This window comes from Daucus carota, chromosome 5 (genome assembly GCF_001625215.2).
Source record: "Daucus carota subsp. sativus chromosome 5, DH1 v3.0, whole genome shotgun sequence".
Classification (NCBI taxonomy): Eukaryota; Viridiplantae; Streptophyta; class Magnoliopsida; order Apiales; family Apiaceae; genus Daucus; species Daucus carota.
Genome location: NC_030385.2, coordinates 12,661,600 through 12,772,536, shown reverse-complemented (window position 1 = coordinate 12,772,536; position 110,937 = coordinate 12,661,600). Strand labels below are relative to the sequence as shown.

Here is a 110,937-nt window from a genome sequence, read left to right as displayed (position 1 = left end):
TAAAATATATTATGTCACAATATAATTATAATCGACCAATAAAAATAAAGGTTATTTTTTAATTTTTATAATATTATAAAAGGTATCTATTTTTAATTATTTATTTAGTATAATATATATATATATAAACATACGATTGTTTTATTTATATACACAATCGGGATCGGGGATCGGGGCGAGGAGACACGAATCCCCAACCCCGCCCCGATCCCCGAATTTTTTATAAAATGTTACCCGATCCCCGCCGCGCCCCCGAAAAATTTCCCGAATCCCCGATCCGATCGGGGCGGGGATAGGACCGGGGTCGAGCGGGGCGGGGTGAATGCCCATCCCTGTCAAACATTTTTCTTCTTTTACTTTTCTCTCTCATTTATATGAATAATATATTAATAAGGAGTAAGCATACTTTTCTCTCTCATTTATATGAATAAAATATGAATAAGGAGTAAGCATAAAGAAGTAGGGGTGATCACGGTCTGATTTAAACCGCAAAATCCGTATAAACCAATATGATATTAATCCGATCCAAATCGAAACCGAAATGAGGTTTACGGTTTCGGTTCGACTAATTTAAAAAACTGTGGTTTGCGGGTTGGTTTCGGTTTTATATTAAACCAACCCGTTATAATACCGAACCGCATATTTATATATACAGTATAAATATTTAGTATTATATATATACAAAATATTAATTTTATATAAATATATTAATTTTTTAGTATATACTTGTTGGGTTGTCGTTTAGTTACTTACCTTATCAATACCATCTACAAGTAATATCAATTCAGTAGTCCACGACTTCGATTCAAGTTTATGCATTTTATTAGACTAAAGTTTGTATTTTAATTAACTATGTGAAATTGTGTAAATGAAGACAAAATGATACTTTATTTTCTAGTATTATTCATGAATCCTCATATATCATTATAAGCCTTAGTCATAAACCGATCAATCCGCTTCACCGAACCATCAAAAACCGCACTGCTTGGTCCGGGCTAATTGGTTTGCGGGTCACGGGTAGGTTTGAGATTTTAATAAACCGCTAATGTATGGTTTGGTTCCGGTTCCACCTCCAATCCGAACCAAACGGGACCGCGATTACCCCTATAAAGAGGAGCACTAAGAGCCACATATCATGTTATTAAAAAGTGATTTAAGAGCGTTATTGGAGATGCTCTTACAATGAGAGCCCTGGGCCGAAATAGATCTGTTTGCCAATTGTCAATTGTTTTTTTTCCTTTAATAAACGCACTTGAATTAACCAAATTGCTCCATAATAAGGTTACAAATGAGAAAATTAGGAAAGTTAATAATTCATAGGGTGAGCAGAGTCGGATCGTGACGCGTTTTTTAGCCAACAAAGGAATAGACTTTCATTAATTCACATCACTTGAGATTACATTGATTATTTCAGGGGCTTCATACGCCTTCCTGATGCGGTCAGGGCAAAATAACTACAACTAGTTAAAGCTTGAGTTAGGTTATTCATAGATTGCTTCACGAATTTGGGGATTACACCTTTGTCTTATACTTCCTTCAAGATGTCTCTGCACTCCTGGATCAACACTCCAAAATATGAGGTCATTACGGCACTACCTCGAATTACTTGGACGATAACCAGGCAGTCTGTTCTAATATTGTATCCTTTAAATGTGCAGCTTTGATCTAACTTGATGTTTCTTGGATTCCCATGGCCTCAGCAGATTGTGGACAAATGTATTCTTCTTTTTTTGGATAAATCTGAAATCGTATATTCTTGATTTTAGAAATTTAGAGCTGCAACCGAAGATAACAGTTTGTTTGCGGTTTTAAAAATCTCAGTTCGATTTTGGTTATAAAACCGTCTCCAATAAAATTGACAAAAGAAATATGATTAGTAAATATTTTAAACAGACAAATTACAAAGTAACGAGGAATAAAATATATAGTACTGCATCTCTTGTAATATTATGACTACCATAAAATCCATGAGAAAATATGTAGTCAAGTATGAAATGAAGTTTGTAATACTGAACTAAGATGGTCTGATACAAAATAGGAATAGCAAAATAGGAATAGCAGGATATTGTTATTTGACAATGCCAACAATAAGTTAGATTGTAGAAAGGGGGTTGAATACAATCTACAAAAATTTTCAACTAATTATTGTTTAACAGATCATATTCAAAACAATAGAGATATTTAAATTTAAACAGAAATTAAAAGAACAAGGATCTTAAAAACTTCAGGTGGATTGTTTGATCCACCCGAGAGATTTTTATATTAAGAACCTTTCCAAGTAAAAATACTTGGCTGCTTACAAAAGAATGAAGAGTGGAAGCTTACAATATTTTGCTTGCTATCTCTACTGCTTTGCTTTTCAGTTCTAAGTGTTTGGATACATTGAAATGAAAATTACAATGTGAATATATACTAATACAAACTAGGATAGTCTGCAAAAGCATAGTCCTACTCCCTTTCTAGCAATTACAAATAAAGAAATTCTTGGACTGATAGTACATTTGGAAGCTTGAAATTCTTGTTGCTTTGCCAGAAATGGTAGGCTTCGAGGTTCTCAATATTTGACTAAACTGCTTTTAGTTTAACTTCCAAAACTGGTGCAACACCTTTCACATCAACCCATGTGTTTTTTGTCCTTTACTTGACTTGCAGCTGTCAATTGGTAGTCATCGACTGCTAGGATAATTCAGCCGTTGATAGCTCTTTTAGTTACCGATTGATAGCTCACTTTGATTAGCCATTGATGGAGTTGATGTAGCGATTTATGACATGTTTATTTAGCCATCGATGCTTCTTGACTAGCCATCGATCTTCACTTCACTTGAATAGATTACATGACTTCGACTATTTACAATTATGTCACCCTATCTACTCATCCATTGATAGATCAACTGCTAATCTAATATATCATAATATAACCTATCAATTGTTAAGGTACTACAGCTTTGTTACAGCACCACGTCAGTTGTTGTTGGGTAACCAGATTAACTGCTACTTTATAAGAATGTTAGCCGTTGATCAGCTACAAAAGAGATTATTCAAAGTACAAAATTGAAATTGCTTTGTATCATCAAGCATCACATATTCCTAACAGATATGCATTACACAATGACATAGATTCTGACTACTGCGAGTTAAGAGCAAATATTGTTTTTTGAGCTCGAGTGCTAATTCCTAAAGGCATGTTTTGTGCCAACTACTAAAGGCCCAGAGGATGATGCTCAGTCCAATATTTTAATTCACTACTTCCAACTTTTATTAAAAAAAAGATATGTGTATTTATTAAATTAAAATTATATATATATATATATATATTAAATATAAATTTATTTACTTATTTTTAATTATCGATTTGGATCGGGGTTTTTCGGTTCGCTTTTCACTTATAACCGGAACCGGAAGATCTGTTTGTAGGAACAATCGGACCTTGACCCTGCGTTTTATGATATTAATTAAAAGTTCGAACAGGATATTAACCTTAATCGCTACGGCGCAAGCGATTCAAATCCACGTCTTCTACTGTATTCCCTGATTCTCCTTGGACGAAGTGTGGCCTTCAATCTTCCAAGGCGTGCCTCTCCTTAAAGCTCCGAAAACCCAAAACCCTAGCTGTCTCCTTGAGAAAAACGTCTGCCTCTCTCAAACTCTAGGATGAATTCGTTTTGGTGTGTCTTTCAGCTTTAGGAAAACGAGAATATATATAGGCTACAGTAGGGATCATGGACCATTAGATCAGGCCTTCCAATGACATTCCGGGCTAGGCCCAATGTCATTAAATATTAATTCAATCCATCTCGTTCTGCCGTCTCCGAAAAGTGCTTGTTCGCCCAAATCGGACATCGTATGCAAAAGTTACGGCCAAAACAGTGCAGCACCTCCGAAATCAAATCGCAGCAGCGGAAGATCTCTGTTTCTTGCAGCCCCGTTGATCAAACAATTACATACAAATTGTATAGACGAACCAGCCTATTCTATTACATCTAATCATAATCTAAAACAATTACAAATTGAATTACAAGATTAAACTATCACGATCAACCCTCGTGATTTACAACAGCCACGATAAACCACGTGGAATCCAAACATAACAGAATTAAAACACGGCCATAATAGTGGACAACGACCTGCATCACAGAACCACTACATACATGCATATATAATCATGACATGGACTACATATCATAAAACGCAGAACCGCAACCTGGCTCTGATGCCATTGTAGGAACAATCGGACCTTGGCCCTGCATTTTATGATATTAATTAAAAGTTCTAACAGGATATTAACCTTAATCGCTACGGCGCAAGCGATTCAAATCCACGTCTTCTACTGTATTCTCTGATTCTCCTTGGACGAAGTGTGGCCTTCGATCTCCCAAGGTGTGCCTCTCCTTAAAGCTCCGAAAACCCAAAACCCTAGCTCTCTCCTTGAGAAAAACGTCTGCCTCTCTCAAACTCTAGGATGAATTCATTTTGGTGTGTCTTCCAGCTTTAGGAGAACGAGAATATATATAGGCTACAGTAGGGATCATGGACCATTAGATCAGGCCTTCCAATGACATTCCGGGCCAGGCCTAATGTCATTAAATATTAATTCAATCCACTAAAGAATTAATATTTGCACTACCTTTCCTAATTCCGTAAATTAATCATTTAATTCGGCTCCCATATTAATTGCTTATAAATTCCCTATGTTTAAGATATCGCATGTCCATTAATTAAATTAATTTCTGACAATTAATTTAATCAATATCTTTGATCCTTGATCATCCACTCAACCTTATAATTATGCAAGAACAAATCTGCCTACAGGACTAAAGCATAATTATCTTTATGAGCTTTCAAGAGGACATCATCATCCGAATATATTTTTCGGACACGGTTTTCTTCTATAGTCAATATCCCACTCTGTATATAATGTCATTGCCCAATACATAAATTCGTAATTTAAAATAAATTACTTAACTTATGAGTCAAGGCATGTGCATTAAATACAAGTGTCAATCACTATATCCGGATTAAGAACTTAAGCATTAATAACATCATAGAATCTTAGTTCTTTATTGTCAGAATAAAAGAAATAATTATTCTACTATTTTGATCCCGTTCAATATACACAAAGTATATAAATATTATTCAATAGTCAAGATAAACTATTTCCAAATAATACTTCAGTCGTTCCAATGGTTTGTCTAACATCATTTAGACTGTGAACCTTTATTATATCATATAAGGAACTCGACAATCTAATCTTCTGCTATCCCATTTAATACTAGATTGTCTACAATATATAATATACAAACAATGTGAAAACATGCATTCAAGATTCTCAAATAATTGTTATATACTTCAAACGAATATTTCAGTATAACCCTAACACTGTTCAGCTTTTAATTTTGTGATTTGATTTTCGGATCATTTTTGCGGTTCGAATTTTATCAATTTTTAGTGATTTCGGTTTCTAATTGTTTTGATTTTTCACTCGGTCCTAGTAATCCACTCTTGTAAACTAAACATAGAGTAAGCATTTTTTGTTGACAAATGGACAACATTATTCACTGATCTAAGAATAATAACAAGTAACACTTCCTCAAAATGTTTAATTTATTCCTTACAATCATCAACAATTGTATCAACTGTCGAACATCATTAGTTATCTTTTGTTGTGTAGATTGCATCCACTAGAATTTTGGCATCCGTTTCAAAAACACACTCGATTTCCATTTTCTTCATCCAGGAAAGAGCTTCTATCAAGCTCAGAGCTTCAACAATTCTTTGTTGGTATCAAGTCTGTAATCTCCTTGCTCGAATAAATTGACCTTCATCATCTCTTGTTACATACCCTAAGCCAGTTAACCGTCCATCTATATCACAAGTCGCATCCATGTTTATTTCCACACATTGTACTGGTGGTTGCACCACACACCTACTCTTCTTTGTTGTTGTGTCCCTTTTCGATTATCGAAGTCCCTAGTCTTGTTCCAGTCAGACCTCATATTTAATGTCATAAACATCACGCCAAAAGATGATATTGTCACTTTTCCCCATATCCATCTGTTCTGCCTGCATCATAAAGACTAGTATATCGTACTCAACATGGGTACCATTGAGATTAGACTTAGCATGCCTACAACAATCCAAACATCTTCAGCAAAGTCACACTGGAACAGTATGTGTAAATTATCCTCAGACTCATAGTCCGACACCAACCAAATCTATCAATAACATGTTTAGTGATCAGAATTGCAGCTGTTGAAATTATGCTCATCCAACAAGACATGAACAAGATAGTATTAAGCCACTTCCCGATGCCCACTAACCTACCGTCAAAAGACTAAAAACTCAATAATATAATCAACAATTGAAAATAAAAAATCCTTGAGAGTCTATCTGTGTAAAGACCCTAACTATGATTATAACTGTTTATTGACCAAATTCTAGTAGTTCATCCATCTATATCTTTAGTTAAATGCTCTGAATTATATTCAACTACACCAACAAAAAATTATTCCTCTCTTCAAAAAAGGTGTCGTCTATTTCAACGACAAATTTAAATCCACTAAAAAATAAGTAATTTGACATTTTAAAACTAAATAAGAAAAGAGTAAGTAATTTGACATTTTAAAACCAAATAAGAAATAAAAAAAACAGTTACTAGCTACAAAAAATAAATAATAATTAAAAACAAGATATAGGTAAAAACAAGGCAAAAAAAAAAAAGAAGAAGAAACTTCAATGTACTACTCCCTCTGTTAGGAAATAATACTCTCTAGGCTTTTTTTCACGTAGTTATAAGAGTTTTGACCGTACATTTATAAATATTATTCTTAAAATTTTCTTTTTGTGAATAAAAATATTAATGCCATATTTTTATTCACAAAACAAAATTCAAAAATAATATTTATAAATGTACAATCAAAACTCTTAAAAGTACGTGAAAAAATGTCAAGAGACTATTATCTCTGAACAGAAAGAGTATTTCACAGCGCTGCCAGTGTACTAATCAATTTCACAATTTGGACAAGTGTGGGGTTGCGCAGAATTAACGAACTAATGTTGTATTCTCATATGAGAAAACAAAACAAAAAAAAAGGATAATTGTTAAAGCTAATAACAAAAATGAATTATGTTAGGAAAAAGAATATAAGAAGTGAACAAATGTTAGGTGAAAGAGATGTATTGCTTGAATCTCTGTATGGAACAACACCACTGTCTTGAACTGGATAAGTAAAAAAACCAAGCTTCCTCGATATCAAAACTGACATGCCTACTACCAAGGCTCTAATACTAATGAAAACAAAAATTATATAACATATTGAAGAGGGTTCCAGATTATATATGTTAGAAGAAGCAAATTTTCTTATACCTTTTCTTTTGTTATCCGACAACATCATAGGCATACAAAATATACATCCGCCCTCAAAAATATATTATCATATTCATTTCACGATTAATAGAATTAATGTACATAATTTTATAATTAATTCATATCTGTAACTCTCACAAATATTTATATATATTTGAATTTTAGTCAACTCACAAGTCACAACATACAAAACGACTTTGAGTAAATGACGGGGAGTTACGTTCTGAGACAAGTCTTGTAAGTTTATATTTATAGTGAGGTAGTAACAGGGAGTTATTTACCAATATTTATATTTGTAAAGGTTTTTTCCGTCTGTTATAAAAAGTAAGTTTCTTCTTACAGTGAAAAATGAGTCTGAGGAAGAACTCGGGGACTAGACGTAGCGGTGAGCGAATTTATTAGGGGTGCGTCATTATGAACCAAGATAAAATCTCTCAGTGTGATATTTTTCTTTCTCTATTTTTTACTTCCACACATATTAACTACTTGTAGTCTCGATACAAGTTTTAAACAGGGGATAAAGTTTTTACTACACCATATTAAATTTTAAATTTGGTAATTAAGTTATTCAATCCGGTTCTAACTTAATTAATCCCCTATAGGGCTCCAAATAACTTTACTCTTGTTTAAGATATTTTTCAAGGAAGTAAGAATTAATAATTTTAATTTATATCTGAAAAAGATCTTGTCAAGAATAGATCCCTCATATAGCATATTTTTAGCCTTAAGAAATTTGATAACCATTTTTAGGTGCAAGACCGTGTTATTTTATTGACTAATAAATGTCCCTACAATTCATATATCCCTTATAAGTAGTGACTTGATAATCATCTTTGGGATCCGTATTTTATCATTATAATTATAATGTTCCAATTACATGTTAAAATGTAATAGATCTTATCGAGTCTCTTGTGTCACTGATAATGTTAGGATAACTATATCTATTGTCCTATTTTATCATCAAAAAGTGACTTGGATTGTTGGTCATATTTTGTACCGAGTTTCAAAATGATGACTATAGTTTCACATTTGTATATTGATGATCAAAATTTTTGCTAGCTTTCAAAATGGTGACTACGCTTTATAATTTACAAACCGGTGACCATGATTTATGTCGAGATAGAAAATGGTGACACTATTTTTAAATTTAACCAATAAATTTTTAATAAATATATGTGAAAAAAATTAGTAATTTAATAATTTTAAATAATTTTAAAAATAATTTGATGAGATGTGATTTTATTTTAAAGTTAAAGATTATCAAGTTTGGATTTAAATCAAGTTCAATCTAATAATAATAATATAATTTGAACCTAACATTTGAAAGCCGGTTTAATAAGATGGTTCAAACTTTACATGCATGAACAATATTTTAAATAAAATTGTTTATATTAAATAATATTTTTGCATATAGACAAAATTTTATGTGTGTACGGGACATCGATATTACCTTTTTCAATTTATTAACCTGCTTTATACATTTCTGATATTGTTATTTAATTTATTTTTTATATGTATTAAATTATTAAGACATGATTATTTTTTGAAATGCAATAAAAACTAAAGTCATCGATATGCAGATTATAAAGTGTAGCAATCATTTAAACTTCGGAGTTAAGAGTTTGTTTAAAAAACTCATCGAAGATACTCTAAGGTAATTTAAATTAGTTTCAAGTTTCCATTTCAATTTTTTATATTTGATGATTTGCTTATATATATACTAATTTATAACTCTTGTGAGGGTGATTTATAATACTTGTTATTCTATCACATATATTTTAATATTGAATATTATTATATCGGAATAATCTGTGTTTTTAATTAAAATACATTCTTAAAACAATAATAAACATATTTGGGTTAATATATTTTTATAGGGTGTATTAAATAATTTTTTTATTTAAAATGTTGAGTAAGCTCTTGATAGTAAAGTTCGTCAAAAAACTAATTAAAAATTGGACCGAAAAAATATATTTTCATTTGAATGTTCAAATATGTTATAATTATAATAAATAGACCCACTAGAATATGTTAAAAATTAATAAGGCCCGTAATTCCATAATAATGTTTAAATATATAATAATTATAATAAGAAGATATATTATAATATTTTATAAATTAGTAGGCACGTAAGTCCGAATACAAACCGAATAAACAAACTTTAAATATTTCAATTTTAATAATATATTATGCATATATTATTTTATTTATAAAATATATAACAATGTCACACCAGAACTAATATAATGTGAATTAGCACAATATTTTTATCTTTTCTCTTTTCTTATTTTTTTTAATAAAAAATTTTCTGGAGTAATATGAAAAATAAAATGCAACGTAAACTCCTCACTGCTACAAAATTGATCTTGGAAAACGCTAATTGCATAGCGTTTTTTTAGGCGCTATTTAAGTGATAGACTTGCATAGCGTTTTTCCAGAAAAACGTTATGTAAGCTATTTTATATAAGAAATATATACATGCAGACACTAAGGTAGCGTTACATGAGTAAACGCTATTGAAGTATAAACTTACACAGCATTTGTACAAACGCTATCCAAGATAAAGTATTTTAAGTAATTATATATTTATTTTATTTTTAAATATTGATACATTATAACGCTTGTAGAAGCGCTATCTGTTAGGTCCTGAAACGATTGTAGAATGGGGGGATTGAATACAATCGTCACTAAAAATCGCGGCGGAATAATCTGATTAGAATATAACTTGTTAATCAGATTTTAATTAATTAATATAACAATGTTTTAACTCGTTATATAATTAATATGGTTCGTTTTAATGTCCACTAAAGTTCGTAGAATAAATTCGACATGATGTATTCTAGCTTAGTGATTAAAACAACCGAGTGATCAAAGCACAGAAAACTGTGGATATAACAATAGCAAGTTACAAACAACTTGAAAGCTTTTACAATGCTTGAACAACTTAGAAATGAAGAAGTTAAGCCATATTTATAGGCAAATCACTTGGAACTAGGTATAACATTGAAAGGAATGACTTTCTAGCTTAGGAATGACATTACAATGGATGATATGACATTTTTACACAAAGCCATGCCATAAAACAAAGAAGGAATGACATATATAAAGAATGTCATACTGCCAGGGGCGGTATGACTTTCTTACTTGGCCATTACTCTTCAATCGGTATGACTTTGCCACATAAAGTCATTCGGTTGCACTTTATATGACATTTTAAAGTCATATAAACACAAGTCATACACACACAAGGGAATGCCTAATCTATAGACACGGTATGACTTTCTTTAAGTCATACCAGAGAATGTCTGATAGCAGCAAACGGTATGACATTATTTAGTAATGTCATATCATTCTTAAATCCCATATATAATGCCACGGTAAGACATTATATGTCATGCTGGAGAATGCCTAATCTACTGACACGGTATGACTTTCCCTTGGAATGTCATACCGAGGCAAATATGCATAAATTCAATTGTTTTAATTGAATAAATATTCAATAATTACTCACTTAATTATATTAATTATATAAATTCATAAATTAAATTAATTCGAATGTGAATCAATTTAATAAATAAATTATACAACTAATTTAATTATTTTGATAAGTGAAATAATTAAATAAATACTTATAAAATTATATTCCTTCAGCAGCAGGGACTCCAGACATTGTAACACGATGTAGATCTTTGTCTTGAATGAACGGCCACTTATAGTTGATGCAGAACACTTAATCTGAGTAGATGACACACAAATGTACTGTCTGGTTCATCTGTATCTAGCTGAATCAAATATTCTTTATCAAATAAACATTTGAGATGAGGCTTGTTCGACGAATCTTTGTCTTCGTAGTTCTTCTTCATTGCTAACAATAGTATGGAATCTTCTGAATAAATAAACTATTGAAACTTTATACCTTCTGGACTTCTGGACGTGCTACAAAATATTTTTTGTACACTGAGGCTTGAACATATTAATGAACTTCTTCCAGTGGTGTGCAGCAGCATCCTGAAATTCTTCAGACATATAATTTCAATAAATCACTTGACGTTCTTCGTACGGATTCCTTCAACAGTACTTGCTATTTACCTTGCTTTCTTATCAGAGTTGAGTTGGTACCTCTTTAATTACAAATATGCTAAACATGTGCCTTTCACTATCCAAGATAACATATTTTAAGTAATTATATATATTTATATTTCTAAATATTGATACATAAATAGTGCTTGTAGAAGCGTTGTCCAAAATAACGTATTTTAAGTAATTATATTTTTTTATTTTTAAGTATTGATACATATATAGCGCTTGTAGAAATGCTATCCTAGATAACGTATTATAAGTAATTACACATATTTTTTATTTCTAAATAACGATACATATATAGTACTTGTTGAAACGCTAGCTAAGTATTTTTATTTTGTGTTACTTTTATCAAAATAGTTTTCTTTAATTCTTATATTTTGTGTGACGACCTAGAATCTAGAAATTATTTTATTTCATATTCATGCTTTTTTTCAAAAAGAAGGAATAAAATCTTATATTTTTATTTTATTTTAAGTTTTTAATTTTATTTTTTTTAAATACTTTTCGGGTCAGTGGTATTTCGAATATAATTTAATTCATATTTGTTTATACTAATTATTATATTTAGATTTAATTTTATGAAAATGAATTGTGATAGTTTTATATTTTGAATTATTGAAAATATCTCAAATGATTCTTTGAAAATAAAAGAGATTTTCAAACAGTCGTTTTAAACTAGTTATTCATAAAATTAGATAAATATATTAAAAATAAAATATTATTTTTATATGGGAGCTCAAGAATTTTAAGTATATAAATGGAATCTTGAAACCAATTATTTGTTATAATTTCAATGTTTATGTCTAGAAAATAAAAAGTAAATTATGAGTACTGCACTATTACTATGTTAGAGCATCTCCAACGGTGTTGGCTATAATCGTTGGCTAAATTGGACCTGTAAGACATTATGTAAAATTTGCTGAACCTGTAAGACATTTCGCTTCAACGGTATTGGCTATATTGGTTGGCTATAATTTAAAAATAGTATGTTATTAATATTTTAGATTGTTAAAATAGAATATATCAGTTCAATGTGGTAATAAATGATGTGCAATCTTCTTACAGATTTCTTACAGACCTGTAGAGGTTCGACAAATTTAGCCATCCACAGGAGGTTGGCTAAATTTATAGACAACAGGTCACTATGGTTGGAGTGTGAACTTTTGAAGTAGTTGGCTAAATTTTTTATTTTTGGCATGACAACTCACCTTTTAGCTAAAGGGTCTTGATGGTTGGAGATGCTCTTACTACCGAAACCATGGTACAACAGGTGAGGGGGAAAAATAAATTATGAGGGGGTCGTTTGGGTTAACTTAAAAGATAAGAAGTGACTACAGTAAAGAAGTGGAGGAGAAGCCAGAAGCTAACTTCCGCTTCTCCCAACCAAACAGGGCCATAGTATACGGGGAAATGAAGCAAAAATTAGGGTATCTGTGGAGGAGACGGAATCAAATCAGTAGAGAGGTTTCAAGGTATGGATTTCTGATTGAGCGGTTGAATATATGTGTGTGTTTGAACGATGATGGTGGAGGATTTATACGGTGCCGCAACTGGTGGTGGCTATGTGTGGGTTCGAAAGAGTTGCAGGGGGTTTGGGGTTGTTGATGCCTAAATTGAAAGCGGTAGTGGCTGGTATGTGCGATGGACTGCATAATCGCGTATTGATGAAGACGAGCGGCGGCGTAGCCGCATCTGGCCAGAGGACTCGCACAGCGGCGTTACCACGTTCAGATGAAGCCAACAGTGGCTATGGCTGGGAATTCAGGAAGCAATTGTGTGAAGGGTTGGTGAAGGGAGGGGTGCAGGCAAGCTGTTTAATTAAGAGGAGTGTATTGGATTGGGATTTTAAAGCATTTTTTTGCATTCATGAAATCCGAGGGTATTCGATTGAGATTGTTTGAAATCCATTAAAATCTTGAGGTATTCAATTGGGATTTCAAATTATGCTACAAAATCTGGTGGTATTCAATTGGGATTTTAAATTATGCTTTAAAATCCGATGGTATTCAATTGGGATTGTTTAAAATCCATTAAAATCTGATGGTATTCAAATGCTGATGGATTTTTTTTCATTTCATAAAATGATGGATTTTGTGGCATTCTTCAGTGTATTTTAAGTTTTTTGAAATCCCATCAAAATCAATAGGATTTTGAAGCATTGTACCTAAATCCCATCAACTCTGCGACATTTTATCAAGAATCCGCACAAAATCAAAATCCCATACAATCATTAAAATCCATAGACTAAAAACAATCCATTAAAATCCCAATCGAATACACCCCCGTAAATGCCCGTAAGAGAGAGAAGCTAGCGAAGGTGTGGTGTTGGGCAGTGTTAGCGTGGTTTGGCCCTGGAATAAGTTGTGCAGAGTCATAGGAAAATTACTAAGGATTATACAAGGTTAGTGTCTGTGGTTTACATGTGATTAATTCGTCGAGTAATTGATTTATCCTGTGTAATTAGCAATTCATATAACACTGCCCATGGTAATTATATAAGGAGATTGTAATGGCATACATGCTCCAGACTGAGTAAGGAATTGGTGCTGGAAAGAAAAGAACTTAAAAGTTGTCACTAACATTTGCAAATAATACTCATTATTTTTTAATAAAATTTATAAACTCTAATGTTTAAATTTATTTATGCAAATTTTCAGTTATATATAGCATTTTAGACCTCTAATAAGATTTCAGATTCCCATAGGATCTTATGAGTTTTTATAGCACCCATCTTAACTCAAAGCTCCTATTTATACATTTGCAAAACCAGTTCACACGAATTCAAGACGACACTTTAGCGGTTAATAATTTAACTGTACTATAATTTGCAGTGTGATGAGTTGGTGAAGAAATAAAACTTATAAGATGACTATAACAGGACTAACTGATGCCCATTGCTTATGTACTTACTACTAACCTTTGGCGTCGAGGTTTAAAACAAGAACCTCGAGAGTAATTTTATGGAAATTGAACCTTTACTTTTTATATAAGAGAAAAAAGAACACAAGAGAAAAGCAACCTAATAGAGCTTTAGCTAACGATGGAAGACAAAGATTACTTGGCAGTAAATAATCTTTATTTAGATCATCTGTTGTGTTTAGTTTATTGACAATCTTTTCGTCCATTGATTTGTTATAGTTCCCAACTGGACTTCATTTTATTATCCTTCAATTAATCATTTATTTAGATCATCTATTGTATTCCCATGCTAGAAGTAATTAAATGAAATATTTTGCAGATAGAGAAAAAGAAAAGAAAAGAATTAAAATTCGCTATTCAGTTCTTTTTGTTTAAATTCAGGTATTTACCTTCAAACTTGTTATTTTGCAGTTGCAGATCTACAAGCTTAGACAGAGTTGCAAGGGAATATAGAATTTTACCGATGACATTTGGATCCAAAAGTTCATTAATTGTTCCTCTTTTAATTCCTCAGTTCCTTCCCTGCTCTGTCTCATTTGTCCTGCTGTGCATTAATTATGGGTGAATATTAAGCACTAGTATACTACTATTATTGTATTTTTTTATTTGCCATAGATATAATGGTAAATATTTTGAATTTTGTAGCCTTTTGTCATCTCTACGGTACAAATGGGCAGAGCTGTTAACTCTCAAGTCTTTTCTTGACTCTAAGTCTTCACCGAGCCTCTCATTAGTCTGTACAAATTGATTTCTCGAGCTTCTGCGACTATTCTCACTTGATTGAAGGTATTGCTTGTGTCTTTCCAATTTGAAGGTTCTAACTTGTGTTTGGCTGAGTTTATGTTTTGATTTTAATTTTGAACTTGGTGAAATTTATTCAGACATATAACACATACCAGTGATATTTTTGTGTTGGTTGTAAATTGATTTCTCGAGCTTCTGCGACTATTATCACTTGATTGAAGGTATTGCTTGTGTCTTTCCAATTTGAAGGTTTTAACTTGTGTTTGGCTGAGTTTATATTTTGATTTTAATTTTGAACTTGGTGAAATTTATCCAGACATATAACACATACGGATGATATTTTGTGTTGGTTGTGCTGGATTACAGGTGTCTTGTTCACTCTTGGGGGGCAGAAACGCAACTCGATGAAGGAGAGAACAATTATTTTTATTGTGACATCTCTCCTGTATAATAATTTTATTTGTGTAATTAGTGATTTTTATTGAATAGAATTAGTGATTTATTTTTAGTTTTATGGAAGTGTATATTATGACTTGTTTCAATTATATGAGAATAATTTAAATTTTCCATTTAACCTATTTTTATTTTATTTATAAAATTATTAAGAATCTTACAAATAAAATTTAGAAAATTTATTAAATTATAAACGTCACTAATGCATCACTTTGCACAAGAGCTTTTTTAAAATAACTCCAATAGCACTTCTAAAAATGCTATCTAAGTAATATTTTCTTATAAACCTCGAACTTATATAGCGTTTGTTGAAGTGATATGTAAGTTTTCTGTACTTGGAAAACGCTTACTTCCATAGCACTTGTGGGAACGTTATTGAATTATGCTACTAATATAGCACTTACATAAGTGTTATGTAAGTAGATTCTACTTGCATAGCGCTGTAAGCTAAAAATTGAGCGCTATGTATCTTTATAAATTTAAGAACTTATTTCTCCTCTTTTTCAAGAAATCTACTTGTCTCTTAACTTAAATGGATAGCAAAAAAAAAATTACGATAATTTGAAATGATTTGATAATACATATATAGAGTTAAGTGACAAAAACATTGGAGTATTTGAGTAGAAAATTGAAAAAAATATGATCTAGTCATCTAAATTTGATTTTTTTTTCCTACACTATTGTTAAACATTCGACAACCTGCAGATTATGTTCTGCAATATAAACATCATAAACAAAACGTAGAACAAAAACTTTTATAAATTAGAAAACACTATGTTCTGCAATATAATTAATAAGCAAACACGAATCATAATACTTGTTAAAATTGAAAAATATTATTGATTGAATAATAATTTTGTTTAAGACAACTTATAGATGATAAATTACATAAAAATTTGGATAATGAAAGACATTGTTTGTGATTAAACAAAAAAATTGTAACTTGTACTCCAATACTCGAATATTTTTGTCTACTCCATAAAACTTAACTCTATATATATATAGAGTTTCATTATTATTATTTAAATTATAACTAATAAAAATTATAATACATGTTATTTTATATTCATGTTTTAATTAGATGTGATATTTCTAGTATTTTTCATTAATAAAATATAAAATAAAAGAGTATATAAAATGTTTGATGGAATTGGCAGTCTTAAATGCATACCAACTTCGTAAAAGCTATCCATTTTATCCCGGAGGAAAATGCTAGGTACTCCAAATGTTTTCAAATTTTTTTTTCTATTAGTCTTTATGCATATAAATCCCTGGTATGTATACGCTTCTGTTTGTTATGTGAACAAAATTTGAGATATGCAGGGTTACTTTATATTATATTCAAGAGTCAAAGTAAAGCCTATTGCATATGATCTCCGAGATCGCTCTAAAAAAATCTAGATGCGTCAAAATATAATTTCGAAAAACGATTTTCAGGACGACCACTTTTTCAATAAGTGTGAGATTCCTATCGGCTAAAGAAAATCATGTGACTTGTGGTTTCTGTTGTATCGGGTGAAAGCAGGATAAAACGAGTGGATACGAGATGCCAAAGTGGGGAAAGCTACAGGCTGAGATCGAGATTCTGAATATACGTGGCACTGGACAAATAGATTGTCCTTTTAGTCAGGATAAGGCTACTTGGTACATCTTCATTAATGGAAATAATCTACTACCACTCTATCTCCCGCTTCTGTTGCCTTTTATCTCATTAAGTACAGGTACCTTTCTTCTCATCTTATAAGATATGCTTGTGCATGTTTTGCATGTTTCTGAATGTTGCACCTCAACATATGTTTATTTTGTGGGTTCTTTAGCATGTCAAGTGATCCTAGTAGTTTTGGGAAAATAAATTTTCAGAATATTCGAGATTTAGAGTTGGGCTTAGGACATGCTTTGATCATAGGATCGTAGATGGTTGTATAGGTTCCTCATAGTTGTGTTGCTGTGCAGTATGATTAGCAAGAATTACAGTATCATATGTGATATGTCTTGCAGATACTTCTGATAAGACAAACAATTGATGACCCGTTTGTGTAAAGAAGTCGGAAGAATTTATAAAAAGCTGAGTTTGTTAGCTTTTTCTCCAGGACTTCTACTTATTTTCCAAACACTTTGATAACTTATAAGTCTTAACTTACTTCTCACTTCTACTCCACTTTTTTATTTTAAGCTAGAAGACGCTTTTTTTAAGCTCACCCAAACGGCCCCTGAAATTGAGCTGTTTGGCTTGACTCGGTTAGGATGATGCTTTAGGAACATGCATAGTTTCGGCATGGAGTTTCTCTTATTATGTTATGTTAATGAGAATTCTATGAACTACCAATTTTTCAGAACTACATGGGCCACACGGCAGTGGTACCAATATGCTATCGACTGCGTTGTCAAGACCAAGTCCCTTCAATGTTAAAAGGTGTCAATAAGAACGAGGGACTTCCTCGGAGATTTATTGCCAATCGTGTTGCACTGGACTGTGATGGTTTGGCACCACGGAATTCTTGTAGATGGATGGATATTTTGAAAGAGCTGAAGCATAGGGGAAACTCTACTCCTTTACACACTAGAAGTATACCATCCACCCATCATAATATGCAAAAGGCTTCATGCATTTCAAGTTCCAGCTCGGATGGTTCTTTGGACACGAAACAAAAAACAGAACTTTGTTCTACAGAAAAGCAGTTGGGATCGCTGGATTCTTATTTCAGGAAACTAAGTAATAATGTCAATGAGCTTAAGTTATTCAACAGCACAACAGAGTTACCTGACAGAACCTGGAAATCTAGCGCAGAAAAGGATTTAGCAATTTTAAATGATTTTCTTGGAAAATTGAACGATGGACGAGCAGAACTTCTTGGATCATCCAAAGCTGAAGAAGGGCTGGAGTCTTTAGATGGCTACCTTGGCAAAGTTAATAAAGGTAAGTCATCATTTATAGTCTTGCAAGTTTTCTTTCTTATACAAAAACTCAACTTTGACCTCAGTAATTAGACTTATACTCCACTTACAATTACTGCAAGTTATTAATGGTTGGTCCGCACTTTCAAATGAAAAGTTCAGGATATATTAGATTAAGGTTTGAACATATGCAATACTTTGAATTATGAAATATACACTGGCAATAAGGATGACTAGAAATGGTAGATTTGTCTTGGCAAGTTTTTAACCAGGCACTTATTTTGTTGCAGGGAGATAATAAATTTTTGGTTTTCTTGTTTTCAGATGCAAACTTGATAGTATACATTGCATCTACATCAGATGCTGAAATTACAGAAACAACTAGTCATACTTTGAAGCAAGATTCAGTGAATGAAACGAAGAAACTGAAAAAATATCTGTGGTTGGTGAATAGGGGTGGTCCTGAAAGTTCACATAATGACACCTCCAGTCTTTATCTAATGTAATCTATTCAGTGTGCCACAGTTTCCGTGGTAGCTTATGTGCTGTTTCATCAAGTTATCTTTTACAGTTTGCTCATGTTTATTATGTAATTTCCTGAATGCAGAGGCATTTTGTCTTCCATAAACATTGCAGTTTTCTTATTTGAAATAGCCACTCCAGTTAGAACCTCGGATTTGGGACTCTTCTCACTCCCATCACTATATGGAGCAAAGATTAATGATTTAATATTGATTGGGGAATGGTGGAGGCTAGTGACACCAATGTTTCTGGTACAACATTGATGCTGGGTTCGTGGTTCTGTTCTGTTGTTATATTAGCATTATATCTTAGAAGACTAAATTACCTTTAAATCTTTGATTATTAGTTTATCCCCAAAAAAGTGATGCATACATCATCCAGTATGGAATTTTTATCTGACATGAAATATCTGTTATAAAGTCAATTTAAATGCTTTTGGCAGAAAAGGATGAATTTCTCTTTTAATATATGATTATTCTTTTATGTGTTCCATACTATATTTTGCTTAGGTTTTTTTTTACCAGCCTTCATGATTGTTATGTAATTGATCCAGTTCTGATTAATATTATCAATTTGTGATGACAGCATTGGGGAATCCACCACATTGCGCTTAGCTGTTGGATGCTGTTTACATTTGGACCTCAAGTTTGTAGAACATATGGTTCATTCACTTTTATCTTGTTATATGTACTTGGAGGACTTTCTGGCAATTTTACTAGCTTTTATCACATGGCAGACCCAACTGTCGGTGGGACGGTGAGCATTATATATCGCATTCGTTTCACAGGGATGTGTTGTTTGCTCAATTTTCCATAATATTTCACATGACCCATATTTTGATGCAGACAGTTTTCACATCATAATATATAGAACTCCAGAAATACAAAGAACAGCTGGAGATCACTTAACAGTGTTCGGTTAAATTACTTTCATACAGCTTAAGCTCGACTCTTTTCCCTAAAGTGTAATCAAATTGATAGATATTTGCCCGTAGGATGGAATTCTAGCACCAAACACCATATCACAGTATGATGAGAAAACAAAATTTTTTAACGGCAAAATCTCATCTTACTTCACAACTGTGGTAGTATGTTTAATAAATTTTCTTTGTGTTTTGTCCTGTACTCTTATTCGAGACTGAACACATCTTTAAATAGTGTCAGGCTTTTGTTGAGGTCTCGGATTGAGTTGAAGGAACACATTCCGAGTCTTACTAGCTTAAACTGTTCAGACTCCTATCTTATCTTGTACAGTTTATTATATTTCTATGTCCATTTATTCTAAAAAATATGCTTGTATGTTCAGGGACCAGTTTTCGCCATTCTTGGGGCTTGGTTTATTTGCCAACTTCTAAACCAAGATGCACTCAGTAAGGATAACTCTCAAAGTATGATTCAGAAGGCAATAATTGCTACTGCGCTCAGCTGCATTTTGAGCAACTTTGGACCAATTGATGACTGGTTGGTTACTTTTTACAAAATAATTTTTAATCCATACTTTGCTGTTTTCAATGATTTATTACTATCATTATTACTGATTACACAGTTTTTGTTTAAGATCACGGCATTTATAATAAAATATACCAGTGCCCTCCCCGTTTTCTAAAAAACAATTTTGTGCTCCCAAAATAACTCTGGATCGCAGGCACATATCTTCTTACTGACGTCCCCATAAATTTATTCTTGATTATAAACAAAATTTGCCGAGCAGCCATTGCACTTATATTTATGTAGAACTTATATTGATATGAAGTCCTTACGACTACTACGTGCTGCAACGCAGGACACATATGGGAGCAGCATTTACGGGCATAGCATATGGGTATCTAACTTGTCCAATTCTGCAAATGAAAAACACGTCTTCGGAAAATGGTGAAGATGGAATTGCAGTTGTCAGAAGAAACGTTGGTCCTTGCAGATCCCTTCTCTTTTTCTCTCTTTTCATTCTGGTTTTATGCAGTTTACTTTTAGTAGTTGAGCCTCCACCAAGCTCAGTGGCCTTTCTATAGATATCTAAAGATTGTCAAATGTATTATATTCCATCAGCTCTCCTAGACTCCTAGTACAAACATGTCAGCCAGTTGTAAAGTTTTCCAATAAGAATAAAGAGAAGAATAATGCTGTTTCAGAGCTAAATCAATAAAAGATAGCTAGTAGTATTTGGCATTTGCTAATCTGCAGGCTCCCTTCCCTTCCCCGCGACATAATTTGAATCTTAATGCGTTTATAAAACGATTCAAAATACTAAAATTGCGCGTAGAAAATGATAACTTGCTGATTAGTTCAACCATAATTCTAACAATGTTTATTAAGATCTTTCCTCTTCTCCAACTTTACTGGGACAATTATTTGGTTAGCTGAGAATATTACATATCTAGCTTCAAACGCAAAATGCGAGTCCTAATAACAGAGCCACAGTTTTGTGCACGTGAAAAAGTATGGAACAGAAGAGACTAAAATGGGGATTTAGAGTGTTTTGTCGAACTAGATGCGCACTAATCCTCCTAGTTGGATGCCCACAGGGCACACAGACTGATATGCCATTGCTAGATTTTTTCTTGCGCACAAATATTCGTTGCTGCCTTAAGTTTTATTACCACTTTTTACGAATAATTACTTGCATTTTTTTTTAATAAGTCCATCTTTAAGTAAATTATAAATTGGTGGTTGTATTTTGCATCTGATTTTAAGATGTCCGAACTTTCATATTTACAAACTAATGACCAGAGTTATCTTTTGTCTTTTAAATAAATGATACCTGTTAATTCTGCATTAATTTTCTTCTTAAAGGATCATCTTTTTATAAGAATGAACCCATTTTTTTCCGGAGAAAACAAAATAAAAATTTAATAGCATTGAGCCAGTGTTGTAAAAGGCGGAAATCAGACAGTTGGCAAAGGCACTGTCTAGCGAATAATCGGATAATCAGGGATAAATCAGAGTGATTAACGGAATCAATTTAATATTATTTTTTAAACTAGATAAATATAAATATATTTATATTTATATTTACAATAGATTTATAATTATATAACATTAAAAAAAATTCAATGATTTTATCCACAAAATATCCATTTTCTATATATTTAGGTCAATTCATCCCATAAGACAATAGTACAATGTGTCTTAAAATTAATTTTTAATTATTAAATTTTTTACTATGATTTTTAAATTTTTTAAATTTACCGATTTTTGCTGATTTTACCGTCTTTTGACCAATTATTCAGATGAGCGATTAATCGGTGATTAATCCCGATTAATCGCCGACTTTTAGAACACAGGCATTGACTTGACATGATCTTGTTAACGCTGGTTTATGGACGGTTAGGAAAACCCATTTTCTTAGAAATAAGAATTAAATTTTGAGAAAAGTATAAATTTTATTTTTTTATGAAATAACTTTTTACTTCTGTAAAATAACGAATATAAAATAATTTTTTTAATTATTATGTGCAAAAATATATTTTTTAAAAATATAAAACCTTATAATAAATAGTTGTCAAAGAAACACAAAATATCAAGATGACAAAAAAATGCAAAAAGAGAAATAATAAAGAGTGATAACTTGAGCGTTAAACTGAGATTTAACAGTCATCCATAAACCTCCAGAGCCCCCTAACAAGTTCAATTGTGTTGTATCCCTTTTTCTTTCCCTCTTCAATGGCTTCCGACACCATAGTTATCGCATGGTATCTCTCACTTACGTGCACACGCATATGTATTGCTTTTCCACTTTTTACTAGAGTAGCTATTATTGAAGAGCTTGCTTTATGGTTTCACCAGGGGTTCAGGAGAAGATGGGCAGCTAGGAATTAGTAATAACGAGGAAAAAGAATGGGTTTGCTCAATCGAATCTCTTAACTCTAGAAATGTTCGCTCTGTTGTTGCTGGTAGTCGTAACTCTCTTGCTATTTGTCAAGATGGCAAGGTCTCTCTCCTTCTCCCTCTCTCTCCCTCTCCCTCTCCCTCTCTCTCTCTCTCTCTCTCTCTCTCTCTCTCCCCCCCCCCTCTGTCTCTCCCTCTACCATTCTTTTTCTTTTTTGTTGTTGTTATATGTACAAGTTTAGCAACTGTTGTATTTTCTGCTGAATAAGTGTAAATGATGTTTGTATGTTTAATTTAGTTGTTCACTTGGGGTTGGAATCAAAGAGGCACATTAGGTCACCCCCCTGATACTAAAACTGAGAACATACCTAGTCAAGTCAAAGCTCTTTCCACTGTCAAAATTGTGCAGGTATTTTATACTACCATATTCCCTAGTTCAAGAAATGCTGATACGGGTTTAGTTTAACGAAAGCTCTTGGTTTCAGGCAGCTATTGGTGGATGGCATTGTCTGGCTGTTGACGATCAAGGCCGTGCTTATGCTTGGGGTATTGTTACTCATTTACTGTACTTTATCTGTCATAGTCAGGGAGCCTAAGACAGGGATAAAGTTATTTTTTTGTACATATAATCTATATTTGAGGGATCTGGTCTTTTAATGAAATGTGAAAAAAAGCCTATACTTTTGGTCGATGATGTTGGATATTTTACTTCATGTCAATATATTTCCTCTGATTTTAACCTTGTCAATAGGATATGGTGTGATAAAAATATTAAATTTGGAAAAGACTTTTGTATTTTCTTCTATTTGAGGATGCATATGCTACTTCTTTGCGTTCTTTCCATAGCCCCTCACTATTAGGAACAGTATGTTTAATATACTGAACAGTTATAGTACACTAGCAGGTTCTAGAAATATCGGTTTGGCTGTGAACTAACACTTCCTGGTATGTATTAATATTGAAGTTAAGGTTTTAAGAACATCTAATCATAAGGTATATCCTGCAAAATCATGTGATCTAACAAAATTGATATTTTTGGCCATCTGGCTCCCCTTTATGAATATAACTGTTATTTGGAGTATGTATATATTGATAACTCTCTACTCATTGTAGCTAGGGGTATATGCCATAGTTATACTTTATCGTGAGGGTGTGGAGTATATTGGTGCAGGTGGAAATGAGTATGGGCAATGTGGTGAAGAACCAGAGAGGAAAGACGACTCATCTAAGCCTTTAAGGAGGGATATTGTCATTCCTCAGCGATGTGCTCCCAAGCTTTCAGTTCGGCAGGTATATTTCTCATATTATATATAGTTTTAATATATAATTCTTGTAACACAAGTAAAGAGGGGACGGAGAGTGAGGATTAGAATCTGTGGCTTTATCATATGGGGGTGGGCGGTGCCTTTGCCACTAGGGTATTTCTTAATGCTATTTAATGGGTTAACTTGTAACTATTTTATTCTTCTAGTAAAATCAATTATTATACAACAACAAATTAAATAATACTGAGGAGTTTACCTTTTAGTGGAATTTTTCCCTTCAAAAATTATGTGTTTCGTCATAATAATAATAATAATAATAATAATAATAATAATAATAATAATAGTAATAATAATAATAATAATTAATTTCTATCTTTTATTTTTGTTATAACAGATGCTCTTTAGTAAAGGATTAACACACATAGTTTATATATAAAATTTGTTTCAGTTTTTCAAATTCTGAGTTAAGTAGAATTTCTTTTTTCATTTCCCTCGTTTGTAGTTCATACGGGTTTGTGTGATAAATTATTATGGTAAGTTTCCGGGATATGCAACTGCAACACTTAATTTAAAGTGCAAATAAAGACTTTAATAGAATTGATTAAAACATATTTCCCTCAATATTATTATGCAAACAAGTTAATTTGTTAGTCCCTTTTTTGTGTAACAAGTGATGCTAATTTCCAAAAGTTTCAGCACTACCTAAGTGAAGACTATACATGTGCAATATAACAGAGTGTTTCAGAGTTGTGCTACCAGATGCATAGAAGACAAATTATTCTGTTGGTTTTAACTACCACTAAGTTTTCCAGAAGTACTGATGTTGCAGGTTGCTGCTGGAGGTACACACTCAGTGGTCCTTACACACGAAGGACATGTATGGACATGGGGCCAGCCATGGCCTCCTGGGGACATGTACAACATTATTTTCCATATGTCTACAATTTATAACTTGTATTCCTGATTTTTTATTCATAATTATTATTATGAATTTTCAGAAAGCAAATTTCCACTCCTGTAAGAGTACAAGGTCTTGAAAGAGTGAAGCTAATTGCAGTTGGGGCTTTTCATAATTTGGCTCTGCTTGAGGATGGAAGTTTATGGGCATGGGGTAATAATGAATATGGGCAGCTTGGAACTGGAGACACACAGCCAAGATCGCAACCCATTCCTGTTCAAGGCTTATCTGATCTTATTTTGGTCAGTATTACCATTGCCATCTACTTCTGCTCAGTTCCTTTCTCCTAAATTCTTTATTAGCCAACTTATAGTACAACATTTGTCAGCACATTGTCATGCTCCTAATAATATCGACTATATTTTGTTTTGTAATTACTTAACTGTTTGTGCCTGTCAGCTCAAACGAATTTTATTGTTACAAATGTTTGAAGGCTTCTTGTTCTTTAACACGTACAGGTTGATATTGCTGCTGGAGGATGGCATTCTACAGCAATAACGGATAAAGGAGAGGTATGTCTAGTTGTGAACCTACCTTTGTTTTCTTAAGAATGTCATAGGCACACTCGCTGTTATGATGGCATCACCCAAATCGAATTTCCTATACCTCCCTAAGCACAGTCAAAATATCAAGTATACTATTAAATATAAACAATGTGTAATGGGTTTATTTTCTTCTTCAGCTATCCATTTTAGCTGACAGCAACCTTCAGTTGTGTGCTTGTCATCGCTTCTTTATAAGCACGATGAAAGTTATTGTTTTTTGATTTTTGTTTCTTGGAGTTAATTGCAGCTTGCATCCCTTGATCGTGTCTGAAAATCACTTTAGTTATAATACTATCTTCCACTTTGCATCTTTTCCTTTAACGTACATATGCAATTTACCTTTAAACTAATTATAATTAAATATGCAAGGTAAAAAGGCGTGTTAGGTTTAAGTGTTCTCTTGCTCATTGATATATGCATACATGTATGTATCAACACAGCATCAGGTTTCTTACCCTAAACGGCCTTAAAAATATTTTGTCTTATTAGTCCATGTAGTTAACCTATTTTCGTCAGTGCAAAACACTTAACCCTCTTAAATTCTCTAAGCTTCCCTGAAATTTATCTCTTAAGTGTTTTTGTTCAAAGAATACTTGGAGGTCCATGTTTCCATTACACTTGAAATTTATTTTCATTTTCTTTATCAGCTCTCTTTTCTGTTGTCTTTTTAATATAGTGTTACTAGTTTTTTGTATCTATTGTACTGATGTTACATACAGTTAAACCTCGATTAGTGAATACCCTTGAGATCGGAGAATTTTATTCAATTATCGAGGTTAATGATATGCTATCCCCAGGGTTTACAATGAGACTGGAAAAAAAATAGTCATTTGACGAGGTTATGCATATATATAGGTTCCTCAAATGCACACATATTTGTGTGCATTTGAGGAAGATACCCTTCTGATTCTTTACACACACACATATGTATATATGTTTAATTATTATTCAAGCACTCACTAACATAAATATCCGTTAAAATTAGACATTTATATTCAGAGGGATGCAAACAGGAACATAACAGAAGTACAAGAGTGCAATCTTATGAGTTTCAGGTGTTGTAACTAAACTGATTTTCAGCGAGAGTCAAATGATACAAATACTATTAGAGGGCGTTTGGAAACGTGCATTTCATTTAAAATGATGGATTTCATATGACAGGATTTGAGTTGTCATTTCAAATTCTCAGGTTTATACTGATATTTGAATGTCTGGATTTCAAATGAAATCCAAATCCAAATTCCCAAACAGGTTATTTGATCAAATCCAGAATTTTTAATGAAATCCAGGTTCCCAAACGTTTCCTTCTTTATAATCTTATGAGTGGTGTAAGCATTGTTGGTGTTCACTTGCATAGACAGAACAACATATGAAAATCTCAATATTCTGAGACAGTGGAACTAGCTTCCTACTCGGAACATGTGATCTGGTCCATGGCAACTAATGAGAGAACTTTATTATTATATCTTTGTAGTTTGTTTTGTCTTTATGCAGTCTAAAGCCTTCCTATATTTTCCATTTCTGTAATAGGTATATGGTTGGGGAAGAGGTGAACATGGGAGGCTTGGATTTGGAGATGACAAGAGCAGCAAAATGGTTCCCCAAAAAGTTCAGCTTCTAGTTGAGGAGAATATCGTTCAGGTGATTTATGCATAGCAGGTCTAATAATAATTAATTTCTTGTGTTATTTCGACCCGAATGAGTTTGTTTGATACCTTTTAGAAAAGGAAACAGGGATTAGTCGGACTGAGGGCCTGTGCAATTCATCAGTTTTCGAGAAGATATTTTCAGAATACTTTTCCCACATGTTTTCACTGTTTTGAATAATTGGTTTAGAGATATAGTTACAGTGATTTTTTGAAAACTTGGAAACAGAAAGCTGGACTTGTTTTGTGAACAGGCCCTGATTGTTTTTGAAATATCTAATGTGCTTTTCTATTTATTTTTGTTATGTAGATTTGTTCTTCAATTGTAAACAGTCAAAATAAGCCCAATTATCCTCAGATCTACACTGGGTCCTATTTTTGCATTTGTTATTTCAGTTTCAGGATTTTATGTTATCTATATGCTCCTTTATGCAGGTGTCATGTGGGGGCACCCACTCTGTTGCATTAACGAAGGATGGCCGCATGTTTTCTGTAAGTACTGTTACAATATTTCTATCTATCATTTTGGAAATTTATAGATTTTCTGTTCTATTGGATGGAATCTCAGTTCAATCATTATAGTATCAGTTCTGTATAATAAGGTTCGGTTTTTCTATGCTATGCCCATGGGCACATGCTAAGCACTAAAATTCATAATTTTGACTCATTTTGATTGGCTTCATTTTCTTAATAATGGTGGACCCCCTTGCATATACAACAACCACACCAATCAAAATGACCCAAACATACCCATAGGCACACACTCGACAAACCTAATAAGGTTCTGATATTGCAAACTATGACCTCACTTGGATTGCATCTTCCAGATACATAATGTGTCAAAATCTCATATAAAAATTCACGCTTAGAAACCTTGTGAAATATGGCACCGGGCGGTCTTTTGAGAAAATTCATAGAAATTAAGCTTATAATCTTAATTTGATCACCTTTGCTGGCATGTGGATGTGGTTTCTAAATCCATATTTTTTGTAAATAAAATCTCTGCTATGATAACTAAAAAAACAGATGGAAATGTGGGTTTTTGATAATTTTGGTTATATTACGGCAAATGTCCTATTGTTTATCTGGTTTTGTTGGCTAATACTTGCAATAGTAAGATTAACATATATTGACTGATCCCGCCCTTGGCAGTTTGGGCGTGGTGATCATGGTCGGCTTGGATATGGAAGAAAAGTAACAACAGGTCATCCTTCCGAAGTTCCCATAAATCTCCCCCCTCCAAATTCCGACGACGCAGAAGCTGAGGGACATTGGAGTGCCAGACTTGTTGCTTGTGGTGGCCGTCATACTTTGGCAATAGCAGAATGGTGTTCTGATGTTGTTTAAGAGATTAATATGAAGCCACGGTTTTATAACTACTCTAAAAGTAAACTAGAAATATTGTATCTTTTCAGTTAGAGAACAATGCACAACTATGAATATCTTTAGTGGTGGGAGTGTACCCCTGCACTCAACTTCAGATGGTTCCCATCGTTACAGCAGCGTGGGTCCTTCACCCTTTGAGCATTACATAATAGAGTAACTATAAGAAACATCTTTTGAATAAATGCAGACGTTTTCGGTTTTTTTTTTCTTTCTTTTTATCTCAGACATGAATTTTTAGTTTTTATTTTGGTAACAGAACTATATATATATATATATATATATATATATATATATATATATATATATATAGGATCAAATAAAAACTTTTTTAAGTTACAAATTTACAAACTTTTTTTAATTCTCCCATCGTGTTAATTTTTAGTTATATAAAGTATACATGTTGAAAATTTTTCAAAAAACATCACAATTTTTAAAAATAACGCACAAATAAATCGCGTTTTCAACACATTTATAACTGGGGTTCAACATCGGGTGTTGAACACTAATTATCATTGTGTTGAATATATCTAAAAAGATGTTTAAACTATACCTCTGGGGTTGGGGTAGGGTCTAGAAACATAAATATTAATTATATAACATGTTTACCTTAGTTCTTACATTTAAAAATTGGTTTATGTACTTCTCCACCACTATTTTAATCGATGTTCAACAAAATATGTTAAAAAAATGTTGAACTCGAGTTATATATGTGTTGAACAATAAAAGTTTGTAAGTTTGTAAATTTGTACCAGAACCCTCCCCTATATATATATATATATATATATATATATATATATATATATATATATATATATATATATATATATATATATGCATGTGGTTGGTTTTTAGTATGGGTAATTAAGTATAAATCACCATTGATTTTTTCAAAATGTAGTCCAGTTTCATATTGAAAGGTTGATGCTGGTATGAATTTAGTATATATTGGAGTGATCGAGTATAATAAGGCTGGTAAGGGTGATCACGGTCAACTGAAAACAAGATCTGTATCGATTTTGATCGGCACCGAACTGATGTGTGTTCGCAAGTTATGTTCTAAACATCGGTGATTAATTAATCACCGATTAATCCATGTTCTGTAGCTCATCAAACCGATTAAATCTCCCAACTAATCTCCAATCAATCTAATTAATCTCTGATCACTCCAATTAATCTCTTATTAATTTTTGTTACGCGACTTCATCAATTAACTTTGATTCTCGCTTTTTACGACATTGGTTCACAGTTGATTATTTTAAAAATCTGCACTTTGATTTATTTTGTTTTAATCCAAATTGATTTAAATCAAAGTATGTGTATATACATACAAAATATATAGAAATATATATAATATATTATAATTATATTTATAGAAGAACCTACTTTATTATAAACAATTTCTAAAATAAAAATATATAAATTAATATTAAAAATTTTAAATCATGACAAATTGTATGATATATGAACTAAAAATCTGATAAATCATATGATTATATTAAATTAAATATTTAAATATATATTACAAAATAACATTTGTTAATAAAGGAAACGAATTTTTTTGCGCCATACGCACATGCTAAGCATTAAAAATTATAAATTTGATTAATTTTGATTGGCTCTTATTTCTTAATAACAGTGGACTTTCTGTAAATACAACAACTACACGGATCAAAATGCACCCAGGACAGACCCTTGTAGGGATGTCAGTTTTACCTGACCCAATGGATACCCGACCCGTTCCGACCCGATTGGGTCTACCCGAACCCAATTTTTTTGGATCCGGATCCGGATATGGATCTTATTTTTAGACCCGAAAGAGTTTGGATCTGGATCTCAGGTATTCCGAACCGAGACCCGATTTAAACCCGATCCGAACCCGAAACCCGATAAAAACCCGATACAAAATATTATATATATATATATATATATATATATATATATATATTATGTGTTTAATGTAAAGTATATATATATATATATATTAAAATATTATGAATTATTCTTTACAAAAAAAATATTATGAATTATTAGGTATGAATATTAACATTTTACTTAATTTTATATGCCCAATGCAGAATTTATATTCATTTCATCAATATTTTTCTCAGTTATTGTGCATTAAAAATCTAAATATAATAAAAATATAAAATATAAATGATAAGTTGAATGATTGTATGCAATTAAGTTAACATGTTTCACGTGTTTATTGTATTAGACGAAACTTGTAAAATCCTTTTTTATGTTTCTAAATTTAAAAAAAAATCAATCATCACATTTTTTTTTATAGATATATAATTTTTAATTTTAATTTAACTTTAATTTTTAAATACCCGAATTAGACCCGAACCCGAACCGAAACCCGAAAAAACCCGACGGATCGGATCTGGATCTTCATTTTCCAGACCCGGACCCGAACCCGAACCGATCCAAAATATAATGGATCAGATCTGGATGTCAAGAAACCCGACCCGACCTGATCCGTTGACATCCCTAGACCCTTGAAAAAAGAATTACAAACCCACACAGCCAATGAACCACACAAGTGAGAGATCACCAGAACTGTAGTCGAAATCATTTTAGAAAAGCGAAAGACAGGGCGGTAGTTAAAACGAGAAGAGATCATCATCATCATAAAATTTTCACACTACTCAGCTCGATTTTGATAAATGGGCTATGTGCAAGAAGCCAGGGAGAATCACGTCAAAAAGAAAGTCGAAGAAGGTCCTCTTTCTTCGCTCCCCCCTTTTAAACCCTAGTTTTACCATTTCAATTTATTTTTTTTGGCCACATTTACCATTTCAATTTTAGTTACTTTGTTTTTTAAATTTCTTCCATGATTTAATCTTGCGTACTTTCAATCTTGATTCTTGTATGCCTAATTTTGTTATCTTTTTTAATCATCTCTGCACTGGAAAATATGATTTGATTTATTTAATCTCGATAACGTGTTTATAACTCTTTGCTGACAAACACAGTTTGTTAATGGGGTGTGTTACTCCAGTAACTGTATTTTTGTCGTGTGTTAAACAAAGCCTGAAACTAATTGCTGAATTTCTGCGTTTTTTAGTGTAATTAGGCAAAATCCCGAGAAGTGCTATTTTTGAGTATTCTTTTTCAGTTTGTGTGAGAAGTGGCAGGATAAAGTAAAATTAAGCTTGTCGGTGCACTTAGCGAAACCGAGTAGTAGGCGTGAGAATAAGCTTTTAAGTGGATTTCCGTATCTTTTTTGTTGTTAGTTATTATATTCGAGCTGCACGTGATGCCTAATTAGATTTGGTATTGCAGCATTGCGCAGCAAAATGAAGGTGAAAGCACTCAAGGAATGTGACCAGCTTGCTGCAAAATATGCTGAATGTGCCACGGGGAAAACTATATCTGTGATTTGGCAATGTCGCAGTCAAGCTAAAGAGTTAAACGACTGTCTTCATCAGTTGTAAGTTCTATTTTACATGTATAGTGTATACTCATGTCGTATAGCTATCAACACCCTAATTTGGATAAAGCTGAATGTGCTCTGTATTTTCCAAACTAGTCTTTTCTCTTTGAAATTTTAGTTTAATATAAATATAAATAATAGGTTTGCACATCACAGATAAGTAGTAAATTCAAAAGCTCAGGGATAATAACAAGGCAGCAGATCTGTTGTATCACTGTGAAGGTTGTAGATGCATTATATTTAATTAGAGGTTCGAACCAAGACGAAAACTTGATAGTTAAGATTATGCATTTAACAGAGAAGAGTTTTAATCTTCTCCAGTTTTTATGGTCACTGGCCTCTTTCTTGTATAATTATATATGCTTAAAGTCGCAGGAGTCTATCTTACATATGCACACAAGCATGGGATAGTTGACAAGTAATCATGTTTATTGGTTTGGTACTTTGGATTTGTGGTGAAATGTGGCAAATGCAACAATAATGAGATACCTTTAATTATTTGAAAATTAACGTAGTTTATTTTTTTTCTTCTTGTTCCAGTACCAATGACTCTGTCTTGGAAGAAATGAAGAAACAGTACACGCTTCAGCAGGACGCTCAGGGTTCTCTAAGAACTTAGTTTATCAACTGTAGTTTCGAACTGTGTCTTCTCAGTTCTTATATTCAGATTGCTATAGTAAATTTGCAATATTGAATTCATGACTTTGAAATCTTGTTATCTGCCAATTATTTGCAGAAGAAAAAAGCAAGACCCTCTATCACTGTTTTTCACCTGTTGTATTTCTTACGGTTTTGCGCTTCATATTTTAGTCCTCACTGATGACACAAAAATGTATTATCATACATTTACAAAAATGTATTATCATACATTTTGAAGAATAAATTATGTGGTTAGAAAAGGTCGATGAAGACAAGATGTCAAAGAACAAGGGGCCAAGAGTAGTACCAGTACATGTCGTAATTCTTTTTCACTCAACAAATCTGACTCTAATTACCGGTGTGTTTTGAAAAATCGGGAATCGGTATAGACACCGAAAAGGATCGGTATAGACACGGAATAAGGATTAATCAGTGATTAATTGAATTGATCGGAGATTTGATGTGGCGAGTTATGAATTAGGGACGAGTAATCATGCTAATTACAGCTGAGATACCATAAAACCTTGAAGTAATTAATGAACTTTGCAGATTGCAATTGCAAAAACAGGACGAAACCACTTGTGGAACAATATATACTGCCCAGTCTGCTTGTCTTGTGTTTAGTATATCGGTGCACATTGCATGGTTGCGGTCTAGTGCTCTATCCAAGGTTGTCACGACGCCCATTTGGTGTCCATGTGGTGATGTGATGTGGAAAAGAATAAAATGTCCTTACCGTCTTGTCGAAATGCACCAATTGGACGCCTCAAGTCGTCACAAGACGACTTAGACGGCACAAAGACGGCACAAAATTGTGCGCAGCTCTCCTCAACTACACAACTCCTCATCCACAAAACATGTACTCTTTTCTTTATCTTCTTATTTCTTATCTTTTCTCAATTCTTTTCTCTTCTCTCTCTTCTTATCTTCTTAACTCTTATTTTTATTCCCTAAAAATATTGTTGTTTTCCTAATTCTTTTAATTACTTTGATTTAAAAAGAATATTCCTTTTCTGGAAAAGAAGTATGATAACTTATTTCTTTTAAGAAAGCTGATGTAAATTTTGCTATTTCTTATTTCTATGCACTGCATAATATGGAAATTTCCCAGAGTGTTAATGAAATTCAGCCTAAAGATGATCCAAACAGAAAACCAAGAAATCTAAGTGATCCAAGATGGAAGTATGTTTTTTGGCCAAGTATAGAAAAGAGAGACCTTGTTGAATGTATCTTATGTGGAAGACAGATGACTGGTGGAATTAATCGGATAAAACAACATCGTGGTGAGGTTTGGGGGACATTACAATTTGTCCAAAAACAACATAAGTAAGAAAAGAGATGCTTGAATATATTCTGTGCAAAAATAAGAAGAAAGTTTCATTAGGCTTTGACGATTGTGATGAGGACGTCAACGACAATCTTGTGCGGGAGGAACAAGATGAACTACATTCTTCAGTGGGAGATTGTGACTTCATTAAATGGCCAAGTTCCGAACTGCTACAAAGCAGAAAAAGAAGGCTGTTTCGATTTTGGATTTTGTCAAGCCAAAGCCCCAGACAAATAAGTTATAAGTGCAAGACAATCGTGTAAATGTTGAGAAAAAGTCCTAAAGACGTTGTTAGAGATTGGCATGATAAGAACAACACTCAAACAACAATCGAAGCATATACAAAAACTCCAGAAGAGAAAGGGTTTTTATGCATATTTCCAACTTCTTTTATGAAAATGGGATTGGGCTACCTTTCAATGCCGCACCCTCTTTGAGCTACGAGACTATGATAGAATTCGTGGGGCAATATGGGCCTGGTTTAAAAGCTCCATCTTACCACTAGCTTCGAGTTCCTTTGCTTGAAAAAGCAAGGAAAAAAAATAGAAGAGTTGCGTGTAAATCATGAGAAGGCTTAGGAAAAATTTGGTTGGGCAATCATGACGGATGGATGGACTGATAGAAAACAAAGGCACTTGATAAATTTTCTTGTCAACAGCCCCGAATGTACTTTTTTTTCTTGGATTTTTAAATGAACCAAAGCAGTGATGTTAGCGGACTTGCTTGAGATCAGAATTCGAGAGATTGGGGTTCATAATGTGGTGCAGGTGATCAGTTATAATGGTCACATACTTGAGCGTCGATTTCCACATCTTTGGTGGACTCCATGTGCCGCCCATTGCATCAATCTTATGATGGAAAAAATTGGAGAAATGAAGGAATTTAATAGGGTTATTACAAGATTTTGAGATGTCTGTGAAAGGACATCGATGTAAATATTAAAGATGAAAGTAGATATGTGTGTTTTGCATTTAAAAATGGACTATAATATTCTAGTTTTTCCTTATATATTTGGTTTGGAATATCACAATTTTTTGGCACATGAAGATCTAATGCTCTTTTTTGAAATATATTCTAGCTTTCGTTTGTTTTTGTAAATTTACCGTGTTACAACCAAATGCAAAACAACTCCCAGTTTTCCTTAATAAAAAGTAGTTATAGATTGCAATTTGTATATATAAAAAAAAGTTGGATCGAGTTCTTTTTAGTTGTAGATTGGTTTTCGTAATTATTTTTAAGAAATTAGTAAAATCATAAGAAATAAAGAAAACATAGATGGTGTTGGTTGAACGGTTATTTAACAATACAACAGTTATGAGTAGATTGTAGATGGGGTTGAATACAATCTATAAATTTTCAACTTTAAAACAGATATTACATTCAACAAAAAACAATAAATTGTTAAGTATGGAAAGTGAAACAAACATAAGCTTTTGCAAAATTTCAGGCGGGGTTTGTTTTCTCCGCCAGAGGATTTTTTATATTGAAGAACCTTTTTCAATAATGAATACTTGACTGCTTAAAGAAAATATGAAGAGTTAACCTTTACAGATTTTCTATATTGGTGCTTTAGGTTGCTCTTTATTTTTTATTTTCTTGATGGATACAAAATGAATTACTGTACTTGAATATATATTCAAGTTTGCAACTATTTTCTACTCTACTGAATAAAAAAGACTATTCTTGCAAATTAGTTGCAACTCCTACTTCTTGGTACGTTATAGGAAACATTTGTCTTTTTCCCCCTTTTTCTTTTTGTTAGGAGACATCCGTCTTCTTTGACTAGGTAGTATTACAGAATGTTTATTTGTTGCATAGCTATAAATGGTAGACTTCAAGTTCTTCAACATATGACTAAGATCTTTTATAGCTTAGCTTTTAAAACTGTTTGTACTTTTTCTATTCAATCCATGTGATCGGTGTCCTTTAATTGTGTTGTAGTTGTCACTAATAATCTTCAAATATAGTAGCTGATGAATCAGTAAGTAGTCGTTGATGACTTTATTGTTTGGCCATTGATGACTTCATGAGATATCAGTTGATAGAGCAATCGTCACTAGCCGTTGATGCATTGTATAGCCGTTGATGAATCCTTTATTCTTTATTCGTTGATAGTCTGACTAGTCGTTGATCTTCATTTCAATTGTGTAGTTTACATGACTTAGAATATTTACCATTTGACATCCGAACTACACATTTGTTGATAGATCAAAGACATTATCAATTGATCAATCTATTCTATCAACTGTTGAATTAAATAAAACAATTTTGTTACAACATCTCATCATCCGTTGATGGGTTATCTGATAAACAAACATTACAAAAAATATGTTATTTGTTGATCAGATACATTTAAATACAAGGTAGAGTGTTTTGACTTAACATCAAAATTTACATATTTCTGACATGAAATTTAAAGTTTAGCTTCTAGTCTTATAAGTCAGAAGCTGATTATTTGTATCGTTTGTAAAAAAACTTACAAGTTAACTTCTTATTTATATAAGTTTGATAAGTTGAAATTTTAAATTTTTTAGTGACTTATTTTTATTTTTGACATTTGATTTTTTAAAAGTGTAAGGAAACACTTTAAAAGCTAATTAATAGTATTTTATTATAATGACTAAGTTCAATGGAGAGTGGAGATCACATATTTTTTGGGTATTGAAGTCCTTCATTCCTGGCCATTCATTTTGTTGTAATCTACCGACTATTATTTTTTCTAACACGAGTGTTTTTATAGAATAATCAGTTATTTTCTACAGTATACATCAATTGTAATGGTCAGTTACCACATTCTTTCTGGATGGCGGTTAATATGTTCTTCACGATTCAATCAACATGCTTATCTACAAATTATTTCTATGTCCTGCAAATCGTTATGTTCGAGTTGTTTCATGCTGACTATATCTCAAAGAGGTTATTCTGTTTGTTCTGCAATGATGATTCAAGAACTCATCTTTGTTGGTTATTTAAGAACTTATATTTGTTGTCCTGCAATGTCGCAGTTGATCTTTACTGCAGCTTAACTATCTTCTTTGTTTTGATTTGATTTAGGAAGAAACTGTGGGATATCAATTGATTTATAACGGTCTTCAAAGTGGAGGAAGAATCCACCAGTAGTTGATTTGCAATGCAATATATTCTCTTCTTGAAATTATATACAATGGTTAATTATAGGTTTTTCAAATTAAAAATACTATCCACTTGTCCCGCATCTCAGTCTTTCGTTTTGTTTTAATACAACAGTGCTGGCACGGGTCTTCAAAGACTCCAAAATTTCTAGATTCCGAGGAGCCCAACTCAAATTTTTATGATTTAATAATTTTTACCCAATAAGATGTAATATCAAAAATATTATCTAAATACATAAATTATATTTATAAATATCTATTAAATAAAATAATAAATACTTATTTAAGTTAAATCAAATGACACAATATTATTGTGAATAAATTATCTTTATTATTATTGTCTAAACAGATTTTTCAAGAAAAAGTAATTTAACAAATTACAACCGAACTTGGAAGTCTCCTCTAACCTCTTGCTAAGAGATAGCGGCCGCGGGTTCCCACGGTTAAAAGAAAAAAAAAATAAAAATTGCAAAGTCCGCTGTCCACGTAAGGCCCAAAATTGATTTTTAAACAACCGCTTACCGACCCGGTGGAGCGGTCCGATTCGATCCGATCCAACTACCTAGAAACAAACACGGAACAAAGCACAAAAATGACTCTTTCACAATTCACACACGAACACTGATGCTCTCGCTGTAAAATCACCCTCACTCGATTGCAAGCATCACAGTGATATGGCGAAAGCCTACGTTCGAGATAATGTGCCATTATCGAGATTCGGAGTGCTGGTAGCACAATTGGAGTCTATTGTCTTCTCCGCAGCTCATAAAGCTCCTGATCCTCTTCTCTGCTTCGATCTCCTCTCCGATCTCATTTCCGCTATCAGCGAAGAGCCTAAGGTCCTTTTCCTCTATCCGGTTTTTTGTTAATTACCGCTGCTTGTATTGCTGTGTTTATAATTCTGATTCGTAGTTGTAGTTTGGCTTTTACTCGACAATAGGTTATTTTTTAGTTTCTGTCGCTGTCAGGTTTTGAAATGCCGGTTAGTGAAGGAAAATTAATAGGAAGATATTAGTGATAGAGAGAGGTTAACTATATGGACTATTCGACTTAGTGTTTGAAATGTTTCCGGGTGATTTAGCAGAATGGAATATAAGCAACACTGGAAATGAAAATTTTCTTTGGATGGGGCAAGATCTTCTTGTGTTATTGAATTTATGTAGCAGTTAGTTTCTTGTGCCTATACTGAATTTGTAGCTTACAACTGTGATAATTTATAGTTCTATTTTGGATCGGAAAATTGTAGGAATCTATAAATCTATGGCAAAGGAAATGTGAAGATGCACTCTATTCTCTTATTGTTCTTGGGGCACGGCGGCCCGTGCGGCATTTGGCATCAGTGGCAATGTCAATGATAATATTAAAGGGAGATAGCATATCAATATACTCAAGAGCAAGCACTCTCCAAGGATTTCTTGCTGATGGGAGGAAAAATGAGCCTCTACGAGTTGCTGGTCCGTCAAAAATGTTGTTTCTTTCTGTTTTTATTTATTATTGATTCTCTTAAAACACATTCTCTGGGCGCTGTTTTTTATGTCCCAATCATTTTTAAGAAATACTAGTTATATCTAAGATGCATCCATTTCCACATGTATTATAAATGTAGTTTTTATAATCCATCTTAAGATCAATGCCGGAGTCGGGCCTTTTCACCAAGGGGCTTTTTGCTTCATAGTATATTAATCCTGCCAATAGGAATCATAATGTTATTTCATGTGTCAGTGTTTGCTAGGTCAATAGGTTGCAGTAGAAAACTCATCCCCTTCTTACTCTATATGATTTCAAATCATTCCCATCCCCCTTTTCATTTTCATCATCCCCACTTCCATCATAACCCAAATACCCTACTAAGTAATACCTAAACTTTCCCACATTCTTACTCTTTTGAGTTTGTATAGTTTTCAATGCAAGGCGATCTGTATAAAACTTTTAATTAATTCACATTTACTTTTTCATAAAGAAGCAAAGAATATATATACACACTGAAATTCAACCTCTTATTCGTTAGGCTTGTGAATGTTGCATCATGTTTTTCTCTCCAAAGAAATATATATGCTGCTAGAGGTAGCAAGAATTTAATGATTTGTCATTGGATGAACTAAATAAGAGGTCACAGTTATTATAGTAGTTACAGTTGTGGAGTATGCACAGTACAATTATAGATATTTTATGCATTTATATGTTCTCCAACTTTTATGTCTTTTGTAGACAACAAATTGAAAGATAGACGATATCATGATGATAAGAAACATGATATTTTTTCCTTCTCTAGTGATGATGATTATGACTAGCAAGTAGCAACGACTTAGGATTCAAATGAACCATGTGCGTCTTGCCTACAAAACTGAGGTGCATGCTTCATTTAGTTGCATTGCCAAAGTTGTCACAGGGCATAAATATTCTCTTTCGTAAAGGACTTAGATTGAATAACAATTTTGGTCCTCTTTATTTTTTATATTACTCCTTTTTCATCCCCAAAATAATTGCTTCATGCCCTCTTTGACCTTCTCTTTTCCTTGATGAATTTTGTATATAAATGAATTTTATTTCTTACTTGTTGATTATAAAATGAAATTTAATATGTGGCGTAATTTACTATTTAAGCTTTGTTTAAGATTTTGTAGTGTATATGTCACTCTTATTCATACAGGGTCTTGTTTCTTGATTCTATAATACCCCAACACGGTTTTCGTTTCATTGAAGCACAACGAAAGTGCTAGGTTTGTATTGGATAATATCATAAGCCTTGGAAGGTAACTTTTTGAAATGATGACTTAGTGAATAGTCCTCATCTAGTAACAGTTTCTGTATTGATAAGTAAAGTTACATTTTTAACATCTACAATATCTACCTAAACTTATTACGGAAGCCGATACATTAGAAGTTTGTTATGGTCAATTATGGTATAAGTATAACTGTTAGATCTAAGTAATATTTTATATTGCATATGTATGTGCACATGTATTAATATATAAATACGGTGTTCTACTGCAGTATTGCCATCTGCTTCTCTATTATATTTTTGCTATATTATGAAGTGAGTTCTGCTGTTGAACCTCTTATCTCAGGGAATGAACCTGAGACGAGTCTCTGGTTCTTACTGTTAATATGAGTAGTATTGCCATCTGTGTTACGTACTTGGTTGTTTTTATAAGAGTACTCGGTTATTAATTATTTTTCTATGCTTTGCTGGAATCATATCTTTTGTAGGCGCGGCGCAATGTTTGGGAAATTTGTATCGACATTTTGGGAGAAGAATTACTTCTGGTTTACTTGAAACAACAGCAATTGTGACAAAATTGATGAAATATAATGAGGTAGTCCAACAGATTAAGTCTCTTGGTCCAGTGAAATTCTATTAAGCTTTTATGACATGTTCGCTTTTTATATAACAAATAAGAAAGAATACACAGAGATCTTTCTGCACGAGGAACGTACTCTTTTGATAAGTTAGATTTTTAGATAATGATCCTTAAAGTTCTTTCATCAATTAAGTATGCCAACACAGCATGAGGAAACCTGCACGCAGGCAGAAAATTTAACTAGCATTGCTGAGTATTAAAAAGACTTGGGAGCTGAATTTCCCCCCCAAAATCATTGCAATCTTTGTCGCCAGCTGTTTTGTTCAGCATGTTACACAGTATTGATAAACTTGCATGACAGATCTAGGTTAATGTCGTAATTAAGATATGTGCTCTGGAAACATTTGATTTTTGCAAATATTTGCTGCTAATGTTGGTGCGATATTGAATACTTAAATTTTTTTTAGCGTTCATTATAAAATATATCAATGCTTTATAGTATAGCTATATTATTAGCGTGCATTGTAAAACATATGTATGCATTACAGTGTTGAAACTCACTAAGTTGAGAACTTAAGATGAGTAAGACGTTTAATGAACTTAAACATAAATCCAACACAATATATATATTCTAATTCTTGTAAAGCCAGGGACATATTTTGTTTAAAAATTTGGAAACAGGAAAATAAATTATAGTTAAAAACTGACTTTTGCCTAATAGTATGTTTTAAGGTTTATAAAAAGCCTATTGACAAATGAGAAGTTCAATCTGGTACTATTTATTCTGAGAAGAATTTTACTATGGTACTATATAATAACATAATAACCCTATTTTTTTGCAAAATGAACTTTAGTACTTTTCATGAACTTGCCTTGCAGTCTTAATCCTAGGCATGCTAAGTAATTTGTGGATGCTTATGCTCAAAGTTTTAATTTACCAACATGCCAAACATAATTTTGTACCTCTTTGTAAGTAACTGATAAGTTATGAATTGATAGAAAAGTAGAGCCAAAACTGTTATTGTCTTGTAATGATGTACCATTTCCCTTTGCTTTTTGCTGCAAGGGATGTTTTTAAGAGAAATTGTTTTATTAGCACATGGTCTCATTGAAGTGTATTAAATTAGCATTTAAAATATTTTATAAAAACCTTAAGCTTACACAAAAGTCTCCACATCTGTGTTGCAAAATGAATAGATTTTAAATTTGTTTATTACTCGAAGTACGCACTGAACTTGTGGTTCAGTTATTCTGTACCTTGATTCAATGAAGAGACTTGTAATATGAAAGAAGTAAAATAAAAGATCATTCTATTTATGTGTTTCAATGCATTTTTAAAAATATTTTTTTATAATGTTTTTTAAAGTGGTCGAGGTTTTTGTACCAAAAAAATAAATTCATTTGTAAATCATTGGCCGATACGATTAATTTAGGAAAAAAATGGTCTATAACAAGTGACTTAGGAAGGATCTTCGCAAGAAAGGTAAATTGGAATGTGTAGTAACATCTGGTGTAACCTTTTTCCCCTTTCTGGTTTGCGTTACTTGATATCATGGGTTGGATAACTGTTGATTAATGGAAATTAACAATTGTGGTAAGAGTTGTTATTCCTTATCATCTTCAATTGTTGGACCCAAAAAACACAAATGACCAGACGCTACTTTAATTTCTTTATGGCCATCAGAAAGCTCCGAATTATAACTACTTTTTTGCAGAGAGAATTATTGTCTCCTCAAATTTTGTGTTGATGGCTGCATGTTGAAGCACTTCATGGCTTCGACATAGACTTGATTTGTGGGATAAACTTGTCTGTTTTTTCACTTCATGATTTAATAGTTGTTACTGAATGCCTGAATGCAACTGTCAACCTTAGGATTTTGTGAGACAAGAAGCTTTGCAAATGCTTTGGAACGCTTTGGAAGGTTCTGGTGGCAATGCTGCTTTTCCTGCATATGCAGAGGCATATCGTCTCATCATGCGGTTGGGTATTGGAGACAAATCATTCATTGTTAGAATAGCTGCTGCAAGATGCCTCTCAGCATTTGCAAATATAGGAGGTCCAGGTTTAGGAGTTGTAGACATTGATAACTCTTCCTCCTACTGCATGAAGGTATAGTTTGGTTGCACCCCTTCTCTTTCTAAATAAATGGTCAATCATTTAATTTCCGGAGCTGCAAATTACAGGCACTTGAGGATCCTGTGTCATCTGTTAGGGATGCGTTTGCTGAAGCATTGGGAGCTTTACTTGCTCTTGGAATGAACCCTGAGGCACAGGTATTTTTCTGGTGTAAAGTTTGTATTTTATTTCCCACAATCTCAAAACACTTTTCCTTTACTAGGTTCAACCTAAAGGAAAAGGTAACCTAGCACCAAAGAAACTTGAAGGCGGGTTGCAAAAGCACCTCATCTTACCGTTCACAAAAGGTACTTTACCTAGTTTTAATGAAGTTCCCATATGATCATGACTGTTGGAATATGATTATAATTAAAAATTTCTTACTTGCACTTATTCATTGAACTTATTTGGTTATGTGATTATGCTACATTAGCATTCCCTATTTCCTTGGAATTGACAGAAATTGACATTTGAGGTCAATTTGACCGAATGATGTCCTTTGCTTGTTTACCATTGAACATGGTCTACATCACTACATGCAAAGAAATAGCAGGTGGATGGTGTTCAAGAGAACCATCAAACTGTAGTTGAATGCAGTATTTATGTAGCATGAATGATATTCTCCAATACCAGATAAATAATTAAATAATAAAATTATAGTTTTTTCTTAACGCTAAGGTAATCACCAAGTCTCTGGAAAAAAGAAAAAAGGTAATCACCAAGTCGGGAAACCGAAAGACTCAGGACCACGATGGACCTTAAGATTTAGAAATTTTAAAAAGCATGACAAGAGAAGATAATAATATGAATGTGAAAAGTACTGTCGTGTCGTCTACTCTTTTGTGTAAATATGGATTTCTTTCAAGCCTCAGAGAATTAATCACAGCCAATGGAATTTAACTTGATAGTCCATCATATAACATTGTAGATCTGTAAGTTTACGAATCTTACCCTTATACTACTATTATTTTAAAACAGTGTGCTCTAACTCTATTTCAGTTCTCAGAGCTTAAGTTTATTATTTTGAAATATTAGGCTTTGAATATTAGGCTTTGGTCTCATTTTTCTGATAAAAGTAATTCATATTGCAGCTAGTGGGCCTCGGTCAAAGAACTTTCGAATTGGATTAACATTATCATGGGTGTTCTTTCTACAGGTATCATTAAGAACTCAAACTTATAGCTCAGTATTTGAAACTACCCGTGTACCTGGGTTCAATTAGGTTATCCTTGTCACGAGTACTTCAGGAGCAACTAGTCAAAAAATTTCTTCATGAATTTTCAGTCTATACTTTAGGTTGGGCAAATAATTTTTTAACCTACTTTGTATTTTTGGCAGTAATGTGCTTAATATTGTTATTTTTGACATAAATCTTGCAGGCTATACGTGTCAAGTATCTGCATCCAGACAGTGAGCTTCAAAACTTTGTCGTACCGGTTATGGACATGCTTCGTGTAGATTCCTCTGTTGATGCACAAGCTGTGGTATAAATTCATCAGGATTGCATGTGTATATCTGTTATATTCTTTTAATTAGTTACTCGATGTACTGTCTAAATTATTATACTAATATCTGTATGATTAGTACGTAAACTAACGGTAGACAAGTGGAGTTGTACTACAATACAGAATAAGTTTACCAATTATTTATTTATTAACGATAAATATGTTCCTCAACATTAGAGAACTTGTGAGGTATAACTGAGCAGCCAAAATATAAATGTCTTTGCCGCTGAATTGTTGGTCAAACAACTTGTTTTTTTTGGCTAAATGATCAAACACATGTTAACAATGTAAAATCATAATGTTTAGCGATTTGCACTTATTTCCCAAAAGATAGCCATCTTTAGGTTTGGTGACATTTTTACTAGAAAAAATGAAAAAAGAAACCAAGAGAGGGAAAATAAGATAGATAGAGGATGCATTAATAGCCTAGTTGTGAAGCTTTATCTATCCTCCCCGCTAACCAAGGTCATAGGTTGAAATCTTTACAATCACTCCGTCCCTCCCATATTCCAAAATATTATATATATTGGGAAATATGTGAAGTAGTAAAAATGCTCAAAACTAATTTGAGAGCTGTGAGTACCTGTTATATATTACATAAGTCGCCTATAAAATGCAAAACCTAATATATAATATACCTTGGGATGATGATTACCAAGGTCCAAGGTTAGTGACCTCCACTGCACATAGCATGTGCGTTCACTCAAGGTCTACCCAAGTGGTAGAGCCTGCATCATAATCTATGATTTTGTAGATTCTTTTGAAAGCAGCTACTAATCAATAATCAGCATAAACTTGCGCTGTCTGCTTGAACGTGTTCCTAGAGCATCTTGAGAGGGTCTTATATATATTTTAAATTCATTGGTGTACGTAGGCAGATGCTACAATGGCACCACTAAAAAGTGGGTGAAGTTCATGTGCAAATCTGGTTCTACTGAACCTTTACTGCAATAATGCGCAATCTTGCAAAATTAAGTTACTCATTTTGGATTCCTTGTCTTGAAGGCTTGCGTACTTTACATTCTTCGGGTGGGTGTGACAGATCAAATGAGTGAACCTACCCAAAGGGGTTTCTTAGTTCTCCTAGGAAAGCAGGTTTGCTAAATTGTTTAATCTTAGTACTTACTGAAAAATGGGATTGTAGCTTGTTGTCTCTATTTGTAATGTTATTGTCAATGACATTTAGTGTCCTCCGTTACAGCTGCAGGCTACTGATGCCTGCCCTTCCATTCAAATCGCTGCTTTACGTACTCTGTCGTATGCCTTGAAAACACTAGGAGAAGTGAGTTCCCATCTACTAGTACTTTGTAGCTGTCAGACTTTGCGTTGCTGTTGCCTATCTGTAGGAATATTATGTAATATATGTGATTGCTGCAGTATGATATGATGTTAGTGTTTGGGGCCATCCGTGGAATCTGGAGTAGGGGTGTCAGGTTTCTACGGAAGTACTTGGTAGGGGCTAGGGAGATTCTCCTATTAGTTTAATGAAGAAATACCTTGTTAAGGATGATTTGCATCATAGACTCTTAACCTGAGTTCGATCATTAATTATGTAGCTGAATTCATGCAATCGAATTCTTGTTTTGCAAATAAATAACTTGCCTCTTAATATTAATTGGATTGGACTTTACACATAATGTTTGGTGTCTAATTATAAGGCGCATCCACTGTCATAAAAAATATATATCATGCTGTTTGTATATGATTTCGTATCATTGTTTTCAAAGTGGCTGCATACTTTAGCTGCTTATCCCGAGAACCTTGTTGTCATTAGCCTTGACCTCGTCCCCAGTGTTTAGTCTAAATTAGAGAGACTTTATCCACAATTGGGAATCTCCCTTGTGCACACCTTTGTAGCTCAAAAAGTAATTTTACCCTGAACAGGAAATACATGATTACCCACTTCTAATCAAATACATGTCTGCCCACTTCTAATCTCAACACTGTATGTAGGGCAATGGAGGACAGGAAGGATAACTGATTTAATTAATTAAGTTTCCATGAAACAATAATTCTTGCAGGGTTCAAATTTTATAAGAAGAAATCCCCTAAGTTTGAGAAAGTCGACTGTGGTCATCATGGAAGAAACGAGTATTTAACATGATTTATCTGGTCCCTTTTTTGTTCATATGCAGGTTCCTCCTGAATTCAAGGATGTCCTTGATGATACAGTTGTTGCAGCACTTTCTCATCCTACACCTCTTGTAAGCCTCTTATGTGGTTAACTTTCTCTCACTTAGACATTGTTACCTATCAGGATCTTCCTTCTCCTGCTAATAAAGCTGATTTAAAATGGTTGGCAGGTGCGTGTGGAGGCTGCTTTGACATGGCGTGCTCTGGCTGAGGTTGATCCAACCTGTGTTGGTGGTTTAATATCTTTTGGGGTCACAACTCTGAGTGCATTGAGGGAAAATGTTTCATTTGAGAAGGTAAGTTTCACTACCGTATCTTTTATGCCACTAAAGACACAACTATCTCCTTGGCGGTACATATGCTGTTAATTTATGTAATGATTGAATATTAAATAATTTGGAGTAGTGTGTTATGTTTTTTTTTTTTTTTTTTTCATAATACACTCTGTGCTGTAATATTTCTTTTCTGGCTAGACATATCTTTTTCATTTTCAATTTCTACCTTGCATTACGTATTAGTTTTCTATTGAAATGTGCATAATGGCATGAAAGATAAGATTCCATGGCCTACTTTAGTCACTTATTTTTCCTTGTTTTTAGAGGCTTAGAGGCCAGATCAGAAACTTCTTACAACTTGTTTTTGATAAGCCACTTTGAAGTCATTTTCTCCAGCTGCATAATTGGTCTATGTTAAAAGTTCCCAAGTGGTTTTTGACAAATCAGGATTAATCTCGTCCATTCGAGATGCTAATTTAGCTTACTTTTTTCTTATAATGTTCAACTTAACCATCATCTAAGTTTTTACTGTATTTTTCTCGTGACTTTACACCAAATGGGCCATTTCAACGTTACTTACTAATATTACTACTATAAATTTCTAATTTACAACTATTGAATATCTTCCACAATTAAATCGGTAACCTAGTGTCAACATTTTACAATGTAGTTGAGATCTTAATGTTATACTTTTAAGTATTTTTTAAATATGCAAATAAACAACACCAATTTATTATTTTATCCGTTCACTTCATTATTTACTTTAAGTTAATTTTTTATATATAATTTCATACTATTATGGGATAATTAATTCGTTAGTCCCTAAAGTATAGGCCGTTTATGATTTAGTTCCCTGAACTAAAAAGTCCAATAAATAAGTCTTTCAACTTTCAAAAAATCTGATTCGAGTCCCTCTGTCAGAATTTGACTAACGGATGTTAGTCATTTCTGACGTAGAAATCGAAAATAAAATAAGGATAAAAATAAAAATGACCTGGCAAACAAAATTAACGGATTGATGTGAAATTTTGATATGCTAATCTACGAGTAATTTCAAGAATATTGGTGGTGAAATTTTTCGATTTTGAATTCACTAACGTATAGAAATCTATCCGTTAAACTCAAGAACGGGAAAGAAAACTTACAAAAATCCGCAGATTTGTGAACTCAAAATCGAAAACTTTCACCACCGATGTTCTTGAAATTACTCGTAGTCGTAGATTAACATATCAAAATTTCACTTCAATCCGTGAATTTTGTTTGCCATGTCATTTTTCAGGTCTTTTTTATATTCGATTTCAATGTCAATAATGACTAACATCCGTTGGTCAAATTCTGACAGAAGGGTTCGAATCAGATTTTTTTAAAGTTAAAGGACTTATTTATTGGACTTTTTAGTCCAGGGACCTAAACCATAAATGGCCTATAGTTGATGACTAATGAATTAATTATCCCTAATATTATCTTTATGTGATTAATAATAACTAAATAGAAAACTTATAATAATATTCAATTATTAAGTTCTTATTAATATATTATATATCTTATATAGATAAATCATATTTCATAAACCCCCTCCCCCAAATTGAAAAATGTAGCATAATTGCAATTAAATCATAGGATATTATTAATAGTACTCTTGTGTTATTGACTTTTATGAATGGTACCACTTCGTGTTTTTGACTTAAAAGAGGTACCACCCTAGCCATCAAAATAATATTATGTCAAGGAGACATTTACACAGAAGAAAATACTGGAAAATAACATGTAAATTACGGGAAAGTTCAAATTTCCCGCGCTTTTAACCTCTGCAGTAGTGAACATCAACAAGAAATGTATTCATTCACATTGCTCAATAATAGCATGCCCAACAGTCTAACATAAGCAAAAACCATGTATTCAACATGTCTAAACCCAACAAAAACATCAAGTCACTCACAAGTTGAATAATAGGGCTTCAAAAACAAAACAAAAACAACATAATGAATCTAACAAGCTATGTTACCCGGACTCGGCTAAAAGTGTCCAACTTGGATACGTGTCCGAGTGTCGGACTCGGCAATAATTTGAAAATTTTACATGTTTTTAGCTTAAAGTAAGTGTCGGAGTGTCCATACCCATGTCCGAGTGTCGAGTGTCAGACACGGGTACTCGAGGAAAAATGAAGGGTTCGGGTAACATAGCTAACAAGTCTAAATCTTTGATTGAGATTGAGAAGGCGGGCATGGCATTGTGAGCTGTTGGCATGCGATGTCTGATTTGCTAGTGCCTTTGCCGCTTTAGTTGCATTATTTTGATCCCTCACTCTGAGATTTTCTAATCAACATAGCCTTCCCTCTTACCTGCATTCTTTTTCTTGCCTCGCAGTTAGTCCCCCTTTGCAGGTCTTTGCATTGTGGCCATAACAATCACACTTCTTGCACTTAATAGTCTTGGACCTTTTCCCATTATTGTCTTCTCCCTCTTCTCTTCTCTTGTTCCTACATGTCCTTCCAACACCTCTTTTCATAGTAGGTGGACTGAAAACATGTAGTTTTTTATAGGTTTTCGACTGGTCTTTATCAGGAATAGGAGAAATGCTAAAATAATAGGTTTGTTTGTATGTTCTAACATGATACCAAAAATTAACCATCTTTTGTGGATCAATCTTTGCATGAATCATTGCCCTGATTGCACGTCCACAAGGGATTTCAGATATTGGCCATGTTTCACAGGAACAGATCTTGTTATTCAATGACAATGGGAATTGAGACTTACCTTCATGAATCACTTATTCCCCTGGTTTTGACATTGAAGCCTTGCACCTAATGATATCTTACTTATCTATTTGAGCAGCTTCGTAATCTTGGGACACAATTCATCTTTCCACTGTATTGCTCTTTCATTTCTAGTTGCCATCCTAATCATACACACTCTCCTTATTCCTGATTACACAAGCACAACATAAGTATATACATTTTCAAGTAGTGAAAAACTAACATAAGCACGAACATAAGTTGTTTTGTAGTTTACCTTTAAGTAATGCAAGACTAGTCTACACTCGTCAATTCCCATAGTTGAGTTGAAACTCTCCACAAAATTAGAAGTATTGGAGTCATTGCACACATTAGGGTCAAACTTGTGCTTGCTCCAAGTAGAAGGATCACCTAATTGTCCTCGCTATTTAACGACTTTGTTACCCCTTTCCTTTTGCAGCCTCTCGATTGCTTTCCTAAATGTGAATTGAGAGGTGGCATTGCAGACTTTTCGGAACAAAACATACATGATGGACCAGGGAATTGTTTCTTAAAATTTTTGCTCAGAAGTCTACAACAATACCTCATTTTTGCTGTTGGCCAGACCTTGTCAATAGCTCGGTCAATGCCCTAAAATTCACAAACAATAAACAATAAACAATAAACATATAAACAATTCATTAGAAAATTACAAACAATAAACAATAAACTTGTTAAGAATTCACCTTTTGTCTATCAGAGATCATAGCCCAGTTTGTTCTACTAGACTCCTTCACTTTATTTGATTCCCCTTTCATATTTCACCTACTGCTGTTCTATTCCCCATTGTTTCATTTGCATTCTCTGCTCCCTCAACAATAACCTGAGTAGATGTGTACAACCCCCCTTTCTTTTTGCTGTTGTGCTAGGAACTTTTTTTATAACTTTGTTCTGGCAGTGCTGTGGTCCTAGCTATTTCAGAAGCGGTTTGAATTGGAGAGAATCCGAGAGTAGTACTCATAGGCATACTTTTGAAAGCTGTTTTGGGTGTAATGGGTGGTGGTAGGTTAACTTGTGTTGGTCTTAGTTTTGTTTTGGGTGGTCTTTTTGGGGTTTTCTTGGCTTTCTTTCCTTTGGTTTTAGAAGGCCCAAGCTCAAACACTTGTGTATCATCATCATTCTCTAAATCTCAGTGAAAGGATTACCCCTTCTTTATTTGCCATCTCATTCATCTGGTTCCTGGTGTCATATACTACATTTCCCCTATCACTTGATCATCTAGCTAATTTCTCTTATTCCCCCTTGTTTCCTCTTAAGTTCAGTTGTTCACCTATAGTGCAACACTAACTTGTACAAGTTATCAGGTCTAAGAGTAGTCCCAACCCATATATAGATCAATTCTTCTTTGGCCAATTTTTCACACATTTTCATTAGTTCAGTTGCTGGTAGAAGAGGTTGATGTTCCATATGATAAATATACTTGAATTTCGGAAACTCGTAATCCAACTTCAGGTGCCACTTTTTTGCTTAGTATTCAATAACAGCATCCAACAAGTTGCACTTATCCATATCTACTTCTATATCAACATTAGTGGCCCTCCAACAAAATCTCAACACCTTATTATTTTTACCCATTTTGCAAATATACGAAGAAACTAACATTCAAGTATACTTGTAACGAGATTAAGAGCGAAAGAAAAATAAATATCCCTACAAGAACAAATATGTGTATATATGTGCATGCATCTCAAACAACCACTACCATTATTCGTATACATACATGTATGACCATACAAACAAGAAGACGTCGAGAAATTAGTATCCGTAATCGAGATCGAAAGCGATGAAGATGCAAATGATGGTTGATCGCCGACCCCCCTTGATATGCTTAAACCCTATTTCAATTAAAGAAGAAGTTTTGCCCATTATGTGTCGTTTTGGGGTTTTCTTCTTTTTCTTCAACGCTAACTTGTGTTACTGCATTTTACATGTATTCTTTATTATTTTCTTAAATACAACTTAAATTCAATTATACTAACGTTTACTTAATGTCGAGTTGATGGAATGGTTTTTTAACTCCCTAATTACAAACCCAGTGGTACCACTTGTAAGTCAAAGTACCAGTCATAAAAGCCACAACCACATGGGTATCATAAATAATTTCCCCTTAATTATTAATCTATTATTCCATATATTACCAATAAAGTCATTGAGTCTGCAATTTCACAAAACAAGAGATTTGTTACATCAATATCTACAATCTAATTCTTACTAATTCCTATATTTGTCATTATATTATCATTATAATAATTAATAATGATGAAGATAGTAATAAAGAAATTAATAATTATCAATTAGCAAGAAAAAATGATGATAATAATAATAATTATTTGATACTTGATCAAACTCACCGGTCCACCTTGTATTTGACAAGGTTCGAATGATTTGTCGCCCGTCAGGTGAGCGAGGGAGACACCTATCGGACAAAGTGGCTGTTGGTAGAAACTTATTATTAGCATAATATTATTCTCAGGGAACTTTATAATAACATGTCATATCTACTTTTTCAATAAAAATTTTAAACAAAAAATTAAACAAAATTTTAATTCATTAAACTATTACTTACTAATTTCGGTATTAACTAAATAATTTTATTAAATATATATTCTATGTTATTGATACATGATATATAGTTTTTTGAAAGTATTAGAATCTTTTGTGCTCGTGACCCTTAAATGGCTATCATCAATTTTATTAGTATTTAATTTCTCGGTGTTAGTTGGAAAATAAATGCTTACGAGTCATTATTTATGTATTAATGCAGCCGTTTAAGTATTATCAGTATAGTGAAGTGGCATGTCTTTATTTCTAAATTTTTTTTTTATTTGCTTCGGGAAATGTTTCATTTTGATTTTAAAATAAGTGTTACTCTTTGTGTCTTTGTTATTTATATTAAAATGGGAACAACAAATATGCTTCTACACCTATACCTATAGGCCTATTTACTGAGGTCATATTTTGCTTGGACAAGAAGTCCCATTTCTCATTTTCTGTTAGCATTCATTGAAATTTTCTCGCAATGTTGACCCCAGTTTATGTGCCTTACTCGAGTTTCGTCCGGCTAAAAGTGTTTTTTGACTACAAGGGTCTACCTTTTTGAAAACACAGAAAACAAATGAAAGATCTAAGAGGTTATGGGGAGAATGCAAACACAATCATTGTTGAGATTCTTTCCTAAGTAATATATCCTTCACAGTTCATAGGTATTATGCGCCAAAAGGAGCAATTTTTAAATCATTTGAGCTTATTTTACTTGCATTTGTTGGTTGTGCATATGAGTGCCTTTTTACTTTGTCAGATTTGTTGAACTTTTGTTTTTCTTTCGCTAAACATATAACTTAGCCTATATTTATTTTTCCTAGTTTATAATCTTTGTATAAAATAACTTGCAGGGAAGCAATTTACAGTACGAGCTTGATTCTTTGCATGGGCAAGCTACTGTCTTGGCGGCATTAATGTCTATCTCCCCTAGATTACCTCTCGGTTATCCTGCTAGGTACTCTTTTTTATTTGCCCTTGTATATCTCATTCCTAAGCTCACCAACCCTACCCTAAGTGATAATGCCTATGTTTGTACTATATTGGCTCTAGCATGTGCTTGGGCTAAATGGTGTTGCGTAGTGGGACAGGGTGTGGTCAGGTGGAAGTTATAATCGATCATATATGATAAAAACGTATGGTGTTTGGAGAGCCATATGTGTAAATATTTTACATTCCCCGACTAACCTATTAATCTGGATTCAAACTAGAGTGACACACATTGTTCACGATCTAAGATTAAGGTCAATATAAAGTTCACAAGCAAATCATGATATCTTATGGGATTTTGCTGTACTTTGCTGATTGCCCAAATTGTTTGTAGTTTGGTTGCTGGAATGGAGTTTATTTATATGAGTTTTCGGACGAAATCAACATGAAAGTTATCAACTTAGCTTGTGTTTTGATCGAAACAGAGCCAACTAACCATATGTTTGATTCATTTGTCAAAGTTGGTAAACAAAACTGGTTATTATTTGGGGTTTGGGAAACAAAGCTAACCATTGTCTTCCCTTATTAGAATGCTATGTTGGCGTTCTATAGGCTATTTGTGACAAGAATCTAAATTGGGCAATTTTTGTGAAACTTTGTTCCCAACTGATGTGACGTGTGCAAGTGTGGCCTAGGATTACCTCTTTTACCCAAATAATTCAGATGGTTTGCTGATTTTGGTCTTGCGTCAGTAGCTACTAAATATAGAAGGCTTTCCCCGTCCCCGCTCGTCGGGCGGTTCTTGTGTAGGGGGTGGCGCAACCAGTAATCGGGCTTGATGAGAGTGACAGAGAAAAGAATGGTTATTGTTTTCAGTAAATAGTCTAATCATATTTATTGTAATCGTATTTGGTGTGTTTAATTATATGTTGGGTTGGGAATTTATTATCTAATATATCTATGTTATTTAGAATATGCCTAATCATTTAGACACCGTAATATCTTAGGTTTCTAGATTTGTCTTGTGCATTGAATAGTAAAATAAATATAATTCATTTATTTTTAATAAAATTATAATAATTTTATTCTTCATTGTTAAAAATAATATAGTCTAAATAAATTTTGAACATATCCTCTGTATTTATATAAGAAACTTTTAAATTTCAACAATGATTTATTTTTAGATTCGAATATAAATACTTAATTTTTTTAAATCCTATGGAGAAAACATTACCCTAGAATCTTACTTTTTTATTTAAACTTGTCCTTGACCAATTTTTAATCACTATTTTTAACTACAGAAATCACTTGTTTGTACATCACAAATTACCATTTCATATATAACATCTCTCAAATATTAATATATACATACATATGGATACATTGTATATGTTCATCATCTTCACCTGTATTTTAATAGTGTACCTCCTGCCATTACCAACATCGTTTATGACTTGCCATCATCGCCTACCATCACTAATAGCCACCGCAGCTTGCCATCATAATTTACAACTAGCGACAACTTAACCATAACTTACCATAACTAGCGACTACTTACCACCATCACACACCTCCTGTCTCACTAACTACCATCAATGACCTCCAACAACTACAATTTATCATCAATAATCGACCACCAACAATTAACATAAGTAGATTTTCTCAAATATGAAAAATAAAAATTGCTGATTTTACTGTACAAAACAGTGATTAATGAAGTATAAACGGGTGATTCCTGTGGTTCTATATGATATTAATCACCCTCTATATGAATCAGCAGCCCATATATGACATCACCCATCCGGGCCCATCCTTGGCCCCACTCAATCTACGTGAGTCTACTAGAACCCCATCAAGGCTCCCAACAGGTTTCAGACACACTCAAGCTTCAGACATGTCATGAGCCCCCACTAGGCCAACATCCTACAACCCTCCCCATTCTTCTTATTTCAATTGAGTTTGTATCTAATGTTTTCTATTAGAGCATGAATCTATGTATATATACATTGCTCTATGTTTCACATATAAAAATCCTAGCTTATAACCCGTGCCATGCACAGGTAATTTATAACATTTATAATTTTATCGTGTATATTTTAAATTTAATTGAAATACAAACCGATCGTATTGACCAAATTTTTAAATGTTTTGGCTTAATTGATGATAATAAGGTTTATTAGAACATGTTATATATTAATGAGACCCGTAAAATAATACCGATCAGCTGATAAAACTCGATCGACTAATTAAATTGTGAATATTTCAGTTTTAATAGAATATTTACTCAAAAAATTAGAATTAGAATAATAATAATATATAGTATAGTATAGTATAGTATAAATAGATAGTATATGTCTATGATATTACTTTTAAAATAATAACATGTAATAATTAAAAATAACATTAATGTATTTAGTTGAAACATATCATCCGTTATAATATTTTCTTTTCTATATGTACGTTGCATGTGTTATTTTTAGAAAATCGTTTTTTAGTTAGGAATCTGAAAAAGATAATGTGTTTTAGTTAAAAAGGGTAGTTGCTATGTTATCCAATGTTAAAATTGAGTTTTTTTATTTGAAAATATAAAAATAATAATAATTTCAATTAAAAAAGATAATTCATTATATAAGTAGGCCCATAATTTGGCCCAAGTACCAACTGACCAAAATTTTAATATTTCGGCTTTAATAGTATAGTATAGATAGTATAGATTAGAACATGTTGGAGGAAATATAAGTCTCCAATTAATACTCCATATAAGGGTATTCGCATATAAGATACATAAAGAATATTTAACAAAATCAATTAACAATGAGAAAGTTAAATAAAATATGAGAGCGAGAGAGAGTAAATTTATACCTAAAGGGAGATTAATGATAAGCGTTATTAATGAATGGTATAATAATTAAGGAAGATGATGTCATCAAGTGAATGATGAAGTGACACTTGGCAAGAAGCGAGTGCAGCAGTATTTTTTTGATGATTGAAATTCACGCACCGATCTTGTCTTTTGATAAGATTCAAACGCTCGACTTCGGGTAAATCGAATGAGGGAGGTGCCATAAGAAGATCTCATTGGTGAGGCCAGTGGTATTTGTTTTGGTAATGGTATAGATATAGATTTACTAGGTCTTCGTGTAACCCCCACATATTATCTTAGACTTGATTATTAAAAATGTTGTTATATCTTTCTATAGTTTTTCTCCTTTTTGGGAGATCCACGGGGTAGTGAATTTCCCACGATGATATCATCCAAGTTTATCATTTTATTTTTTTGGGTTAATTTTTATGGTTTAACGACCAGTCCTACATCAGGTGTTTTAAGGTACAAATGCTCAAAGCTACAAACGCTAGAATGTTAGAGACTTAGAGATACCAAGTAAAAATAGGGGGCTAGAGATATGTTCGACCAGACACTAGAGCCCGTGAGGTATCTGGCCTAATCTTCAATACAAGATGAACACTTATTTCAATTGCAATAAGAAAATATAGATATAAATATCAATCACAATTATATATACTCACTTAAGTAAGAGCACTTCCCGTTGTTGGATTGTAAACTTGACGAAAAATCAGTGCTTCAGGCAAATATATCTAAAGGTATGCGCCTCCAAAAGGAAGGAAAAACTGAGACCTGCTGTCTTACAAAATAATTGAGAGTTCTTAATATATAGTACATGCATGATCGCTATAGCTTAGAGTTCCTTTGAGGGGTGAGCTGCTATAGAGTTTGATAGTCTTCGAGTAGAGATCTCACTGAGTTTCTATTGCTAAGTAATCACACTCTAAGCATTGTGCGAGCATTTTCCTCTAGTTGTATTAGCTTATTATCGTTCTTTCTTCTTTTAACAAGTATTACAGGTATAAATTATCACTTGACTCAACTAAAATGCTTACTTTATTATGGCATTAATAACGATAGTAATATACAATCCATCCCTTATTTTATGGCTGTGTTAGTACAAAACCTACAGAACTCTGAGTTGGTCGTAAATAGTTAATCAGTTTTCCTATCTCGCACAACAGATTGCCCAGGTCAGTGCTTGAAGTTTCTAGGAAAATGCTAACCAAATCTAGTCGGAACCCTGTGGCGGCTACTGTTGAAAAAGAGGCCGGATGGTTACTTTTGTCATCACTGCTGGGTTCCATGCCCAAGGAGGTAGGCACCAGTAATACATGTATATGTGTTTAAATATCTGTATATAACATCACTTTAGTCTTCGATTTATCTTCTACTGTTTATTAGTGGTATATGATGTATTCTGGCAGGAGATGGAATACCAGGTTTTTGATATTCTTTCTTTGTGGACTCCTGTCTTCAGTAGAGATCCAGAAAACGAGATTAATAAAGCAGATGACCTGCCTTCAGCTATTAGGTTAGATACTCAATTTGTAATGCTCACCACAATATGATTCCGACTGATTTTTTTTTTTAAGACTTGGTAATGTTTATTTAGACAGATGTTTATGTACAGTATAATTTACGTTTGTTTAAACGCTGCTACCCTTTCTTTGTTTTCTTTTTCTTTTTCACGTGGGGTTAAGTTAAACCAAAATTCAACCGATGTAGTATCACAGTCCCATTTCCTGAGAATGAAAAGGTTGAAAAATCCTTTCAGCTTAATGGTGAGTACTTTGGAGTTGTGACAAATTTTGACTCTGATAACTTGCATCATCAAGTCCTTCCATAAGATTGAGATTATTAGTATCCATCTGCCAATCTGATTTCTTATTTTGATATACCGTTGCATCCAAGCTACTATGCTGTTTTAACTTTTAATATTTTAAAGTTAAAAACCAGTATTTAATATAAAAAGAACATAGTGTTTAAGACAGCGTAAAGTGCCATTATTATGTGTACGTTATTATGTCCTTTTCCCCGTGTGTGTGTGTGTGTTGCCTCTTGGATTTGATCGTTGTCAAGTAACCGGATCATCTAAAACATTATGTTTTCAGACGGATGCCTTAAATGGATCATTTTTTATTTGACACCCCTGTCAATTAAACGACTGAATAAACAATAAGCAAACAAACAAAAAGAAAATTCAATTAAAAAAATGGGGTGAGAGTTGGGACTTGGGACCCTTCCTAAATTGAGGTCTGATACCATGTTAAGTAACTAGCGCCTCTAAAAAGGTTTTAGACCTTAAACGGATCATATATTTGTTCAACTATGTGAAAGAGTAAGGTCCGGAGGTGATAGTATGCTGGGAAAGAGGAGTGGTACAATGAAGCTTTCAAGGTATGGGCCATGGAGTTTTCTGCCAAATGGGGCTTTGGAGTATGGTGGGGTTATTTCACTTTAGAAAGTTTGACCCAGAAGCTCGAAACAAGATGTTGGGGGAAATTGGGGACACCAAATTTAATTAAATTATATTGACGTTTAATGAATTTGTATATAGATTTTGTGGGGCTCCAAGGTTGGCTTCTTAAGCAGTTTTCCGTATATATTCAGTTAATTATCTGTTCAAGGCCTGTGTAATATTAAGTAAGATAGCTATGTTGGCACTTTATAATTTTTGTATAAAATCTGTGGGTCCCTAAACCTGGTTTCTTGAGCAGTTTCTACTTTCTCATATACATGTGCAGAAATCTCATCTGCTTATGGTTTGTAATACTAGGTAAGATATTAATCATCCTTTCTACAGTTACTTGCAATGGGCGAGATGACCATTTCTCTCTCGATGAATTGTTTCTGTTGTTTTCTGTATCAATTACTCATTGTCTTTAATCCCACAATGCATCATTTGCTGTTAGATTGAGCCGAAACGGTTTGCTGTTAAAATTTATACATGATCTAATCATGAACTTCTTCTTGTAGTGTGTGGGCTGCTTCCATCGATGCACTTACTGCATTCATAAAACGCTTTGTTTCTCCTAATGACGTGAACCAGAAAATTTTGCTTCAACCTGTGCTCCTATACCTGAATCTGTATGGTGAAGTTCTTAGAATCTTCCTTATCCTTATTATGTAATTATGTAAAAATATAGTTATGTTTTTTTAATTCAAGTTACTGTATAAATTTCTAACTGAAAATATTATTGAATCAGGGCTTTGTCCTATATATCTGTTTTATCTGCTAAGGAACAACCCAACATGAAGCATGCACTAGACTTGTTGACAAGCAGAATCTTAATAGCTTACTTGTCCCTTTCTGATCCGATGGCTTATAAGAGTGACCACCAGCAGCTTGTTCAGATATGCACAACGCCTTTTAGGTATTTATGGACATGTGTATTGCTATTGCCTTTATTTTGGGGTTTAGTACCTTCATATTACATATACTTGCAATATATGGCTGTTGGTCCTATTTTTTGCGTAATATTCATGCTTCTGTTCTCATGTTGGACTGGCAAAACAGGGATGCATCTGCTTGCGAAGAAAGCTCATGCTTGAGAATGCTGTTAGATAAGAGAGATGCTTGGTTAGGCCCTTGGATTCCTGGAAGGTATTATTTTGAAACATAATTCTGTATATAGGGATTTGTATTATATTGTTTCCACTTTTATATTGTTATGTTTGATGAATGGAATAACTGCAAGCTAGTTCAGTGTGCTCCCAACTAAACTTTTTTTTTTTTTTAATAATGATCCTGAGTTCTGAATTATGATATCATTGTTGTGTGATATAAGCATTTAAGCTTTTTGTTGTCTTGTTAAATTATGACTCGGTGCTGAGTAATATCATTGTTAGGGATTGGTTTGAAGATGAGCTTCGTGCATTCGAGGGAGGAAAAACTGGTGTTTTGCCATGCGTGTGGGAGAATGAGACTCCAATTTTTCCTCAGGTAAGGTATCATGACTTTAAGAATATAAAATTAGGCCTTCTATTAAGTTGCTTTTACTTTCTTGTCCTTATATCCTTAAAAGAATATAGTTCTTTTGGATTTTTACAGGCATAGATAACATGGACTCCGGTCTCCGAATGTCTTTGATTCTATTTACACTCCTTTTCATAGTCTTCTTTATTAACATGTTAGTTGTAAATATTCTGTAAAAATAAATAACTTTGTATTGTAAGTTTACAAATTTATTTTATTCAATCTTTTTACTTGGCCTGTTCAATTGACTTGAATGCTAATTAATGGGTTTTATTTATAGCCGGAGACTATCAGCAAGATGTTGGTGAACCAAATGATCCTTGGCTTTGGAACCATGTTTGCCTGTCAGGTGTGGATGTCTGACCATATTATTTTTCATTGACATTTCTGTTCTGTTTATTTTATTTGTCTAGTGGGATTTTTAAATGCTTTTCACATAATCAGGATAGTAGTGGGATGCTGTCACTTCTTGGCACCATAGACCAGTGTCTTAAAACTGGGAGGCGACAGGCCTGGCACGCAGCCAGTGTGACTAACATATGCGCAGCATTGCTTGCTGGATTGAAGGTCTCATTTGGCTTTGGATCTCTTGTAGTATGATGCAAGCAGTTTTAGTTGGCTTCAATTGACACATTGTTCATCTTTATACAGGCTTTGCTTTTTCTACGTTCCCAACCACTGGGAATAGATGTACTAAATGCAGCACAGGCCATTTTTCAGGTTTTGAATACTCTGCTACATTTCACAGAATCTACTATGTTTAAAAGCCATGTTACTTTTAAATATGTCAGCTTACTTATATATTTATCTCTTGACAGAGTATTTTGGCGGAAGGTGAAATTAGTGAGTCACAGCGCAGAGCTTCATCAGAAGGTCTTGGCATGCTAGCCCGCGTGGGAAATGATATGTTCACAGCTAGATTGGTCAGTTAAACATTGGTCAAAAGTGCATATTATAGTCCTTTATCTTATACAACCACGTTCAAGATACTTTTCTAGTATCGGTGGACTATTTCATGTTCTGACATATTTTAGTTCTTGGGAAGCAGACCAGGTTGCTGCTTGGTGATGGCACCAGCGTAATGGATTCAAATTATGCTGGATCAGTGGCCCTTGCAATTGGTTGTATCCATCGAAGGTAGAATTAATCTATATCTTAAAATAATTTTATATGCCAAAGTGAAGATGGAGGAAAAGTGTACTCCCTCCGTATCATTATAGTCATGCTGGATGTCAGATAAGAAATAGTATTGGTTCCAAAATAGTATCTGTCACGTACATTTTGCTTCATATATATATATACTAGTAAAACCTATGCTCTTGTTTACATATACAATATAGTGTGGAAACTGTATTTAAGCTATTAGTTTTCCGAACACTTGTTTACATTGTACTTTTAATGTATTAAGTAGTTTGATAGTACTATTTGAAATTCCTTATTACAACACTATTATTCACTGAAAGAGAACATACATAATGGGACCTTTTGAGAAGGGAAAAGGACATTAAAATTTGGCTTAGAGAGAGTGTATATTTATATTATTGAAAAACCGAAAATATTTCTTCTGTAGTCTAGTCGTTCCATCTAATTGTTTGTCACTAAAGGCTAGAGCTTAGCTGATCAATATGTTTATTGATAAGTCAGGTATGCTGAATGGCATTGTACTTGTATATTATGCCATTCAGGGTGAAACTTTGGGCATTTGGCCATTTATATTCATAAAATTAAACATGGAATGCAGTACTGGGGTCGTGCTCAAGAGAGAACCGGTCTTTAAAATAGAACCAGAGAACCACTAAGGTTCTGCTGCAGAACCCTAAATTTTAAATAGATTTGTAGGATCTAAATCTGAATACATGTTTTTTCATCGTTGTGTGTGTTCAAAAATAATTTTAAAATATAATACATAGATGTTGACATTTTTTGCATGTGAAGTTCTGCTGCAGAACCCTAACTAATAGTAGAAATAAAGTAAGGGTTCTATGGGTTCCCTCTCTAATGGTTCTCTACATGACCCTGCATTACTGTAGAAACTGAGAGATGCCAACATTTAGGGAGGTATGCTTCGAAAACAACTTGTATGGCATGTCGGAAAATCTAGAATAACTTTGTTTCAGTATTAAAACATTCGTATCATTGTTTTTTCCCCCAAAATGTACTGCTCTATTCATCAATTTTGTTGTTTTATCTGAACTAATGCTATCTTTTACCTGCTGTTTGAAGGATGTTTGTTATCGATACAACTAATTTTGTACTTGTACCTATATCTCTTTACCATTTCTTATATAACAAGCTTAAACATTATTGTTCTGTACCTTGGTAATTAGTTGGTTTGAAGTTATAACAAGTCGTTACATTTTAATTCAATGCTTAGAAACTCAAGTCCACGAAATTAACCATGTGGAAATCTAATGTTATGTGCCCCACCTTCTCTTTTATGTTAACAATCTTACAACATATTGCTTACCTACAGTGCAGGAGGAATGGCTTTGTCAAGTTTAGTGCCTTCAACTGTGAACTTTCTTTCAATGCTGGCCAGAAGCTCTGCAGCTAATTTGCAAATCTGGTCTCTGCATGGGCTTCTTTTGACCATTGAATCCGCCGGCTTGTCTTATCTGTCACATGTACAGGTACACCTGCTAAAGTGCTTATGTTCAACAGTATTATGGTCCTACTTTCCTGTTGTGAATTTAATTTGAATTACGAGATATCTTCCATGTGGTACCTGAATGGAAGTAGACTATGGGCGTCGAGTCAATGGGCCCCATGGAGTGCCAAAAGATTTAATTAAAAATCACGATGCCCGACTCCAGTATACCTACAAGATTGTTAGCCTAGGCTATATGGTCCACTGGCACACTGTTCATCTTTGCTTGGTCAAATATTATATGTGATGTAACTTGTGTGCTACTTCAGGGATTAGTCTGACTATAGAGCGTCTTTCACAGCAATGAAGTTTGTATAATTTAGGCCATAGAAATTGTGGTTAATTATCAAAGTCATCACTTGTTTGGTTTAAATATATTAGAAACTCATTACTTACTAAATCTAGTCACTAAATTGAAAACTTGTGTTAACCTAGTCATTAAAAATTTAAAATTTTGTATGAATTTGGTCATGGACAGATGACTTCCTTGATTCACATGTTCAAATTAGTGACCAAATCGAATCACTTTTATAATAAGTTATTAAGTTGATACATTTGAACCAAACGAGTGATGACTTATTGACTTTGATAATATCCCATGAAAATTGTGAAATTTTCTTCTGCACTGGAACTATGTGTACACTGTACACAGTCAAGTACTTGATGAATTTCTGACCATAGTACAGTTTTTGGTTTTAGTTGTATTATAGTGTTCCATTTCTTGTCTCTTTCTGCAGGCAACCCTTGGCCTTGCTATGGATATACTTCTGTCTGAAGAGAATGGGCGTGTTGAACTTCAGCAGAGCGTAGGTCGCATAATAAATGCTATTGTTGCTGTGCTTGGTCCAGAACTCGCCCCTGGAAGCATGTTTTTCTCACGTTGCAAGGTTTTCCTCTTGACATCTATTGCCCCTAAAGATTTATAAAATATTAAATCTAGCACTCTAATTTGATATTTTCAGATCAAGTCATTGCTGGTTTGATGTTTGATGACTGCTAACTGTTTCCTTATATCCAGTATGTTATTGCAGAGATAAGCTCCCACCAGGAAATCGCAACACTTCTTGAGTATGTCATTTCATTTTTCATTTTCACATGGTTTTCTGCACCGAAAACTTAGCAAATTGTTGCCGTCTTTTGCTTGTATTTCATGTTCTGTTCTTGTTTTCACCACTTGTTCGAGCACTTGTTTCGATGTGACTGTAGTACCTTCTGTATTAGTATTTAACTTGGCATCTGCCTATATGGCAGGAGTGTCCGCTTTACGCAACAGCTTGTTCTGTTTGCCCCACAGGCTGTTACTGTACATTCTCATGTTCAAAATATTCTACCTAATTTGTCTTCAAGACAGGTATGTTAACTTATTGTGCTCAAATTGATTGACAATGATTTGTAGTTTTCATGACTATGGATTGTATATACGACAGCCAACTCTAAGGCATCTTGCTGTATCAACTTTGCGGCATCTCATAGAAAAGGACCCGGTTAGTTGCAAAGTTCATGTTCTTGTTTGATCTTCTTTGTCTGTATATCTGTATTCATTGACCTTTCCTAATTACTACAATTTTCTTATATGATGGTATCTTTGTCTACGCTTGCTTATTTGCTGTTTCTTTCATTCTTTGATGGTCTGACTTGTTTCAGTTGTGATGTTGTGGGTTCTCTTATCTCACTGTTTTTGGCTTATCCATGTTCTGTCTGATTTTGTTTTGACTTTGGTTTGCACTTAATAAATTGTAAATTAGGTATCAGGTGTGGTTCATTGTTTCAGAATCTCCGACTACTTGTCTTTAGAGTAAAAGCTTCAGTATAGGGAACTGGAAACTTAAAAGCATCAGATATTCATTTTCGTTTTTTTCAGTTGTGTGTAGTATACTATCTTTGCAAATCCATACTTTGCTAATTAAATTTTGCAGGCTTCTGTTATTGATGAACAAATAGAAGACACATTATTCCTAATGCTGGATGAGGAAACTGATATTGAGTAGGTTATCTACAAAATTCGCTTTATGATTATACTTCATTGTTGTCTATTGACAGCTTTCTATCACTTTTGTTGATTTGCCATGTGCTGAAAGTTTGTTTCTTTTAAATCTGGCGCAGGCTACTTTTCTGTTCCCTATTTCATATCATGTAATTTATTATTTGATATGCAATTCTGACCATGTCATTCTTTAGAAAAAAGAGCATGCTTATTTCTACAGTCTCGGTCAGTAATATTAACTTCATAAGCGAGGTTTTTCCTTTAGACATAAGACTAGACCACCTCACTATTGAACAGGAAAACAGAATCATGATTTATTTTGCTCCACTAGCAACTGCTAGCCTTTTGTATAAAGTCTAGACTTGTACTCAATTTGTTTGAACAAGTAGAAAGTGTTACCACATATACTGATATGTTGACTTACTATTATTGATGTAGGATTGGTGGCCTGGTGCGTTCCACCATAATGAGATTGCTGCATGCATCATGTCCCTCATTTCCCTCTCACTGGTTGTCAATTTGCCGTAACATGGCAAGTTCATCCTCTCCCTCATTTAATTGCTCTTGGTGGTAGTCTGGTACTATGCTATGATTTTCTTGCTAATTTGAATGTCCAACAAATGCTGTGCAAGTTCATGAAATATAATGAAAAAGAAAAACCTACTTCCAAATGGATCCACTCTACACTTGCTACATTTATAGGTTCAAGTTAACGTCTCCTTAAAATTGACATTCATGCGTGCGCCAAGATAATTTTGTGCTCCAATGAAGTCTACTCGCTTAAGGCACTATTATATGTTTTACAACATGAACCTATGATGCTAAAGGATCCAACATGGACACAAATTAGAGTGCCGGATTCCTTGAACTCAAAAATCAAAGTCTTGCAACATGTTTTACGAGGGTCCGACACTTGGATTTGGACACCGCAATCATTATTTTTATTTTAGTATGATACTTTTATAAATAAAGAGCTTTCATATTATTTCAAGACAATATATAAACATTTGAAACAAAGTAAAATTATATTTATTATATATTCAAATTTGTAACAGGTACAATGTCGAAAGTTGAGTCAAATTTTAATAAATAACTAATTTTGAACGTAGAAAGGAAAGTTTAGATAGTACCAGTATAAAGGACAATATGTTATGTACTTAATTGTTTTTTACAGTTTTAGATGCAAAATTATTGTGACTTAAAACCTAATTACTGTATAACAAATAATTGCACAAATCAAGGCACGAGTTGAAGACTTTATTTCTTCTCTTCTTATTTTAGATGAATTTCACCTCTGTTTACTTACATTTTCTTGTTGTTCTCTTCCTCTTAGAGATAGGCTATCGAACTAAAAGATAGGTTGTCTGAGAGGAGGAGTCCGTTTTCTCGATAAAGTTCTGATCCGGATCCCTGGGTCGTGTCGTGTCGACACGGTATGCCTGGGTATCCTGAGAGTCCGAGCATCACAGTGTTGTACACTATTACATTTGGCTCAGTCACTAATTGGTTAATCTTCTTTCAAATCAAAGTTTTCTGTAGAATGAATAATCAAATATATTTATTTCAGATTCTTGCTACATCAACAAGAAGGGATGACAACTTGACACATGATCACATAAATGGCACAGATGGGGAGACAAGGTCAGAATTTGGAGAAGATGATGAGAACATGGTATCTGGCTCTAAGGACTCACCTGTTGTTCGTGCTAAAAGGGATAAGCACCTCAGATATCGAACCAGAGTTTTTGCAGCAGAGTATGTGATTCTGCTATAGCATATTTATCTCTGTATCAGAATCTAATAGAATAATGCAGTTACTTTTGTGTTAATTGTTGCAGTGCTTTTGATTTCTTATCTCACTTCTACTGCACTATACAAGTTTTAAGGCCAAATATTTTTTTTATTTTTGTACCACTGCTATTGCTCGACCAATTTGCATTGACTATTATCATGGAGACTTTAATGATAACAGGGTATGTGTATAGTAAGTATATTATGCAAGTTATTTCATTAAAACACTTATGACTAAATTTATCTACTTTTAAGTAAAGTCCTGCTAAATATTTTTAAGAACATTTAACATTCATATCTGGACTATCTTGTCTATAAGCACTTATGCATGGTGCCAACATTTGGGTTGTTTAACTAATAATATTGCTGGTATGAGCTTTTCTTTAGGTGTGATTGTACTAATAATCCTGCCAAACTTTGAATTTGATTGTAACAATATGGTTTACAGTACTAAGTTTAGCCACACATCCAGGAAAGTAATTTTTTTTCACTTATGAATCTAGTTAATTTTTTTCAGATTGAAACATCAGCTCTCCTTTCCAGTGTAAATTTACAAAATTGCTTTATTAGGTTTGGACAAGTGTGTCATGTTGTATATATTTATGTTCATTCAGATATTGTAGTAGGCTCTAATTATAATAGTGGCATATATGAATTAGAAGAAGCTTAACCTAAAGGTGACTTTTTCCAAATAATTTAGACATGTTGAGTGATTCCCATTTCACGCAGTTTTGCCTCATTTACTGTCACTTTAAAAATAATATAAGAAATCTAAAACATTTTGGACAGCAATGTTTTAGGTTTCTGAAATTTTGCTATGCATGGAACAGAGGGCATTTATGCTTTACTTAATGTTTCTTGACTATCTGTGTATCTATCCTCATTTGCATAATATAAGAGCAGTCTAAATGTGCATTTTTTTCCTTTAATGCATTACATCAAACCGCTTCTGAAATTATGTTTTAAATGTTATTAACACCACCTGGATACTAGGTGCTTGAGTCATATACCAGAAGCTGTCGGAAAAAATCCCGCTCATTTTGACCTATCTTTGGCAAGAGCCCAAAGTTCTGGTGACTGGCTAGTCATTCAAGTGCAAGAGATTATATCTCTTGCCTATCAGGTACGGATATGATGGAAATCCCAACAGACTTGAATAATGTGCTAGGCCCGTAAATGCTATTATTACTAAACATGTTCTTCTGTATCACTCATTAGATAAGCACGATTCAATTCGAGAACATACGACCTGTTGGTGTTGGGCTTCTAAGTACTATTGTGGACAAGGTATTGCTCTTCATTGTTTATCATTCTAAATTGTTACAAGACTATGTAAGCAGTTGCAATTTATGCGATGAGCCAGAACCTGTGGCTACATTATGTGTTTGCTACTTGCCTTTGCTAGCATTTTTACTATATATATCATGCTATGCGTTATCTTATATACTTTACGAATTTTTTTTAACTGAGGATTTTTTTCCCTGTTGGACCGAGCTTTTGTAAATTGGCTGGCATTATTTTAGTTATTTATGAGCGTTATTCACTATTCCTTAAACAAGCTAATGTGTTTTTTTTTCTCGATCTATCCTCAACTTCAAAGAATCACATGTCGGATATGCCATCCTGTTAATCGTTAGGACAAGGTTAAAAAAAGGGTTGAAACATGGGTAAGACTAAGACCTATCTAAACAGAGAACAGTAAAGCACAGAATACCTCCTCAGATCTATCAAATATTCAACAACAATTTATAATATTCATCTTTGACAATCATAAATAACAAGTAGAAATACTATTACATGGGAGCCAAGTAGTTTCCTAATGAAAATAAAACTTATCCTAATATATGTGCCTGTTTGGGCAGACTTAAAATTATGACTTATGGCTTATAAAAAGTACATCCTACCAATTTCTGGCTTTAAGTCTCTGGCTTGTTTGGGCAGACTTAAAATTATGACTTATGGCTTATAAAAAGTACATCCTACCAATTTCTGGCTTTAAATCAGTTTCTGCCTTATTTCTAACTTTAAACTGACTTCTGACTTATTACACAAACAAACATTTTTGAGCTTAAAGCCTGGGCATAAAAGCCCTGGAAAACACGCTTTATTATATCTAATTTTCAGCATAACACAATAACAGAAAGGGAAAAAATAATTTTTCTTACAGTATTATTCTACTACCATAACGTTGCCAAGTGGATATCCCCCCATGTCTTAGTTATCAAATGTCGAGCGTTTGAGCCTAATTGGAGGCAGATGTGTGGTGTGAGTATTTAAATATTATGCAGTTGGCTGTTAGAATTATGCTTTGAATTTTAAAATTAGATTTATTTTAATAATTGGTTGATGTACTGTTGACCAAATCTTTTAGTTAAATTAGATTAATTTTGAATAGCAATAGTGTTTTTAGGAAGATAGGCCATTTCACTTATGCCCCTGGCTTATATAAAGCTCTTTTCTACTCTATTATAATTATACACACACAGAAATAAATATACAAATGGTATTAGAGCTCTATTCTTGAGGGGCCAATGAAATGCCATCATGACCAATAACCCATAGGCCATAACTATGACCATAAAAATCAAATGCCATGGTTGCAAAGTCATACATTACCATGACCATAAATCACAACATGCAATAGTTGACAAGCCATACAAAAATCATAACCAATGCAAAACCAGAAACTGAAGCACAAAATCACATTCATTAAAAGTGTAGAATGCAACTAATGAGAAGTATGTACAAGAATATAGTCGAAAGTAAAATGATATTCCAGGAAGAGCATAAGAATGCAAAAGAGACTGCCACCCAAGAACATGAATATGATGATATTCTGTCATAATGGCCGATTAAAAGGGAGTGTTAGAATTATGCTTTGAGTTTTAAAATTGGATTTATCTTAATAATTGGTTGATGTTGACGAAATCTTTTGATTAATTTAGATTAGGTTTAGATTTCAATTAGTTTTGAATAGCAGCTGTATCTTTAGGAAGATAGACTATTTCAGTTATGTTCCTGGCTTATATAAAGCCAATGACTTATATAAAGCCCACGCAGATGATAATAATATATATGATTTCAGCTATATATTATTATATATAAATACACACATGGAAATAAACCTTCATTGGCCTAATCCAAAAGTTTCTTACAATATCTATAAAACTTCATCCGTCTCACATAATTAAACTCCAAATAAAGTAATTTGTATTTTAATTCCTTGCTCTGCATCAGTGCACCACTACATTAGTTGATACAGTAATTCACCCGAAAGATCTGCTATATCTTTAAGTTTGAAGGGAATGCTAAGGGAGTAACTTCATGTGGATGAGGTTATCCATTTTAAATTAATTTGCCATCGAAACTGATGATCAGGATTCAATTGACAGAGCTCTGCAGTGAGGAATCTGCACCAGGAGAGTTCCTGAATAGATGTCCCCGAGTGGCCGAGTCCCAAATCTAACAGAAAAAAAGTTTTTAATTGAATATTAGGAGCATAATTCAATTCCAGACAGTAAAAATAATAAAATGTACTAATGAATCCCTCAACATTAAATAAACACTGTAACTTTTAGTTTAAGGCCTGAACTGGCCCCAAATTGTGCAAATTTGCTTGTTTCGGCCGTTTTGCGTTTGGTAAATCCAAGTCAAAAGGCCCAAAACTTTTCACTTTATTACGAATTTGCCCAAGCAAGTACTTCATGTTGAATCTTTTCTTGTTCTCTGTGTTGCCTATGCCATCAGTCAGAAATTATCTACTACAGAATGTTCTCACATCAACAAATATGTAAATGGATAGCTTGCATGCTGTAAAGAGAATTTATGTTAAACTTTTCCTTAATATAGTCTGATTTTGCAACCCACATGCTCTTGTCGAACTATTAGCAGTTTTATCAAATTAAGTTGCAAAATAGTTTAAGTATGATAATGCATTCTGTGTTTCCCAACTTCAGTTTGGAATGATTCAAGATCCTGAGCTTCCTGGACGACTTCTACTAGAGCAGTATCAGGTATTCAAAATTACATATTGATTCCCTAAATGGTGTTATATAACATTACAATTTACATGTGTTGTTTGTAAATCATTTCCTTTGGAGATGCCACTGCTTGACAATATGTGTGTGTGTGTTGCATTTAGAATGCTTTTTAAGGTCTTGTTATTGACAATAATTAGTCTATCTCATAATTTAGGCCCAGCTCATCTCTGCAGTCCGTACGGCATTAGATGCATCCTCTGGTCCTATTCTTTTGGAAGCAGGCTTGCAGCTGGCCACCAAGGTTTGAGGTGTAATAATGTGTCTTACCCAGTTTTCCAAATTATTTGTGAGCTAATATTTGTGCTTGTGCAAAAATATTTCAGATGCTAACAAGCGGAATAATTAGTGGGGATCAAATTGCAGTAAAACGAATTTTTTTTCTTATTTCGCGTCCTCTGGACGACTTCAAAGACCTGTACTATCCATCATTCGCAGAGTGGGTCTCGTGCAAGGTATGCCCTTTGACACTTAGTTATGGTTTTAACTTTTACCGTGGTAATTCGAGGTAAATCAATGGTCGAAGGAGCATTTAGCTGACTAGATGTGTAGTTGTCGATATTAAATATATAATTATATATTATTGTGAATGTGATGACATTAACTATAAGGTATTGACCATTATATAAGTTAGTTATAAGCTACCGAGGATTATGATAATGTCAAGTTATATTTTTGTGTGTGTATGTATATATATATGGTTTGCTCCACAAAGACCTCCTTAAAATAAAAACTAGAAACTAAAATAAAAAATTTCCTAAATCGCGTCGAAATATAGCACATATGGTATGCAATTTGATTGATGGGAGATGGAGAAAGATACAATAAAGCAGCTTTCAAAAAATCTCTATGATTGACGAGAAAAATCGAATTAGAGATAGAGGGGAATATGTGGATTATGTATGGGAGGGTGTCTTAATTGTGTGTGGTGCCTTTAGGGTGCATTAGATTGACTTAATCCAAGGGCTTAAATTAGTTTCTAGTTTATATTATATCTTTTGTTTCTATTTGAGCACTGGCCTATATATATATAGGCCCGGTGATCAAATACAAACCAACCCTTAAATAAAAACTAAAACAAGTACAATTTAGTGACATTCACTTTGGAAAATAGTGATTTGTGTTGCAAAATTAGTGATTTCTTTTAAAAAGTTAGTGTTTTCCAAGTCGTACTGTGATTCCCCTGCGCCCATCTCATATTCCCATGGTTGGACCCACCGAGCCCGTCTCGATATTCGCTTTAGAAATTAGTGATATTTCTGTTGGGTTTGTAGTTTGTAGAATAAAGCTAAATAATCCTAGAAAATGGTCACATACCATATTTTAGTCATTACTTAGAACTACAAAAGTGACATGTTTATACCTTATAAATCATTATTTTAGAAACAAGAAATCATCAATTTAGTTTTTTTTCCAAAATAGGGAATTTGCTTATGGTAGATTTTAGTGGTTGATTATTGATGGTCAATTATAGTGGTAGGAGGTCGATGGTGGAAACAAGTGATGAGAGGAGGTTTGTGGCGGTGGTAAGTGATTAATAGTGATGACAAGTGGTGATAATAGTGAGTGGTGGCAAGGGGTCGCGGGACATGCTGTCCGTGGTTGGTATATGGCCTTGATAGTGGTAGGTATTTGTTAGTAGAAGCATGTGATTTACGTAGTTAGAAATAGTGATTGTTAGAGACTAATTTCTAGTCGAATTTAGCTTTAGGTTCCACTTAGAATCCCCCTTGTTAGCTGTTTAAACATTAGAATTAATGAAGCATTACCTTCTTTATGAAATATATAATATATAATAATACATTAACTCTTTTTTATTTGCGCATTATTCATTTAAAATGTTTTGTTAAAACAATTTGGAATATTTTCTTCTTAAAAAACTATTCTATTTTACAAAAAATGTTGCATAATTTAGAAATAAAAATATTGTGTGTTGTAGAAGCACATCATAGTTTATAATATATAAAAAAGTGTCTTGCAATATAACCAAACACATTGTCTGATATGTACCAGTACACCAGGACCAATAAATATGGATTGTTGATTAAACAACAATCTAAGATTATCATTTGTTTCAAGTTCCAATTCAGGATCAAGTTCTAACTATACGACATATCTATTTTATACTATTAAACGTTTTCGCCATTCAGTATTTGGGCCGATCCACGGGTCTCATTATAATGCAAACAAATTACGTAGCACAAAGCCCACAAGTCTTCATTCATATTCTCAAAATTAAACGGGATGTGTTACACAGATCGACAGATTAATCTTAAATTTCTATGGGTTGGCTTTATAAAGCATTGTTTCTCAATTTTTAAAATATTTGCAAAATCAAATTCAACCTAAAGTTTATATTTTAGGAAAAAAAATCAAAATTTGAACAGAAACATAAATCTTATGAATACCACAGTCTTACTCTACAACCATAGTTTGCAAGTGACCAACATCTTATTCTCCTTTTCTTTTGCCACACTTCCCAGATCCTAGTGGTCGGGATTTGAAGTTTCGTAATCACTCGGCTTTAATAGGCATCTAAAGTTGCACACTTGTGCGCCTATGAATGGTATCTAAGACTAGTTCCGGAAATATAGTGTAAATTACAAACGGGTTGGAAAATAGCGACATGGTAGTTTCTAAAATTCGAAAGTCCTATTATAATAACTCCATAATAATAACTCCATAATTTTAACAAGTCTAAATTCATACCATAGTCTAAATTCATACCATAGTCTAAAATTCGAAAGTCCTATTATAATAACCAAAAATCATATTGGATACTAAAGTCTGAAACTCCATAATAATAACTCTAACAAAGTCTTAAAATAATATGAATATAAGTCCTCAAGTCCTATATATATACTTAAACACATGTACCACATAAAAATTAATATACATAATTATTCCAACTAACAAATTTATTACTAAATTATGAACTTGACGATAACTTACTAGGGCTTGGTGTTTTTAAAGGTCACAGTATATTATACACACACACACACACACACACACACAAAAAAAAAAAAACACATATATAAATATTACCCATTTGACCAAAGTCCGAACTGCCTCTGAATTCCATGTCGATGGCAATTTGCCTCCAATTTGTCTGGCGATTATTGGTTTACTGGTCAACGATTAACAACCATGCACTCACCTGTTATTGATTTAATCTGGAAAAGACTTTTGTTGGTATTTTTGCTGGTCTTTCCGTTTTAGTTTTTACTATACAATAATATAAGCTATTTGTTTTATTTATTAATTAGAAAAATTCGACTTGTGACCTTTTAAACTCGTAAAACCTCAAAGAAAATATTCGTCCCTCTTGGCCCTTAAGTTTGTTCTGTGTACCTGAACCTTCTTTTGAAGTTTATTCTAATCTTGCCCTTAGCGAATCCGTAAATTCCGGTTGGACTCTGCCAGAAAACTGATTTTTTTCCCAGTTTTATCCATAAATTTTTCTTAAGTTAGTACTTCTGGCAAAGGTTTAATGGGTACAAGATTAAAAAGGGTAGGATTGTACAAAGGACTAATAAAAATTGTAGTGTGAGAAGTTTTTTAACTTTCAGGGTTCTTTTGTACAAATAGACATACTTCAAGGGAAGAATTGTTAATAACCATTGTTTGTTTACTTTATTTTCCTGCTTTGTAGATCAAGATAAGACTTCTCACTGCGCATGCTTCTCTAAAATGTTATACCTATGCATTCTTGAGGAGACAGCGTAGCGAGATCCCGGATGAGCAACTAGCACTCTTACCATTATTTGCAAAAAGTTCAAGTTTACTGGGGAAGTATTGGATACGTACCTTACAGGACTACAGTTATGTATGCTTCCGCCTGCAAACTAAAAGTGAAGTAAGCGCAATACAGGAAACTTGTATTTGTAATTCTGTAGCTAACATGAAGTCAAGTATTAACCTGTTGAAGTTTTTTACCCATTCTTACTAGTGTTTTGCACTGTCTATACAGTGGAAACCTTTTCTTGATGGAATCCAATCATCCTTGGTCTCCTCCAAGTTGGAGCAGTGTTTGGAGGAAGCCTGGCCAGTAATCTTGCAGGCAGTTTCTCTTGATGCAGTTCCTGTGAATTCTAGTGAGAATGGATCTTCCATTAGCAAAGAAGATACATCCAAAAGTGACTTATACTCTGGATATAGCATGGTTGAACTGGATTTGAAAGATTATCAATTCCTGTGGGGGTTTGCTCTACTTGTTCTCTTTCAGGGGAGGGACAAACTTGATAAAAATATAATACCTGTGGGTTCCGTTAAATCTAAAAGTGGCAAACATTCTTTAGCGGAAGATACACTTACAGCTTTGAAGTTATACGAGATTGTGTTACCAGTATTCCAGTTTCTCTCAACCGAAAGGTTCTTCAGTAACAAGTTTCTCACAATGGATATCTGTAATGAACTTCTTCAGGTGATACTCTTTTAAGCCTGAACTTATGTATCCTTACATGGTCGAGACTTCCTAATATGTTTAATATGAGTGAATAGTTGACTTTAGTTACATAAGAATAAGAATTTACAGATAGGACAAGCCTTCATTTTCAGTGGTCGGATAAAAAAACACGTGCAAGACTGTTGTCAGATTGTTTTTTCTAATATCCGTACCTCCATTAAAAAAAATAGTGATGTTCTGGTCAAAATGTTAGACAATAAATATGAGTGGGTTTTTGAAGCAATGTCAAGTGCTCTGGCTGTCTGCAATGTGCATTGTTCAACATTCGAACATCTTCTGATTATATAAATATATTAATTTCCTAGGTGGTGCCAAGTATACAAGTTTCTTTTCAAAAGTCTATGTACTGCGAGTACTTTTACATTTACTTGTGATTGCTCAAATGTTGTCTCTTAATAATGGAATGGAGTACTAGCTGAAGGCCTTTACTGCCAGTTATCAACAAAAAGGCATAGGTTTTAGGTATTATTTCCCACTGCACGCAAATACCCATTTTAACTGATGTTTCTTTCAGATATATAAGTATTATAAATAGGAAGCATCAGAAAATAAATCATATTACACCTGTAAAATTTATCTATGTTGATAATGATTGTAATACCTGGTTAGGAGGCAAGTCTGCATTAGTGACCTTACTGCAAATTTGAATTATCATCATTACAGTTACTTTCCATTCTTTGGCAGTTTGTGAACTGTTTGTATTATCCATATACAATGTTTGCAGGTGTTCTTCTACTCCACTTTCATGGAGGATACATGGGATAGTCTTGCGATCTCTGTTCTGTCAAAGGTAAATTTCTGCAAGTATTTTCAATTTTTTGTTATTTAAATAGACTAATGATAATTTTGCTGGTACAAACAATTTGATGATGATAACAAAAGAACATCCAGCAGATCTGTGGAGATTTTAGTGATAGTATGTTGGAATTGGTTTTTACTGTGTAGTTTTCTTTTCCCCAATTGTGATCTGTTTGTCTTTTGACTTCCCTATGATCCTACTTTTAATTGTCTCATTCAATGAATATACACACCTATTTGGTTGGCTTTTCCAGTTTTAATTTATATGATTGGAATGGTGGAACTAATGGAAATTGCTGATTTATACTTATATAATGGTACACATTTTGTTCCCTCCAACCATATGAAAAGTTATAGATCATCACATATCCTCCATTGTTGGTTTATATCGCTACGCTATTGGTCAATTTTGCATTTTTAGTTTCAATATTATGGTTTTTATAGGCCAAAATTTGACATAATTATTTCCCTTTAAATATTGAATTACTGCATATTTACCATTGACGTTGTAACTTGATGAAGTTTCTTTGATGCAAGCACGTTAGTACTGCCTCTTTCTACCCAAACTGACTGGTCTGGGCTGAATCCAATTTATTGTAAAAAAATAAATGAAGAAATTCGAGCAGCAGTAAGATTCCATACTAAAATAAAAGAACGATTCATGTAGTACTCTCAAGTGCACATTGTTAAAATTGTTTAAGAGTCCAACTTCATACTTGCACATCTTGCTCTGTGCACACTATGCTCTGATTGGTTGAGAAGTTATTGTTTCTTGTGTGTACTTTTGTTTGTGCAAGTGTTTGTGGGTCGGTGGGCTGTTGAATGACTTTGTTGGCTGCACATTCTAACAAGTAAGAACAAGCACTAGTAAGTAAACTAGCATCCTCCTATGCAGATTGTGCAGAACTGCCCTAAGGAATTCCTTGAAGCAGATAAATTTGCATATTTGGCAGCAGAACTATGTTTAGCTTTCCTGTTCAAATTCTTGAGAAGGTATGAATAATTATTGCCTTGTTGGACTTTTATACTTTTTAATTGCAACAGGAGCTGATACTTTGCTGCACTGTTTTTTCTGCAGTGCTAATGCAAGTTCTCAATGTCTTCCTGGTTGCGAGGATTTAATTTCTGTGTCTCTAACTGCTGCAAAGGAAATTTTGGGACGCTCTGAACTTAAGGTGGACTATTGTTATATTACATGCATTATTATTTTATGCAGTAATTTTTGTCATTTAAGTAGCTTGACGACATGATTATTTAGAAAATCTGTGCAACTTATTCACCTGTCTTTTTTTCTGCTACAAATATTATCTTTCTCATGATGGATAAAATGCATATTCCTGCAGAAGCAATTTCAGTTGATGTTGGCATATATTTCGATGGGCTACAAATGCAGTGAAGGAGCTTCAACTGAATCATGTTTTGCTAAAGCCAATGATTTTGTTCAGTCTATAAGTCACTTAATAAAAAATCACGTTGACGGTGAGAAATATAACTTTTCTAATGATCCTATGATTCTTATGCAGAGTTTTGATAATCAAGGGTAAAAGTTTTTCTGTCAGTTCCCTTAGTACTTTGTCTACATTTGTAACATTTCATCTGCCAAAGTCTTTACATTTGCCGCTTTATTAAAGTTAATGTTGATGTAAGAATATTATCTTGCTCTCTTTAAACGTTGTCAGCAAATGTCATGTGGTGGAAGGTACTCTGTTACTTTGAAGTATATAACTTGTTACCAGTCCTTATTTATAACTTAAGAGCATTTGGTCATATCAGCATGGAGAAATGCTGGGTTTGGTATATATATTGTGTAGGTTGAAAAATACAGGTAGTAAAGATATTGTGTGCAGCTACTGAAATAAAGATATATTGTTGTCTGTATGTAATAAAATAACTTAATTTCTTCTCTACTTTCTTGGATGTAACCTTTAAAGCCCCGGCATAGTTACTATGAAAATCTTTTTGGCACGTCTATAATAAAAGAATATATAAAGTTACATCTATAATACTTCTTCGATACTAATGTATCGTGCTGTGATAAACAGTGATTTATGTTTAGAAGGATAAAAGGCATCAATACCATTTGTTCTATTTTCGCAGACAAGTCTAAGCTTGGTGAAGATGGTATTTTCGTGTTACGAACAATAATCGGAGCTTGCATTGATTTGTTTATCAGTCTAACCAAGGATTGCATCAAGAGCATACATCTAGTGGACAATAAGAAGTCTAACTCATGCAAGCTGCTGCAAATGAAACTTGCACTATTTCTAGAGCAAATGGCTTCATTTGCTAAGCTGGCATATGAAATTGAATCCTTTGGGGACAACGTAGAAACCAAGCCAATGCTATTTACTGTTTTAAGTAATTGCACTCGATGTATCCAAGCTAGTCTTGCTGATCAAGAAATACAGGTAATAAACTAAGCAAATTATATCTTCGAAGCCATGATCTTGCAAACATATATAGTATCATGCAAAACTTTGTGTTGGCAGGTAAAGTCGGTTGGGTTGCAAGTGTTACGCGGCATTTTACTTCGTGGAACTCATGGTGGAAGGAGCTGTTTTCTGATTTTTTTCATTAGTGAGATACTTAAAGATGTTATTACTATAGTTCAGCAGAATTTAGTGGTATGATTCTTTGTCTTATCTCTGGAAACTTCCATATTTGTCACTTCTAATAATCCGTCTCATTCTCCTGATACAGAAACCCATAAACATGGAAGCAGTTATTGTAACTGGGGAGTGTTTGAAAATCTTAATGCTTCTCCAGACGTTGTCAAACAGTACTGAATGTCAAAAGGGTCTTATGCACTTGCTATTGGAAGTTGTTGTACTTGTTTTCTCGACAACAGAAAAAGAAATGTCCCAGGTTATTGTGGATATTCAAAATTGAGCTTAAAACATCTTCCAAGTTGCAAGTATTTTATCTTCTTATTTATTAACATGTATATGGTGCAGGAAGTCAAGGAGTTGAGGAATACGGCAGTACGACTTGTGTCTCAACTTGCACAAATTCCTAAATCTGCTGCTTATTTTAAAGATGTTTTGCTAGCAATGCCTGCTGGGCGAAGAGAGATGCTGCAGGTGCGTTTCGATTTGTTGGGACTTGGGTATTACCACTACTTCTACAGTGGTGGAGTTTTATTTGGTTATATGCACTTATTTTCGTTAAATGAGCTTACTATAACATTACTGAAGATAGCCCCGGGTTCGACTCTTGCTCACCCTGAGAAGTATTAGAACAGATACTCGTTTCAAAGGCATATAAGCCTAAATTGTCAAACACGAAATATTTGAGTAAAGAGCTGTTTGGAATCTGTGAGATCCATATCACCAAAACCAACCAATTAAATACCTATTTTCATCCACTTGGCGTTCTGTCGGTAGACTTCGATATAGCATTTTGACATATATATACACAGTAACACAATGTCACAGCTACTTGTTCTGATGTCAACAAGTGATGAGATAGTAAATTTTGCTCTAAAAGTTTAGTGCATTATATATGATCTGTGTGGTGATGATTCCAGTTAGTTTGCATATAGGTTAGTAATCAAATAACTGACCTGTATCTAACCTGACATTATTTGTTCGAATGTAATTATTACAAGCCTGCAATTCTTTTGTTTTTACTCGAAGAATTTTTCTAATCTGAGATGTTTGTGTTTTTTCAGGGCGTAATCCGTGCTTCTGTGATGCAAGATCAGAAAACAACACAAACAAAATCACCTACACCACTTTTGGTGATTAAGTTACCCCCACAAGCAGAATCAAGTAAAGAGAAAAAGGTTGCTTCATCGCCCCCTATTGAACATGAAAACAGTAGTGAGGAAGAGGAAGATGACGACTGGGATACTTTTCAGTCTTTTCCAGCATCTGCGAATGAAGTAGATCCAAGCACAGAAGTAGAAGAACCAAATGATATACCTATTCCAGATGTTACTACCGAAGACACCGAATTTCAGGAGGATAGGGAAACTTCATCTGCAGTGGAGAAACCAGATCAGAGGAAAGAAGTTGAAGTGAATATGGAGGATGAAGTTGAAGGAAAGAATACAACAGACGACTAGATTAGAGCAGCATTGTTGCTGGATTATCGGAAAAGCTAGGATGACAGCGTAAAAGTGTTAACACCTAGTCAGTGGTCACGGCAATAGTGTTTTGACGTGTTTATGCATTGTGCTGCTGGTTGTTATTTATTCATATGCTATTATGGCAACATGGCTGATACATGGTCTATTTCAGCTGGTCCAACAATTAAGGCATTGGCAACCTCCGAAGACCAATGTACTATACCTGCTTGGCTACTCACGACCAACCAAGAGAACTCGAGAAGGTTGTGTTTGCACCTTTTCCTTTACTTTGAGGCTGAACTAGCAGTGTATATAATTTGTTGTGGCTATAGATTTTTTACTCCCGGAAAATGCTTGGCAGTAGAAAGTCCATTTTGTACAAAGGGTACTGTCAATATGTGAGCCTGTTTTTTTCCCCTAAAAACATATTATTAGATTGCTCTGAAGTTTGTATCTTAGACAGAAGTGGTCAAGTTTGTGTAAATCAAGTACATAACAGTTGATGGAAATGAGAAACACTGGATGCAAATTGTTGTAAGCTTAGTATTTGGATATTTTTAATATTTGGAGTTCGGATGATGTATAGAAGAAGCTAATCTCTCTTTAGAATGCTGCTTCTTTTTGGATAATACCCACAATAGGCTATTTTATATACCATCTACACTCCCAAATTATATTTGTTCATTTACCATTTATTATATTTAATGTTATTATTATAATTAATGTCACACTTTTTATTATATTTAATGTATTAATATAATTAATGTAATAATTACACAAGCATGTAACTTCCAAATACATAATTTCCATAATATGCAACTCAAAAATATGTTATAGGATGATGTTCATTTCAGAATCTTTAGCCTAATAACCTTTTGAAACTCTCAAAGTATTAATTAGGATTCTACACTAAAACTGCACATGCAAAGACGTAATGCTTATGTATTATATTTTAAATTATTTTTGAGCACATATAAGGATGTAAAAATCATGCATTTAGATTTAGATTCTGAAAATCTATAGAAAATTTAAGATTATACCACTAAATTTTAATGGTTTCAGGTTCTATTTTAAGGATGGATTCTCTTGCGACCTTTATATAATATAATTTTAATCAAATCTATCAATCGTGTAAATAGACTCTTTTATTTAAAAATTATAATTTTTATTTATTAGATGATATCATCCATCTGTGTCGAAATTATGAATTATTCAAAATATTAATTATTGATGATTTATATGAGTTAAGTTCCATGTAGTTCACATATTTACTGTGGTACCGTAGACCACGTATGTTCTGAAACTATAGAATGACGTAAAAATATTGCAAAATGTATGAAACTTGTTATTTCGTGAAATACATTCCATAAATATCACTATTTCATGAAAAATATTGAAAATCATTTATGTTCGACAAATAGAACACATATGTTCTATAATATGTAAATATGTTCTGCAAACTTAACATGTTTTGCAGAATAATGTGTTTTTCACTATTTAACTTGTCGAATGTTTAGGATTGTCAAAATTTTTAACAAAATAATGATTTTTATAGAACATGATTTGCAAAATAACACATTTTGTAATGTTTTTATGTCATTCTATAGTTGCAGAACATACGTGGTCTACGGTATTACAGTACAGTAAATATGTGGACCACATGAAACTTTGTTTTTTAGATTTAATAAATAATCAAAAACAAAAATAGAGGAAATTTGTTCCATGTGGGTTAATTTATAATAAATTGTCGACGGTTCTTAATCTCAAATTCAGTTATGATTTATACTATCGGAAACATGGTTGCTAAATGCAAATCAATTTTGCTTGATGCAATTCACCGAAATTACTCTACTGTCCTTCTTGTTGTTTTAGGTGCACATTGAATGTCTAGTTTGTTGGAGTCTTACAGCTCATCAACACTGGTTAGAATTTACTCATTTACTCGTGCAATGTGTAACCGTTTCTTAATTTTATATGTAAACCAACATATCATGATTAAATAACATGAATATATTACTCTGTGATTAATTTTTTTTAACATTTTCTAAAAGAATTTTGATTTTAAACCCACATTTTTAAGTATTTCGAAAGGATAGTCAAAATTATAATTATAATTTTTCTTTTATAAATAAAAATATATAATCTAAATTTTAATCACAAAAAGTTAATACAAACTAACTAATTGTGTCCTGCATTTAGAATATCTGAAATTACATGCTCAAACTCAAAATGACAAATAAAAATTATAAGAAATAAGTTTTATTAAGTATTTTATTTGTATGTTTATTTATATTTGAGAGGACATATTGTGATTATATTTACTTGCTACGCTGAAAATTAGTATATACTCCTTAGGGTTAAATTTAATAGGGGCTTGACACTTTTAAGAGTTTTGACTGCACACATGAAATTATCATTTTCAATTTTTAATATTTTTATTCATAAAAAAAATTTAAAAAAATATATAATTTTAAATATGCGGTCAAAACTCTTAAAAGTGAATGTAAAAAAGTCAAGACACTAATATATCCAGAGAGTATAATTTTTGACTATCATATTTAGTAGTAAAATTTAAGCATGCATCAGCACTTTGTAATATTTGCTTAAATTTATTTATTTATATAAAATAATAATTATTCAGTATCGAGTAACTAGATATCAAAAGCATGATTTGTATATAATATTTTCTATTTTTTTGTTTAACTCATGTGCTTATAGTTATCATTTTCTTTTTTCAACATGTATTTTAAAATAAAGACTAATTGCTCCACTAACTTTTACTTCAAATTATTATTTAAAGGAATAAAATTGAAAAAATTATTTATGGCGCTGTCTTTTTTATTCGACTTAAAATACATATAAACAATCTATACGAGAGACAAATAAAATATTATTTTTTTATAAAATAAGAACAATATATATACTACGATAAAAGGAGTTCAAGATAAATTGATTTCACTTATTTTTAAAAAAATACATTTTCACTAAACACGATGATATATTAATTATACTGAAAACATTGACGAAAATAAAATATTTTTTCAATAATTACTAATTGTGTGATGTCAATTTAAAATTTGATATATATTCAAGAATTGAATTTAAAATTTTAACCAAAGACAATTTTAGTGAATTTATATAATAAGTAGAATATGATAAAATTATTAATAAATTAAAGTATTTCTTCTGAATAATAACCTAAACATAGGAAAACACTAAATGCCAATGCTCCTCGTAATCATCTAAGCGCCTTTAATGCATCACACTCACATTCTATATTTAATACATACTAGCCTTTAACCCGTGCGAAGCACGGGCGGTTATATAATTCGTAATTTATTATTTATAATTTAAATTTTAACATTGTTTTATTAGTATTTTAGTATTGGTGGATTGAATTTTAATTAAATTATATTATTCAACTGACTATATTTTCTCCCGATTACTTAAAAATGGACAAACCCTAATAAATATATATATAGTACATTTAAACTGAATTTAGTACACGTAGATTTAAAAATAAAAAATTCTAATCTTTTCGAACATAGATGTAATACATTTGAAAGATTCAGTAATCTAATCAATCGAATTTCAACGTAATTTTGTAATTTTGATTTTTTTTGACAACAATAACTTTTAAAATTAGAGTTATAAGGAGTTATGTAATGGTTATATTAAAATTGAACACGTTAAAGTTAAAAAGAGTTATATGAAGATTTTTGTTAAAAAATGATATTCAAAATTGTATATTTATAATTTTATTTATAACATCATTATAATTTTTTAATGAAATATTATATAATAATGTATTGTTAGGAGTGTTTTTAGTATTTGAAACTGTTTATAATACTAATAGACTCCACATTTATAGACTTGTAGTACCAAAAGGAGAGTACCAAACCAAAAAATATAACTAAAATCTTGGACTACAAATTATACCCATGTTGGCTTATTATAATATAGTATAGTATAGTATAGATTAACTGTACTAAGAGGTTATGAGAGTAATTTGTGCGAATTACATTAAGCAAAACTGATTTGCATTTAGCAACACCCGGTATAAAAGAGCTGAAGTGGCCGTCTGTGTTCTCATAGAATCAGCAGGAAGATGTTATCTTCAACAACGTTGTCACCGGGAGCTGGACCCTCTTCTTTTTGCACCACTTACTGTAATAATCATTTGTTGCCAATTCGTCGTCAACTTCATCCTTCACCTTCTATTCACTTGAACCCTCTAATTAGGGTTCTTCCCCATTCAATTTCTGGTAATAACAACAATAAAATTAGACATTTTTATGCTTCATCTGCTGCCGCCGCCGTTGAAACTTTCACGGACGATTATGACTCTGACTCCTCAACTCCACTTCAATCAAAGGTCTCTCTCTCTCTCTCCCTCCCCCTCCCACTCTCCCCCCCTTCTCTCTCTCTCTCTCCCTCTCTCCCTCTCCCTCCCCCCCTCTCTCTCCCTCTCCCTCTCTGTCTCCCTTCCTCCCTCTCTCTCTCTTGCTCTCGCTCCCGCCTCCCTTACCAGTTACTCAAAATTTTTTACTCTTTGATTAATTCAGTTTACTGTCAATCAAATGCATCAATTAAGTAATTCGTTTTATGTATGTATTTACAAAGAGCATAAAGTGCATTTAGTAAAAAAAATAATGAAAAAGAGCATAAATGGTATTCTCTTGAGGCACATTTTCCTGTCAAAATATTGAATTTGTGATGTGATAAACAGAAGCTAGGGGTGGTGGTGAAGCCGATGGAAAAACCGAGGCTTGTGTTGAAATTTGTATGGATGGAGAAGAACATCGGTCTTGCACTTGATCAAGTGATACCGGGGCATGGTTCTATTCCTTTAAGTCCTTACTATTTTTGGCCTAGGAAAGATGCTTGGGAAGAACTTAAGGTCATGCTAGAGCGAAAGCCTTGGATATCTCAAAAGGAGGTGGTTATTTTGCTCAATCAGGCCACTGATATTATCAACTTGTGGCAACAGAGTGGGGGTGATCTACTTTAAGCTGCTTTCATTTTGGTAAATTACGTGCTTGAGCTATGTTTGTCGTAGCTAACTTTGTTGTAATTTTATAGTAATATCTCTCTGAATCGCTTGAGTTACTCCTACTAAATTTTGTGGAACATAATATATTGCTTGCTAAAAGTAAACAAATATCTTTTCTCTTACTTGATTAGGCTGTATCTTTCCCCTTAATTGGGCTGTTTTTTTAAGAATGAGGGAAGGGAAGGCGCACCAGGATACCTTCAAGGATGAGGGCGGTCGCAGACTATGCCTCTTGTTAAGAATACAGTAGTCCTGATGGTGATTCAGGACAGGTCTTTGGAAAGTCTGGGAATGGGATACAGTGAAGAGTTGGTGTGACTTATGAGGGTTTAAGAGATTTGCTTTAAGTTGAATAATGAGTAGTGACATTGATTTATAATTATCTAGGTCAATGAACCTGATGGCAACCACTTTTTTGAAAAGAAGAAAGAAATCAAGATGAAAACCACATTATCGAAAGGATTTGTAATGTACAGCTGATTTTTCGGAGCATCTCTTGTTTGATTTAAGGATTCCAAATGGAGAAATAGAAATCTACCAGGGAAAACTTGGTGGTTATCGAGTCTGGGATTAACTAGTCCACTAGTTAAAACTAATAGTATATTACATATATAACTTCATAATTTAAACACACACAAAATTCGATGGTGTGGTTGAATTTAGAATCAAATACTATTTTACAGGATTCATCATCTTAAACTCAGAATGAATGCAGAACTGTCACCTCTTTTTCTCACAAACCACAGCTTTCTTAGTCAAAATTCATAAAGAGACTGATTGCATGGTCGCAACTAAGATGATAGCAGAGAATCATAGAGATTGTTCCAGAGGAGTAAAACTTGGTGAAATTTGTCAGAAGAGATCATAAGATCCAATAAGGCAAAACTAAAACTGGCTGGAAGTTATCGGAAGCCAGTAGTTAGATGCCTATGAGGTTATTTTTTAGACTTTATTCAAGGACGATACATCATTGCTATACAAGAACAGTTCTCCTTTGATTTGTGCGACTGCCCTTGATTTGTGATAAGTAGGTCAGATCACCTGGGGTAATTCTTGGTTTTGACTGTTTCTAGCATTTGAGAAATGCTAGAAACACCTTATACTTGTAAAGGAAGTTTACAAGGAAGTTTTTAGCTTACTTCGCAATGTTAAATAAAACACCTTATACTTGTAGCACTACTATCTACTGTAGCTTTACTGTGATAATAGCACATTAATTTTCAAGATTAAATGCAAGCAGCTCCCCTTTCAAAATTGTTCAAAAACTATCGGTGATCTCATTCGAAGGTAATGTTTGATGATGCATGTTTCCGCAAAACTTGTTTTTAGTTTCATGAATTCGTCATTACTCACTAGGTACCTATAAATTTGAGAAGCAACATATATGATACTTCAAATACTCCATTCTAATTAGCAGGGACTGCTATCCAAATATAATACTGTTTTTGAAAATGCATTTGGTTCAAAACTCATTACTCATGACTAGGGTTCTAAAAATTGCTAGGCATCGAGGACGGTAAAAATATTTTCGAGCTGATTATTGATAAATCGGGAATTAATTGGAACATTAATTGTACATATTTAAATATTATTTTTATGATGATGACGACGATGATAAAACATAACATTTGACATTTTTTTTAATCATTCGAGCACCGATGATTAGAAATTTAAACAAAATATAAGATTAACATGGGACAGAATTGATTCAAAGTCGACACTATTTCGAAAATAAACAAAATAAAAACTTCAGTGACAGTGAGTACTAGTGTGCATATTGCATCTCATTCGGGTTCATATTACACTGCTACGTAAATGTCCCTGCATTCTTCTAAAAACTCTAGTTGCAGAAATATAAAAATCACCAGTATCAATTGCAAACAAAGTAGCAATCCTTTAATAATATAATTACAACACACAAAATGCTAAAATTTTAAAAATCAATGATCGTCTAGACGAGACAGAATGTTGACCGCCTACAAAACAATTTTGACTGATTTTTTAAAATAACACCTAGAAACTATTTTGACTGATTTTTAAAAAAACACCTAATTTACCATTTAAGGTCAAATCGGGGCGTTTGGAGACTGCATAGACTGATATTTATAAAACTGCTGATAATATCCATCAGGCAAAAACCACTTGTACGTTTTAATACATAACAGATCGAAAGAGACCTTTAATGAAAAACTGATGAACGTTACTGGAGCAAGAGCAACTGCCAGAATAAGCCATTAGAAGCCGATTAAAAAAAGGGAAAGGAAAAGGAAAGGATGCCACACCAGTGAAGAAATATGTATTGATAATCCGGGCCAACATAATCAAATGTAATCCAAAATCCAAATTACAAAGGTCTGACTAAATACTATTTTTGTAATTTTTAAACCTGACCCACTTGAAAAGGGCACAAAACCAAGTCACTTTATATGTAGGAACAATTCTTCAGTTAGCTACGTCATCATCAAACTCATGACCATGATCCAAAAGATAGTTAGCAGCCAGTTCCTCATCTCTGTTACATGCGAAGAATACTTGCAATACTACAGCTCGATCGAAACCCATTGCTTCAAGCTGTCGAAACCACAGAAAAAGTAAACATAATAGACACCATTCAATATCAAATTACTTCTTGAGATCGAACTACACTACAAAGTTGACATTTAGATCAAAATGCATACCGAGTTATACACACACTCTAAGGCCATGTTTGTTTTGCTGGATTATAACCACCAAATCTCTAAATTTTAAGGATTCTTATGGAGTTAGATTTTATCTTTTTGATTCATTTCCATGGAATTATAATACATTCTATCACAAGACATTATAATCCCATATAAATGAATTAGAAAGATGATCAAAATATGAAATGGGGTTATGATCCCTTACGTTTGGAACAAATAAGGTAGTAGTCCAGGGATTATAATCCCTTCAAACAAACATGGCCTAAAGGGAATAATACACTACAAACAAATGTAACCTGCACACTCAACGAAAACACTTTGTGACAATATGTATGCTATAGGTTACTGTATATTATTAGCATATGTAGTCGAAAAACTGTTTACAAACAAACAGTTACTTTTTTCTTCTATTTGTTGACAAATTAGAAACCAGGTAAAAAAAAAAAGAAAAATTCTGGTAAATATGATATGCAGGAAAAAAAAATGAATTGTCACGGTACCTAAAAAATTACTCAGTGTTGCTGGATTCACAAACTATTATTACAAGAAAAAACCAAATCTGATTCGAAACATTCCTATACACTTTGGTCTCGCATTGTACTTTGGGTTTTATTGATTGAGTAACAAAACGTCTATTTGGTAAACCAATATTTTTAATGACCTACCAATCGAAATGGGGGCATACTTATGGAGCCTTAATATGTTCATACCAAACACGGGTACAGTGAAATTAGTATATTATATTTAAGTGAACTTTTAGCTATTTGTAGTGATGCCTCGATTAAGAAACTGTCCGACTATGTCTAAGCCATAGTAGTACCAACAAAATCTCATTTATAAGTAGTGTGCTGGTGAAATGTTCATTATGGGAACCTTGAGGCAGTTAAGTTTCACCTATAAAATTCCCAAGGTTATTTCTACTTACACGTTCAATTGCCTCTCGCTCTTCAGGTGTAACAGCTATAGCTTGCGGAGCAGCTCCACCCAGATCCCCCAGTACGTTCCTGATAAATTCGAACCATTTCAGTGTATAGCTTAGAAATCACGAAGAAGTGATATTACATGGAAAAGAATGAAAAAGGAGTGGCAGAATCAACGTGTCCACATCTTTTGAAAAACAAAAGATTTGCACTAGTTTAACTTTGAATCCTACCCTCAATTTTGGGAAGAATACAAAGAATTTGCATCAGATATATAAGAAATATTTCTTACCCTTCCCCCCCTTCATCACCTTCATTTATCAAACGCAGAAAGTCCGCCTGATGCTCCTGAATAAGTCGCATCAGGTTCGGATTTTGCTTTCCCAATTCCTGAAGCATAGGCTGCAAAAGAAAAAAAAAACATCACTCATGATAGCTTAGACAAAGTAACTGGCAAATTGGAAATGGATGGTCCACAAAAATAATGGCATATATATATATATATATATATATATACCTGCAGTATTTGAGGATTTGCTTGAACCATTCCTCGCAAGGCTTGAAACTGAAGTTTTAAAAAAAACATATTTACAAAAGTTAGGATCCAAAATTTGAAATTTTTTTACTAGAATCCTTAGAGAAAAGCATGTACCTGCGGATTGGTGCGTAGAAAGTCCAAGTTCCCCGCATTTGCGTTTGCGCCCATATTTGGAAGTCCCTTTGCGTCCACAGGATATAAAAGTGCTAACATTAAACAATTATTGCGGGAGGAGAAAACTAAAGCTATTAGCAAATCGCTACCTGTGGGAAAAGATTCAGAGGGTCCGCATTAGGGCCACCAGGGGGTACTGTTGCTTGTGGTGCCTGCGACGGAGGGTTTATAGCTTGACCTCCAGTAGGTTCTTGGGCTGCAACGGGAGCTAAAACTTGCTCGGGAATTCCCTTAAAAAAATAAACTTCATAATTTAGTAAAATGAGAGAAAAACAATAAACAGCAAGACTGAGACGTAAATATGTAATGTCCAGAATCAAGGACTCGGGCAAAGCAGTAAGTTGAAGAGGGAAACAACTGCACAAAACTAGTAGCCTAAACATACAACCACAAGCAGAACCTGAATCCTAGGATGTTAGTATGTGAGATTTCAGAGATGCCTTCTTATTGTGTATTGGGTTGGCAGATAGCCAGATACAATACAGCTTGGCAGATAGAATATATATTGGTGCCTTCATCACCCAATTCTCAAGATCATCCTAATACACAACGGTAGCTTCTTATAACATAGGAATGATTCTACATTAAGATTAGCAACGCATATAATAATAGTAACAGATACCATTGTTCTTCCAATTAACAACTTGAAGTCCTCCCAAGTCCTAATTTTATGGTTCATCTACAGTATTTAAAGGGATATATCAGGTCCGATTTCTATCACAGTAACCATGAAAATATCCTTATACTGCCAAGGCAGCTACCAAGGATTAAGCACATTTAAAGTTATAACACCTATAAGCTCCACCATTCATATTCCCGTTCTCCATGAGACAAAGGATTTCCACCTATAATAAACGAGGCAAGCTTAAATTTTCAGAATCTTTATCCAACGGCATGATCAATATATCTTATTTATTCATAGAATAAACTCTCAAAATCCTTTCTGTTGGTTATGATTAGAGCAAACATGTGCACACATGACAAAATAAATGCAAAATACTTCCCAAGCACATCGGTGAACCAAATAATATTGCATCGATGGTATATGATACCGGGTATACTGGATGATACCATTTATTCGGGATGTTTGAATTCTATTAGTTATTCTGGCAACACAGCAGAACTGGCAATTCTGACTGTCACCTGAAGCCTAAAATTTTGCCATAAAATGAAGTGACAAGGTAAATAGATAAAACTTCTGAAAAACCGAGTAAAGGATGTGCGCCAAAAAGCATAAAATGAAACACAACGAGAACCAAGGAAGAACTCACTGAATATAGGTATTCAACAGCTCTCTCAGGATTGTTAAACGCGGCACGCAGTGCACGAACAACTGTATCACGATCCCAGCTCCCTCCACCCATATCAAGAATTTGCTGTATTGTAGATTCTAGGTTACCTCCAGCCACAAGATTTGATGCAGCATGACCGTATACATCTGCCACAGATCTGCTTCAGCCAAGATCAGAAGAAAAAAAAAAAGAGAAAAAAGGAGTCAAATAAGAGCAGGAGCAACATATAATTAGATATAGGAAGTAGGAACAAGTCCAATAAACAAACAAATCACCAAGGAGAGAAATACACTGACAACAATCCAATTGTCAAAAACCTTTTTTTTAATTTAAGTGGGAGAGAAAGTTCGGATTTTAGCGCGCCCCTGTTTATGCAACAATCAGATTGAATTACATGACATAACATCTTAATGTCTTCAACTATCCCTCTAATTAGTCGCAGAAATGGACCACCATGTAAGACATTGGTACTTATGCTTAAAGAACATGCTTTTGTGTGGAACTAGCATCACAATTTGCCATTTCGGTCAGGGAGCAAACTTAACCAATTAAAAGAGGCAACATGCTCATAAAAGTTCAAATGAAATTGCACCACTGCTACTCTATGGAGCATGTAATAAACATTTGGAACATCTTACAGCATATTAGATATTAAGACCATTGCTAAAACTATGAGCAGTTAGATAAGAAAGGATTTGTACTTACGTATCAGGAGCAGAAATCGGAGTAGATTCGGATCCCGGTTGTGGGCTGGCACACGAACAATGAACATTAGATCTTTCTAAATGAATGTTCAATATTACAATGCACACAGGTCTATGTAACTCACATCTGAACAGTAGATGCAGGTGCTTGAGATGATGTTACAGGCTGTACTGGAGAAGGTGAAGGGTTGACTGCCTGAGCCTACATATTAATGATCTCAGTTAGCACTTCAAAAGAACACATACGTGAAAGATGAAAACAAGAAACTGAAAAGGATACATCATGCCTATTTGTTTTCAGAAACAGTTGGGGCCATATTGGTCCAGTTTGATGAATGGTTGCCCAGATAAATACTTCCTATCATGCAGCCACAGTACCATACTACCGAAATCTAAGGCGACTATATCATGACCCCAATAGAACTCTATCCCGATAAAATTCGTGACAAGGCAAATATAGAGACAAAACCGAAAAATTACCAAAGCAACCAGAAAATTGACCAAAATGATCAGTTTATTACAATTATATTATTCGTCCAAACTTAAACATTCATCCTACTAAATCCAATATATTTTGCCGAACCCAAATATGTGAAACAAACACGAATACCACATGAAACTCAAAGTAGGAGTCAGATTGCTTATTATTTACTTTTTATAAACCAACTTTTTAATATTTAATTCGAGTTCTGTTGTTGCTATTGCCTACATCACTACAATGGTTAAGATGAGCTAAGACCCACTTTTAAAACAGAATGGATGCATCTTAAATGTGCACACTGTTTTATCACCATAGAAAGATCGTAATATATCCGGGTGCAAGAAATATAATTTATCACCACAAGTTGAGCAAATAAGCACACTACATTCATATTTTACACACACAAAAAAAGAACCCTAGGTTACTAGAATAATGTTGACAAACAAATCTTTCAAGATATTACGTAACAGTATAACACTATATTTATATTGATATTACAGATTTTCATAATATAAGCACTTATAACATCGTCATCCCTATTCCTAGTGTATCAACATGTTGTAGCCGGTTTTGCAGCCACATATTAATTTGCCAAAGCACCACAAACAAGTTCCAACTTCCAAATAGTAAGCAGACAATAAGCATGACCGCAAATCAATTGCATAACACAGATCACATTAAACCAGTTGTTCTAAATTTCCGTATATATGACCCTTTGATTAAAGAAATAATATGTCAAAACAGTTAATTGCTGAATTTATGTTTCGAAGCAAGTTGATATAAACACTGGGAATCCCTTCTATTTTTAAGGATTTAAGTAGAGTTAATTTTCAAATCGTTTAAGTTTCTGTACAAGTTACCCACTCAGCATCCCTTCTGGTATTTTTAGGATCTTAATTAGGGTTACACGACAAAAGGTTCTGCACTCACCGTGCTTGCAGGTGCAGCTGATGTAGTTGATGCCTCACCTGATGGATTTTTAGCCTGTAATAGTCAACAAACATAAAGATTTACCAACATTTTCTTTTGTTACTTTACATACTATATAAAAGATGTCTGCTTAAAAAGCGATAAAGCTTATCACATTATTAAACCCACCCAAACCCCTTAAAAGTCTGCGCCCATATTACTACCATACTTCCAGCATGAATGTCTCTCTCCAATTAAACAAAGTAATACTCCATATTTCCAGAATGAATGGTTCTCTCCCATTAAATAAAATAATACTAAAAGAAATAATCCTTGGCACACTCAACGTGATAATTTACCTTCGATAGCATAACAACAATAAAACTATTCTCAGCAACATTGTTCTCCTCTAGCGTGGTTGTATCCTTAAGTACCTTTCCCTGATGGATAAGTATCTGCTGTAGAGCAGGGTAAACATTTGCACCCTGTTTTGTCTCTATGATATTCTTCACCTCGGATATCTGAATAAACGAATTAGCCGTCAACGAGCCAACAAACAAAAAAACAAATTTTAGAAACAGATAAACACTAGCACACACACAATAACTCATAAACAGGCAAGTCATTCAATCACATTAACACCGTTGCAAACTCTCAAAAACTTTTATAGTTCTCGAAATACTTTACTGAATATATATAAAAAGATGTATCAACATTCACATTAACACGTTGCAAAACTATTTACAACTTCTATTGTTCCCGAGATTATGTACTGAATAGGTATAAAAACTGTATCTTGCTCACTTTGAAATTTATATTGCAATTCAGTTAACTTGCGCAACAATCAGCATATAAAAAGAAGCGATCCACATACACAATTGTAACTAAATTCATAACCGATGGAATTAAACTAATTGCACAGCCTATCAACAATCAAAGCCACTAATAAACACAACAAAAACAGTAATTTAAACAAGTAAAATTTATAAATAATCAATTTCAATAAAAAAAACCCTAGTACATCCCCTGAATCACACAGCACAAATTCGATTACAAGTATATATATGAGAGATAGAGACAAGGACAGAGAGAGAAGGGAGAGGGGGAGAGAGAGAGAGAGAGAGGGAGGGAGGGAGAGAGATGAGTACAGTATTATCAGGTTGGACTTGGATCTCAAAGTTAGTGCCTTTCAAAGTTTTCACAAACACTTTCATCTTGACCGCTCCGACCGCCGCCGGCGATAAATATATAATATTTGAGTCGTAAAATAAAGTGTTGTACTTGTATACAATAGTTTGTATTTATAGCAGTGCCTGCGACACTGTACTACTTACTGTCACGGTGTTTATCCAAGACCAGAGGTGACGTCACAGTTACAGCCAGGTTTCCACGCTCTGGGCTGGGTTGTGATACACTGGGCTACTGGAATCACGAGTGTGTAGAATTTCAAGGCAGGTCCAAACCCAACAATTATAATATAAACAAATCTCAATTCTTTGTAATCTTGCAAGTCTACACAATTCGTTAATAATTGCATTTTGAGCATTTTTTTTTAATTAAGAATACTATTATAGTAATGCATTATAAATTATTTAATAATTTGTTTATTATTTAGTCTATAATTAATACTCCCTCCGTCCCATTTTATGTGTTCCTTTTTGGGACGTCCCAAAAAAAAATAAACCTACAATACTTACTATTTTTTAACATTACTTTTCACTATTACACCCATTACCTCTATATTTTATACTTTTTTTATTAAATAAACACTATTACACCCACTACTTTCCTCCACCATCTCAAATCTATTATTAAATATTGATGGGTCCCACCACTTTACCCACTTTTCAACTACATTTACTACCTTTTTCTTAATCTCCGTGAAAGTCAAACCATTTCACATAAATTGGGACGAAGGGAGTAATATTTATTTTAATATTTTTTGTATTTGCATTTTTATAAGGTGATATTACAGTTTTTTAGTAAAAATAGTGATGATATTAGTTTCAAATGAGGACTTGATCACATCTTCTTAACCCGAAATAGCTGGGGAGAGGAAAGGTTCCTTTTTTTGAGGGTACTCCCGGGAACAGATCAAGTGGAGACGGGGTGGGGCCTGTAGCTCAGAGGATTAGAGCACGTGGCTACGAACCACGTTGTCGGGGGTTCGAATCCCTCCTTGCCCACAATCGGCCCTTCATGTATGGTTACCGGATGCCATGGAGGGTCCTACTCCTATTTCGGATCTTATACATGCTGCTACTAAACAGGAACAAGAGGGATCCATCGAAGAAGATCCTTCTCCTTCCTTTTTTTCCGAACCTACGAATTCGCCAATTATGAGTTGGGCGCTTTAACCATTCAGCCATGGATTCTTAGCGGGGATCCGCTGTTGTTCCCATGAATGTTACACACATATTATATGTTTTACATGTAATTACATTTTGATGAATAAATATGTGTATTGTAAGTTTGAGTTGATAAAAGTGACTTTATATTTGATTTTTAATATATTCAATAGGTTGTTATATATCTAATTGTAATAAGAAAAAAAGTATAGCCTATTAGAGTTACATCAATTCTTTTAATAGTTTGCACAATATAAGTTGCTGCAAGCGCAGAAAGAGGATTGGAGTATAGCAGACAATGAGCCGATATGGAAAATTTTATGGCGTATAAAAGCCCCTCCCAAGGCTCTCAATCTTGTATGACGTGCTTTATCACGTTGCCTCCCAACATTAGTGCAGTTACAGTTCAAACAAGTTCTGGTGCAAGGGATGTGCCCAGTTTGTCATAATGATGAAGAAACAATTATTCACAGCTTAGCATCCTGTTCTTTTGCCAGGCAATGTTGGGATCTCTTACTTCCAAGAATGCAATGGGATGTAGCAGTGGACTTCAGACAGTGGTTAGTGTGTCTTTTTAACTCAGTAAGTGGGGAGAAATATGCTGAGATTGTTGTTCTATGTTGGGCCATCTGGAGAGGCCGGAATGACCTTGTATGGAATCAAAAATCAACATCGGTTAGTATAATGGTTGCTGCAGCGAAGCAGTACTTTACAACTTTACACAGTGGAAGATAGCCTAGAGTAGATGTTCTATGGCTCTTCTCCGGCCTCAGGTTGAAGGAGATGGAGCTTGTGTATGGGCGAACCCGTTACCAAATATAGTTAAGGTGTCTGTTGACGCAGCCGTTTTTGGGGACCGTGGTGGTTTTGCCGTAGGGCTGTTTGCAAGGGATTCTGATGGCTTGTTGGTTGAAGCTAGGGCGAAATTCTAATCTCAGGTGGTTGCTCCAGTACTAGCTGAAGCCATGACTATAAAAGAAGCATTGAGCTGGATAGATTTAACTCAATGGTCGCTAGGTAATATTGGAGTCTGATTGTCTTGTAGTAGTTCAAGCAATCAGAAGCAAATCTCCAATGGAATCACCTTTTGGGTTGATTATCGAGGATTGTCGACGCATGATGCAATGACTTCATAACAAAGTTTCTTTGTTTTTTGTTAAACAATCTGCGAATATGATCGCCCATGAACTTGCTAGGGGATCATATGATTATTCAGGTCGTATTTTCGATAGGAATTCTATCCCTATTGAAATTCAGAATTGTATTGATAATGATTTGAGCTATTAATAAAATTCTCCAACTTTCAGTAAAAAAAAAAATAGTTTTCACAATAGACGAAATGCTTAAAATGGTAATATTAAACAATTTGCTCATTCTTCATAATATATTTAGTTTGTAATCAAACTGAAAGTAGTTTGAGATATTCTAGCATCCAACCCATATTAGATTTTGTTGGTTGTCAAGTTTCAATTCAACTCCCTACTTCCAACTATATATTTTATTAAAGGTACCCAAAAGCTGTTTAATCTCATAAAGAGATTGTCCTTAAATTTTCAATGACACATTACAGCGGCATTAATGTGTTAATACACATATCTTGATTAATGCTTACTCAAGGTAGACTGAGCATTTTACTTTTCAATCATTGAAAGTATACGTTAGATTTCAATTGCATAAGTATTTAAGAAGAGGTTCTTGATAGTTGCGCAATCAAACAGTAATATGTATCCTTTGTTAACTTAATTATGACATTACAGTATGATCGATGTCCACATGTATTTCATAATAGTTTATAGTTAATGTTCATATTTAAGTTAAACGTTTTACTTTCGAACTGTAGATTAAAAACGATATTATGTTCTTGAATTAATTGAATCCTTAATCTTGAACCAAACGGAACTTCTAGTATATAACATAATTGACCTTTGCTTGGTTGTGTATGGGATGCTCAATTTTTCTCCATTAGTATTAGAAGTAGATTTGAGATTATTGCTTGACTCTTAGAGAGCGAAGCGTAATGAATGCAGACAATCAAAGACAAATAAACTACAAGGGTCTTGAAGTAATGTAAATAGTTTGAATACTTTACTCATCAATAACGCTTTCTTGATTCTTATTTTACGAGAAATATTCAAAACTGATCGTTAAGTTTTATCAAAACATTACATGAAGCATTATATCTAAACAAATGTCATGTTAGATACATACATGTTATTCAGACAATGCAAACAATAAGTTATATTGTAGAAGGGGGGTTGAATACAATCTACAAAAATTTTAAATAATTTTTGCTTAACAGATTATATTCAAGCTACAAGAGAAAATTAAAAACTAAAACAGAAATTTAAAGAACAAGGATCTTAAAAATTTCAGGTTGATTGTTTGATCCACCTGAGAGATTTTTTATATCAAGAACCTTCCAAGTAAAAATACTTGGCTGCTTACAAAAGAATGAAGAGCAGAAACTTACAATTTCTTGCTTGCTATCTCTACTGCTTTGCTCTTCAGTTCTTAGTGTTTGGATACTTTGAAATATAAATTACAAAGTGAATATATACTACTACAAACAAAACTAGTCTGTAAAAGTATTTTCCTACTCAGTTTCTAGCTATTACAAATAATGAATTTCTTGTACTTGATACAGCATTTGGCAGCTTGAAATTCTTGTTGCTTTGCCAGAAATAGTAGGCTTTGAGGTTCTCAATATTTGACTAAACTGCTTTTGGTTTAGCTTCTAAAACTGGTGCAGCATCTGTCACATCAACCCATGTGCTTCTTGTCTTTTACTTGACTTGTAGCTGTCAATTGCTAATATATTAATAATATTATCAATCGATAATAACTTTAAACAAGCGATTGATAACCTTCTTGAATTATCGATTGATAGCCTTCCTTGATTGATACCAATTGATGTGTTGATGTAGCGATTGATAAACTCTTCAATTTAGCCATTGATACTACATAACTAGCGATCGATTTTCACTTCACTTGGATAGATTACATGACTTCACATATTTACAATTATGTCACCCTATCTATACATCCATTGATAGATCAACTGCTAATTTAAAAGTATGCATTATTATCACATCAATCGCTAAGATGCTCCAGCTTTGTTACAGTACCTCATCATCCGTTGATGGGTGAATCTGATTAATTGCTACTGCCTTAGCATGCTTGCAATTGATCAGCTACATGCAGTTTTATTCTAAGTAAGAATAAAACACTTTGTATCATCAAGCATCACATATTCCTAACAATACATACATACATACATACATACATACATACATATATGATTTTACAATCTTGGTAATACTAATATTAATTTTGTATTACATAACAGTAATTTACATGTAATACGTACTTCCCACAAACATTGATTAAACTCTATTTAATTGTTTTTAATAAAATTTAATCACTGACTTTGAGAATTTTCTATAAAATCAAATACAATAAAGTACAAAGAAATATTAATAAGATTAAAACTACTTACAATATTCTTACACTATGTCTTAACCCTTATTAGTAAGTATGTCTCTCGATTGATGCAAAGAGTTTCCTATTATGTGTTACGTAAGAAGGTTCATCTAATTCTAGATCAAGGATTTAGTTAAAGTAAACAAAAATATTTGTCATTCTAAGATAAGTAAGCAAAACACTCAACTTCAGTATAAGCTCTATTTATAAACTAAGTACGGTATATTGTGGACATGAATCATGCAATTGTGTCAAAAATTCAAGAAAATATATCATTATCGGGTTGAGTAACTTTAAGAACCTCTTCTTAAACACATATTCAATTAAAATTTCATGTATTTTTTTTAAATATTTATAAATAGTAAGTAAGATGATTATCCTAACTCAAGTAACCGGTGATTATAAACCAATCATGATATGAGTAGTAGTCACAACGATTATGTTTTAAGTCACCGAAAAATTATGATCGATTTTTTTTGTTTGACAGGATTCTCTTCACAAACACATAATCAGTTACAAATAATAGATTAAACTAAAACTTGTCTAATAATAAAACTTTACAGGTTGAAAGTTAAAATATCTAAAACTTATTGCTCTCGTATCACAACTGAAATTATGTAATAATGAGGGAAAAAATTATTTATACATTACCATTTTAAGAACCTCATTTATGGTGCAAGCTATTAGAAGAATGAATATTACTATGACAAACAAAAGTATCTTTCTTATTATGGACAAGATAGATAAAAAAATGTTAATTAGATTAAAAGTTATATAGGGTCACTGACATCAACTCAAATGTACAGTTCACGTGCACAATCCATCAAAATGATGATAATATTTGTTGCATATCACTTACCATTGTAAACATTAGCTTTAATAATAAGCTTAATTGGTGATTCATTAAGAATTCTTCTAATTATGCACTAAAATCAAATTAACTTGTTTTGTATTTGATAACGCTTCAAGAACTATGTTAAGATTACGACAAAACCCTAAGCATAGACAAAATTTAGCTTGCACATCTTCAAATTTTAAATTGGATTGTAGACAGTCATATTAACAAGTATGCATTTTAACATATACCACATGTCTAAATTATAATTAAACAAGTCAATTTGAAAATAAAAAGATAATGATAATATTTGTAGACAAAAAAATAATTACAATCTACTAAATTCAAAATACAACTATACAGGGCAATATACCTTTATATGTTTGTAGATGCCAAACGGATGTATTTGATAACATGAAGTGAGCCTTTCTTGTCACCTTGTATATGTCCACAACAATATATGTAAGAGCTTGAATTCAAACAATGAACAATTTAGAAATTAAAATTAAAAATCTTCTCAAAAGGATACTTAAAATTTATATTTACTAACTTATTGACATAAGAGTTCAACACAAACTAAAATAATCAACAACATTCTAGAATTAAAAAGTACTAAAGACTTCAATAAAGCTAAAAATATATAATAAGGTAACAAATCATAACATATTATGTATATTTAATATAATCAAGATTATTAACCCAACAATTAGAACCATCAATGTGATATAGATGTGTAATCGATATTGAGATCTAATGGAAAAAAAATATCAAAAGAACGATTAACTCAACGTACCGCTAAATGTATAACACCAAAACATCGCACAATCACATATATTGAGTTTAGAAAATGTGTACATATAAACGATTAGGACATAGTGTTGATCTGAAGAAAGTAGATGATAAGGTTTATGTCTACATACAGGGCGGAAGTAGGATAATGTGAAAAATATGTGTGTTAACAATATATGTATATATAATATGTACGGGTATTATCGTCATTTCATCCTAATAACACCCTAATAACAGTAGGTAGGGGTATTTTTATTATTTAATATTAAATAATAATCAAATGAAATTCTAGCAATATTATATTATATAATAAGAGGATGGATAATTTTGTCATTTCATATTGAAAAATTCACCCATCTGAAATTGTAATTATAGTATATTTTATGTATAACGAACTAAAATTGTATAGTTCAATAATTATTTTTATAAAATTTTAAAAAAAATCTTCAAAAATTTAGAGATATAAAGAAGGTAGAGATGTGATGGCAATATTACTATTTCTTCATTTCCAGTTTCAATTTTTTATATCGACAATGAGATATAAGGAAAAATTTAACACAATATCCTATCATTATAAAAGCTTCAAAAAAATTGATGAAATAAATTTGTACACATAAAACAAAACAATTGTTCGATAGCTACTTCGATTCAAAAATCTTAATGCCTAAATCTCTACCGATTCGGCTGTTTTTCCCGGTGATGACGATCGACTGTCAGAAATATAAAAGAAAGTTTCAAGAATGAGAAGTGTATAAAGCCGAAGACACGAGGGATTTTTTTCGAGGATGTTATATTATTCTCCTCATTTTGTATGTTTTTATTGTAACTGGTTTTCTAGCCTAATTAATGGACGAGCATGCTCCAAATATGTTTAGATTGGTGTTACAATTTTTAAGGATATTATATATAATTTTGAAATAAGAAATTTTATTTTATAAGTTAATTATGTACAAATATCTTCAAGTCTACGAATTTTAATTAAGTTATAAATTAATTAATTGAATATATTGTGAAATTCGTATTATTATACTAAAAAATATTTTTGAGATTAATTAATTATATAATTTAAACGGATGTAAATTTAACTTTTCTAATATTTAATTATGAATTAAATAAAAGTAAGTTGGATATAATACATATGTATTAAGTAAGTGGTCATGGATCTTAGAAGTAGATATCAACACAATTATTAATTATTAAATATCTCTCTCTCTCTCTCACACACACACACACATATAATCTTATTCTACTACAAACCGCCTTATTATACAAACTAAAAACTCACCTGGAATATCACTAAATTTTAAAAAAAAATATCACTAATTTCTATACCTCCCTCTCCATCTTTCCCGCCACCTCCACCTCCATCTCCGCCACCACCTCCACCTATGCCTCTGCCTCCTTCATCTCCGCCGCCCCCTTTCAGTTTGCAACCCCAGTTCAGCGCCCCCGCCATTATCCTCCACAACCCCACTTCTTTCAACCCGCCATAAACACTCAAAACTTCCGCCACCATCATCTATACACTAATCACAACAATGATGGTTATGGCTTCCACTGATATGCTACCGTTATCTCTTTTGTATGGAGGAGTCGAAAAAAGAGAACCCCAATACGCCACCAGATTTCGAATAAACAACCGGACTTCCCTCGCCTAGACTACTTCATAGAGTTTTGGTGCTTACTTGGTGTAAAATGATAGGGACAGTCGTCAAAAATTAGGGATGGCAAGATAATCTGATCTGACGGATGTCTGATCCGAAACCCAAAATTTTGGATTTATCGAACCCGATTTTTTTGATTTAGATTTGGATATTAAAAGTATATTGATCCGAAACCCGATCCGAAATCCAAAACCAATCCGAACCCGAAACCCGAAAAAACCCGAATATATAACATTATATATACATATATAATATTATAAATATATATATATAGGCAATTGCTCAAATAGAAACCTCTAAAATAAAAAGGGAACTGATAGATCAGCTCCACATTTTACTATTTAAGCTCCAATTCTAAATTTTATAACACATTTATCCATGCTTTCTACACATGTTTCATCCATATTTATATGTGGTAATGCGATTTGGATGGAGGAAAAAATTTGATTGGAGTTTAAATAGTAAAGTTTGGAGCTTATTTATCAATTCCGAATAAAGACTAAAATACAAATCAAGAGAAACTATAACTAAATGACATCACCCACCCCCTATATGTCATCACCCACCCCCTATATGTCATCACCCACCTAGGGCCCACTCTCTCCCCCACTCAATCCACCCCGGGCCTGCTAGGGCCTCGCCAAGGCACCGCACAAGCCCTGGACAGGCTCCAGACAGCTTTAAGAGCCAAAACTTGGCCCCACCATGGTCCCACTAGGCCCACCCCGCCCCTACTAGGCCCCGCATAAACCACGTCTAGGCCCATCTCCACTACTAGAAAAAAGGGCTTAGACATCGGCTAAAAACCGATGTCTATTAAAAACAGGACTGATGTCTTCGCATGTGATGTAAAAGGTAGGGGTCTTAGACATCGGTTTTTAACTGATGTCTACCCCCACCTTTCACAACGGTTTTTGACCGATGTATATTTACCTAATTTACATTAGCTGCTCTGAAATGACTGATGTCTATGTTTGTCTTTTACATCAGTTTCTCAATATAACTGTAATCTTTTTTCATATTTGACATCAGTTTTTTTTAACAAATGTAACAATTAAAATGTCAAAACAAATCAACAATTAAAATTCCAAATCAACAACTATCGCCAATAGCTACACCAAACATATTTGCATTCAATCCACCAACTAATTACATAATTCATGTACTTGTACATCGAATGTCAAAGATACCAAAAGCAATACTACTTCATAAGTCATTGCAACTACACATTGAGTTCATTATACTCCCAAAATCAGCAGTTCTAAACAAAACCTAAAATCATTATATTCCCAAAGTCATTGCAACTACAATTATTGGACAAAGTTCTTTCAATTGTCCATCTGTCCATGTGAAAATATGGACATACTTCAGGCAGACTGCAAGTCCCCCAATTGTGTGGTTATGAGGACCACCCTGTAAAAATGATTCATTCACGTTAAATTTGCTTTGGAGAATAATATCACATTGGAATCATATAATCAAGTTAAGTCATTCATGGTAATAGAGCAAGAACAGAGAACTACCTGTAAACTTGCAAAAACCGCATTGTTGATAGCAGATTCTAAATAAACAACAAGAACAGGATCCTTTTTGAAGAAAATAATACCACTTCTGGGGACTCTCAAAGACTGTTAAGTAGAGTTTGTTAGCTTGTGTACACACCAAACTAACGAGGCACACTGAGATTGCTTAACATATACTAACGTGATAAGCAGCGAAATACAAATAACTTGTAAAATTAGGAACAACAGATATATAGTGAACATTAAATGAAACTATATATCCAGGGCAGTACTTTATGTATAAAAATTAACATTCTACATTGTATCATATAAAATTCAATCAAAGAAAGTATTTAAGTGCTAACTATTAGAGAAGTATCCTAGAGGGAACTTTAGAATCTCCATGCCCATGTATAAATGTAAAAACAAAGTTAGGGGTGTATCCTTTTAAGTCGTAATTAACACTACTATTGTAATTTTAAGAGGTGTAACGGTGTCTGTTTACACCATCAACGATACCAAATTACGTAGGATGCCAACCCAGTTTTAATATTTAATCTACAAGGTACAACAGATAAAATTGATTAAATATAGAGTTACAGTAAAGTATCTAACAAAAAACTAGCTGAAAGTGAAAATATACTAGTTCTCATTACTTGTATTTGGCCACCCTGGCCTTTGGCCATATCGATCACTTTGATATAAGATCCTTCATCAACTGGCTCATAAATCTAATAGAGACATGAATAAAATATGTTAAAGTATCCACTTGAAACCACTATGAGCAAGAGTAGTCATTAATTTATGTTTGTAATTAATATGCAGACGGCAGCCCAAACTCAATTAGACAAAAGAAATTACCAGAGCACAGACTAGTCGCTCTGAGATAAAAACCCACACCTCCAAACTCGAACTCAAGTCTACAGACCAGAGCACGCACCAAACCCACACCTCCAAACTCGAACTCAAGTCCGAGATCTGTTGAAAAAATGAAATAAAGGAGGGGATTAGTGTTTTAATCGAACAAATGTAAGATTAAGAGGAGAAAGCAACCTTTTTCCGCACAAATGGAGCTCGATTTGGACGAAAGTGGAAACTAGGGTTCATCGCCATTGAAAGAGGGAAGAACGGGGTGAATGAAATTTGGACAAAAGTGTTATTAGTTTTGCTAGTTTATTTAGTTTTGTGTCATTTTCTTTTATTTTTATGGGTATGTTTGGACAAGTGTTATGTTTTTTGAACAGCACACGGGAGAATATTCTAAGGGGAGGATTTCGTTTGTCAAAAAATTGGCCAAAGGGGGAAAAATAGTGGGAGAGCGCGGTCAATTTTCTTAAAAACATATTTTATACATCGGTTTTGGTCGTAGGCGATGTCTAGATTTTTAATAGACATCGGTTTCTAAATATTCGATGTCAAATAGGCTTTTAACATCGGTAGTTTTTCTAACCGATGACTAAAGTGTGATGTCTAATCCGGTTTTTCTAGTAGTGCTCGGGGCCCATCATTGGTCCCAAAATCCTTATGATTCTACTTAATCGCATTGGTTTGTATTTAGTTTATATTTTAGTAGTTTGTATTGGAGTAGGACCCTCTATATATATATATATATATATATATATATATATATATATATATATATATATATATATATATAGGGGAGGGTTCCGGTACAAACTTTTTTAGTTAAAAACTTACAAACTTTTTTACACCATCAGATCTAAACAAAACAAGCGGCTGAGATTAAAACATTTTGAAAAGGCGCGGTGGCAGTTTTGTAAATAACTGCAAGCCGCTCGTTTTCTGACACATTAATTAAAACGCACGATCTCCTAAATATTTAACTGCACGAAACCGCCATAACACTCAAACGGCATTACACACAAACCCACTGCTACACACAGCGATTTTCGATCATCATCTTCAGCAAATCTTCAGCAAATCTTAATCAACTGCAAGTCTACATTCTCAAGCGAAGTCGTCGTTCAACTCTCAAGATCTTGATCACTAACAATGGCTCCAAAGAGGAAAAGTGATGAATTACAGAGCGTCGCTGGTAATATCTCTACATTATTTCGTAAAAGCTTTGATTTTATAGTTTCAGTAAATTTAGGTTAAATGTTTGAGATATTTGTGCATTTTTTTCCAGTTAGAGATTTTAGGTTAATTTTTTTGATTTTAGGTTATTCGGTTTAAAAAGTGTTGAATGTTTGATATAATGTTGAATGTGATAATATACGTTTTTCTCCCTAATGGCTCTTAGGGAGATGCAAGAAGCCGCAAAAACTATCAGCTGCTGCTCCAACGGATACATATGTCAAAGAATTGACAACAAAAATTAAGGAAGGCCTTGCTGCTGAAGTCGAGGAAAAAGTGAAGAAAATCCAAGAAGAGGTAGATGAGCAGGTAAACAGGAAGGTGCAACAAAATTTGGCATCGGTCCTTAAGAAACTTGGTGAAGCAAACCCGTTCACAATTGATGTTACAGAGCTGTGTGCACATGTGGCCAGTGACAATGACGATGGCACACCAATGACTAAAGGCACCAGCTTCTAGTTTGCTAATAGTATGGTTGTTTAGACTTTGGTTCTTTGAAGTTATTTTGACTAGCTAATAGTATGGGGTTATATATCTAGACTTTTTGTTATTAAACTGTTAGTTTGCTGGTAGTTGGTCGATTCTGGATATTATGTTGGTTTAGCTGTGGATTTGATGTTGGAGTAAATTGGATTTGATGTTGGTTTTTGTATGTTTACAATGGTTTGTTGAAATGATGGACAAATTTTGGGAAGTATTGTATTTTAACAGTAGAATTGCAAATTTTTTTGGATAAAATGTTGCAGTAGCCTATTTAAATGTTGCAAAACTTGTATTTCAAAACTGTTGCAGTATAGGAAAAATATGTTGCCAATTTAGCTGCTGCCACCTGGCAACTTGATGGCCCCCACGTGGGCCCCACAGTGGCCCCCACGTGGGCCCCACAATGGCCCCCACGTGGGCCCCACTTTTTTAAAAAAATAAAATTACTCTAAGGTAACATAATTTTTTGTTGGAGTAGGAGAATAAAATGTTAGATTAAACACTCTTTGCTAACATATCTCGGTTGTTGCTGTAGGCAAACGATATGTTGCCTTAGACCCCCTAAGGCAACGGCAAAAATCCTATCATAAAATAAATGTTGCCTTAGCCCTTTTATGGGCCTTTAGCAACATATTGACCCCATTCTGCAACAATTTTTTTATGTTAGATAAGGCCTTTTATGGTGTAGTGTGTTTTGAATAGTAAAAAATGTTTTGAAGTATTGAATATTTCGATTTTTATTTGTTGAATTTGTACTTAAAGTATGTTGAACATGTTTGAAAATCTTGTTGGAATGCTGTTGCCAGTAGATATTGTGTTGAATTTGTGAATGATTTGTGTTGAACATGTTTGAAAAATTTGTTGCAATGCTGTTCTCAGTGGATATTGTGTTGAATTTGTCAATAATTTGTGTTGAACATGTTTGAAAACCTTGTTGCAGTGCTGTTGCCAGTAGATATTGTGTTGAATTTGTGAATGATTTGTGTTGAACATGTTTGAAAACCTTGTGGCAGTGCTGTTCCCAGTAGATATTGTGTTGAATTTGTGAATGATTTGTGTTGAAAATGTTTGAAACCCTTGTTGCAGTGCTGTTGCCAGTAGATATTGTGTTGAATTTGTTAATGATTTGTGTTGAACATGTTTGAAAACCTTGTTGGAATGCTGTTGCCAGTAGATATTGTGTTGAATTTGATAATGATTTGTGTTGAACATGTTTGAAAACCTTGTTGCAGTCCTGTTGCCAGTAGATATTGTGTTGAATTTGTGAATGATTTGTGTTGAACATGTTTGAAAACCTTGTTGCACTGCTGTACCCATTGTATATTGTTATTGATATTGTGTTGAATTCTGTTGAACCTATAGTTAAATACTTTAATTTGAAGAACAAAAACAATGATTTAATAAAGAATATAAGTGATTAAATTTTGTCAGATGCACCTATTCAGGAAGATCCTTTACTAGCAATTCTGCGAAATCCTACAAGGACATCATCACAAGAAAGATATGTTGTACAATGTTTAACTGAAATCTTTTCTAGTGAGAAATCACAGAATGTTCAGTTATCAACATCGATATGTCCTACAAAATCACTAACTGGTATAGTGATGATCTCTGTATCCACCAGTACATATCAAACATCGATATGTCCTACAGAAGCTGCCATTGCTAATGATGAGGAATTTGATAACTCATACTTATCTGTTGAGTTACAGAATGACTCTGATGAATGGTTAGCACTACAGGTGGAAAGAGGTTTGATAATTGAATTATTTAAATGTTATGAATTTTTAATAGCTGTATTGTTCATATTTCATTATATTTTCTTTGAACAATATGTTCTTATTTAATTGCAGGGAAAAACTCAGATACATCTGATACATCTGAATATCAACCTACTGATCAAGAAGAATCAGTAGAGACGTCAGATGAAGATCAGCTAATTTCAACAATGAGAGATAAGATTTTAAAAAAAAAGGGAAAAGGAGAGTCAAGCACTGGTGCAAAAAAAAGAAAGGAAAAAGGGAAAGCTAAGGCAAAAGAAAGCCAAAAGGGAAAGCAGAGGCAAGATGAAGATGAAGATGAAGATGATGAAGATGACGAAGAAGACATACAAAAGCCAAGTTCTGCAAGGGATTTCTCCAACAGAACCAGAACAAGAAACTCACCTTCAAAATTCTGTGAAGTTTTAAGTCAACTATCTGCAGAACAAACACAATGGATACGAGCAACAGGATTTCATGAGCTCCTTAATTTTTCAATTAAGGAGCTTCCACATAGACTGGGATTTCAACTGCTCAAATCGTTTGATGAGGACAAATGTGTCCTAAATTTGGAATGTGGTGAAATTCCAATTACTGAAGAAGATGTACATCTGGTTCTAGGATTACCAAAGGGCACTCTTCCTGTTGAACTTGAGACAGATGAAGATTCACAGGCAGAAAAAGAGAAACCTTTTAGAGCACAGTTTGGAAAAAGTCATGTTAGGACAAGTGATCTTGTCAGTGAGATTAAGAAAGGCACTGCTGATGATCATTTTAAGACAAACTTTCTGGTTTTAATGGGGAACACTCTCATTCAAACAGTGTCGAACGGGCTTGTTGATCAGCGACTAGTTCGATTTAAAGGAGATATCAATCGCTGCAGTGTCTACAATTGGTGTTCTTATCTTTTGCAGAGTTTAAAAAATTGTAAAAAGGAATGGGCAAAGGATCCAGCAACAAAGTACTTTTGTGGACCTCTGGTTTTCCTCATTGTAAGTATATATTATCTATATTTTGTTGAATCTAATATTACAATTTGTTGAATCTAATATTTTGTTGAATCTAATATTTTGTTGAATCTAATATTAAAATCTGTTGAATTCTTGTTCCCAATGTTGAACATGTTGAATTTCTTTTTGAATTGTGTTGAACATGTTCAAAAATATATATTGTCATTATAACATATTTTTTTATGTTATATGTAGTTGTTCTATGTGGATAGAGTGTGGATTAAAATTGAAACTGAAGTTGTCCGCACCATACCAAGATTCACAGCTTGGTCAGATAAAGATTTGAGAGCAAGAGAAAGGAAGGAAACTTCTGAAAATTTATTTGGAAAAGGAAGAATCAGGTCTGCAGATGAAAGCACTGAACAGACACAAGAAGTTGATAGAAATCTTGATGAAGAAAGAAAGAGAGTAAGTAAATATATGACTTTGTTTTTTTGACTTGCAATATTTTGTTGAATATATTAGTTTGTTTCTTTTCGTTGAAATATGATGTTGAATCTGTATATCAATTCTGTTGAATATGTTAGATTGTTTTTTTTAGTTGAAATATTTTGTTGAATCTAAAATTAAAATTTGTTGAATTTGTTAGGATATGTCTTTAAGTTTCAATATTTTGTTGAATATATATATCAATGTTGTTGAATATATGATATTGTTTTTTACAGGAACAAATGATTGTTGAATTAGAGAATTTGGCTTTTATCTTGGTTGAAAGTCGAAAGCAATTTGATGCTGCAAACAGACAATTCAACAAATGTTTGAAAAGTTGTATTGATTACAACACTGTAAATAATAATGAAGAGTTTCTGACGAGGGTTGAAGCTGCCCAAGTTTTTGTCTGTAGTGAGGCTGACCAATTTGAAAATCAATCAAGGCAGCAAGAAAAAGAAACTGACGGAGCTTCTCAATATAATTTTGAACCATTGGGCAATCCGGTTTCTGAAGAAAGAGAAGTTCAAGCAGAAAAACAAGCTGAGGAAGAAAGACAAGTAGAAAAGGAAAGAAATATTCAGGAAGTTGAGGAAGAAAGAGAAGTTGAAACAGAAAAAGGAGCTGATGGAGTGCAAAAAGAAATTGAGAAAGAAAGACCTGTTGAAAAGACTGTTTCTCCTGTTCAGTCATCAAAAGAAATTGAGCAAGAAAAACCAGTTGAAAAGACTGTTTCTCCGGTTCAGTCATCAAAAGAAATTGAGCAAGAAAAACCAGTTGAGAACACTGTTTCTCCGGTGCAGTCATCAATGGGAAGTGAGGTGATCAGAATGCTTGATGCTGCTGAAAAGGATTACCAAGAAAAAATCAGGGCCCAAGAAATGGCAAGCAACGTAAATGTTGTTGGGATAGCAACGGAGGCTGTATCTGGGCTTCACGATGAACACACCAGTGATACTGAGATGCCTGTTGCTGAACACGGAGCTGATAAAGAAGAAGCAGTTGAAGAACAAGCAGCACCAGAAGCTCTTGACGTCAGTTCACGTAAAGCAGCACAGCTTGTTAAAAAGGTAAACTATTAAGAATTTTTAATATAATATAGTCGTGGGTTTAATATCACTTTATTCAACTAGTTCAACTGCCCAATAACCCATGTTCAACTTTTGTCTGTGTTGAACATGGGTTCAATCCAGGTTGAACATAGTTTATTTCTATAAACCAACTCAACCCCAAACATTATCTCGTAAGTGTGTGATTAGGGTTATAAATTGAAATAAAAAATGACATCTTTCTATACCCCCAACCAAACCCTTAAGAGTTTTTGTTATGTAGAGATTGGATCCATTTTATTCTCTATTTTAATTAATTTTACTGTTTTAGTATATTAAATTTGTTTTAGTTCAACAGCCGATTAACCCATGTTCAACATTCATCTGTGTTGAACATGTGTCCAAATGAGGTTAAACATGGGTTACTTCTATAGTGATTAACTGAATGTTATAATGATCAATAGGATGGAAAGAAAGTAAAAATTATATTCAACACATCAAGAAGGATGAATGTAGTATCTTCAACTGTTCCTCCTCCACAGAAGCTGACAATAAAAACAACTGCCCAACCAAATGTGCAAAGCTCTGGAGAAGTCCTTCCTAGTTTTTCTTTAGGATTGACTCAAGTTGAAAAGGAAGCAGAGCTTGAAAGACAGCGAAAATCAGAAGAAGAAGCTGCACAGGTGGACAAGGGGAAAAGAATAATACATGCAGCTGAAGTGTTGAAATCTCCCTGGAAAATAAGGTTAACAAGAATCAGCACAAAGATTAACAAAGAAGAGCAAAAGTTGAAAGATTGGCTTCTGACAATTGATCCAGAAGGATAGTAAGTTTCTTTTAACCTCCAGTCAAATTAAGATTTTTGTTGAATATTGTATCATTTTATGTTGAGTATATGGATAATATTTAATAATATTTGTGTTGCAACAGTTTCCTTTACTTTGACACTGCAAACGCAATTCTGGACAATTCAAATTGCATTTCTTTCCAGCCGAAACAGTTGGTGACAGCACAAGTTGTTGATGCTTTCTGCCACATTCTGAATATGAATGAAATGTATAAAGCAGAACAATCACCTCTGAGACTATTTGTTCCTCATCATGTGACTGTAAGTGAATTGTCAATAGAATTTAAAAAGTAAAATATATCATTATACCATGTGAATAACATTTTATGATTACTTGTAGGTCTATGTTTTGAGACATTCAAATTCAGAGGAGGAAGAGCAACATTTCAAAAAGTTTGTAAGAGATTTTGATGATGTTCTGGCTGCTTATGATCACATCAAATTCAACAATGTTGACTTGGTAAAATATTTACTTCATTATTCAGTGATATTATATATATGATAACTATAATTTTAACTTATTTTAATGTTGCTGCATGAATGACTAATTATCTGTATATAATCATGT

General features: G+C 33.3%; 7 protein-coding genes, 1 long non-coding RNA gene and 1 other non-coding gene across 10 annotated transcripts; 8 read left to right on the top strand and 1 right to left on the bottom strand.

Moving 5' to 3' along the window:
• The first annotated feature begins 12,806 nt into the window (after positions 1-12,806).
• Positions 12,807-15,683, top strand: LOC135152598 (uncharacterized). Its single transcript, XR_010291905.1, has 5 exons — positions 12,807-13,847; positions 14,777-14,926; positions 15,011-15,151; positions 15,247-15,330; positions 15,476-15,683. It is a non-coding gene; the product is annotated as an uncharacterized LOC135152598 (long non-coding RNA).
• A 1,435-nt stretch (positions 15,684-17,118) lies between these two features.
• On the top strand, positions 17,119-21,114 carry LOC108223982 (RHOMBOID-like protein 9, chloroplastic). Its single transcript, XM_017398483.2, has 7 exons — positions 17,119-17,283; positions 17,897-18,479; positions 18,782-18,959; positions 19,065-19,230; positions 19,565-19,735; positions 20,285-20,439; positions 20,762-21,114. Exons 2-7 carry the CDS (start codon positions 17,903-17,905, stop codon positions 20,985-20,987), a joined length of 1,473 nt encoding a protein of 490 aa, XP_017253972.1. The 5' UTR covers positions 17,119-17,283; positions 17,897-17,902; the 3' UTR covers positions 20,988-21,114.
• Positions 21,115-22,510: 1,396 nt separating this feature from the next.
• LOC108219863 (ultraviolet-B receptor UVR8) lies at positions 22,511-28,811 on the top strand. Its single transcript, XM_017393415.2, has 11 exons — positions 22,511-22,667; positions 22,762-22,906; positions 23,102-23,212; positions 23,289-23,349; positions 23,975-24,093; positions 24,898-24,983; positions 25,067-25,268; positions 25,485-25,538; positions 27,102-27,212; positions 27,653-27,709; positions 28,370-28,811. The coding sequence occupies exons 1-11, from the start codon at positions 22,639-22,641 to the stop codon at positions 28,562-28,564; spliced, it is 1,170 nt and encodes a 389-aa protein (XP_017248904.1). The 5' UTR covers positions 22,511-22,638; the 3' UTR covers positions 28,565-28,811.
• A 2,316-nt stretch (positions 28,812-31,127) lies between these two features.
• LOC108220850 (uncharacterized) lies at positions 31,128-32,810 on the top strand. The gene is made up of 3 exons (XM_017394724.2): positions 31,128-31,324; positions 31,889-32,036; positions 32,580-32,810. The coding sequence occupies exons 1-3, from the start codon at positions 31,270-31,272 to the stop codon at positions 32,656-32,658; spliced, it is 282 nt and encodes a 93-aa protein (XP_017250213.1). The 5' UTR covers positions 31,128-31,269; the 3' UTR covers positions 32,659-32,810.
• Positions 32,811-37,725: 4,915 nt separating this feature from the next.
• On the top strand, positions 37,726-79,981 carry LOC108222790 (protein SWEETIE). 2 transcript variants are annotated; one of them, XM_017396704.2, is made up of 48 exons: positions 37,727-37,975; positions 38,383-38,590; positions 40,347-40,453; positions 42,312-42,548; positions 42,623-42,712; positions 42,778-42,862; positions 43,646-43,710; positions 43,934-44,038; positions 45,065-45,154; positions 45,261-45,341; positions 46,195-46,263; positions 46,363-46,488; positions 52,634-52,737; positions 56,739-56,871; positions 56,982-57,088; positions 58,534-58,644; positions 58,764-58,931; positions 59,075-59,161; positions 59,407-59,500; positions 59,814-59,882; positions 59,978-60,100; positions 60,185-60,253; positions 60,352-60,456; positions 60,582-60,670; positions 62,007-62,163; positions 62,918-63,067; positions 63,199-63,248; positions 63,432-63,531; positions 63,608-63,664; positions 64,097-64,164; positions 64,603-64,696; positions 65,732-65,919; positions 66,949-67,078; positions 67,174-67,242; positions 69,912-69,968; positions 70,150-70,236; positions 70,319-70,447; positions 73,645-73,848; positions 73,963-74,415; positions 75,182-75,247; positions 76,151-76,248; positions 76,334-76,430; positions 76,599-76,734; positions 77,353-77,663; positions 77,745-77,879; positions 77,956-78,120; positions 78,210-78,335; positions 78,926-79,981. In XM_017396704.2, exons 1-48 carry the CDS (start codon positions 37,811-37,813, stop codon positions 79,319-79,321), a joined length of 6,210 nt encoding a protein of 2,069 aa, XP_017252193.1. In that variant the 5' UTR covers positions 37,727-37,810; the 3' UTR covers positions 79,322-79,981. The 2 variants fall into 2 exon arrangements, with proteins under 2 accessions (XP_063949543.1, XP_017252193.1); XM_064093473.1 differs by lacking the exons at positions 76,151-76,248; positions 76,334-76,430; positions 76,599-76,734; ... (3 more) ...; positions 78,210-78,335; positions 78,926-79,981 and adding an exon at positions 76,053-76,120 and having other exon boundaries at positions 37,726-37,975.
• A 3,451-nt stretch (positions 79,982-83,432) lies between these two features.
• On the top strand, positions 83,433-84,335 carry LOC108220794 (small ribosomal subunit protein cS23). The gene is made up of 2 exons (XM_017394655.2): positions 83,433-83,699; positions 84,054-84,335. The coding sequence occupies exons 1-2, from the start codon at positions 83,433-83,435 to the stop codon at positions 84,333-84,335; spliced, it is 549 nt and encodes a 182-aa protein (XP_017250144.1).
• A 2,316-nt stretch (positions 84,336-86,651) lies between these two features.
• Positions 86,652-93,482, bottom strand: LOC108223792 (ubiquitin receptor RAD23d). The gene is made up of 12 exons (XM_017398213.2): positions 93,225-93,482; positions 92,436-92,597; positions 92,098-92,151; positions 90,812-90,888; positions 90,688-90,732; positions 89,962-90,139; positions 88,780-88,920; positions 88,631-88,696; positions 88,496-88,543; positions 88,271-88,380; positions 87,984-88,062; positions 86,652-86,948 (listed from the first exon to the last, which is right to left on the bottom strand). The coding sequence occupies exons 1-12, from the start codon at positions 93,288-93,290 to the stop codon at positions 86,820-86,822; spliced, it is 1,155 nt and encodes a 384-aa protein (XP_017253702.1). The 5' UTR covers positions 93,291-93,482; the 3' UTR covers positions 86,652-86,819.
• Positions 93,483-94,188: 706 nt separating this feature from the next.
• Positions 94,189-94,262, top strand: TRNAR-ACG (transfer RNA arginine (anticodon ACG)). Its single transcript has one exon. It is a non-coding gene; the product is annotated as a tRNA-Arg (tRNA).
• Positions 94,263-94,853: 591 nt separating this feature from the next.
• LOC135152736 (uncharacterized) lies at positions 94,854-95,356 on the top strand. The gene is made up of 2 exons (XM_064093824.1): positions 94,854-95,099; positions 95,198-95,356. Exons 1-2 carry the CDS (start codon positions 94,854-94,856, stop codon positions 95,354-95,356), a joined length of 405 nt encoding a protein of 134 aa, XP_063949894.1.
• The last annotated feature ends 15,581 nt before the right edge of the window (positions 95,357-110,937 follow it).

Coding starts and splice junctions, on each gene's coding strand:
- LOC108220850 (XM_017394724.2), top strand. CDS start 31,270: ATGGGCTATGTGCAAGAAGCCAGGGAGAATCACGTCAAAAAGAAAGTC. Junction 31,325..31,888: donor CAAAAAGAAAGTCGAAGAAG/GTCCTCTTTCTT, acceptor TTGGTATTGCAG/CATTGCGCAGCAAAATGAAG. Junction 32,037..32,579: donor AACGACTGTCTTCATCAGTT/GTAAGTTCTATT, acceptor TTCTTGTTCCAG/TACCAATGACTCTGTCTTGG.
- LOC108222790 (XM_017396704.2), top strand. CDS start 37,811: ATGGCGAAAGCCTACGTTCGAGATAATGTGCCATTATCGAGATTCGGA. Junction 45,342..46,194: donor CCTTGAAAACACTAGGAGAA/GTGAGTTCCCAT, acceptor GTTCATATGCAG/GTTCCTCCTGAATTCAAGGA. Junction 70,448..73,644: donor CAGAGTGGGTCTCGTGCAAG/GTATGCCCTTTG, acceptor CCTGCTTTGTAG/ATCAAGATAAGACTTCTCAC.
- LOC108223982 (XM_017398483.2), top strand. CDS start 17,903: ATGGGCCACACGGCAGTGGTACCAATATGCTATCGACTGCGTTGTCAA. Junction 19,231..19,564: donor TAGTGACACCAATGTTTCTG/GTACAACATTGA, acceptor TTGTGATGACAG/CATTGGGGAATCCACCACAT. Junction 19,736..20,284: donor ACCCAACTGTCGGTGGGACG/GTGAGCATTATA, acceptor TTGTATGTTCAG/GGACCAGTTTTCGCCATTCT.
- LOC135152736 (XM_064093824.1), top strand. CDS start 94,854: ATGTGCCCAGTTTGTCATAATGATGAAGAAACAATTATTCACAGCTTA. Junction 95,100..95,197: donor GGAATCAAAAATCAACATCG/GTTAGTATAATG, acceptor CTCCGGCCTCAG/GTTGAAGGAGATGGAGCTTG.
- LOC108223792 (XM_017398213.2), bottom strand. CDS start 93,290: ATGAAAGTGTTTGTGAAAACTTTGAAAGGCACTAACTTTGAGATCCAA. Junction 92,152..92,435: donor TTGTTGTTATGCTATCGAAG/GTAAATTATCAC, acceptor TGACTATTACAG/GCTAAAAATCCATCAGGTGA. Junction 88,921..89,961: donor CTGTTGAATACCTATATTCA/GTGAGTTCTTCC, acceptor TATTTTTTTAAG/GGAATTCCCGAGCAAGTTTT.
- LOC108219863 (XM_017393415.2), top strand. CDS start 22,639: ATGGCTTCCGACACCATAGTTATCGCATG. Junction 22,668..22,761: donor GACACCATAGTTATCGCATG/GTATCTCTCACT, acceptor TGGTTTCACCAG/GGGTTCAGGAGAAGATGGGC. Junction 23,350..23,974: donor AGGCCGTGCTTATGCTTGGG/GTATTGTTACTC, acceptor ATATTGGTGCAG/GTGGAAATGAGTATGGGCAA.
- LOC108220794 (XM_017394655.2), top strand. CDS start 83,433: ATGTTATCTTCAACAACGTTGTCACCGGGAGCTGGACCCTCTTCTTTT. Junction 83,700..84,053: donor CAACTCCACTTCAATCAAAG/GTCTCTCTCTCT, acceptor TGTGATAAACAG/AAGCTAGGGGTGGTGGTGAA.